The following is a 144,179-nucleotide window of genomic DNA, read 5'->3' as shown; positions in this document are numbered from 1 at the left end:
TGCACCAGAATCAAACAGAATTAAAGCAAGTTGATTATAAACTAAAAAGGTACCGGTCATGATAGGAGCTCCTTCTGGTACTTCCTCCAGAGTAGTGAAGTTGAGCTTCCCTTGCCTGACTTGCACCTTCTGCTTTCTTCCCTTGTCTTGATTTGGTGCTGGCATCTGCCTCTACTGGTTCCTGGGACAATTCTTGGCATAGTGGCCCACATTGCCACAAGTGAAACACTTGTTCCCATTGCCCTGGCGGAACTGCTGCTGCTGCTGAGGCTGATTGTTCCTTGGGGCGGGAGCTGGGTAGCGGTTGGGTGCCGGCTGCTGCTGCTGCTGAGGTGGCCTGATCACCCATCTGCCTGCCTGCTGCTGAAAACCCCTGCTCTGGTTGTGAGAAACGATCCGGAACCTATGAGCCTGAGCGGATGGTGCTGCCATTGGTGCCTTCCTCTTCTTCTCTGCCCGGTGAGCAACAATGCAATCCTCCTGAGAGATGGCCATATTGACCAACTCATTGAAGCTATCAGCCCGGACAGTGTTGAGTCGTTCACGCAGCTTGGTATTGAGACCCCTGCGGAAGCGATCCCTCTTCTTTTCATCAGAATCAGCATGATATCCTGCATACTGGCATAAGTCGTTGAAGGCTTGTGCATACTGCAGTACCGTGCGGGTTCCTTGATTAAGGGCCAGAAATTCATTCAACTTCCGATCAAGAATGCCAGCTGGGATGTGGTGTCCTCTGAAGGCAGTCTTGAATTCCTCCCAAGATACCTCACGATCAGCGGGGAGCATAGCACGGAAGTGGTCCCACCAAGTCCGAGCAGGGCCGCGAAGCTGCTGTGCGGCGAAGCGAGCCTTGGCCTCATCAGGGCAGTCTCCCGTGAGGAGGGGAAACTTGGACTCGACGACGCGAAGCCACACGTCGGCGTCCAACGGATCCTCTGCCTTGGTGAACAAGGGCGGCTGCGTGCTCAGAAACTCCTGGTATGTTGCCATAGCCGGAGGTCGCTGATGCTGGCCTCCACCATGCTGCTGTTGGTGGGGCTGGCGCTGCAAGAGCTGTCGCAGAATCTCATTCTGCTGGGCCATCAGCTCCTGCACTGTGGGAGCTGGGGGAGGTGGCGGGGGAGCTTGCTCATTCTGCCCGCGACGCTGCCTAGCTGCCATCTAAAAACAGAGATTGTCGCCATTGTTATCCCAACTTACAGTTTCGAACGGCAAGATATCATCTCATATGGAAGGAAAATGCCATAATCATAATATTGGGTTCGAAATGAAGGTAACATGGTGACAAATATCCCACAGATTTCAAAAGTTTACAGGGTTACATCAATCAGGGGAAAGTACCCATAAGCCTAGTCCAAAATGTGATACTACTAAGCTCGCATAGGTTTCTATCCGCCTAAAAATGTCAAAGCGACTGCTTAACCCTGAGCGGTGGAAGCGACACTGGATACGGGTGAAGGAGGCATCGCGGAGGTAGTCCCATTGGCACCAGGGGCTGGTCCTAGCTCCTCGGGAGCCTCTTCTTCCTCGCTTCCTGCTTCATTGGCCTCCATCTCCATGTGGTGCATGTCCAAGTGGTCATTTGCTTCCTCGAGTTCCCTCTGCACATCGTGAAGCTGGTTCTCCAAGACATCAATAGTGTTGTCTCGGATCTCCACTTGCTGCTCCAGGGTGGTGATACGCTGGCTCAGCCTTTCCACTTGCAGATCCTTCTCCACCAATTCTGTGGATAGGTCGACCACAAAATCTTCCCGACTGTCGAGAGTGAGCTTGGCAGTCTGAGCGGTGTTAGCAAGAAGTGCCATAGCATCGCTCTGATGGGCCTGAAGGCGGTACAGCGCACTCATGCACTGAACAGTGACCCTCCCAACCAAGTCAGGATACATTGCCCACACATCCTTCACATGGCTCACGCGGTTACACCACATGGGATCATCCTTCTTCTCAGCAGGGAAGAGTCCCAAGGGGTGCATCACCATCTCCAGGGGATGGTAGCCACAGAAAGTCATCAGAGTTTTCATGGCTGCTGCCTCAACGGTGTCGTCCGTCCTGAGTCCAATCGTCTCAGAGTCAAGAGAACGCCAACCCTGCTGAAGGGGATGAGCCTCCAAAGTCAGCCAGACCCGACAACGAGGTACCCGATGCTCCTCATACAACTGCACCGTGTACAAAGGGGGCGTAGGGTAACCGGCGGAGTTAAGCACTTCCCACAAGATGGAAGGAAAGCCATCACGAGAAAGGAAGTCAGAACTGAAACGAGAGTCTCCTCCACTGGCGGGGGTGGGTGAATTCATCTGCGGAAGGGAATCAAAGATATAGATTATGGTGGAAGGAAAAAAAGAAAAAGAGAGCCCGGATGGTTTTAAAGAAAAGGGGGTTAGCTCAATTTTTAATTCCTCTTTATATTTTATAATGCATGCATGCTGGAAGAAACGTTGCCTCTCAAAGAGAAAATAGGGTGCCTTTTTAGGGCATCCTAAAAATATAAGTATTGGCCCACGGGGCCTAATTAATTAGCCACCTATTTCTCCCTCTATGCCTAAGGCCTTTCGTCCTAGGTCTAGTCCTGACGATCCGTAGTAGTTTCTAAGCAAGTTTTAGATTTTGAAAATTGGTATTCATGGTTTATTGTCCTTCTCTGTGGTGGAATTTGCTCCGATACCAGCTGTGGCAGAACCGCCCGAATTATTCCAGCTTAAGTGCCTAAGTCACGCCTCAGGGGCCGTAACACACTTAAATCGGAATAACCCGTCAGTCCCTCAGATCTAGTCTGATAGAGCCACTTAACCAGGATCAAATTCCACAATCTCACTCGAAGGTGAGTCACAGAAGAAATACAATAAAACAGGAAACCTCAAATTAAGTGCTGAATTATTACATAAATCGGAGTTTTTGAGTAGCAAATAAAGTTCACAAAATAAAGTGCAGCGGATAATCGACGTCGTCGGTAATGAGGAAATGGGCAAGGCCTAGCCCACTACCCTCATGCTCCTCTCCTGCCGGAGCAACATCCCACTCGACCGTCCAAGCCAGTGGCAGGGTGGTAGGCCAAGTCACACCATCAACCATTTCCTGAACGGTACCTGCAAAAACTGTGCCACAAGCAAGGCTGAGTATACTAATACTCAGCTAGACTTAACCGGTGTGAGGAGTCTACTCCTCTACCTCTAGACTATGCAGCTGTTTGGCTGAGGGGTTTGGTTTGCCAAAAGCACTAGCTGTTTCTAAAATCAATTTTTAGCTTTTCAATTCTACCATCATTAACTTAGCTAGATTTGCTCCTTCTAAGCATACATGGTAACAATCAATTAGTTCAACCATCAAGTTATCTCATATAATCCACATTTCACTTCTTACTCGATGCAGTACAAGGAATCAAGCAGTCTCATTAGCTGCGAGAAGCAGACGATTCGAATCGGGTTTTAAACCTTGCAAGGTAAACCTAAACACACGACATGTCAGGGTACTCCGACCCCGCACATGACAACCGTCCCCATCGATTCCCCGTTCGCGTCCAGGCCTCACCGCCTTGGCATACAATGCTCCACTGACCCCGGCTGCTGCCGTGCAGTGACCGCACTTATACCCACCATAGCTAGCATGGGAGACCCAGTCTCAGGTTGCATGAGGGATAAAGTCCGCGCCCGGCTTCACTCAGGTACTAGGTTTACCGGTTACCATTTTTCCCGGCATGTGCTTAGTACGTTCAAAAGCTTGACTCAGGTATCCACACATTAATCCTTAATTCATTTTTCCCGTCTCATGGACAAGGCATCCTCCCTGGATCCAAGTCTTGAGACCAACATATGTCCCGTTATCAAGATGAATACAATCAATTCCTGACCTCGCGTGAGTGCTAGAAAAATCACTCGACTTCTACCGAGATCCTGATTAGCAAGCAGCTACTCGACCTAGCATACTAGTATTCATCTCAAAAAGGAATCCTAAGTTCATGCAACTAGAGGTTTCAAGCAACTCCTACACTTAAGTGCACATTGCAATCCTACAAGCATTAAGTGTAGTAAAGTAGCATATAATAACATGGTTATGCATAAAATCGGGGCTTGCCTTCAATTGCTGGGGCTGCGGGGAGATCCTCCATAGCAGCCTCTGAAGCCTGCTCCTGGTCCTCTTCTTGGACAGGTCCTTGCTCGGGGATGAGCACGTACTCTCCGTCGGCAAGATTGCAATCTAATGAATGCAATGCGTAAGATATATGCATGATATGATATGTGCTTTTAGAAATTACAACTTTAAAGGTGTATGATCTTCTGAGTTTAAACAAGTTAACTTTACTTATGTAAAACCCTTAGTGGTATGCTTGGTAAGTTGGGTTAGACTTAGCTAAGGTAAGGGGTAGGTTTATTTTTTTGGGGTTCCACTGAATTCCTTTTAAGTCTTAGGGATAAATGATAAGTACTCAAGTTAGACTCATGAGGTGGGGTTCATTTCTTCTTTCCTTTTTCTTTTATTCTTTCAATGTTTTGGAGTAGGTTTGAACTACAAGTTGCTTTTATAAAATTCTAAAAATTCTACAAAAATTACAGTGGCTTGTTACTGGTGCATGTTTCCCTGTCTCAAAATTTGGGGGTCAGAAAGTGAATGGTTTTCTCTGGACAAAATTACCAGATTTTAGGGCAGAAGGAGTGCTTTGAACTACAACTATTATTTAACTGTGGGTAATTCTCTAAAACTTATTTTTGCTGGCTTTTAGGTGTCATAACATGACTTGATACAAATTTCTAGTCATTAATACCTCTTAATTAGTTTTCTATGGTTTTCTCAAGTTTCTAGCCAAATGGGTGCTTTCTACTACCACAATATTTGAGAAACATCCAACAACAGAGTTCTCATTTTTCATAGTTAGTATTTTGTGCAAGAGCAATCATTCTGAAGTTTGGCCTCTTTTTGCTTAAGGGAAGGGGTGGTTTGCATTATTTGAATTAAGTGGCCTCTCTCTTAAATCATTAGCAAAAGGTATGGGTTTACTTCTTTTTCATGGGTTTGCATTTTTCTCTGGTAGTTTACCTCATCATGGACTTAGCAAATTTTTGGTTGCCAATTATCACATTAAAAGGGGTTGTTCATGATTTATTTGAAAAAATGCCTTATTATCACCTTGTATTTATTTTCTTTACTTAAAAAGTTGGGCTGAGGTGCTCTGTATTTTTGTAGTGGGGCTCTAGTGGTTACAAGTTCATTGGATTTTTATCAAGCATTTTGGTTATAGTTTTGCCTATTTAATAATTGATTTTCAGTCTATATAAGGCTAAACAAATCATTTTAATTTAAAACTGGTCCAAATTAATGGTCTCTGTATTTTTCCTAGGTTCTGTGTTGCATAAGTAAACTAGGAAAAATAATCTTAATCACTGTTCATTAATTTCTAAGGTCTTTCTGATTTTCTCTAAGTTTTGGGCAAAATAGCTTTAAATGAATAAGCACATCATATTTTTCAATGCTGGGGTTCCTACTATTTTTAAACAGTGTCTAAATGAGGTTTGAACATCTATAAATTTTCTTAAGTTCAGCACAGAAGAAAAACTAATTTTCCTTAATTAAACTAGGTTTGATAAGTTTCTGTTTTTAATTTTAAACTCTAAAATTCAGAACAGAAAGCATATGGTTTACCATTTTTAAATGACAGTTCATAATATTTAGGATCTAGCAAAATTAGTTTGACAACTTTTGATTAAGAATTCATCAAGGTATGGATTTTCTAAGTTCTCTGGTCATTTTAAAAAGATTAACAGAATTGATTAAATGGAAATCCACTTTGCACTGGGGTCCCTGGCGGGTTTTCTAAGTTTTCTTCGCGGATCAGTCCTTAGGCTACTATTCACATGAGTCACTGACATCACAGAAAACCCCTCGGGTTCTACAAATCCTAACCCGAGGTCCTTCTTCTACCTCAAACAGTAACCGTGGCGGAAGAAAGGGCGGAGGGGCTTACCGGCGGCGAGATTGCTCCGGTGAAGTGGTCGAGGACGAAGGGGAGGTCTCAGGGATCACAACAGTGTGCGGAACGCCGTCGGAGATGGCCGGAGTCGGTCGGTCCACGCGCGCAGGCGGGGATGCTCGTCGGCGGCGAGGAGACCGGCCTGGTCACGGCGAGATAGTTCAATCAAATGGGTTAGGGAGGTCCACGGGATGCCAGAGAAGATATGAGCGCAAGGAATTGGGCGGGGACTCACTGGATAACTTGGTCCACGCGCGGCGGCGGAAGACCGAAGTCCGGTGAGGTCGGTCTCGGGCCTCCGGCGAAGTCTGGCCGGGTCCGAGGGCTTGGCAAGCTTCACGGGCTACTGGTGGAGCTAGCCAAAGCACTGGCTTGCCCAGAGGATGGCTGGAGTGGGCTGGCCACGATGGCCGAAGCTCTGGCGACAATGGCGGGCGGAATTAAGCTCGCCGGAGCTAAGGAAAGGTGGCTGGCCGGTGAGGGTGAGTGCGGGGCGAAGAGAGGTGTGCCCGGGGAGGCTTTATAGGCGCGGGCGGGCACGGTCGAGAGCGTGGGCGCGCGGCGGACTTGACCGGACGCCAGGGTGAGCGCGCGCGCGGGTTGGGCGAGCTCTGGCGTGCCGACCAGGGTCGAACACGTGTGCCCGTGCGTTCTGCCCAAGTTCTGGCGCGTGTGGTCGCTCATCCGAGCCTGCTCTCGCCTTGGTCAGTGCACAAAACCTCTTCTCCTCCCTACAAGCTACCATTCTTGTGTGGGGGTCATAGGATTTTGCCTACTGGTTGCAGAGATATGGAGCCAGGAAATCTGGTCTGTCTCCATGCCCAAACCCGAGGTAAATCCAAGGTTTTGTCGTGTCTAGGGCTCCCGTCCCAATGCCATCTTCTGGCACACGACAGAGGGGTTAGTTAGACACAATTTTGTCAATGGGGCCATTAGGATTCGAGTTAGGGATCAAGGTGAACATCCCTGATCTTTGGCTCAAGGTCTGAATTTCAGAATTCTGAAATTCAGAATTCCCAATAAGTCCCCATATGAGAAGCTTGATTTGGTGTTTTATTTGAGTTATTTTGGCTAAGCTTTCTCAACATTTCTTGTTGCCCATTAAATATACTTTAATTTTTATAATTGGCTCAAGTCAAAATTTTAAACTTTTCATTCCCTTTTTCTTATTTTCTTGAGTTTTGCTCATGGGGCTCACATAGGGTTTTTAATTTGGTTTGCACATTCTTATCTTTTAAAAGTCTCAATTGTTTTGATCATGACACTTTTAAGTATATACTTGGTGAATTCTTTATTACTTAAGTTATTTTGATGCTCATGCTTACTTTGGCTCACATAAAATAATGATTCTTGGTTTGGCATTTGAGAAAAACCCTAGGTGACACTGGGGTGTCACACCTTTCTCTTCTTCTCTGCCCGGTGAGCCACAATACAGTCTTCCTGTGAGATGGCCAGGTTGACCAACTCATTGAAGCTATCAGCCCGGACAATGTTGATACGTTCACTCAGCTTGGTGTTGAGACCCCTGTGGAAACGGTCTCTCTTCTTTTCATCAGAGTCGGCATGATACCCCGCATACTAGCACAGGTCCTTAAAGGCCTAGGCATACTGCAACATAGTACGGGTCCCTTGATTGAGTGCCAGGAATTCATTCAGCTTGCGGTAAAGAATCCCAGCTGGAATGTGGTGTCCCCTGAAGGCAGTCTTGAATTCCTCCCAAGAAACTTCATGATTAGCAGGTAGCATGGCGCGGAAATGGTCCCACCATGTCCGAGCAGGTCCGCGAAGCTGCTGTGCGGCGAAGCGAGCCTTGGTGTCATCAGGGTAGTCTCCCGTGAGGAGGGGAAATTTGCACTCCACAACGTGTAGCCACACGTCGGCGTCCAATGGATCCTCTACCTTGGTGAACAAGGGCGGCTGCGTGCTCAGGAACTCCTGGTAGGTCGCCGTGGCTGGCCTCCACCATGCTGCTGAGGGTGGGGCTGGCGCTGCAAGATCTGTCAGAATTTCGTTCTGCTGAGCCATCAGCTCCTGCACCGTGGGAGCTGGAGGACGTGGCGGGGGAACTTGCTCGTTCTGCCCGCGACTCTACCTAGCTACCATATGAAAACAGACATTGCCACCACTGTTATCCCAATTCATAATTTCGAACAATATGCTTTATATCACACAGAAAGAAAATGTCATAACACAACATCAATTTGAACGAGGATAACATGGTTACAATTCATTGTTCGCAAAAGTTCTCATGGGTTACATCAATTTAGGGGAAAGTACCCGTAAGCCTAGTCCAAAATCCGACGTCAACTAAGCTTGCATGGGTTTCTATCCTCCTAAAGCGTCAAAATGACTCATCAACCCTAAGTAGCGAAAGCGACACTGGATACGGGCGAAGGGGGCATCATGGAGGCAGTCGCATTGGTACCAGGGGCTGGTCCTAACTCCTCGGGAGCCTCCTCTCTCTCGCTTCCGGTCTCATTGGCCTCCATCTCAGGTGGTGCATGTCCAGGTGGTCGTTAGCTTCCTCAAGCTCATGCTGCACATGGTGGAGCTGGTTTTCCAGGACATCAATGGTGTTGTCCTGGATCTCCACCTGCTGCTCCAAGGTGGCGATGCGCTAGGTCCTTTTCCACCAACTCTGAGGACAGGTGGACCACAAAGTCCTCTCGGCTGTCGAGGGTGAGCTTAGCGGTCTGAGCAAGGTTAGCAAGATGTGCCATAGCGTCGCTCTGCAGGGCCTATAGGCGGTACAGTGCGCTCATGCACTGAACAGTGATCCTCCGAACTAAGTCGGGATACATAGCCCACACGTCCTTCACATGGCTCACACGGTTGCACCACATGGGGTCATCCCTCTTCTCAGTGGGGAAGAGTCCCAGTGGGTGCATCACCATCTCTAGGGGATGGTAGCCGCAGAAAGTCATCAGGGTCTTCAAAGCTGCCGCCTCGGTGGTGTCGTCCTTCCTGAATCCAATAGTCTTGGAGTCAAGGGAACGCCAACACGGCTGAAGGGGGTGTGCCTCCAGAGTCAACCAGACTCGGCAACATGGCACCCGATGCTCCTCGTATAGCTGCACCATGTACAAAGGGGGCGTAGGGTAACCGGCAGAGTTGAGCACCTCCCACAAGATGGAAGGAAAACCCTCGTGAGAAAGGAAATCGGAACTGAAACGAGTGTCTCCTCCATTGGCGGGGGTGGGTAAAGTCATCTGTGGAAGAGGGTCAGATGTAAAGTTTATGGTAGAAGAAGGAAAAAGAAGATATGTGAGCCCGGGTTGTCAAAAGGAAGTGGGTTAGATCAAATTTTTATTCCTTTAATTTCTAATCCTTTCGTGTTTTAAAAATGCATGCAGGCTGAAAAGAGCGTCTACTCACCGAATCAGAAGGGTGCTTTTAGGGCATCCTTGAAATCCTAAGACTGGCCCATAGGGCCTACTTAATTAGCCACCTACTTTTCCCACTACTCCTAAGGCCTTTCGTCCTAGGTCTAGCGTTCTAGTCCTAACGATTCCAATAATGGTTTCTAAGCAAGTTTTGTTTTTTTGAAAAGTTGGTATTCACGATTTGTTGATTTTTTCTGTGGTGGTATTTGCTCCGATACCATCTGTGGCAGAACCACCCGAATTATTCCAGCTTAAGTGCCCAAGTCACGCCTTAGAGGCCGCAACACACTTAAATCGGAATAACCCATCAGTCCCTCAGATCTAGTCTGATAAAGCCACTTATCCAGGATCAAATACCACTATCTCACTCGATGGTGAGTCACAGAGAAAATACAATAAAACCGAAAACCTCAAATTAAAGTACTGGAGTTATTACATAAATCAGAGTTTTTCAGGTAACGAAAACAAGTTCATAATTTAAATTGCAGCGGATAGTCGATAATGTCGAATGACGAGGCATAGGGCAAGGCCTAGCCCACTACTCCTCTGGCTCCTCTCCTACTGGAGTAGCATCCCACTCGACTGTCCAACCCGGTGGCAGGGTGGAAGGCCAAGTCACACCATCAACCATATCCTGAAGCGTATCTGCAAAAATTGTGCCACAAGCAAGGCTGAGGATAATAATACTCAGCTTGACTTACCCGGTGTGAGGAATCTACTCCTCTACCTCTAGACCATGGAGTTGTTTGGCTGAGGGGTTTGGTTTTCCAAAAGCACTAGCTGAGTCTAAAATGAATTTTTAGCTTTTCCAATTCTAGTATTATTAACTTTAGCTAAGTTTGCTTCTTCTAAAGCATACATGGTAGGAATCATTTAGTACAATCAACATATTATCTCAATCAACCTCATTTCACTTTTTTACTCAATGCAGTACAAGGGGACTCATTAGCTGCGAGAAGTAGACGATTCGAATCGAGTTTTCAAACCTTGCAAGGTAAACCTAAACACACGACATGTAAGGGCACTCCTTCCCCACACATATCAACCGTCCCCATCGATTCCCCGTTCGCGGCCAAGGCTCACCGCCTTGGCATACAATGCTCCACTGACCCTAGCTGCCGCCGTGCAGTGACCTCACTTGTACCCACCATAGCTAGCATGGGAGACCTAGTAGGACAAGTCAGGGGGAAAGTCTGCGCCTGGCTTCACTTAGGTACTAGGTTTACCGGTTACCATATTTCCCGACATGTGTTCAGTACGTTCAAACGCTTGACTCAGGTATCCACACATTAATCCTTAGTTCTTTTTCCCGCCTCATGGACGAGGCATTTACCCTAAATCCATGTCCATAGACCATCATAGATCCCGTTATCAAGATGATTACAATCAATTTCTGACCTCGCGCGAGTGCTAGAAAAATCACTTGACTTTTACCGAGATCCTAATTAGCAAGCAGCTACTCGACCTAGCATACTAGTATCCATCTCAAAAAGGAATCCTAAGTTAATGCAACTAAGGGTTTCAAGCAACTCCTACACTTAAATGCACATTACAAGCCTACAAACATTAAGTGTAGTAAAGTAGCATATATAATAACTGGTTATGCATAAAACTGGGGCTTGCCTTCAAATGCTGGAGCTGCGGGGAGATCCTCGGGAGCTGGCTCCTGGTCTTCCTCGTGGACAGCTCCTTGCTCGGGAATGAGCACGTACTCTCCGTCAGCGAGGTTGCAATCTAATGAATGCAATGAGTAAGATATATGTATGGCATGATATGCAATTTAGCAATTATACTGGGATGGTGAATGATTAAATTAGTAAGGAAAAGTGTAATCCTACTACTGGAAATTTTGGTGGTATAATTAGCCATTTAGGTCAAGTTTGGTTAGGTTGAATGGTCAGATTATTTTAGTGTTCCACTGATTTTCCTTTTTATGTTTTAGTGAAAGTTTATTATAATTCCTCTCTGTCTCAAAAATTGGGGCTTAAAAAGTTAAGGGTTCTCTTTGTACAAAATTATCAAATCTTAGGGCAGAGGGGGTGTTTTGATGTACAACTCTCCTCTAACAGTGAATTATTCCCTAAGGCTTATTTTTTCTGACATTTAGGTGTAATAACATGACTTTGTACCAAAGTTTAACCACTAATACATATTGGTTATTTTACTATGATTTCCTAAAGTTTCTGGCCAAAGAGGTGCTTTCTACTACCACTATACTTGAAAAATGTCAAACAACAGATTTCTATTTTTTTCTATCTTCTTCTTTGTGCAAGAGCAATCATTCTAGAATTTGGCTACTTTTTGCTTAAGGGAAAAGGGGGTAGAAATTCTTGGATTATATGGTCTTTTTCATGAGGTAGGGGGTAATGGGTGTTATCTTGTATTTTTTATTAGGTTTTGTATTTTTCTCTGGTGGTCTACTTCATCAATAGTTTGGTAAAAATTCATTTGCCTACTGTTGCACAATTTTAGAATTTCTTATGATTTAATTAGAACATGGGCCAAAACCATATTTGAATTGTTTAGCTCACTTATTGTGAGCGGTTGGGGTGTTCATTATTTTTGTAATGGTGTCCTAGTAGTTAGGAGTCTACTGAATTTTTCTTACCATTTTTGAAATGGTTCTTATATTTTTAATCATGGTTTTCCTTGGTTTCTTATTGCCTAATAAATTATTTAACCCTAGATTAGTCTTGGACTAGGGTTCTCTGTATTTTTCCTAGGTTCCTCATCACTTAAGTATACTAGGAAAATATGCTCCTTCTCTGTTTATTATTTTCCACTACCTTTCTTAATTTTCTATGTTTTGGACAGATGTAGTTTTTAATAGCAAAACTTGAGTTAATCTTGTATACTGGGGTGCTTAGTATTTTTAAACAGTGTCTAAGTTGGGTATGCATCTCTCCAAATTTTCTTAAGACTAGCACAGGAGTATTTTTATTTTTCTTCATATTAATAAGGTTTGGTCAGTTTCCCTATTTAATTCAAAACTCTAAAAATTAATATAGAAAGCAAGGGTTTACTATTTTTGACCTGATAGTTTATATTATTTTGAATCCAGCAAAATTGGTTTGACTAATTTTGGATAAATATTCTTCAAGTTATGAATTTCCTAAGTTCTCTGTTCATTAAAAGAATAATAAACAAAAATGGTTAAGGAAATAGGTTTTGCATCGGGGTCCCTGGCAAATGTTTTTAGGTTTCCTTACAGAGTAGTCCTCGTGTCAGTATTCAAATGTGTCACTGACAGTTCAGAAAACCCCCTGCGGTTTTGCTAAACCTAACCCGAGGTCCTTCTCCCAATTAAACAGTACCCGTGGCGGAGGCGCTTACCGGTGGCGAGATTGCTCCGGTGAGGTGGCCGGGGGTGTAGGGGAGGTCGTGATGGTCATGCCGATGTGCGGATCGTCTCCGGGGATGGTTGGAGTAGGCCGGTCCACGTGCACAGGCGGGGGAGCTCATCGGCAGCGAGGACTCCGACCTATCCAGGGCTATAGAGTTTAATTAAATCGGTCAGAGAGCTTTACCATGTGCTAGGGAAGGCATGGGCGCAAGGAATTGGAGAATGGCTCACCGGATAGCTCGGTCTACGCGCGGTGGCGGGCGACCGAAGTCCGGCGACGATGATCTCACTGTTCCGGTGAGGCAGGGCCTCGATCCTTGCTTGGAGAAGCTTCACGGCTCCTCGGGGAAGCTATCTAAGGGCTCAGTTGAGGCTGAGGATCTCAGGAAATGGCTGGTCGTGGTGGCTGGTGCTCGGGTGGTTCGGGCGGGTGGCGCAGAGCTCGCCGGAGCTAAGGGTGGTGTCTGGCCAGCGAAGATGAGTGCGGAGTGAGGTGAGGCGTGTCTGGGGGTGGTCTTAAAGGCGCGAGCAAACATGGCTGAGGGGTGGCTCTGACACGCGCTCGTGGTGTGTGCGGGCGAGCGCCAGTGCGCGCTTTGGCGCCTAGGCACGACGTCGAGCACGAGGCAGCGTAGAGAGAGGTCAAGTTCAAGCGCGGATTGGCTCCAAATCTTTGCGATTATGGCCATGATCCCATTGATAGATCTCTTCCCCTGACATTCCGTTGTCATTTGTGTGTGGAGGCTAATGGGTTTTGCTGACTGGATCAAAAGATATGGAGGGATGAAGTTTGGTTTGTCTCACTCTGAGCTCTGAGAGGAAATCCTAGATTTGTCGTGTCTAGGACACAAATCTCAATGCCATCTTCACACACGTTGCAGAGGGGTTAGTTTAGAACAAATTTGTCAATGGGGCCTTAAGTATTTGAGCTAGGGATCAAGGTCAACGTGCTCAAATTCTAGGTGAGGGCTGAAATTTAGCAATCTGAATTTCAGATTCTCCCTAGAGAGCTTTCACTTGAATGGCCTTTTTGGGGATTTTAATCAATTATTTTGGCCAAACTTTTATAACAATTATTGTAGCTTAATTAGTGTACTTCAACTTTTATAATTGGCCTAAGCCATGATTCCATGATTTTCATGGTCTTTTTACCAATTTCTTCCTTTTTAATTAAATGGCCCATTTAATGTTATTCTAGGGTTTAGACAATTTTCCCCACTTTGAGTGCATGATATGATTTAGGCATGATTCTTCAGTCAAAAAGATTTAGTTGAATTTGTGTTCCCAAGTTTTTGGTGTCTTTGGCTCAATTTGATTAACATGAGATAATGGTTCTTGAGTTAGCACTGAGAAGAACCCTAGGTAACACTGGGATGTTACAGTCTTTTTCCTTTGTCGGGTAAGACTTGCGAAAGTACATTCCGTACTCAGGGTTTTCGAACCCATGTTGTTGTAGGTGAGGAAACTGCGAAGTTTTGTTGTTTCTGTTCAAAGGTGGTTCCAAAAGAGGAGCCAGATCCGTGATCGCGTAGGCGGGTGGATGTTTGCCTCCCAGTTTGAAATCACTAAACTTTTGTGCGGGAGGATGTTTTGCCTCCCTGGATTGTAATAATACTTTATGCACTCTTAACACCCAGTATTGTAATAAAACTCTCTCTATATTTTATGAATGTAAATTAAGTATTGTAATCCGCTTCCGCTTATTCTTTCCTCTGATGTGATGTAATATCTGCATGATGGTTAAAAACGCTCTTGGGCGATGTAAGGAAGATACAGAGGACTGAACTTGTCGAGTGATTATGCGCATCTACAAGATTGTCTAAGGTCCTTAGGACAAGGACAACTATATGTGGGCCTAATACCTTGGGAGGTTCCGTGACAATAAATATCATAAATGTACTTATTACATAGCGGAAGTCTTACAAAATAAATGATAAATATAAAACGAACTAACTATTATTTCTCGGGCGCCACAAAGCTGACTTGGAGACACCACTTAGATAAAATCGAACTCCTCGTTATGCGACTCCTCTTCGACCACCTGCTCTTCTCCTGTGGGGGGTGTGAGACAGCAAGGGTGAGCTCACATACGTTCATAGCTCAAAAAGTTGTGGGGAATAATGTGCATGAACTCACCAAAGGTGTGAGTTCATGTGAAGTGTAAGGCTGATCAACAAAATAAAGGTTGAAGCTGAGCATTGCTTTTTATAAGTTGGTCAAAATTTTAATAGAAGTTACTAAATATAAGTAAATACCAAACCATAGTAATAATAAATAAAAGTAATAATAAAATAATCCCAATGCGATGCAAATGACAAATTGAATTTAATTCCATAAATTAATCATGTGAGGGTCCGAGCTGCTCATGACCGTGAGCACGGCTAGAATATCAGTTTTAAACTCTGCAGAGGTTGCGCATCTTTACCCACAAGTCATGTTACCCATCTGCCAAGGGGTCATGAATCCCATACACCTCTACCAAGGAAGCGAGGCAAGGTAACACTACGAGGCCTTTATAAAGTTTCACTAGCTTCAGAAAACCCGCTACAGTTTCCAGGAAGCTCCAATGCAGGAATCCCTCGCCTGACCACCATCGCAACAAAATCAACCCAAGGACCTCCCTACATTGACCACTCCCCTACTGCCCTTGCCCCTTTCAGGTAAGGTAGTCCTCCACTAGCTTTCCTAGTTAGTTAGCTAAGGGCGTCCCATACCACCTCTTGTGGTAGCACTGTTTTCCCAGGTGGTCGCTCCATGTTACAATTAACATAATGATCTTAACATGAACAATAATAATAAACTGATAATAAAAGTGTAATCATGAATAATGTATCTCCATTCCCAAAACCACATAAAGCAATAGCAAGTACTACCCAAAAAGTTCAGTAGAATCAAGGTATAAAGATAGTCAAAGTAGGGTAACCTATTGGGTCCCACCAAAATTAACCTATGTAGATCATTATGATTAATAAGAACATGAACGAAGTGATCAAGGGCACAACTTGCCTTCAAAATTAACCCTCAGTGGCTTGCTCGTCTACTCACATCAATACAAACATACATAGTATAGCAAAAATTAACATCACACCAAAAAACATAACATAATGCATGATAATATTCTATGCTGCGTAACTAGATCGTAGGAACAAGAATCACTAAATTTGGATCTACGGTTATTAAGTTATGCATTTCTGAAGTTATTGAGTACATGGTATAGATTAATTCAGATGAATAATTTTAATTCATGTTTCATTGCTAAACAGTGGTACTAAGTGGTAGAAAATATTAAAACAAAATTATTGCCACAGGAATGACTCAATTTGGAGTTAAAATGAATTAAGTATGAATTATACAAGTTTCTGGAATTTTTTCTCTATTTTTATTTCCCTCTAGACTGCTCGTCAAATAGCAAAGACTGCAGGGGCTAACCCGCAAAAGCAACTAAGACACAGGGAGACATCCGAGTGGACTGTGGGTTTATTTATGTAAAGTGCAGGGGTTCATTTGTAAGACGCACAAGCCGAAGGGGTATGGGTTACCTAGAGTCGTGAGATCGCCAACCAACGGTATAAATTAAATGGACTTGTAATGAAACTACTGTTGGGGCGAAGGCGAAGACGCCACCCTTCGCTCGATGCCTTCGCCGTCCTCGCTGCACCAACGGAGACAAGACAACGGGCAGACTCACCCTTCGTCCCACACGTCACCGGGCGAAGACCTGTGACGAGGTCGTCTCATCTTGCGACCTCGTCCAACATGGAGGCCCACGTATGTTCCGGCCCATTGTAACAGGCCCTACGCGGCCGCTGCGCATTACAGGCCTAATTTGTAAAGGTCTCCCTGTAATTACGGTCTGTAACCCCGCTTTAAGGGAATATTCCGGGGATAACCTAGGTGTCTGAGGGCACATGCGTCCTTAACACTGGACGCTGGGCACTCAGATACCTATAAATACCCCCGCACAGTGCCCTTGAGAGGTGAGATTAACAGAGCTATTGCCGTCTCGAGCGAAAACCCTGTTTACGTTGCTACACTCCCCCGTTGGATCAACTTGCACCGGAGAGCAAGTTCCAACATTTGGCGCCCACCGTTCGTGCTCCGAAAAAACCACCCGCGATGGCACCCAAGAAAGCTAGCTCGAAGGCTGACGAGGCTGCGAAGGCAGCACCGCTGGCCGCAAAAAAGGGCAAGGCCCTCGCCCTCACCCACACCACCCACCAAGAGGCCACTGAAGATGACGCTCTCCGCACCTGCGGCTCTGAAGGACAGCCGCAACCTCCCCCAGACTTCGCTCCACCGGAGGGCGCGGATGTCACCGAGGACGGCGAAGTCATCGGTGTCTCAGCGGAAGAACAGCTACAGCTGCGCGCCCTGCGCATCAAGAACCGCAATCTCCAGAGGTAAAAAGAGATACTTGAGGCCAAGCGCCAACGTGTGTCTACACAAGCCAAGGTGCGGCAAATTATACGAGACGAAGAGCAGAAGGCCCAAGAGCTCGAGCAAGAGATCGCGCTAATGCAGCGCGAAGGCCACTTCGGCCTGCAACACGGGCCACCCCTGCAACAGCGCGCATAAGTCGAAGACCTACACTTCCCCTAGCGCGACCCAGCACAGTACATCATGAGTTATCAGGTCGCAACTACCTCGACGAGCGAAGTCCCCTGGCGCCACACCTGCAAGTGACACCTTGGCCTGCCAACTTCCGGGCAGGGACCTATCCCAAGTACAACGGCAACACTGACCCAGCACAGTACATCATGAGTTATCAGGTCGCCGTTGCATCTTCCGGAGGGGACGACGCCACGATGGCCAAGTCCTTCATCATCGCCCTCGAAGGCCCAGCTCTCACCTGGTACACTAGATTGCCCCCGTTGTCCATCGACTCCTGGAGAAGCCTCCGGGACAAATTCCTGTTCAACTTCCAAGGGTACCGCCCAGACACCGACACCCTGGCTGAACTTTCACTCTGCAAGCAGCTGGAAAAAGAGACGCTGCGGGAGTACTACCGCAAGTTTCTGACCCTCAAGTCACAGCTGCCTTCGGTCGATGACCAAATCGCCATCCACTACGCCATCAGTGGCCTTCGGGCCGGCGTCCTTTACAGCCACTGCATCAGGGATCCGCCCAAGAACCTCCAGGAGTTGTATCAGCTATTTGAAAAATATGCCAGATCCGAAGAGCTCCACCAGCGCAAAGTCGAGTCTCAGAGGAAACCCAAAGACGCTCCACAGTCCAGCCGCACGTGGACGCGGAATTCGCAGCCAGACTCCGGTCGGGACAGCCGCAATCAGCAGCAGGTGCACAACATCGCCAACCAGCACCCCGCTGGTGAGGCCCCTCGCCGCCAAGAATATCCCCCCCAAGGCCGCGGAAACGGAACTCACGGTCGGGGCCGAGGACGTGCGCAGCCGCCGCGCCGATTTTACTGCCTGTTCCACGGCGAAGACTGCGCCCACGAAACCAGAGACTGCCCAGAGACGAAGGCCACCAGAGACAGGATGGCACGGGCGCAACCAGCCGACAACCCTAGAGTTGTCGCAAACACATACCAGCAACCCCCTCCACCATACATCCACGCCTCCGCTCCGCATCCACCGCACCACACATACCAACACCACCAGGAAGTACAAATCGTACCTCCCCCACCCCCACCTCCACACCAGCAACAACAAAACATCCACCACCCCCATGCCCCAAAGCAAGAGGACTTCGCCGATCAGCCGTATCGCGGAGTCATTCATATGATCACTAGGGGGGTCCAGCGCCGACTTCGATACGAAGCGACAGAAGTGGGACCACTACCGCAGCATCAACCACGTCGCCATCACCGGTCCGGTCGTGCAGACGAAGTGGTCCCATGTGCCGCTAACCTTCGACGCCCGAGACGTCGATCTGCGCAGCGCCCCCCACATCGACGCCATGGTTATCAACTGCAGCGTGGCAGGCTAGGACCTGCACAAAGTCCTAGTCGACAATGGCAATCAAGTAGACATCATTTTCCTCCATGCCTTCGACCGCATGGGCATAAGCCACAGGCTGCTCAAGCCTTCGGACAACCCACTGTATGGCTTCGGCGGCAAGGGCACATTTCCCGTCGGCAAAATAGAGTTGCCTCTCTCCTTCAGTGTAGCACCCAATGCCCGAAGTGAACAAGTGACCTTCGATATCGTCGATATGGTGTATCCATACAACGCCATTATGGGCCGGGGCTCCATCAACAAGTTTGAGGCAGCCATTCACGGACTTTACCTATGCATGAAGATACCAGGTCCGCTAGGCGCCATCACGGTCTACGACAACCAGCAGACTGCGCGAAACATAGAACGGTACTTCGTCCCCGGGCAAAGAAACGTGCACTGCCTAACGGCCCAGCGCGAGGTCCCCGCGTCCGATAGCCCAACTGACAAAGAACACGACAAAGCACAGCTACAGAGCAACGACGGGACCAAGACTGTTCCCCTCGACCAGGCCACACCCAAACAGACGGTCACCATCAGCGAAGACCTCACTTCGCATGACGAGGAGAAACTCCTCTGCTGTTTGTCCAAGAACAAAGACGTCTTTGCCTGGTCTGCCCTCGACCTGGTCGGGGTCAGTCGCTCCATCATCGAGCACAGCTTGGGAATCGACCCTTCGGTGAGACCGAAAAATAGCGGCTCCGCAAAATGTCTGATGAGAAGACAGAAGCCGCCAAGGCCGAGGTACATCGCCTCTTGGAGGCCAAATTTATCGAGCCAGTGGCCTACCCGCATGGCTCGCCAACGTTGTGATGGTGCAGAAAAAAGCGGCAAATGCCGGATGTGCATCGATTTCACCAGCCTCAACAAGGCCTGCCCAAAGGACAACTTCCCATTGCCTCGGATCGACAAAATAGTCGATAGCGCGACCGGGTGCGAAGTCATGTCACTCCTCGACTGCTTCTCCGGTTACCATCAAATATACATGAAGGAGGAGGACAAGGCCAGCACCAGCTTCATAACACCCTTCGGCACGTATTGCTTAATCAGAATACCGGAGGGACTCAAGAACGCTGGGTCCACTTTCTCCCGGCTTACCAAAACGATGCTCGAGGGGCAAGTCGGCAGAAATATATTCACGTATGTGGACGACATCATCGTTGCCAGCAGAAGCAAGGAGGATCATCTCGCCGACCTCACCGAAACGTTTGCGAACATGCGGGACGCACGACTTCGCCTAAACACCGAAAAGTGCGTCTTCGGCGTTCGCCAGGGGAAAATATTGGGCTACCTGGTGTCACACCACGGAATCGAGGCCAACCCAACCAAAATTCAGGCCATCATCAACATGACGCCCCCGCAGTCAGCCAGAGACGTCCAGCGCCTGACAGGCAGATTGGCCGCCCTCAACAGATTCATCTCCAAATCCGCAGAGCGAAGTCTCCCCTTCCTCAAAACTCTCCGCGGAGCAAAGGACTTCGCTTGGGGACCAGAGCAGGCGGCGTCTTTCGCCTCATTGAAACAGCACCTATCGGAATTGGCAGTTCTTACAAGCCCCGACTCTTTGCTACCCCTGTTGCTTTATGTTGCGGCTTCGCCGCATGCGGTCAGCGTGGCACTGGTTCAGGAGCAGACAATAGAGGGCGTGATCAGGCAATGTCCAGTTTATTACGTCTCCGAAGTGCTCACACCATCAAAATGTAATATGACGGAACTGGAAAAGATAGCCTACGCAGTTGTTATGGCTTCGCGCAAATTGCGCCACTATTTTGAAGCTTTCAAGGTCCGGGTCACCTCAGATAGGGGACTCGGCGAATTGTTCAGAAACCCGGAGGCATCGGTCAGGATTGCCAAATGGGCGGCCGAACTCTCCGGCTACCACATCACGTTCGAGCCCAGGACAACCATCAAGTCACAAGTTCTGGCAGACTTCGTCGTCGACTGGACTGGGCCAATAACAAAGCTGGACCCATCAGCAGAGAAGGTTTGGACAATCCATTGCGACGGCGCATGGTGCCACGTGGGGGCAGGCGTTGCTGCAGTCATTACCTCACCCGCCGGGGTCAAGCACAGATACGCGACACGCCTCAGCTTTGCTCTGGAATCTGACAGATGCACTAACAACATAGCAGAATATGAAGTTGTCATCCTCGGCCTCCGCATGCTAAGGGCCCTTGGTGTCACCACCTGCATTATCAGAACAGACTCCAAGGTAGTCACTGGCCAAGTCGAGAAAGACTATGCAGCAAAGGACCCCGCACTTATGCAATACCTCGCGGCTATCCGTAGTTTCGAGAGACAATTCAAGGGTTTCACCTTGCAGCATGTGGACCGGGCCAAGAATGAGGAGGCCGACGCATTGGCCAAGGCTGCCGCTAGAGGTGAGTCCCTGCCCTCCGACGTGTTCTACCATGTCATTGACACGCCAGCCGTCCGCAGCCCTGAAGGGCTCCAAATAACCAATGACAGTGAGGGCCACCGCATAGTCAACCTTATTATGACCGAATACTGGCGGGCACCAATAACCCTGTTTCTACAGGGATACTACCATCCAACCGACATCAACGAGGCCAAGCGCCTCAAACATCGAAGCCGGGACTTCGCGCTGATTGAAGGCCAGCTTTACAAGAAGGGGGTCAGTCAACCAATGCTTAAATGTGTCACCGAGACCGAAGGCGCCCAAATCCTGCGCGAAGTCCATAGCGGTACTTGCGGCTCACACGCAGGGCCAAGGGCCCTAGCCGCAAAGGTGATCCATCAAGGTTTCTATTGGTCCGCAATGATCTGCGCCGCAAATCGGGTCACAAGGTCCTGCGAAGCCTGCCATAAGTTTTCTCCTCGATCAGGCAGCCCTTCAAAATTCACAAAACTAAATGCCCACACATGGCCTCTCCAGCGCTGGGGCCTGGACATTGTCGGGCCCCTGCCCACGGCTCAGGGGAACCTCAAGTTCACCTTCGTCGCTGTCGAGTATTTTACCAAATGGATCGAGGCGAGACCTGTATCCACAATAACATCAAAGACTGCACAGAAATTCTTCTGGCAAAACATTGTTTGCCGCTTCGGAGTACCGTCCGAACTCACAGTTGACAACGACAAGCAGTTTGACAGCCAAGACTTCAGGGATTTATGCTTCTCCATTGGCACCAAGCTTGCCTTCGCCTCAGTATACCACCCGCAGTCCAACGGAGTTGTGGAACGCGCAAATGGCAAAATTTTCACAGCTGTCAAGAAGATGCTCCTCGACGAGAAAAAGGGCAAGTGGGCCGATTTGTTACCTGAAGCGGTCTGGGCGCTAAACACGACCGAGTGCAGGGCGACTGGGTTCACCACTTTCCGCCTTCTATATGGATCGGAGGCCATGACCCCGCAAGAAATAAAACATGGGTCCCCACGGACAGTCTCGTCAGCTGTCCCCGACGTGGACGAGCCCACTTAGAAAGATCTCATCGATGGAGACCGCGTCTTCGCCCTACAGGCTCTAAATAAATACCAAGCCCAAACAAAAGCATGGCGTGACCACGCAGTCATCCCGAGGGAATTCAGCGAAGGGGACCTCGTACTCGTCCGAACAGCTCGGACAGAGTCCAGGGGCAAGCTGGAGCCCATGTGGGAGGGCCCTTTCATCGTCAAGACGAAGGCATCCCCCAGCGCATACAGGCTCGCAACGCCATCCGGCGAGGACTTGGAGCATTCCTGGAACATTGATAATCTCCGCAAATTTTTTGTTTGACTCATCAGGGCCAGCTCGCCCTTGTAATTCGCAAAAACAATTTTATTCTGGCCCGCACTCTTTTCCTCCCGGGGGGGTGAGGTTTTAACGAGGCGGAGTCATGTAATATACAAGTGAAAAATCCCCCGCAAAAATCTACGTCGAAAAAAGACCGCATCGACGGTCTTCGACATTCGACCGATACAAAGTCACCGCGAGGTCCAGCGCTAGCTACCCTCGCGTGCGACACTCCACGCAAAATTCGCCTAAGGGTGCACGCGGACTAGCACAACAAGTGCAAAAAAATCGAAGTCTTCCTCAAAGAGACTATCCATGCAAAAGTCGCCTAAGGGTGCAGCCGGACTAAGCACAACAAGTGCGAAAAATCGAAGTCTTCCTCAAAAAGACTATCCGTGCAAAAGTCGCCTAAGGGTGCAGCCGGACTAAGCACAACAAGTGCGAAAAATCGAAGTCTTCCTCAAAAAGACTATCCGTGCGAAAGTCGCCTAAGGGTGCAGCCGGACTAGCACAACAAGTGCAAAAAATCAAAGTGTGCAATGCCTTTATGAGCATAGCAGAATGTGTGAAGGCGCACAGCCTCATCATACAAGCTATTACATATGTACAGCGAGGGCATCACACCTTTCATCGGTTCAGCCTTCGGAATGATTCCCATCTCCCTATAGTTAAATAGCATTATCCTCAGCTCCTCGCCCTCAAAAAGACTTCGCAGCTCCCCCTCACCTACACTCGCAACGGCCGGCGAGGACAACAATTCCTGCTTGCCATCCCTGCCCACACGAAGCCGACCGCCGTCCGCCTCACTCACTCTACGCTTCGCAACCGCCCTTCGCCGTCTACGCCCAGCACTCAGACCAGGCACAACTTCAGCATCCGCAGCACGCGGCGAAGCCTCCACCGCTGCCACATCCAAGGCCGCAAAGTAATCCAAGTCCTCATCCGACGACTCTTCCGTCCACTCAACCGAACTCCCAGAGTCACCAAAATCAGAAAACTTAGAAGCAGACTCATCCAATTCATTAGCAGCATCCACGGTCGAAGCCGCCACAAAATTAGCAGTAGCGGTTGCGTGCGCAGGCCCAAAATCTTGAACCTGCGCAGCAACCAAGGTTCAGCAACATAGACAAAATTCTCTAACTACCCACACCCACTAAGCCACCTGCGAAGGCCCAGCCGCCGTGGGATACTCCGCCGCCGGCTCCGTCGCCGTCTTCGGGGGATCCTCAGCCCTCGGCACAGCAGTTGGCGACGAGCCACCGCCGGACACAGTAGCCGCAGGGGCCGCGAGGGAGCCTTCGCCTGTTTCCGGGGGCGGCGCCGGGACGACCTCAGCCTCGGCTACCACCGGGTCCTCGACCTTGTAGATCTCGCGCTCAAAATCTTCATCAGATCGGTCGAAGACCTCATAGTGGTGGCACCCTTCGCGGGACAGCGCGTTCATCGCCCCTTCGCAGGTGACGAGAGAGGCAAAAGACATAAAACCGTCCACAATGGTCGGGAGCGCCAGCAACTCCACTTGCAGCCACTCGAGGCAGCGAAGGCCTGACTCTCGGTCGGGCACTTCGAAGTCAGCGGTCCGCGCGCCCAGCTCGTGGTATGAGTCCATAAGTTGTTTGCGCGTCTGCTCAACTTCCGAGCGCATAGAAGCCTCGGCCCTCTCCATACGGGCTTGCAGAGCGTTGAACCGCTCCTCCCATTCCTCGGCACGCTGGCTGGCGAGGCTACCCTCCACCCGCGCCAAATTGGCCTCTGCCTGCGCAGACTCCGCCTTGGCGAGGGCCTGATTAGCCTCCCTCCTCTCCTCCGCCAGCTGGCGCCGGAGGTCAGTCCTCTCGCCCTCCAGCGCGGCCACCTCCTCCGCCAGCTTGCGGCACTTGCTATCGGCGGCCGACTTTTCCCGGATGGCATCAGCATGCTGCGCCCGAAGTCTCTCGACTTCGGCTGACACAACAACCGTAAGGGCCCCCGACACCACGTGGTCAGCGAAGTCAGCCGCCTAAAAGACACACATAAGACCACAATCCCAACGAAACCGGTAAACACCAAAGTCTAGCTCAAATTACCTGACTTAGCTGCTGCGACGCCTCCTTCAGCCGGCGGGACACAGCGCCCGCCTCATCCTTGACGGCAGTGAGCGCCGGAATCTCACCACCAGCGCTGAGAGCGCTACCCTTCGCCCCAGGCACCACGGCAGACACCGCGGTCGCCACCGCAGGCGAAACAACAACAAGTTGCCCCTCGCCCGATCCTGCAACGTATCAACAGTCAAAAAAAACTCGAGCTAACGACTTACCAACGAGATTATCGTCCACGCTAATATCGGTGCCGAAGTTGGCAACGCGCTTCCCTGGCGAAGGCAATTCTCGGGCCTTCGCGGCTCCGACTGAGGCGGACTTGGTTCCGCCGGCTCCGGCCGCCTTCACGACCTCCGGCACCTTGCTGGACTCAGGGGCAGCCGACTTCGCCGCCAGCGTCGACTGGCTACCGCCGGGGGCGGCAGACTTCGCAGTCCCCCGCGCCCTCTTCGGCCTAGCCTCGGGCAGCCTGATGACCGCCCGACGCTTCTGCGCAGCCTCCTGACGATCCTTGTCCATCACTGCCGACACAACAGCAGCAATATTCCGTCCATACGGAAACACCCTCATATCACGAACCATGCGAGATGTAAAAAAGTCTTCGCCGGCCGCGCGGGGGATAGGAACGTTCTTAGGCCACCAACCCCCGGTAACCTTCAGCATCCGCGCCGAAGACTCCCGGAGCTCGGGCGAAGACATCCTTCCCCCGGGGGCCGCGCATGTCCCCATCAACTCCATAGCAAAACTATCGGAAACCCCAAGTCCTCCCTTCGCAGTACCTAGCTTCCTCTTCTTGGAGGATGGGGCGGCCGCCGGCGCGGAGTCGTCTTCAGTCTCCGCCACCGGTTTTTTCCCGCGGCGGTCAGGAACGTCTTGCCCGGGATAACCGCCATACGGCAGACGGTTCAACTCGAAGACCCTATTCAAGCGATCGTTGGATCCGCGTATATCCCAACTACGCTGGGCCTCCGTCTTTGGCACATAGCGACCAACAATCCGCACCGCCCCATCCTCCACCTCACGCACGAATGCGGCGGGATCTCGGCCATGCAAATCCAGTGCGAAGGCGGGACTCCGCACCTGCATCCCGCCACGGGAGGGCATCTGGCGAGGGCATACTTCACCCAGCGCCCAGCCACGCGCCAAGGGCCACGCCTCATACGCGACAAACTCTTCAACCAGATCGCGCCCGCTACTCATGCCGGCTGCGCACCGTAGGGCCCCTTCGTCTGCATCCTCCTCCGCCACTTCAAACTGCGGGTACGCCGAGTAATAATGCGAGCACATCTCAGCCACGGGGAGCCCCGGATGGTCTTCGACTGTGCCCTCGGCAACGTAGAACCAAAACTCCCACCAGTTGCCCCATTTATTGCGGGCGCTGGGAACCAACTCAACGACTTCCATCGAAGTCTTGCCGGTCTTTGACGTAAATGTACAAGACCCAAATTGAGCAATCTTATTTCCGATCATCCTTTTCTGCCAATGCAGACAATAACACTTCGCGAAGACTTCGACCGATGGCTGCCCGCCGTACGAAGTCGTTGCCCAGACATATTTTGACAGGGCCACCACGGCATTCGGCGTCAGCTGGTGGACCTGAACGTTGAACCTACACAGGACTTCTCCCACGAACCGATGCGCGGGCAGACGAAGGCCAGCGGCGAAGAAAGCCTCGAAGACAACCAACTCGCCTTCTGGCTCGGGGACCTCCTCCGCCCCCGGGACACGTGCCACTCCGCCGCCAAAATAACCAAGCTGTTGCATGTCTTGCACGCGAACCGAGGAAATCCGCGACACGCCGAACTCCACTATGTCGCCAGCGCGCAACTCCTCCGCCGCCACATTGCTCAGCGTCTCCTCAGACAACGCGTCGGCCGGCGGTGTAGCGGCAGCAAAAGAGGAAGAGGACGGCATCGCTACGTACCGTCGGCGGCGGTGGGCGGTCTGCTTCACACGGGCCAGATCTCCGACGAGCAAGAGCAAGGAGGGCAGACGAGCAGCGAGCGGTTTGAGAAGGCGGTTAGGGTTTTCGCGAAGCGCGGAAAGATAAAGTTCAAAACGCGCCGCCCCCACCCCCTTTTATACACAGGGCGCGGCGCTTCGGGAAACCCGCAATCCAACAGTACAGCGTCAATCAACGGTCATGTCAAAAACCCCCACGGAACCACTTCGAGCGAGGGCAGCGTCTCCACCATCTAGCGACGTCTTTGGCACCAGATGACTTAGTCGAACTGGTCCCTCAGAGGGCAAATGTTGGGGCGAAGCTGAAGACGCCACCCTTCGCTCGATGCCTTCGCCGTCCTTGCTGCACCAACGGAGACAAGACAACGGGCAAACTCACCCTTCATCCCACACGTCACCGGGCGAAGACATGTGACAAGGTCGTATCATCTTGCGACCTCGTCCAACATGGAGGCCCACGTATGTTCCGGTCCATTGTAACAGGCCCTGCGCGGCCGCTGCGCATTACGGGCCTAATTTGTAAAGGTCTCCCTGTAATTACGGTCTGTAACCCCGCTTTAAGGGAATATTCCAGAGATAACCTAGGTGTCTGAGGGCACATGCGTCCTTAACACTGGACGCTGGGCACTCAGATACCTATAAATACCCCCGCACAGTGCCCTTGAGAGGCGAAATTAACAGAGCTATTGTCGTCTCGAGCGAAAACCCTGTTTACGTTGCTACACTCCCCCGTTGGATCAACTTGCACCGGAGAGCAAGTTCCAACAACTACCGCCATGGGATTCCTGATGGATGGCCCTGATTTTAAAATACCCAGATAAACCTACGCTTGTTGGATCTTGATGAAACGGTGTTGGCTAACCCACCCAACCGGTATCCCTATGCTCTAATCGCGTCCGCACACGAGCATATCAACGGCCTGGGGCTCTCCCTAACGACGCCAGCGTTGTAAGAACAGCGACGCCCTGCCCCACGGCGGCGCCAGGGCGGAGTTCGCCAACAGCGCGCCCAGGGCACCAACACGTGATCCGAATGACCCTGTGCGTAACCCTATCGACTACGAACCCGATAACGACCATTTCTTCACCGGATTCCAAACACAGAGCACCGCCTGCAGCACCCGGTGGCATCACGGCGGCTCCCAAGACCGACAATCACCATGCTAATTCCTAGCGCCCCAATTCTTACACGTCCGAGCGAGGGTTAATGCGAGGCTAATGGGCTGATTACTAGGACGTTCCTGTACCTCGACGCCAAGCGTGGAAGACGGCGATCCTCCTCCCAGAAGTACCCCGCCGAGACCACACCTCACGGTTGGGCGATCCTTCTCTCACACGACGTGTCTAGCTCTGGATCCACCTCTAGTCGGCTAATGGCGAGAGGGAGAAAGGAAGGCACTCGACTTTATGGGTGAGGATAAGGGGCTGAATCGACCGGTCATCAACTCGAATCCTCGGAGAGCTCGGAGAAGGTTGTTGCGGTCCGGTTGCGGTGGGAGAGATCGAGCTGACAAGGTGGGGCCACACGTCAGTTAGGTGATGGCACAAGGAGCTGACCAGTGGGCCATGATTGTTGGCACCAGGAAGCACCTGGGTTAGCCGCGCGGAGGGAAAGACCCAGTGGGCCAAATTGCGGGATGGCGGCCCAGGCGCGGTATGTTTATTTTTTTATATTTTACATTTTCTGTTTTCTTTTTATTCTTTTTATCTTTAGGTTTCGAATTTAAATTCAAATTTTGTGGTGAAATTCTTACTTAGATTAAATACACAAATTCAAATACCAGTAGGAACATAATATATTTATTTATATATTTATTTTCTCTGTTTTATATAATATTTTCCTTCTCCTTTTCTAAATTCTAGATTGCAAACTAGGTCTTAAATCCAAGTTTGGACATTAATGTATTTCTATAGATATGATTATTATTATTATTAATAAATGCACACACAAATAAACTCCAACATGATGCATAGGTTATTTATGTGTCACTTGTTAATTATTCAATTTTAAATATGGTTATTCACGTGTACCAATGAGTAGAGGGCAAAATATATAAGGAGATCAACTCTTTTATAAGATTTATAACTTGGGTATTACAGAGTCCTACTTCACCACCCATGCCGACCGTAAAGCCATCACCTAGGAGGAGTTCAGAGACAACTTCCGTCGTTACCACGTGCCTGAAGGGTTGATGATAGTAAGGAAGGAGGAATTTCTGGCATGGAAGCAAGGACCTCTGTCTTTCAGTGAGTACAGGGACAAGTTTCTGCAACTGTCTCGCTATGCACCTGAGGATGTCAATACAGATGCCAAGAGGCAGTACCATTTTCTGAGAGGTTTGGTTGACCCCCTTCACTACCAGCTAATGAATCATACCATCTCTACCTTCCAGCATTTGATCGACATAACCATCATGACTCAGAGGAAGCGCTGGGAGATAGAGGACCGGAAGCGTAAGATTAGTGGACCTCACGCTGGAAGCAGCAGCCGTCCCCATTTCTCAAGCAACCCACCGCAGCAGTTCAAGCAGAATCACCCTCAAGGACACCAGCATCAACATCAGCGTCAGCACCAGCAGCAGTATCAAAGTCTGTTCCCTCAGCAACAGTGTTGGGGCGAAGGCGAAGATGCTACCCTTCGCTCCAGCCTTCGTCAATCTCGCTGCACCAATGGAGGCAAAACGACCGGCGGGGTCCACCCTTCGTCCTCTACACTACAAGACGAAGGCCTACGACGACGTCGCCCCGTCCCACGTCCTCACCCGACCTGGAGGCCCACGTGGGATTCGGCCCATTGTAATAGGCCTCACACGGAGAAGTGTGTTAGGGGCCCGATTTGTAATGGCTTTTCTATAATGACAGTCTATAACCCTTCTTTATGGGAATATTCCGGGGATAGTCCAGGTGCCTGAGGGTACATGCGTCCTTACATCGAGACGTTGGGCACTCAAGCACCTATAAATACCCTCGTATAGTGCCCTTGAGAGGCTGGATTAATAGAGCAATCGCCATCTCGAGTTAAAACCTTATTTGCATTACTTTCACTCCCCCGTTGGATCATCTTGCCCAGGAGAGCAAGTTCCAACATTTGGCGCCCACCATTCGTGCTACGAACAAAACACCCGCGATGGCACCAAGAGGCTAGCTCGAAGGCAGCCCCATCCGTTGACAAAGCAGCGAAGGCGACACTGCTAGCCGAGAAAAAGGGCAAGGCCCTTGCAGACACTACCCATCAAGAAGCCTGCGAAGACGACGCTGTCAGCAAGAGACAGCGCAACGACCAACTTACTCCCGAGGGCAGCCTCCGCACCTGCAGCTCCGGAGGACAGCCACAACAACCACCCCCAGGCTTCGCTCCGCTAGAGGGCGAGGATGCCACAGAGGACGATGAAGTCATCGACGTTTTAGCAGAAGAACAGCTACAGCTGCGGGCCCTCCGCATCAAGAACCGCAACCTCCAGAAGCATAAAGAAATCCTCGAGGCCAAGCGTCAATGTGTTTCCGCACAGGCCAAGGTGCGCCAGATGATACGAGACGAGGAGCAGAGGGCTCAGGAACTCGAGCAAGAGATTGTGCTCATGCAGCGCGAAGGCCAACATGATCTGCAGCACGGCCCGCCCCTCCAACAACGCGCGCCAATCGGAGACCTATTCATTCCTCAGCGTGGACCCGTCATCCTACACGCCACAGCATTCCAAGGCGTTAACTACCTTGATGAGCGGAGTCCCATGGCACCGCAACTGCAAGTGTCACCATGGCCCGCCAACTTCAGGGTAGGGGCCTACCCCAAGTACAACGGCAGCACCGACCCAACACAGTACATCTTGAGCTATCAAGTCGCTGTCGCATCATCCGGAGGGGACGACGCCATGATGGCCAAGTCCTTCATCATCGCCCTCGAAGGTCCTGCCCTAACCTGGTACATCAGGTTTCCCCCGCTGTCCATCGACTCCTGGAGAAGTCTCTAGGACAAATTTCTGCTCAACTTCCAAGGGTACCGCCCAGACACCGATGCCTTGGCCGAACTGTCACTCTGTAAGCAACTGGAGAAAGAAACCCTATGGGAGTACTATCGCAAGTTCCTGACTCTCAAGTCACAACTGCCTTCGACCGACGACCAAATTGCCATTCACTACGCCATCAGTGGCCTTCGGGCTGGCGTCCTTTACATCCACTGCATCAGGGACCCACCCAAGAACCTCCAAGAGCTCTATCAGTTGTTTGAAAAATATGCCAGATCCGAAGAGCTCCACCAGCGCAAGGTCAAGTCCCAAAGGAAACCCAAGGACCCGCCGCAGTCCAGCCAAACATGGACAAGACCTTCGCAGTCAGACTCCGGTCGGGACAGCCGTAGTCAGCAGCAGGTGCATAACATTGCCAACCAGCACCCCGCTGGTGAGGCCCCTCGCCGTCAAGATTATCCCCCAGGGCCGCGGCAATGGCACTCGTGGTCGGGGCCGAGGACGGGCGCAGTAGCCGCACAGATTTTACTGCCTGTTTCACGGTGAAGACTGCGCACACCCAACGAGGGACTGCCCGGAAACGAAGGCCACCAGGGACAGGATGTCTCGGGCGCAACCAGCCAACAACCCAAGAGTTGTCGCGCACACATATCAACACCACCTCCCACGACCATACAACCACGGCCCCGCCAAGCATCCACCTAACCACGCATACCAACACCAGGAGGTACAAGTCGTACCACCTCCACTCCCGCCTCCACACCCGCATCAGCCAAACATCCACCACCCAAACCACCCCCAAGCGCCAAAACAAGAAGACTTCGCTGATCAGCCGTATCGCGGAGTCATCCACATGATCACTGGGGGGTCCAGCGTCAACTTCGACACGAAGCGACAGAAGAGGGACCACTACCGAAGCATCAACCATGTCGCTGTCACCGGCCCAGTCGTGCAAACGAAGTGGTACCACGTGCCGCTGACCTTCGACGCCAGAGATGTCGACCTGCGCAGCGCACCCCACATTGACGCCATGGTAATCAACTGTAGCGTGGCAGACTGGGACCTGCACAAAGCTTTAGTTAACAACGGCAGCCAGGCGGACATCATTTTCCTCCACGCCTTTAACCGCATGAGCATCAGCCACAATTTACTTAAGCCTTTGGACGACCCCCTATATGGCTTCAGCGGCAAGGGCACCTTTCCTGTGGGCAAGATCCTACCCTTGTCCTTCGGTGTAGCACCTAATGCATGAAGTGAGCAGGTCACCTTCGACATCGTTGACATGGTATACCAGCACAACGCCATAATGGGTTGGGGCTCCATCAACAAGTTTGAAGCAGCCATTCACGGACTTTACTTGTGCATGAAAATCCCGGGTCCGCAAGGCGTGGTCACAGTCTATGGCAACCAGCAAACCACGCACAACATTGAAAGAGACTTCGTTCCAGGGCAACGGAACATACACTGCCTTACGACGCAGCACGAAGTCTCCGAGGCTACCCGCCCAACCGCCAACGAGCATCAAAAGGCATAGCTACAGAGCAACGATGGAACGAAGACAGTTCCCCTTGACCAGGCAACGCCTAAGCAAACGGTCATCATAAGCGAAGACCTGACTTCGCAAGACGAGGAGAGACTCATCTCATGTCTTTCTAGAAATAAGGATGTCTTCACCTGGTCTGCCCTCAACCTGGTCGGAGTCAGTCGCACTATCATCGAACACAGTCTGGGCACCGACCCTTCGGTGCGGCCGAAGAAGCAAAGGCTACGCAAAATGTATGATGAGAAAACAGAAGCCGCCAAAGCCGAGGTACAACGCTTGCTTGAGGCCAATTTCATCGAACCAGTCGCCTACCCATACGTGGCTCGCTAACGTAGTCATGGTGCAAAAGAAGAGTGGCAAGTGGTGGATGTAAATCGATTTCACTAGCCTCAACAAGGCCTGCCCCAAGGATAATTTCGCGCTGCCTCGGATCGACAAGATCATCGATAGTGCGGCCGGATGCGAAGTCATGTCACTCCTTGACTACTTCTCTGGCTATCACCAAATATATATGAAGGAGGAAGACAAGGCCAGTACCAGTTTCATCACGCCCTTCGGCACGTATTGTTTCATCAGAATGCCGGAGGGACTAAAGAACGCTGGGTCCACCTTCTCTCGCCTCACCAAGACGGTGCTCGAGAGCCAAGTAGGCTGGAACATTTTCACGTATGTGGACGACATAGTCGTCGCCAGCAAAAACAAAGAGGATCATCTGGCCGACCTCGCAGAAACATTCGCGAATATGCGGGAAGCATGACTTTGCCTAAACCCCGAGAAGTGCATCTTCGGAGTTCACCAGGGGAAGATACTAGGCTACCTGGTGTCGCAACGCGGGATCGAGGCCAACCCGACCAAGATCCAGGCTATCATCAACATGATGCCTCCGCAGTCAACGAGAGACGTCCAATGCCTGACAGGCAAATTGGCCGCCCTCAACAGATTCATTTCCAAGTCCACAGAGCGAAGCCTACCTTTCCTCAAGACGCTACGTGGCGCAAAAGACTTTGCATGGGGACCAGAGCAAGCGGCAACCTTCGCATCACTCAAGCAGCACGTGTCAGAGTTGGCAACCCTTACAAGCCCTGACCCCTCGCTACCTCTATTGCTCTACGTCGCAGCTTCGCCGCACGCAGTCAGCACAGCGTTGGTCCAAGAGCAGGACAGAGAGGGAACAACTCGGCAGTGTCCAGTTTATTACGTCTCCGAAGTCCACACGACTTCCAAATGCAACATGACGGAGTTGGAAAAAATTGCCTACGCAGTCGTCATGGCGTCGCGCAAATTGCGCCACTACTTCAAAGCGTTCAAGGTGCGGGTCACCACAGACAGGGGGCTCGGTGAATTATTCAGAAATCCAGAGGCAACCGTCCGTATCACCAAATGGGCAGCCGAACTCTCTGAATACCACATCACCTTCGAGCCCAGGACAGCAATTAAGTCACAAGTCCTCGCAGATTTCATCGTCGACTGGACAGGGCCGGCACGACAGCAAGAAGAGCCCTCAGAGAAGGTGTGGACCATCCACTGTGACGGCGCATGGTGCCATACGGGGGCAGGCATGGCTACAATCATCACATCACCCACCGGTGTCAAGCACAGATATGCAGCACGCCTCAGCTTTGCTCTGGAATCCGACAGGTGCACGAATAACATAGCAGAATACAAAGCCGTTATCCTGGGCCTTCGCAAGCTGAAAGCACTCGGCGTGACCACTTGCATAATCAAGACAGACTCCAAAGTCGTTGCTGGCCAGATCGAAAAAGACTATTCAGCAAAAGACCCTGCACTTCTGCAGTATCTTACGACCGTTCACAGTCTTGAGAAGCAATTCAAGGGTTTCACCCTACAGCATGTGGACTGCGCTAGAAACGAAGAAGTCGACGCGTTGGCCAAAGCAGCAGCCAAAGGCGAAGCCCTACCCTCCGACGTGTTCTACCACGTCATAGGCACACCAGGCGTCCGCTGCCCAGAGGGTCTGCAAATAACCACCAACGCCGAGGGCCATCGCATTGTCAACCTCATCATGGCCGAAGACTGGCGGGCCCCAATAACCCTGTTCTTGCAAGGATATTACCATCCAGGTGATGTCAACGAGGCCAAGGGCCTCAAACATCAAAGTCGGGACTTCACACTTATTGAGGGCCAGCTATACAAGAAAGGGATCAGTCAACCCATGCTCAAATGTGTCATAGAGACCGAAGGCCTCTAGATCCTGCGCGAAGTCCACAGCGGCACTTGCGGCTCTCACTCGAGGCCTAGGGCCCTCGCTGCTAAGGTGATCCGTCAAGGTTTCTACTGTCCCGCTATAATCTTCGCTGCAAATCAAGTCACGAGGTCGTGTGAAGCCTGCCAGAAGTTCTCTCTCCGTTCGGGCAACCCCTCGCAATTCACAAACCTGATCGCCCACACATGGCCACTTCAACGCTGGGGGCTAGACATTGTCGGGCCACTACCCACGACTCAAGGGAACCTCAAGTTCACCTTCGTCGCTGTCGAGTATTTTACCAAGTGGATCGAGGCAAGGGCAGTATCCACAATAACGTCGAAGACTGCCTAGAAATTTTTCTGGCAAAACATTATCTACCGATTCGGAGTCTCGTCTGAGCTCACAGTCGACAATGGCAAACAGTTTGACAGCCAGGACTTTAGGGACTTTTGCTTCTCCATTGGCACCATGATAGCCTTTGCCTCAGTATATCACCCACAATCCAACGGCGTCATGGAGCGCATCAACGGCAAGATTTTCACTGCCATCAAGAAAATGCTTCTCGATGACAAGAAGGGTAAATGGGGCGACCTGCTACCTGAAGCAGTCTGGGCGCTGAACACGACCGAATGCCGGGCGACTGGATTCACTCCCTTTCGCCTGCTATACGGATCGGTGGCCATGACCCTGCAGGAAATCAAACGTGGGTCACCACGGACAAGCGCTTTAGCCGTCCCCGACGTAGATGAACCAACCTCCAAAGACCTCATCGACGGAGACCGCGTCTTCACCCTGCAGGCTCTCAACAAATACCAAGCTCAAACGAAGGCCTGGCGCGACCACGCAGTGGTCCCAAGAGAATTCAACGAAGGGGACCTCGTACTCGTCCGGACAACTCGGACAGAGTCATGGGGCAAGCTGGAGCCAAAGTGGGAGGGTCCTTTTATCGTCAAGACGAAGGCGTCCCCCAACGCGTACAGGCTAATCACGCCATCCGATGAGGCCCTAGAGCAGTCCTGGAATATCGATAATCTCCGCAAATTTTTTGTTTGAATCCTCAGGGCTAACACGCCCTTGTAATTCACCAAATAGTATCATTCCGGCCCGCACTCTTTTCCTCCCGGAAGGTGAGGTTTTTAATGAGGCAGAGCCATGTAATATAACCGCAAAAATCCCCCGCAAAAACTAAGACACAATATGTCGAAAAAGACCGCATCGATGGTCTTCGGCATTCGACCACACCGAAGTCACCGCGAGGGGCAGCGCTGACTACCCTCGCGTGTGACACTCCGCGCAAAAGTCGCCTAAGGGTGCAGCCGGAATTGCACAACAAGTGCACAAAATCGAAGTCTTTCCCAAAAGACTCTCCGCGCAAAAGTTGCCTAAGGGTGCAGCCGGAATAGCACAACAAGTGCGCAAAATCGAAGTCTTTCCCAAAAGACTCTCTGCGCAAAAGTCGCCTAAGGGTGCAGCCGGAATAGCACAAGAAGTGCGCAAAATCGAAGTCTTTCCCAAAAGACTCTCCGTGCAAAAGTCGCCTAAGGGTGCAGCCAGAATAATAGGCACGCAAAATCGAAGTCTTTTCCAAAAGACTCTCCGTGCAAAAGTCGCCTAAGGGTGCAGCCGGAATAATAGGCTCGCAAAATCGAAGTCTTTTCCAAAAGACTCTCCGCGCAAAAGTCGCCTAAGGGCGCAGCCGGAATAATAGGCGCGTAAAATCGAAGTCTTTTCCAAAAGACTCCGTGCAGAAGTCGCCCACGGGCACGGCCGGATCAACGAAGGTGCGCAGCCTTCTCATACAAATAGCGGTTACATACACACAGCGAGGGCATCATATATTACATTGGCTCAACCTTCGGGATGATACCCATCTCCCTGTAGTTGAACAGCATTATCCTCAATTCCTCACCCTCAAACAGATTTCGCAGCTCCCCCTCACCTACACTCACCCCAATCGGCGAGGACAACAATTCTCGCTTACCAGTCCCATCCACGCGAAGATGACCACTCTCCATCTCTCTTCGATAACGCCTACCACTTCGCGACAATTCACTCACTCTCCGTTTCGCCACCGCCCTTCGCCGCCTATACCCAGTACTCGCGCCCAGAAGCTCCTCGGAACCCTCCGCGCGTGGCGAAGGCTCCGCTGCAGCCACATCTAACGCTGCAAAATAATCCAAGTCCTCAACGGCATCAGGGGTCGAAGCCGGTGCGTCCGTCCATGCAAGTGCAGCCACATCTAATGCTGCAGGGGCCAGTGCGGGGTCTTCGCCGGCCGCAGCGGGCACAGGGGTCGCCGAGGGGCCCTCACCGGCATCCGAGGGTGGCACCGGATCGACCTCCACGGCCTCGGGCAGCACGCCATCCAGACCAACAAGGTCCTCGACGTCTTCGGCATGCGCCATCTGCAACAACAGCACACTCATTCAGCAAAACCACACATACCCACACATATACCCACACAAAAATAGCCTTTACCTGCTCTATTGCCCGGTCGGACCGCTCCCTGACCGCCTCTCGGCCGTGCGGACCCCACATCCTATCAAAGAGTGCCCCCGCCGACTGCTTCACCATAGGGTCTTCGACCTTGAAGATTTCACGTTCAAAGTTTTCATCCGCTTGGTCGAAGACCTCGTAATGCCTGCACCCCTCGCGGGACAAAGCATTCACGGCCCCCTCGCAGGTGACGAGGGAGCCGAAGGACATGAAACCTGTCACAATGGTTGGGAGCACTAGCAGCTCCTTCTGCAACCATTCAAAGAAGCGAAGGCCCGCTTCTTGGCCGGGCACTTCGAAGTCAGCAGTCCGCGCACCCAGCTCGCGGTACGCATCCACGAACTGCGTGTGCGTCCGCTCGACCTCCGCGCCCGTCGAGGCCTCGGCCTTGTCCACGCGGCTGTGCAGGGCGTTGAACCTCGCCTCCAGCTCTTCGGCGCGTTGGCGGGCGAGACTGCACTCCGCCCGCGCCACTTTCGCTTCGGCCTGCGCAGCCTATGCATCAGCGATGGCCTTGTTCGCCTCCCTCCTCTCCTCCGCCAGCTGGCGCCGGAGATCCGTCTTCTCGGCCTCCATAGCGGCACCCTTCTCCGACAGCCTGCGTTTTTTGCTTTCCGCAGCCGACTTCTTCCGCACAGCATCCGCATGTTGTGCCCAGAGACGCTCGACCTCGGCAGCAACGTCCACAGTCAAGGCACCCGACGCGACGAGGTCAGCGAAGTCGGCCACTTGACACATAAACCCATGAGACCCGAATCCTCATAAAAACAACAAACATCGAAGTCCAACACAACTTGCTTCAGCTGCTGTGACAGCTCCTACGACGCTTCCCTCAGTCGCTGAGACATGGAGCCCGCCACGTCCTTGGCGGCAGCGGCCGACAGAATCTCACCGCTCGCGCAGAAAGTGGCCCACGGGTCCCGAGCGGCACTCTTCGCCCCCACCACCGCCGTTGGCGAAGTGGTCGCCACCGGAGGCGGGACAACAGCCAGTTACCCCTCACCCGAACCTGCACCATGATACTGGTTAAAGACCTCGTCGAGCAAAAAAAGTTTTAAATTACCAACAAGATAATCCTCGACACTGATGTCCGTGCCAAAGTCGGCAATACGTTGCGCCAGCGAAGGCGGCCTTCGTCCTTTCACGAGCCCGCTCGGGGGTGGCTTGCTCTCGCCAGAGGGGGCAGCCTTCGCACTCGCCGATGCCTTGCTGTGCCCGGGGGCGGCTAGTTTCACAGCCGGCACTGGTTTGCTACTGCAAGAAGCAGCAGCCTTCGCGCTCCCCCGCGCCTTTTTTGCCTCGCGCATAGGATCCGCGATCCTGACGACCGCCCAGCGTTTCTACGCAGCGTCTTGACGGTCCCTCTCCATCACTGTCGATACAACAGCAGCAATATTCCGCCCCGTAAGGAAAAACCTTCAAGTCGCGAGCCATGCGAGACGTAAAGAAGTCTTCGCCAGCCGCGCGGGGGATCAGAACATTTTGGGCCATCGACCCCCGGTAACCTCCAGCATTCGCGCCGAAGACTCCCGGAGCTCGGGCGAAGACATCTTTCCCTCGAGGGCTGCGCATGTCCCCATCAAATCCACAGCAAAACTATTAGAGACCCCAACTCCCCCCACTGCAGTACCTAATTTTCTCTTAGTGGTCGGGGCGACCTCCTGCGAAGGCCCTTCCTCGGTCACGTCCACCGGTTTCTTCCCGTGGCGGTCGGCAGCGTCATCCCCAGGATAGCCACCGTATGGAAAGCAGTTTAATTCGAAGACCCGATTCAATCTAACGTTGGACCCATGGATATCCCAGCTCCGCAGACCCTCTATCCTCGGCACATAGTGCCCCACAATCCTCGCCGCACCGTCTTCCGCTTCACACACGAATGCGGCGGGATCCCGGCCATGCAGATCCAAAGCGAAGGCTGGTTTTCACACCCGCTGCCCGCCCAGGGAGGGCATCTCGCGAGGGCATACTTCGCCCAACGCCCAGCGATGTGCCAAGGGCCATACCCCATACCCGATGAATTCCTCAACTAAATCGCGCCCGCTACTCATGCGGGCAGCGCACCGAAGGGCTCCTTCGTCTTCATCATCCTCTGCCACCTTAAATTGCGGGTACACCACATAATAATGGGAGCACATCACGGCCACGGGGAGCCCTGGGTGGTCTTCGACTTCGCCTTCGGAAACATAAAACCAGAAATCCCACCAGTTGCCCCACTTATTGCGGGCATAGGGAACTAACTCCACGACTTCCATCGAAGTCTTTCTGGTCCTCGGCGTAAACGTGCACGATCCAAACTGTGCAATCTTGTGTCCAATTTTCCTTTTCTTCCAATGCAGACAGTAATGTTTGGCGAAGACCTCCACAGAAGGCTGACCACCATACGAAGTCGCCGCCCAGACATACTTCGCCAGGGCCACCACGACATTCGGCGTCAGCTGGTGGACCTGGACCTCAAATCTCTACAGGACCTCCGCCACAAAGCGATGTGCAGGCAGACGAAGGCCAGCGGTGAAAAATGCCTCAAACACGACCAACTCACCCTCGGGCTCGGGAACCTCCTCCGCCCCCGGGACACGCCCCACTCCGCTACCAAAATACCCAAGCTGCTGCATATCCTGAACGCGGACCGAGGAAATCTGCGAAACGCTGAACTCCACCGTATCACCCAGATGTAGCTCCTCCGCCACCACGTTGCTCAAGGTATCCTCGGACGATACGTCGACCGGCGGTGTGTTTGCAGCAGACGAGGAAGAAGACGACATGGCTACGTACCGTCGGAGGCGGCGAGCGGTCTGCTTGACACGGGCCAGATCTCCGACGAGCAGGAGCAAGGAGGGCAGGCGAGCGGGCGAACGGTTTCAAAAGGAGGCTAGGGTTTTGTGGCACACAGAAAGAGAACCTGACCCGCCGCCCCACCCCTTTTTATACACAGGACGCGACGCTTTGGGAAACCTGTAGTCCAATAGTACCACGTCCGTCAACGGTCACATCAAAAACCCCCGCGGAACCACTTCGAGCGAGGGAAGCATCTCCACCATCTAGCGACGTCTTCGGCACCAGAGACTTAGTCGAACTGGTCCCTCGGAGGGCAAATATTGGGGTGAAGGCGAAGACGCTACCCTTCGCTCCAGCCTTCATCAATCTCGCTGCACCAACGGAGGCAAAACGACCGACGGGGTCCACCCTTCGTTCTCTACAATACAAGACGAAGGCCTATGACGACGTCGCCCCGTCCCACGTCCTCACCTGACCTGGAGGCCCACGTGGGATTCGGCCCATTGTAATAGGCCCCGCACGGAGAAGTGTGTTACGGGCCCGATTTGTAATGGCTTTTCTGTAATGACAGTCTGTAACCCTCTTTTATGGGAATATTCCGGGGATAGTCCAGGTGCCTGAGGGTACATGCATCCTTACATCGAGACGTTGGGCACTCAGGCACCTATAAATACCCCCATATAGTGCCCTTGAGAGGCTAGATTAACAGAGCAATAGCCATCTCGAGTTAAAACCTTGTTTGCATTACTTTCACTCCACCGTTGGATCATCTTGCCCAGGAGATCAAGTTCCAACAAGCAGTACCGCTAGAACAACCAGGCACATTGCCTTGCTGCACCAGCAACCAATCAGGGCAACCAAGCTCCAGTGCAAGGAAGAGGCCAGATATGTTTCCACTGTGAGGAACAAGGCCACTGGATGAATCATTGTCCAAAAAAAGCAGCTCAGCAGCAGTCAGCTCCTAATGCCCCTACCATACAGAATGCATTTCCGCAATGAGGCAACAACCATGGGCAGCCTCGTGCCCAGTATGGAAAGGGGAACCACCTAGAGGCCGACACAGATCAGGAGACCCCGAGAGTGGCACTAGGTACGTTCTCAGTCGAATCCCATTCTACAAATGTGTTATTTGATACTGGAGCAACACATTCTTTCGTGACTACATCATCGGTAGAAACACACACTACACCAGTAGCGCCCATGTATCCACCTATGAGGGTTAGTTCAATTGGTGGGAGTACCAAACAAATAGATTTTGCCCCAGTGCAAGAGTTCAAATAAGGGGGATAGAGTTCCTCGCTGATCTGATAGTAATGGGTACCTAGGATGTAACCATAGCTATCATCCTAGGGATGAATTGGCTAACCAAATATCAAGCAAGCCTTAGCTGTGACGAGAGGACTGTGAGATTAGTGTCCTTGTTAGGAGAAGAAGTGTCGGTGGAGTTGGTCTTGTTCGAACCAAGGAAAGGAGGATGTCACCAGATCACTGCCCATATTGAGGAAGTCAATCCATCAGAAGCTATCAAAGTAGTATCAGAAGTCCAGGATGTGTTTCATAAGGATTTACCAGACATGGCACTTGATAGAAAAGTTGAATTTGTCTTAGAGCTTATCCCTGGCACCGCCCCTGTGCACTTGTTCTCAAATGCTGTTAATCAAGAACAAGGCAACATAATTGTTAAAGATTAAAGACCTTCGTTCTCTGAAGCATTATCTCATGTTGGGGGTCTTCTTCTCTGCCGAAGGTCCTCAAGACAAAAACAACTTCGGAAAAATAATATAGAGGCCCGCCGAAGCTATCATCAGCTTCGGTTCAACTATCTTCAGCTTCGGTTCTGCTTCGTAAGACGAAGACCTTGTGTAGAAGCAACGATGCAGAATGTCGAAGCTATCATCAACTTCAGTTTGGCTCAAGCAGAAGAGGAAAAGACCACTTAAACCTTAATAACCCAGGTCGTCTGTAGATAAATGTTAAGGGTCATGAATGTAATTTTGCCGGGGCTGCGTCCCGTGCCTATAAATAGATGAACAGTAACATCGTACTGTTCACACTCAATTGTAATCACTCTGTCACGTCTTTACCTTCAAACAAGCCGAAGGTATTAATGTAATTCTAATACTGTTAATATTCACATATGTTTTATGAAATGCAAATATGTGTGAATTAATAAGATGCAGTTATTATCTTCATCTCTTTGCATTCTTGTTCACATATAAAATGATGAAGGTATGTCCTTCTTGACCTTCGTCTCATGAGCATTGTTGGGGACTTGTTCTCAAATGCTAAGGGTTAAGAACAAGGCAACATAAAAAGTGTTAAATGTAAAAGTCATTCGTCCTTAAAGACATTATGTTCCTTTCGGATATAATGAATTCTGGACGAAGGTTACGAAGGAAAAGACCTTCGTAAGTTCGATAGATGATGAAGAAGAACACATATATGAAATACGAATAATAATACAAATAATATCATCAATTTATTTTTATTATCAAATTCGTATTAACAAATTATAAATGTACCTTCGGATTGATGAAAAGTAGAGGTACAAGCGTGATGCAAAAAGCGAATGCCAAGTCAGCCTGAACAGTACGGGAGTACTGTTCATCTATTTATAGGTGCGGGACGCAGCCCGTGTATAATTACATTAATGCCCTTTACATTTATCAATAACTCTATAATAATTCTTCGAGGTCTAATTTGGCTTTTCATCTTTAAGTCGGTTCCTCTTTTCTGCCGTCATACCGAAGCTTTTCTGCACATAGCTTCATGATCACCTTATCCTTCGTCATGATCGCCTTCCGTCCCGCCCAAGCTTCGTCTTGACCAGACACTTGTATACCCGTAACCTGATTCCGAAGATACCTGTTCACATATTTCACTTGGAAAACATTGTCAAATCATATTTTTGAGGACCTTCGGAAGCCGAAGGCCCCCAACAGTAGCCCCTCGCAATATTAATTTGCTGTAATGATAAATTCATATTGCGACATGGACGAAGGCTTTAAGCCGAAGGTCCGAAAAAACACCTTCCCTTTGCTAGAATAGCAACAGTCATTGACAAGCGGGACCCTCCTGTTCTCGACGTACTGGGTGTATAAATAAGAGCTCAACACGATTTTACTTGGCATGCTCTCTTGCCATCTGCTCTTACTCACCCAACTTTTAGCCTGTGCGTAACAACACTTGCTTGGCTTTTTAAATTTTTAAGCTTCGGTTTCGAGAGCACTTTCTCAGCGTTTGGGAAGATGTCTGAAGATAAGAAAATTGTTGCTGAATCGAAGCTGAGCCTTTCTGAGGAGATGCATCTCGGCTTTCTTCAGTCAATAGCAAAGACCAATATGGAGAAGATCACTAGGCAGACCTTGGAGGGTTTATCTGAAGATACTGGTGACAGTGACAGTTATGATGTAGAAAGTGGGGGTGAAGACTCCGAAGATCGACCGTGTCGACCAAGTCACACAGTCTTCGGTAAATCGAGCATTAAGCAAAGTCATCTTGATACTATGAAGGGAAGATATTTTCGAGACATGTCTATTGTGAGGGCAGATGATGGGGAGAAAACTGTGCCTACTCCCGAAGAGAATGAAGTCGTAATCTTCCGAAGCTTCTTGAAGGCTGGACTGCGATTTCCCTTGAGCAATTTTGTTGTGGAAGTACTGAAGATATTTGAAGTCTACCTTCACCAACTTACTCCCGAATCAATCATAAGAATGGGCATCTTCGTCTGGGTCGTGAGGAGCCAAGGTTTAGAACCAAATGCAAAAAGTTTCTACAATATACATGAGTTATTGTACGAGACAAAACCTTGGGGTAAAGAGCAGTATCACAACAATTTTGGCTGCTACAGCTTCGGCGCCCGATCTAGGTCAAGTTGTCCCGTGCCAACCTTTCAGAAAAGATGGCCCGGCAACTGGATGTCAGAATGGTTTTATGTGAAGAATGATTTAAAAACTCGGGAAGATATTAAAGGTATCATTATGCGCCCTATTTGGCAACGCTTCGGCCTTCGGAGGCCGAAGGTGGAAATGGATGAAACAGCCGAAGAATGCCAAAGAGCCTTCGGCGCAGTGTGCTCTTTTATTGGGACAAGGGATTTAATGCAAGAACACATTGCCTTCAGAGTATGGCCACTTGTAGATAACTGGGAAATGTCGAATGAAATCGTTAAGGAGCCTGACGAAGGTGGACTAGTCAGGCTAAAATACACATTCAAATTCGGAGATAAGTTCGTTGAGCCAGATGATGACTGGCTAAAAAGCATTGAGACCGTAAGTGATGAACTGCTTGGGGTATACTCAAAGGCCGAAGATACTGCATTATCAGCGGCCTTCGGAGGCCAAAAGAAGAAGAGGCTCAACCGAGTATTTGATGCAATTGGGTTTGTCTACTCCGACTACCGTTATCCAGCGCGGGGTCAAAAAAGAAAGAATACATCTTCTGCGAAGGAAACTGCTTCAGCCGCTCCTAGCGAGCCGGCGCCGAAGAGGAAAAGGGTAAAGGTTCTCACACACCGGCCACGTTATAGTGAACCGGCCACAGTGCCTGAGTTTGTCGGTGAGACCTCTTCGGCCACCGAAGCTAAAGAACCAACTCCGCTGCCAAAAATCGAAGAGCTAGCCAAAGTGCCAGCAACAGAAAAGATAGAAGAACCGAGGACTGAAGAAACAAAAACATCAGAAGTTTTAAGTCCTTCGGCAAAAATTGAGGCAGTAAAAAGCCAAAAGGGGCCAGCAGTGACCCCGAAAAGAAAAAGGATGGTTAATGTGCTGGATGTTTTGGAGATAATTAAGTCTTTAAGCACAACTCCGAAGAAAACTGTTGAAACTTCTGAAGTGCATACTGAAGCCTTTGTTGCTGAAGCTTCAAAGCAACAATCTGAAACTGAAGTTGGGCCTTCAGAGCCCACCAAGGTAAAACCCTTGGAAGCCGAAGAAACAAAAATGGTAGAGCCAACTTTGGTTGAAGAAACTGACACTGCTGCCCCCAAAGCATCCTCCAAAGCCCTCGATTATATTGTACGACATGCTTCGGGGAAAAGGTTATCTGAAGAAGAGATTTTTGAAGCTAATCACTATGCCCGAGAATTGAAGTATCCAAAGGGGGCCTTAGTATTCAATGGCACAGACGAAGATGACTTCTTATACTGCCTCCCAGACAACAAAGAATTATCTGTCTGCCGGGAGATGGCTAGGAGTATGGGGTTCCCGAAGCTTGAAGCTGGCCTCTGCGCTATGACAAAGGACGATCTTGCAGATAGCCTTGCATATAATAGTCTGAAGGTATGAAAATTGTATATTTGGAAATCTATAATTTTTAAATTATTCTTTTATTCTTATACTAATTCTTTTCATATAGGGTTTAATACTTAGCAACGCTTTGAGAGCACAAAAGAATGCTGAAGATGAGAGCTATAATATTGCTTTCAACAACCTACGAACAGAGGTTATTAAGCTGAGGAATGAAGCTTTGGAAAAAGATAAAATTCTGCTTACATTGGTGGATAAGATAAAGGAAGACGAAGCTACTTCTAAAGCTCAAGCTGAGGCTCAGAAGCGCGAAATTGAAGATCTTCGGAAACAGTTAGCCAGAGCTAAAGAAGAGCACATACTTGAAGAGACGAAACGAGAACTTAACGATCAGTGGGCAAATCATTTAGAAGGAGACGTTGAAGAGCTTCGAGCATCTAAGAAAAGGTGCTATGACAAATCTATAGAATGTGCTAAGAAAATAAAATCTAGCTTCGCCAGCGTTGGCGCATTCTCGAGCGAGGAAAACTTCACAAGGGGCAACCCCGAAGGCCCGATTGAATGGATCAGTCACGAAGCTGAGGCCTTTGAGGAAATTTTAAATAGCCGTGGAGACATTTGTGCTTTTTCGGGTGCTAGGGGGATTGCTACTATTTCGGAGAGGAAAGGCTGCGAGCATGTGAAATCTTTAGCACAATCCGAAACTAGCTTATCCTCCGAAGATATAAAAGACCCCTCGGCCGAAGCAAGCCTGGTTGGTGGAAAATTTTTCACCGACATCTGGGATAATGGCGGCCAGGAAATGGCCCAAGAAATTATTCAAAAAAGCGAAAAAGGCATTCATGATGCTAGAAAAGTAGCAGAGGCTGCTGAGAAAAGCGCAGAGCCTGAAGGGCAAATAGGTATTAATTAGTGGTTTTTGACTCTTCGTTGTAATTTTTTGATTTCGAACTTGTTCATGGTTTGTAATAGTAATATATCTGTATCTTCTCTTCCCTCAGAATCTGCTGAGCTATCTCCGGGCCCCCACACGAAGGGGGATGACGAAATTAGACAAATGGTCGAAGCCATAATGGATAAAGTTGTTGATCAGCTTCTAAACAAAGCTGCAGAAGTAGTCTTGAGGGAAGATTAGATGCTGCTGTAAAAACATTTAGATTGTAATGCTTGTTGAGAATCATGTGTAATATTGTGTAACTTTGTATGTAATATATTAGCTGTTTATAATTCTATTCTTTACGATGCATGAAACATTAGATACATACCGTTTTTGAGCCTTTGGCGAAAAAACACCTTCCCTTCTTTTCATGCTTCGTAAATAATATCCGTGTTCTCATAAAATCAGTAACCAATCCTCGTAAAATCAATAATCAATAGATATTTCCATTTCAGAGTTTTGACGAAGATATAACTCTCCAATGGCTATTGTTTGTGTTGTGTCACTATTTCTTCAAAATGATCTTCGAATAACAATTTTGAGACCCCCCTTCTTGCGTTGTTGATGCACTATGATGTATGATGTTATGGTATGCAAATGATGTAATGATGTGATGTTATGCAAAATGATATGTGCCGAAGGTCGACATCTATTTTTCACTGTAAGCCTCCCTTAGGAGCTTCTTCACCTTTTACTTCAGCGGAATCAGCATTTATTTTTCGCTGTAAGCCTCCCTTAGGAGCTTCTTCGCCTTTTACTTTCAGCAGAATCAGCGTTTATTTTTCGCTGTAAGCCTCCCTTAGGAGCTTCTTCGCCTTTTACTTTCAGCGGAATCAGCGTTTATTTTTCCCTGTAAGCTCTGCATTCCCTTCGGAACGACTTTTGAGCAGAAAACTTACACTGCGCTCCCTTAGGAACGACTTTTTACTGCTTCGAAAAAATTGCACTGCGTTCCTTAGAACAAATTTTTGATAATTCGAAGGTCCTCCGTGCCACCATAAATTCTTATGCTTCGGCAACTCAAGCCTATGGAGAAGATATATTTTCATTATGGTAAAAAGCAAAACTGTTACAAGAGATTGAAAAACGATAAAAGACACTTAAACTTCCCATAATTGTTCCTTACTAAAAAGAAAGTAATACTGAATGCGAAAATGCGAAAAGCTGCTGTCGAGGTAGGATATTTGTCAGTAAATGTGCTTCGACTCTAGCACAGTGCTATTGACTGTGCGAGCTTCGGACTCCTCTCTGAAGTCCCGCTGGAGGTGAGTGTGCTGACTCCCTTCTGGCTGCTGACCTCGTTGTGTTGGTGGTGGTGGTGGAGGCTATTGCCAAGATGCTTGGGGTTGGCTTGCCGAAGCAACAGAAGCTGCAGGGTGGTTGCCTACATTTTCTGGAATGTAAGGCGAATGGTACGAAGCAGTATGCATGACCTGCTTCGGCTGACTCTGTTGTGCTGCAGCTTCTGCTATCTCCTTTTGCTTCTGGATGGTAACATGGCACATCCTGGTGGTATGACCCTTGTCTTCACCACAGAATAGGCAGTAAATGTTTCTTGGCTGATCCCCAAATCTTCCCCCGAAGCCCCTGGCGCCTCCGCCCCTTGGCGCTGGCGGCCGGAAAGAGCTTTGCTGCTGCCCCGAAGCTTGCGAGGAGTATTGTGGCCTTTGCTGTTGGCTCCCTCTATCATCAGTTTGAGTAGAATTGTGAATTGACCTGACGTGCCTCGGATGGAATCTGCCTCCGAAGCCCCTGGTCATTTCAGAGAACCTGAATGCTTCCTTCCTTCTTTGGCGAAAGTCATTGTCAGCTCGAATATACTCGTCCATCTTCTGTAGCAGCTTCTCCAAAGTTTGGGGAGGCTTCCTGGCAAAGTATTGAACTGAAGGTCCCGGATGAAGTCCCTTAATCATGGCCTCAATGACAATTTCATTGGGCACTATTGGCGCCTGTGCCCTCAGACGCAGGAACCTTCGGACATACGCCTGAAGGTACTCTTCGTGGTCCTGGGTGCACTGGAATAAGGCTTGAGCAGTGACCGACTTCGTCTGAAACCCTTGGAAGATGGTTATCAACATGTCCTTCAGCTTCTGCCATGAAGTGATTGTTCCTAGCCGAAGAGAAGAGTACCAGGTTTGTGCAACACTCTTGACGGCCATGACGAAGGACTTTGCCATGACTGCAGTATTGCCACCATACGAAGATATGGTTGCTTCATAGCTCATCAATAATTGCTTCTTGTCGGAATGACCATTGTACATGGGGAGGTGGGGGGGCTTGTAAGATTGGGGCCATGGTGTAGCCTGTAGTTCTATTGACATAGGAGAAGTATCATCAAAAGCAAAATTTCCATGATGGAAATCTTCATACCAGTCGTCTTCGTTGTAGAAGCCCTCCTGATGAAGCTCTCTGTGCAGAGGCCTTCGGTTCTGGTCATCTTGAACAAGATAATGAACTTCTTCCGAAGCTTCATCTATCTGCCTCTGTAAGTCAGCTAGACGAGCCATCTTTTCCTTCTTTCGTTGAACCTGTTGTTGGAGCATCTCCAAGTTTTGGATTTCTTGATCCAAATCATCCTCCGGAGGCATCGGACTCGTGGCCTTCCTCTTCTGGCTTCGGGCCTCCCTAAGAGAAAGGACATCCTGATTGGGATCCAGCGGCTGCAGAGTGGCAGCCCCTGTGGCTGAAGCTTTCTTCGGCGGCATGACGAAGGTGATGCTTGCCGAAGGTGTTCAAAACTCAAAAAATGGACGTGAGTTCACCGGAGGTGGGCGCCAATGTTGGGGACTTGTTCTCAAATGCTAAGGGGTAAGAACAAGGCAACATAAAAAGTGTTAAATGTAAAAGTCCTTCGTCCTTAAAGACATTATGTTCCTTTCGGATATAATGAATTCTGGACGAAGGTTACGAAGGAAAAGACCTTCGTAAGTTTGATAGATGATGAAGAAGAACACTTATATGAAATACGAATAATAATACAAATACTATCATCAATTTATTTTTATTATCAAATTCGTATTAACAAATTGTAAATGTACCTTCGGATTGATGAAAAGTAGAGGTACAAGCGTGATGCAAAAAGCGAATGCCAAGTCAGCCTGAACAGTACAGGAGTACTGTTCATCTATTTATAGGCGCGGGACGCAGCCCGTGTAGAATTACATTAATGCCCTTTACATTTATCAATAACTCTATAATAATTCTTCGAGGTCTAATTTGGCTTTTCATCTTTAAGTCGGTTCCTCTTTTCTGCCGTCATACCGAAGCTTTTCTGCACATAGCTTCGTGATCACCTTATCCTTCGTCATGATCGCCTTCCGTCCCGCCCAATCTTCGTCTTGACCAGACACTTGTATACCCGTAACCTAATTCCGAAGATACCTGTTCACATATTTCACTTGGAAAACATTGTCAAATCATGTTTTTGAGGACCTTCGGAAGCCTAAGGCCCCCAACAAGCATTATATCAATGTGGAAGTAATGCTTCGAAAGACGAAGGTCCATAATAATTAACAATTGTGTTGACTTGTTCTTAATTCACAACATTTGAGAACAAGTGACCAACATTGGTGCCCACCTCAGGTGAACTCACTTCCACAACTGCGACAATGGCTTCGCAAGGCAATCAAGTTGTGGCACCTTCGGCCATGAAACTAGTGCTCCCAATCACAAGCGGCTCAATTTTTGAACCAGCCAACAAGAAACAGAACAAGGAAGCACAGAGAAGGGTACAACATGTCGGAGTGCAAGGACCCTTCATCAAGTCCAAGTGGTCTCATATACCAATCACCTTCTCCCAGGAATACCTTCAGCTCAAGGATTATCCTCACAATGATGCAGACATCATCTTTGCGAAAGCTTTCAGGAAAATGCAAGAGAAGGAAGACAAGATACATGGTGCAACACACCCCCTTTGTGGCTTCGGAGGAAGGCAAATAGTGGCACTCGACAAGATAACTATGTCGATCACCTTCGGATATGTTCACAACACAAGGACAGAGCAGGTTGTCTTTGACATTGTTGATATGGAGTATCCCTACAATGCAATCATAGGGCGAGGAACATTAAACGCCTTCAAAGCAATACTTCATCGAACATATTTGTGCATGAATATACCATCAGACCAAGGCCCTATAGCTGTGCATGGGAGTCAAGAGGCTACTAGAAGGGTTGAAGGGAACTGGATAGATTCAAAGGCTATCCACAACATAGATGAAGCCGAAGCTCATCAGCAGTACAAGCACAAAAGAGATAAGGCTACCTCAGCAGACCAGCCGAAGCCCATGCTTCTATGCGAGGACATAGCCCAGCAGAAGGTGTTGCTGGGATCACAATTGTCTGATGAACAAGAAAAAACCCTGCTGAAGTTTTTGTTCAACAACAAGGATGTCTTTGCCTGGTCAGCCAATGATCTCTATGGTGTCAACAGAGACGTCATCGAGCATTCACTTAATGTAGATCTGGCTATCAGCCCAAAAAAGTAGAAGCTTCAGAAGATGTCCGATGACAAAGCCGAAGGTGCACAAAACGAAGTCAAAAGGCTTCTGAGTGCCGGAGTAATCAAATAAGTAACATATCGAGAGTGGCTAGTCAATACTGTAATGGTGAAAAAGGCCAATGGAAAGTGGAGAATGTGCATTGACTTCACAGATCTTAATAAGGCATGTCCGAAGGATGAGTTTCCTTTACCAAGAATAGACTCTCTGGTGGATGCAGCAGCTACTTTGGAGCTAATGAGCTTATTGGACTGTTATTCAGGCTACCACCAAATTTGGATGAAGAAAGAGGACGAGCCCAAGACAAGCTTCATAACCCCCAGTGGAACCTACTGCTACCTTCGGATGCCTAAGGGGCTCAAGAATGCCAGAGGAAGCTTCAACAGGATGGCTGCCAAAGGCCTTCACTCTCAAATTGGCAACAATGTGCTGACATATGTTGATGATATCATAGTCAAAAGCACAAAGCAAGAAAATCACATTGCAGAGTTGCAAGAAACATTTGCTAATTTTAGAAGGGTTGGTCTCAAGTTGAATCCAGAAAAATGTGTCTTCGGAGTGAAGAAGGGAAAATTTCTTGGTTGTCTGGTATCAACAAAGGGCATCGAGGCCAACCCAAGCAAGATAGAAGCCATACTTCGGATGGAGCCACCAAAGTCACGAAAAGGTGCCTAGAGGTTGACAGGAAGGCTGGCATCATTGAAAAGATTTATTTCAAGGTCAGCAGAGAGGAACTTGCCATTCTTCGAAATGCTGAAGTCAGCCAAAGTCTTCCAATGGGGACCAACTCAGCAAAAAAGCATTCGAAGAACTGAAGCAGTACTTGATAGAATTAACGACCTTAACCCCACCTTCATGAGGAACTCCATTGCTGTTGTATGTAGTTGCTTCCCACGCTGCAGTTAGTGCAGCGCTGGTGCAAGGAAAGCAGGATGGCCAGGCAAAAAAGCAAGTGCCAGTGTACTTCGTGTCTGAATTACTTAGCCCATCAAAGAAAAATTACACAGAGCTGGAGAAGGTACTATATGTCGTACTGATGGCTTCCAGAAAGCTTCGGCATTACTTCTAGATGTACTATATCATAGTACCTTCTTCACAACCTCTCAAGGAGATAATGAGAAAAAGAGAAGCCACAGGAAGAGTTGAAAAGTGGGCTGTAGAATTGAATGAATTGACTATTGATTACGTTCATAGATCTTTGATCCAATCCCAAGCGTTAGCAGACTTCATTGCTCATTGAATGCCAAGGGCTCAAGACGAAGAGAGAACAAACGATAATGAAGCTTGTACAGTTTTTTGTGATGGGTCATGGGGAAACTTCGGCGAAGGAGTAGCTGCCGTTTTAATTTCACCGTCTAAAATCAAAACCTGCTATGCAGCAAGGTTGGACTTCAACTGCACAAATAACATTGCAGAGTACGAAGCCCTTCTCTTGGGGCTTCGGAAACTTCAGGCAATGGGAATAAGAAGGGCAATCCTCAAGTCTGACTCTTAAGTCATTTAGGGTCACGCTGACAAAAGTAGTAAAGCAAGGACCTAAAGCTCGAGAAGTATCTGGACACAGTCCAAAAGACGGAAGCCTCTTTCGAAGGTTTCTCTGTAAAAAAACATCCCAAGAGGAGAAAACGAACATGCAGACTTATTAGCAAAGTCAGCGGCACAGGGGCTTCCGTTACCTTCGGAGGTATTTTTCGAAACAATAAAAGCACCTTCAGTCGAGCTCATGGAGAGAGCAGTGCTTACAATCTTGCCAGTGCACATCGAAGATTGGAGGACTGGGATTTTATCCTTCCTCCAAGGCAATTGTCTTTTGGATGATGAAGCTTACAACAAAAGAATGGAAGCAAGAACAAGACCCTATGTAATCATAGAGGGAGAGTTGTACAAACAAGGAGTCTGCTCTCCATTACTAAAATGTTTGTCTAGAACCGAAGGTCAAGAGCTGATGAAAGGTATACATGCAGGACTGTGTGGAGCTCATATTGGGTATAAGCCTTTGCTGGGGAAGGTTTTTAGACAAGGATTTTATTGGTCGAAGGCAGCTTCGGATGCTGCAGATTTGGTTCAAAAATGTGAAAACTGCCAGAAGTGAGCCGAAGACCAGAAACAACCTTCGTCTTTAACCAAACTAATTCAGCCCACCTGGGCACTGCAGAGGTGTGGCCTAGATTTGCTAGGCCCACTTCCACCAGCACAAGGTAACTTGAAATATGTTGTGGTACCAGTGTAGTACTTCTCGAAGTGGATCGAAGCTAAGCCTCTAGCAATAATAACTTTGTCCATAGTCAGAAGTTCTTTTGGCAGAGTATTGTTTGCCTCTTCAGTGTGTCGAAGGCTATCACAGTCGATAACGGAACTCAAATTGATGCCAAAACATTCAAAGCTTTTTGTGACCAGATCGGTACAAAAATACACTTTGCATCAGTGAGACACCTGGAATCAAATGGACTAGTAGAAAGAGCAAATGGAATCATAATAACAGGGTTAATGGAGCAATCTTCAACCAACCCAGAGGAAAATGGCCAGACGAATTAATAAAGGTGGTGTGGAACCACAAAACTGTTGTATCAAGGTCAATGGATTTTACCCCGTTCAAGCTTTTATTCGGTGACGAAGAAATAACACCGGAAGAAGCAAGAAGGGGCTCAATAAGGACCTTAGCTTCGGCAGAAGACGAAGAGAATTGCAAAATAACAAAGGATACCATAAAAGGGACTAGACTGCAAGCAATCGAGCACATCAACAAATATCAAGCTGAAACAATCAAATGGCGGGATTGGAAGGTAAGACTAAAGAATATCAAGCCAGTACACTTAGTGCTTCGAAGAGTGCCTAACCCAGATACAGTGGGAAATTTTTAGCTTAAGTGGGAAGGTCCTTTCTTAGTGGTATCTTCGTCAAGACCTGGTTCATACAGGTTGAAAGACATGGATGACAACGGCATTCCAAGATCGTGGAATGCAGATGAGCTTTGGAAATATTATGTGTAAACTATGTAATTTTCTTTTTTTTCCTTATGGCACCCTGTTCCTTTCAAGAGGGGAGAAAGGTTTTTAATGGGGCCATAGGTTATAATTTTCATTTTTTTTCTTGTGCAGCCCTGTGCAATAAAAGGGCCAAATTCCCCCACATGTAGAATGTAACATCTGGGATTACACCATCGAGTGTAAAAAAGTATGAAGAAGCTCCAAAGTCGTTCCTAAGGGGATATAGAGCTTAAATGCCACCTATGTCAAAGGTCAAGAAGCTCAAAAGTCGTTCCTATGGGGATTCAGAGATTAGCTCCAAAGTCGTTCCTAAGGGAATGCAGAGCTGAAATACCACCTAAGTAAAAGGTGAAGATACTCCAAAGTCGTTCCTAAGGGGATGCAGAGTCTGGGTGTGTATTCGTGTGAATTTTTTATTTTCCGCATACGTTTGCACACTTCATCACATCATCTTTTTCATTCATACAAGCATACATTAGACATTCGTAGATTCATCATCATTACATAAAGCATGAAGCATCAACAGGAAAAGCGGGGATTCTTGCCTTCAATAAGAAAACACTTCATTGTATTCGAAGATGCTTCATCTCAAATGAAACTTCGTTGCATATGAAAGATGCTTCGATGTGAATGAAAAGAAGGGAAGGTGTTTTTTGCCTTCGGCTCAAAAAGCTACAAGCATTGGTTTTGTCCATAACAAAGGAAACGATATATAAACGAAAGGTAAATAGCATTACAAAGCATTTACAAACATTTACAGTAATTTGTTCACTTTCAGTTACAACTATTTGTCAAATAATACACTCTCTTGTACAAAGAATTTCCAAGTGTTTCTACAGATGTCAGCAAAAGGAGTTTCTAAGGCCTTCAGCGCTTCAAAGCTAGCTTTGGCTCATTGACCCTCGGCACCATCACCCTGAAAAAGGATAAAAAGCAAGGGTAATGAGGAACATGGTAAGGTAAAATATAAAATAAAATCCTAATGGTAAAGAGATTTTCTATACTTTGTTGAGCAGGTTTCGAGCTTCGTCCCCAGCTAGCTCGCGGCTGCCCTTCGCCCAGATTTGAGGGATAAATCTGTTACCTAAACTCCGGGCTTCGGCCAGAATATCAACTAGATCAGATGGTGACAGGCCGAAGTTTGGCCTATTGACGGCCCTCATGTGATTGCATCCGACCTTCATGAAAGCTACAGTTGTGCCATGACTCTTGCATTCTTTTCAACTTCTGCTTCGACTCTTGCATTCAATGCTTTGGAATCGTGGTCGAAGTGCTCTGATCTCTTTTCCAAATATGTTCGAGCTTCACCCAGCTCTCTGCTCAATTTTTCATTTTGAGATAGTGCTTTGGCGAGTGAACCTTCGGCTGAGCGCAGTAGGCTGTCTTTTTCTTTTAAGGAATCTTCAAGTTTTTTGATTTTATCTTCGAAGCCTTCAACAATGATTTCATTTTTTTTTGTCTTCGACATCCTTCTGCATCTTCAAGGCCTTGCTCAGTAGCAGACTCTGCAAAACAAATCAAAGTTAGAATACCCAAGTCACCACGAAGGTACTAATAGGGAGCTGTAGAGAAGCCTTACTTTGAAGTCTGAATTGAACAAGCTGCCAATAATGTGTTTCCGCCTAGAGCAACTAATGTCCATTTCCAGCTTCAGAAATCCAACACTCTTGGATAAAAAGCTTATGTTTTTCGCCCCGGCACGGTCACAAATGCATCCCAAAATCTCTTCGTCGACCCCACCAAAGAGTATGGATCCGGGCTAGTAACCACAGGATATAGCAAACTCTTTTAGTTCTGATTTGTCGTCTTCGGAAATTTCTTGGCCACTCAAGTGCCGATGGTCAAAATCTTTGACTTCCGATGAGGCATCTTCAATTATTTTTCCTTTGTCAGGCATTGCAGCTACGATTTCCTCGGCAACCACATCCGGTAAGTCTGTCGATTTCTGACATTGTGGATGCGAGTTCATCACCTTTGGCTCCAGCGGTATCTTCGACAACAACAGGCATAGATGTTTTATCCGCCAAAGCTGGGGGGATGTTTGCTCAATAGCTTGCATCACATTCATCATCTACCGTTTCTTCTGCCCCCTAGCCTTCTCCTTCGTAGATGGAGCGGTTTCCTTTGATTGTAAGAGGCTAGTCAGATCTAACCTCAGAGGACTTAGCAATCCAAATGGGATGGATTCAGTCATTACCTTCAGAATTTCCGAAACTTCAGCAGCGAAAGTTGAAGGAGGACCTGTAGTCTTCTATGGCACAGCTTGTTCCTTCGTATCCGCAAAAGATATCCTCACAAGTTTGCCTTTTTTGGGAGCCAAATCCATGGCTCCAATAAAGTCTTCTACCTCTTTAAAGCTTTCTGGTCTTCTTTGACAGATCGGGTAGCTTGCCTACCCAGAATACTGACAACCCTTTTTCTTTTTCCCCCTCCGGCCCCTTCGTCAAGCCTTTCATAGTCAGGATACTAAAAGTTAAGAGCATCCATAACAAGGTTCAACCTTTGTTTCGGCTGGGAGCCAAAGGCAGCATTCATCAACTGGTCTTCTTTCTTCGTATAATTTCCGAGGATCTCATTGCACATGGTTTCTATCATTTCTAACCATTCAGTACATGGCTCTTTAAATTTCTTCTAAAATTTGAAGCGGTTGGGAAGTCAAACAAGTTCATATTTTCCCCTCTTCCTTCTTCTTCGGCATCCCCCATCCGCTAGAGGTTGGGAAAGTTTTGTTTGCTAGGTATTCCTATACTAAGTCCCTAGTGCTAATATGCCTAGCTACCACCCTGAATTCTACTTCGGTCAGTTGGCATGGGGAGCCAAGTTGCATGTTGCATAGTGGCCGTGTCATGCCGAAGCTTAATCTCAGAGGACTCATTACCATAGTGATGAGCTTCTCCCTCTTCTTCTCGTCAGCCTTCACGTAAAACCATTCATTAGTCCACCTGGTTGGCTATTTACTACGGTAGCCAATCACTGGGGCCTTGGTATCCTTTTGGTATGCAAAATTATAACACCCGAAGTTCTTGTGTAGACCATCGGCTCTGGCCATCTTCTGATAGTGTAGTTCGTGCACTCCGTAGAACCCTTCGGCATTCACACTTTTAACTTGGCTTTGGAGAGCACATATGTAAATGTTGAGACTAACAATGGCATTCGGTGTTAGCTGATGGAGATATATTTCAAATCTTTTCAAAACCTTCCCTGTCATATCGTATTGGGGGAACCGAAGCCCCGCCCTGAATAAGCTTTTAAACAAAACAACCTCATCTTCCTTTGGCTCTGGAACTACTTCTTCCCAAGCAAATTAGATCAATTCATCGTCATTTTCCCCAAAATAGCCTAGCTTCTCCATCACAACCAAATCCTCTACTGTTACGGTGGTTCTTCCAAATTCAATATGACTAGGATTCATTGGGCTCAGAATGTTGTTGTCTTCCTCACTTTCGTTGTCACTTCTGCCTTCGGCCACAGCCTGTTCAGCTTCGGCAGCAGCACCTTCGGCAGTAGCTTTTTCTAGCACAACCAGACTTTATCGTCTCATCACTCCCTTGCAGTGGATCATACTCTGGCCATTTCAGTTTTCAGTTTCGTTAAGCCGAAACTGATCTCGAGTGACGAAGAGCTTGTTCGAAAGCGCAATGCAGAAAGCTTTGACTTTCGTTAAAAATTTTAACAGCACAACTGTGCAATGGCAATGAATGTTGTGGTAACTCCTCACCAACCTATCTATTTATATAGTACTGCAGGAGAAGAAGGCGAACCACTAGAACGTGTACACATGGCTAAATGGTGGATCGGCCAATGCTCGGAATATTTTAATCGTTTTTCGATAACAAGCTCATAGAAGGAGATTTTCAGACCTCCGGCATTCCGAAGCCTTCGTGTTTTTTTGCGGATCAAGCTCGTTACGAAAAAACGATCTAACACCACGAAGGGGCTACTATTGGGGGTCTTCTTCTCCGCCGAAGGTCCTCAAGACAAAAACACCTTCGACAAAATAATACAGAGGCCCGCCGAAGCTATTATCAGCTTTGGTTTAGCTATCTTCAGCTTCGGTTCAGCTTCTTAAGATGAAGACCTTGCATAGAAGCAACGATGCAGAATGCCGAAGCTATCATCAGTTTCAGTTCAGCTCAAGCAGAAGAGGAAAAGACCAGATAAACCTTAATAACCCAGGTTGTCTGTAGATAAATGTAAAGGGTTATGAATGTAATTTTGCTAGGACTGTGTCCCGTGCCTATAAATAGATGAACAATAACACTGTACTGTTCACACTGAATTGTGATCACTCTCTCGCGTCTTCACCTTCAAACAAGCCGAAGGTATTAATTAATATTAATACTGTTAATATTCACATATGTTTTCTGAAATGCAAATATGTGTGAATTAATAAGATGCAGTTATTATCTTCATCTCTTTGTGTTCTTGTTCACATATAAAACGATGAAGGTATGTCCTTCTTGACCTTCGTCTGATGAGCATTATATCCGTGTGGAGATAATGCTTCGAAAGACGAAGGTCCATAATAATTAACAATTGTGTTGCCTTGTTCTTAATTCACATCATTTGATAATAAGTGACCAACATCTCCTTTTGGATATAACGATCTTCAGACGAAGGTCATGAAGGTATACCTTCATCATCTATAAGGACAAAAATACATAAAGACAATATATGTAATTCATGTATTCATTCATATGCATCCTTCATGATATACACATGAAGATTAACAGAATTTATATTACATTGATACCTTCAACTTGTTCGAAGGTGTTGGCACGAGAGCAGTTACAATCCAGCGTGAACAGTATGGGGGTACTGTTCACCTATTTATAGGCACGGGACGCAGCCTAGGTGAAAATACATTTATGACCTTAATTTGTATACATAATCATAACATAAAAAATCAGGGATTAACTCGTCTTTTCCTCTTCGGTTCAGCACCATACTTAACCTTCGTCATCACCTTAAGTCGAAGCTGTCGTCCTTCGATTAGAAGCTTCGGTATTCGTCATTTATAGTTCTCAAATAGTATCTTCGTCTTGAGGACCTTCGGTAGAGAGGATCCTCACCATCACTTTGTCAGTGATACATTTGTCTTGAGGACCTTCAGCGAAGAAGAAGACCCCCAACAACCCCTATTTCTAAGAGAGCCTATAGAGTGTCTGCACCAGAATTGGTGGAACTCAAGAAGCAGATAGACGAGTTGTTGGAGAAGGGTTACACCAGACCCAACACTTCACCTTGGGCCGCCCTAATGTTGTTTGTGGAGAAGAAAGACAGTACGAAGAGGATGTGCATAGATTATTGAGCTCTGAATGAAGTCACTATCAAGAACAACTACCCCTGCCTAGAATTGAAGATCTGTTCGACCAGTTGAGAGGAGCCAGTGTATTCTCAAAGATAGATCTAAGATCAGGTTACCATTAGCTTAGGACCCGGTCTTCGGACATACGGAAGACAACATTTATCACCAAATATGGACTATATGAGTTCACCGTCATGTCCTTCGGTCTGATGAATGCACTAGCTTTCTTTATGTACTTGATGATTAGCGTGTTCATGGACTACCTCGACAAGTTCGTAGTGGTGTTTATTGATGACATCCTCATATATTCCCAGAATGAGCAAGAGCATGAAGAGCATTTGAGGAGAGTATTGCAGAGGCTACATGATTGTCAGTTGTATGCCAAGCTTTGCAAGTGAGTTCTGGATCAATGAAGTCCTATTCTTGGGACATATTATAAACCGAGATGGACTAGCTGTGGATCCAAAGGAGGTAGCAGCTATTCTAGACTGGAAAGCACCAAAAGATGTCCGGAGAATCAAGAGTTTCATTGGAATGGCCGGATATACTATCGGCATTTCATTGAAGGTTTTTCCAAGATTGCCAGGCCAATGACAGCCTTGCTAGTGAAGAAAGTTGAATTCAAGTGGACCCTAGAGTGCCAAGAGTCCTTTGAAACATTGAAAAAGAAGTTGACTACAACACTAGTATTGATTCTACCAGATGTTCATAAGCCATTCTCAATGTATTGTGATTCATGAGAAAGGAGAGTAGTGGCATACTCGTCCTAACAGTTGAAGATCCATGAGAAGAATTACCCAACTCATGATCTGGAGTTAGCAGTAGTGGCTCATGCACTGAAGACCTAGAGGCAGTATCTATATGGGCAGAACTGTGATATGTACACAGACCATAAGAGTCTCAAGTATGTCTTCACCCAGTCGAATTAAACATGAGGCAGCGAAGATGGCTGGAGTTAATCAAAGACTACAAGCTGGAGATACATTACCACCTAGGAAAAGCTAATGTAGTTGCAAATGCTTTGAGCAGAAAAAGCCAAGTTAACATGATGGTCGCTCATCCGATGCCATAGGAGCTAGCAAAGGAATTCGACAGGCTGAGTCTCGGATTTCTAAACAGCACCCAAGGAGTAACCGTTGAGCTAGAACCCACTCTAGAACGAGATATCAAGAAGGGCCAGAAAGATGATGAGAAGATTAGTGAAATTCGATAGCTGATCATAAATGGGAAAGGCAAAGATTTTCGGGAAGACGCAGAAGGAGTTGATCCTCAAGAAAGCTCATGACAACTTATTCCATACACCCTGGTAGCGAGAAGATGTACCAAGACTTAAAGGAAAGATTCTGGTGGTACGGTATGAAAAGGGAGATAGCAGAGTATGTGTAACACCACTGGTGTTACTGTCACTAAAACTTGAGCATAACATCATGTGCATGGGCATATCATGTGTTTGATACACCTAGATTGCATTCACTAGGTAAAAATTTCAAACAAGTTGTAATGGTGTGACTTGGTGTGTGATTAAGCCTAGGGTAGAGTACTTAACCCTGAATTAGGGCTTATGGATATAAGTCGAGCCTAAATAAGTTAAAACCTCAAAAGTCATGAGAAATAATCCTAAGGTATCACATTTGATGTAATTTGGTGGCACCAAAACCCTAATGTGCCAAAACCCTAAAAACATACCCTAGAAACCCTAATTGAAACCCTAAGGGGGTAATTGTAAATTTTGTGCACTTTTGGACCCTAGTGCAAATACCAAAGTGATAGAACACCACAAATCATGTGTTTTCTATATTTAAGGATTTGTAAGTCAAATAGTGGGATTTGGACTTATTTGCAAAAAAACATCCCATGCACTCCATATGGTTAAGTCTGAATTCACTTGAATAAGGTCAACTTTGGTACTCCATCTCTTAGAATTCTTGAGGATTTTGCTCTTGGTCAACATAGCAAACTTGTAGAGCTATATTAGGAGTACAAGTTTTATTAAGTGACTAAGTATTGGTATTGTATAGAAATTGGAAATAAAAGGACTTAAAGTCGGGCTGACAGTCAGTCTTTGAACTGAATATTGGCTAACAATGAAGTTAGGTGAACTTTGAGATCGGATTAGACCATGATCCGGTGACTGTTTGACTATGATTACTATAGAAATATTAAAGCTGGAGTATAGATCAACAACTTTGTTACAGGTGGGTTAACAAGTTATCACATAAAAATTTGAGATCAAGACCCTGAAACCTGCTCTGTCAGGTGCCTGAATCGAGTTCCCATGGTACAGTCACATGACGAAGATCGCCAGATTCAGTGTATCGCCGCCGGTGATCCCGCGCCGTGATCGTCGCCGCTGTTACGATTCGTGCTCAGTGAAGTGTAGATAACTATGTTGGGTGAAAAATCTGGCGCTGGGGATGAGCTTGGGACACTGTTCCGCCCTGGCCGTCGTACCCACTTGCCTCATAGCCGGTCCAGATAAGCCTCGCCGAAGTTGGCCTCCTGCCGCGCGATGGCTACGTGCCTTGAAGCTTTACCACATCGCAGTAAGCCGCTTTAGGTAGCTGGTTCATCGCCGGTAATCTTGCCACGGTGAAAGCCACACATCTCTTGCACAAGTGACCTCCCCTCTCTCCGGTCGCCAGCGCGCCATTCCAAAATTGGGAGCCACCGCCCTTGGACACTATAAATTAGTGCCCTAGCCTGCTCCGCTAAGTAATTGTGCACCAAGTGAACCAGCCCTCACCTCCAATCATCCCTCACAGCTCCCCAATTTGGGATTTTCCCTAATTCTGTTCTCTACGCCGCCGTGGGTGAGCTCCTCGTGGCCAGCCTTCTGCAGGTCCATTCACGCCCTCCTCGCTCTCATTACTGCACTCTGGTGTGCTCAGGATGCTCATTGACCTAGCCAATTGAACTAAACCACCTTAGATCGCCGGGAACGCCTCGGTTCGTTCGCAGTTCGCGCCATCACCGTGGACGGAGAGATTGTGGGCGAGAACTCCGCAATTGAGTGAGGGATTAGTGTCGCCGAGGGTAGAATTAGGTGTTGAGCAATGGAGAGGCATAGACGTTGCGTTTTCCGGCCGGTCTTGGCTCGCCGGAGCCACTGCTCCGCCGCCGTGGTCGGGGATCTCAAGTTGCGAAGAAACAGAAAAGGGAGGGACCTCGATGCAAATGTCAGTAACACATAGGAATAGTGCGCATGACTCCTTATTAGTTATTTAAAAGCCTAGGGTCCTCTGTGCAAAGCCAACCCCACGGGCGTGCGCGGGCGCATTTTCACCTGTGTGTGCGCCGACTTGGGCTGGTTTCAGCCCGATACTATTCATCATTTCCCCTTTTCTTTTTCTACCAGACTTAGAAAATTCACAAGAAATCATAAAAAATGATAAAAATATGAGACCAATTTTGTTGGACTCCTAAATTTCTCTAGTATCTAATAAAAATGGTTCCAAGATTTTTAGCCCAAACCAGGAATTATTTACTATTTAAGAAGGCCAAAACCTAGACCTTTGGAATTTTAGAAAATCTTGGTGACTCCAAAAATCACAAGACTTTTTATATAAGTCTAATATGGTACTTAGAAACCTTGGTTGAAGTTTGACATGATTTGGAATATGTTTGATCCCCAAACCCAAAACCCTAGCCTTCTAGTCAATGATTGCCTTAGGGAAATGAGATACTGACTTAGAAAACCCTAGTGTTCCTGGTACACCGTGAAAGAAAGTTGTATTATACATACAACATGAAGAATCTCTATTATCATTGCATTTTCATAAACATCACATGAGCACCCATGGTTATATATGTTATGTATAGAAAACGAGGAGGAAGTAACAGTTGAAGAAGAGACTGCACCACCGACTGAGGATCCACCCGCCGGGAACTATTTTTATTTTGATATCTGTGGGACAGAGCCCGACTCCCCTACAACACAAGGCAAGCCCTGGTGCATTTGCCACCTCCTTGCTGTTTTAAAATCTTTATCACCTTGTTTGATGCATTAGGAGATATGAGTTGTGTGCTAAACCAACTGTTGCATTTCCTTCCTTGGAACTGTTTACCATTCCTTGATTACCTGTTTTATTAAAAGATTTTCTGATGCTTAGTCCTGCTATAGAAAAACAAATGTTTTATTTTAAACAAAAGGTGATGCTTCAAGTGGAAGGGGATGTTTTCAAAAATAAAAGTTGATGATGGATCCATCATGGCCGTGATGGGTTCAACATCGGATAAGATGTACCTCTGCCAGGTACCAAACTTTGGGTTTTTAAATGATAAAGCTGAGACCGGGCGGGTGACTTGCACGAGAAGAGAGTCTTGCTGTAGTGTCTCCATCTGAGTCGATTAAGGATCGTCTCTATGTAGGCTTTATGATTGAGGACCTTTTAACTGGTCACATGCCTCATCATGGGTAAGCTTTGCCTCGGGCATACTAATACCAGAAAGGCCAACACGCAATGGGAGTGGAGAGATGGCAAGAGTAGTGTGTACCCTCCATGGCAAGAGGCTGGATGGTGGTGTATCTGTGCTCTCGTTTGGCATGAACCCGGTCTGGTCTTAAGAAACCCGGTGGCTAGTTGACATATGCAAGGGTTAAGTGCTACATATGTCATGTGATTGGAGATCCCCAGCTGGGTATTAATCGAATCGGATCGCTGTTACTTCTCGGACATGAAGACTTGGTCACTGCCCTACACATAGTGTTGGGGGCCTTCGTCTTCCGAAGGTCCTCAAAAACATGATTTAACAATGTTCTGGAGTATAATACATGAATAGGTACCTTCGGACTCGGATGAGAACCACAATATGGAAAAGTACAAAGAATGCGAAGGTTGGCGCAGAGTCGAAGCTATGCGGAGGGGACCTTCGGCATGATAGCAGAAAGGGGAACCGACTTAAAAGGGAAAAGGCTATTTAGACCTCGATGGGTTACTATAGAGTCATTAGCAAATATAAAGGGCATGACTGTAATTTTACATGGGCTGCGTCCCGTGCCTATAAATAGATGAACAGTGCTCCCCTACTGTTCACGCTGACTTGGCATTTGCTTTTGCGTCACGCTTGTACCCTTACCTTCTTTCAAGAAGAAGGTACATTTGTAACTTGATCTCATTCCTATTTTTCCATAATAATAAAATAGAAATGAGATGATAATAATACATAATTGTTCATGTTATCTTTTATATTTCATATGATTCTCTTTTCATTATTATATGTTGCACTGATGAAGGTATGTCCTTCATAACCTTCATCCGAAGATCATTATATCCTAAGGGAAATAATGTCTCGAAGGACGAAGGGTTTTAACGTTTAACATTTTTTGTGTTGCCTTGTTCTTAACTCATAGCATTTGAGAACAAGTCCCCAACATTGGCGCCCACCTCCGGTGAACTCTTTTCGACCACCTTCGGCAAGCATTGACCTTCGTCATGCCACCAAAGAAAGTTTCAGCGCTAGGGGTTGCCGCTCTGCAGCCACTAGACCCAAATCAAGAGACCATTTCTCTTCGAGAGGCCCGAAGCCAGAAGAGGAAGGCCACCAGTCCAACACCCCAGGAGGACGAGTTGGACCAAGAAATCAGAAATATGGAGATGCTTCATCAGCAAGTGCAAAAGAAGAAGGAGAAGATGGCTCGACTAGCTGACCTTCAAAGGCAGATTGACGAAGCTACTGAAGAAGTACGTCACCTTGCTCAAGACGAGCAAGACCGAAGGCCCTAGCACAGGGAGCTTCATCAAGAGGGCTTGTTCAACGACGATGGATGGTATGATGATTTTAATCATGATACCTTTACTTTTGATGATGCTTCACCCTTGGCAGCAGAACTGCAGGCTATCCTGTGGCCCCCATCATACAAGCCACCTCAGCTTCCAATGTATGATGGACATTCAGACCCGAAGCTGTTTTTGATGAGTTATGAAGCAACCATATCTTCATATGGAGGCAATGCAGCTGTCATGGCCAAATCCTTCGTCATGGCAGTTAAGAATGTGGCCTAGACATGGTATTCTTCTCTTCGGCCAGGAACTATCACTTCATGGCAGAAGCTCAAGGACATGCTGGTGACAAGCTTCCAGGGCTTCCAGACGAAGCTAGTCACAGCTCAGGCTCTGTTTCAATGCACGCAAGATCATGAGGAGTATCTCCAGGCATACATACGTCCGAAGGTTCTTGCGTCTGAGAGCACAAGCGCCTACAGTGCCCAATGAAATTGTCATTAAGGCCATGATCAAGGGGCTTCGTCCAGGACCTACTGCCTAGTATTTTGCTAGAAAGCCTCCATAGACTTTGGAGAAGCTGCTTCAAAAGATGGATGAATACATCCGCGCTGACAATGACTTTCGTCAAAGAAGGGAGGAAGCCTACAGGTTCTCTGAGATGACCAGGGGCTTCGGAGGGAGAATCCACCCAAGGCATGTTAGGTCAATCCACTCCACTCAGAATGATGATAGAGGAAGTCAACAGCAGAGGCCACAATATTCCTCGCAACCTTCGAGGCAGCAACAAAGCTATCTTCGGCCACCAGCTCCAAGGGGCAGAGGCGCTAGGGGCTTCAGAGGAAGGTTTGGGGATCAGCCTAGAAAAAATTATTGCCTATTCTATGGTGAGGATAAGGGCCATACTATAAGGATGTGCCATGTCACCATTCAGAAACAGAAGGAAATAGCAGAAGCTGCAGCTCAACAGAACCAGCAGAAGCAGGTCATGCACACTGCTTCGTATCACTCACCCTACATACCAGAGTATGTGGGTAACCATCCTGCAGCTTCTGTTGCTTCGGCTAGCCAGCCTCAGGCATCATGGCAATAGCCTCCACCTCCGCCACCACTACAACATGTGTATTCACGAAGCCAGCAGCCAGAAGGGAGCCAACAGACCCATCAACAGCGAGACTTCAGGGAGGAGTCCGAAGCTCGTACAGTCAACAGTACTGTGCCAGAATCGAAGCATATCTACTGAGAGATATCCTACCCCTAAAACAGTTTTTACATTCATTGCCATTTTCTTTTTTAATAAGGAACAATTATTGAAAACTTAGTTCTCTCGTCATTTTCCATTTCTTGTAATAGCTTCGTTCTTGCCATAGTGAAATATATCTTCTCCACAGACTCGCCGAAGCTACAAAAAGTCGTTCTAAGGAACGCGGCATAAGTATCACCGAGGCTACAAAAAGTCATTCTAAGGAACGCAGCGTAAGTTGCCGAAGCTACAAAAAGTCGTTCCTAAGGGAGCGCAGTGTAAGTTTTCTGCTCAAAAGTCATTCCAAAGGGAATGCAGAGCCAAATACCACCGAAATATAAGGCGAAGCGTGAAAAGTCAACGCGAATACCACCGAAATAGAAGGCGAAGAAGTTCAAAAGACGTTCCTAAGGGAATGCAGAACTTACAGCGAAAAGTCAGCGCTGATACACCGAAAAATAAGCGGTGAAGCCGAAAAATAAACAACAAAGAGATTGTGTATTCCACTATGGGGATGTGTGTGTGTCTTTGGCACAAATATCATTTTACATAGCATAACATCATCACATCATTTCGCATAACATAACATCATACATCATGTTGCATCAATGGCACAAGAAGGGGATACAATGTTGATCTTCGGAGAATGCTTCGGAAAAGTGAAATTGTGCTAAGGCACAAAATAAGTTTTGAATAAATACAGCTTCATCAACTCTGATGTGGAGGAAAAAACCCATTGTTGACGAAGTATTAATGTTTTTGCGACGATTGGAGGATTTTTCACGAAGCATAAAAGCTCTTCTTTACGAAGCATGAAAAGAAGGGAAGGTGTTTTTTCGCCGAAGGCTCAAAAACGGTATGTACATAAAAATTTCATGCATCGCAAAGAAATGAATTACAAAACCATTTATATATTACATTCAAAACCCATGAGCACCAACTATTACAAGCATAGTCCAGCAAATGTTACATTCATATTTTGGCAATGTTTTTACAAATAGCTATTCTTCTTCTTTCAAAACTTTATCTGCAGCTTCGGTTAGCAGCTGGGTAACAACTTCATCCATAATAGTTTTGGCCATGCTAATAATTTCTGCTGACTCCTTTGCCTCTGGGTCGGCCAATGACTCGAAGGGCTCGGGGAGAGGAGGTAGTTCAGCTACGGTAGAAAATGTGAATCAGTTCGAAGCAACAAGAATAAACAATAAAGTTAAAACCCATTAAGCAATACCTATCTGCCTTTCGAGTTCCGCAGCTTTTTCAGCTGCTTTTGTTGCTTCCCTAGCATCATGAGTATCTTTTTCGTTCTTCTTTATTATTTCGTGGGCCATCCCTCGGACGTCGTTTTCCCAGATGTCAGTAAAGAATTTTCCACCAATTAAGCTTGCTTCGGCCGAGGGATCTTTTGTATCGTCAACAGAGAAAGCAGCTTCGGCTTGGGCCAGAATTTTCACATGTTCGCACCCTGCTTTTTCCAAAATAGTTGCGACTCCTCTTGCACCAGAGAAGGCACAGACGTCCCTGCGGTCGCTCAAAATTTCTTCAAAAGCATCGGCTTCGTTGCTGATCCACTCAATTGGGCCTTCGGGGTCACCTCGTACGAAGTTATCTTCACTTGAATATGCGCCAACATTGGCGAAGCTAGTTTTTATCTTTTTCACACGTTCTATAGATTTTTCAAAACATTTTCCTTTTGATGCGCGAAGTTCTGCAACTGTTTTTTCCCAGTAATTTTTCCAGTAATCACTGGCATCTCGTTCAGCTTCGGCAACAGCGCATTTTAATTTTGCTTTAGCCAGCTGTTTCCAAAGGTCTTCAATTTCACATTTCCGGGCTTCAGCTTGGGCTTTGGAAGTAGCTTCATCTTCTTTTATTTTGCTCACCAATGAATTTAATATTTTATCTTTTTCAAGACCTTCGTTTCTTAGTTCAATTACTTCGGAACGAAGGTTGTTCAGAGCTATAGTGCATCCTTCGTCTTCGGCATTTTTCTGCGCCCTGAGGGCATTGCTAAGAATCAGGCCCTGCAAAAGAAGTGCGGTATTAAGTATAAGCAAATAAAAAAATTCGTTTTTAAGTACAAAAAATTCATTCTCACACCTTTAAACTATTATATGCTAAACTGTCGGCCAATTCATCTTTCGATAGCACCGAAAGCTCGTCTTCTAGTGTCGGGAATCCGAAGCTTCTACTCATCTCCCGGCAGACAGAAATCTCCTTGCTGTCTGGGAGACAGTATAAGAAATCTTCTTCTCCGCTGCCATTGAATACCAATGCCCCCTTTGGATATTTCAGTTTTTGGGCATAGTGTTGAGCTTCTCGTTTTTCTTCTTTAGAGAGATTTTTTCTCGAAGCATGATGGAAAATATATTCAGTATTCTCTTTCAAAGCTTCAGGAGTAGGAGTTGCAGATTTTTTAGGCAAAATTTGTTCTATAGCTTCTTCCTCCGCTGCCTTTTCTCCAATTTCCGAGGATTTCTCTTTGATGGGCTCTGAAGGCCCAGTTTCAGCATCGGCCTGGCTCATTGTAGCTTCGGCTTCAGTCAACTTTGTCTCGGTTTCAACCTATGCTTTCGAAGCCTTGGCAATTTTTCCTAGAGTAGAGCTTGAAGTTTTAATCGTCTCCAGCACATCTAACACACTAGCCATCCTTTTTCTCTTTGGGGTTGCTGCCAGATCTTTTTGTATCTTTGGCGCCTCCACTCCTACCGAAGGGCTTAGAATTTCTGATGTTTTTGTCTCTTCGGGTCTTGGTTCTTCAATTTTGTCAGCCTTCGGCATTGCAGCCGGCTCTTCAATCCCCTGCGTAAGAGTAGGTCCTTTGGCTTCAGTAAACGAAGAGGTCTCACCGCCAAAGTCAGGCACTGTGGCCGGTTCAATGTAGCGCGGTCGGTGAGTAAGAACCTTCACCTTTTTCTTCTTCGGCGCGGGCTCGATTGAGGCGGCTGAAGCAACATCCTTCCCAGAAGTTCCACTCTTTCTCTTCTGCCCCCGTGGCGGGTAGCGGTAGTCAGGATACATAAATCCAATAGCATCAAAAACTCTATTTAGCCTCTTCTTTTTTCGGCTCCCGAAGGCCGCATATAGTGCGTTATCTTCAGACTTGGAGTAGGCTCCAAGTAGTTCATCACTAGTATTTTCAACACATTTCAGCCAGTCATCGTCTGGTTCGATAAATTGGTCTCTAAACCTGAAGGTATATTTCAATCGAACCAAACCACCTTCGTTAGGGTTGCTGATGGTCTCTTTTGGCATCTTCCAGTTGTCTACCAATGGCCATATCCTGTAGGCCACATGTTCTTGGACTAAATCCCTTGTCTCGATGAAAGAGCAAACTATGCCGAAGGCCCTTCGGCTGCTTCATCAATTTCTACCTTCGGTTTCCGAAGGCCGAAGCGGGACCAAATGGGGCGCATGATGATCTCTGTAATGTCTTCCCCCGCCTTTAAATCATTTTTCACATAGAACCATTCTTTCATCCAGTCTCCGGGCCATCTCTTCTGAAAGGTTGGCACTGGGCAGCTTGAGCCTGAACGAGCAACGAAGCTGTAGCAACCAAAATTGTTATGATACTGTTCCTTACCCCAGGGCTTCGTCTCATATGAAAGTTTGTGCATGCTGCATAAACATTTTGCACTTGGCTCCAAACCTTGACTCCTCACGGCACAGACGAAGATCCCCATTCAGATAATTGCTTCAGGGGTAACCTGGTGAAGGAAAATCTCATATATCTTTAGAACTTCAACCACAAATCTACTTAACGGGAACCGAAGCCCAGCCCTGAAGAAGCTTCGGTAGATTACGACTTCATTCTCTTCAGGAACAGGAACGGTCCTGTCTCCGTTGTCAGCCCTCATAATAGATATGTCTCGAAAATACCTTCCTCTCATGTTATCAAGATGACTCTGTATGATGGTCGATTTCCCAAGACTGCGTGACTTGGTCGCGAGGGCCGATCTTTGGAGTCTTCGCCCCCACTTTCCGCATCATAACTATCACTATCATCGATATCTTCAGATAAGCCTTCTAGAATTTCTTTTGTAATCTTTTCTGTATTTGTCTTTGCAATTGACTCAATGAATCTAGCAGTCTTTTCCTCAAGAAGCTTCTCCTCTTCGGTTAGCTTCGTTGGAGCAACTGTCTTCTTGTCTTGAGACATCTTATCTTCGTAACTGACGAAAATATGTCCTTAAATCTGAAGCTTAGAAAATTTAAGAAACTAAGCAACTGTTGGAAAGCAAGAGCTAAGAAATCAAGCAAAGCAAAGCAGGCGTACCAAATGTGCTCGGGGTGAGTTCTTATTTATACGCCTAGCGCGCTCAAAGTTGGAGGACCCCGTCTGTCATTGACTGTTGCTATTCTAGCAAAGGGAAGGTGTTTTTTTGGACCTTCGGCTTAGGGCCTTCGTCCATATCGCAATCTGAATTCGTTATTCTAACAAATTAACCTTGCGAGGGGCTACTGTTGGGGGCCTTCATCTTCTGAAGGTCCTCAAAAACATGATTTAACAATGTTTCTGGAGTATAATACATGAACAGGTACCTTCGGACTCGGATCAGAACCACAATATGGAGAAGTACAAAGAATGCGAAGGTTGGCGCAGAGCCGAAGCTATGCGCAGGGGACCTTCGACATGATTGCAGAAAGGGGAACCGACTTAAAAGGGAAAAGGCTATTTAGACCTCGATGGATTACTATAGAGTCATTAGCAAATGTAAAGGGCATGAGTGTAATTTTACATGGGCTACGTCCCGTGCCTATAAATAGATGAACAATGCTCCCCTACTGTTCACGCTGACTTGGCATTTGCTTTTGCGTCACGCTTGTACCCTTACCTTCTTTCAAGCCGAAGGTACATTTGTAACTTGATCTCATTCCTATTTTTCCATAATAAAAAAATAGAAATGAGATGATAATAATACATAATTGTTCATGTTATCTTTTATATTTCATATGATTCTCTTTTCATTATTATATGTTGCACTTATGAAGGTATGTCCTTCATAACCTTCGTCCGAAGATCATTATATCCTAAGGGAAATAATGTCTTGAAGGACGAAGGGTTTTAACGTTTAACATTTTTTGTGTTGCCTTGTTCTTAACTCATAGCATTTGAGAACAAGTCCCCAACACATAGAATTCCAGTGAACTAAAAGGGTTGATAAAAAAATGGCTAGTATAGGCCAAGTGATTGAACTAGGGTAGAAAGAACACTAGATTCAGGTAAGGACTCAACCTCACAATAAAACTAGATTTTTAAGGATCCAGTGTTAGTAAGCATTTCTACAAACAATGTCTTTGATTCTTGATTAGCCTTACCTTGACTCCCTCAAGCCAGCATATCCTTGAGAGTCTTTTCTTTTGACGGGTAAGGCTTGCGAAAGTACACTTCGTACTCGGGTATTCGAACCCATGTTGTTGTAGGTGAGGAAATAGCAAACTTTTTATGTTTTTGCTCTAAGGTGGTGCCCAAGGACGAACCTCAACAGTGAAGTGGTTGCGGGAGGATGTTGGCCTCCCAGTTGAAAAACAATATACTTTTATGCGGGAGGGGTTTTTGCCTCCTAAGTCTGTAATAATAATACTTATGCACTCGTACGTCCTGGTTTTGTAATTATTATAATACTCTTTCTCTATATTTAAATAAATGTAAACTAAGTTTTTGTAATTTGTAACACCCCTGGTGTTACTGCCACTAAAACTTCAGCATAACATCATAAGCATTGGCATATCATGTGTTTGTTACACCTAGAGTGCATTCACTAGGCAAAAATTTCAAACAAAGTTGTATTGATGTGACACTTCATGAGTGAAAACCTGGGGTACAGTGCTTAACTCTAGATTGGGCATAATAGAGCAAACAAAGCCTAATAGGGGAAAACTTCAAAACTCATTAGAGATGGTCATAAAATGTCACCATGGATGAACTTAAGTAGCATCCAAACCCTAGAAGTATCAAAAACCCTAAATAGAACCCTCGAAAACCCTAGACTAAAACCCTAGGGGGCTAGGTGCAAAACTAGTGCACTTTTGGACTAAAGTGCAAAAACCATGAAATTAGGGTATCTTAACTCATATGATTCACATGTGTGTGGATTTGCAACTTAAACCCTAAGTTTTGGACCTATTTGCAAAAAGCCCTACTTGAACTCTATTGGGTTAAGTCTGAAATTCAGTGTAGTTGGCTCAACTTTGGGACCCTATATCTTCCAAATTATAAAGTTTTTGCCCTAGGTCAACACATCAAGTTTGTAGAGCTATTATAGGAGAATAACTTTGATATAAACATCTTCTTTAGTTGTTATACAAAAATTAAAGAAATTGCAGTCCAAAGATGCTTTGTCAGAATTATGTTGAATAACTGAAACTGAACTCGAAAACAGAAATGGTCACATTGGAATGGGGCCAAATTGGACGCGCCATATCTTTGAATTGACTCGGTTTTGATCCAAGTATCCTATAGTAAGTTTGAAGAAGGTTGTTAGGTGAACAAACTTTATTAATGAAGTTTGCTCTGTCCTTAACAAGAATCGAGAGATAGAGAGGATGGAAGGTGGTCGGTTCAGGAAAAAGCTGAAGATCAAAACCTTGCAAATATCTGAAGAACGTGGGTAAAAGATCTGCAGCACTGTTGAACAGGATGTGCTCGTGTGATCCAGTGATGGGAATCGATCGCGGGGGAGGATAAATCTGGACGTGGCACCATCTCGCGGATCCAGCCGAGCGTGGCCGGAGTTGTTCACCGGTGGCCGCCGTGACTCAGTTAATTCCACCGCGGTCGCCATGCGTGAGCAAAGCCTTCCGCGGTCGCTGATCGTTAGCCGGACCGCCGTGGCTATAAATAGCGCCATGGACCACGGCGAGGTATTTGCATCTCCACCAATAAGCTCAGTTGCAGCCCAAATTCGCGAAATCCTCTCCACCTCTCCCAAAATTGGTTGTGCACGGAGAAACCATAGTCCTTTACGGCCATGTAGCCCCAATTTCACCTCCTAATTCCACCCAGAACTGTCGCGGCGCCATTTTCACCCTTTGCTATCAACGGCAAGCAAAAATCCTCCGCGCCCCGTGGCCAGCTACCTCCAGGACTGCTCCTACTCGTTTTAATCGTGTTTCAGCACCTATATACACTTGTGGTAATCATCGGCTCCACCCTTCTTGATTGGTCACGCTCAAACGCCCGGAACACATGAACTTGTGTTCGGTATTTTCCGCCACCGTGGTCAGACTAAGCCAGAACCATAACCACCCGATTAAAGCTCGTTCTGGGTTTGCCTTGGGTTGGTGGTGCTTGCCCATCTGTTAATTTGGGCAGCCAACACTGGTCATGGCCAGTCCGAGCCGCGTGGTGCTAATTGGAGAAGAAACAAAAGCCGAGGGACCTATGTGTGATTGTCAGTGAGACGATGAATAGTGGCTAGGGGTTCTTAACGAATTATCCAAGCAATCGAGGGCCTCTGTGCAAATCCGCCAGCGCGGGCGCGTCCCCATTTCCTGTTCAAGTTGGGCCGACTTGGGCCAGTTCTGATCCAACACTGTTCATTTCTTTCCTTTTCTTTTCTGTCAAGGTTTATGAATTTCTAGAAAATTGTGGAAAAATTCTAAAAATGCCAAACTAATTTTGCTAGGCTTCTAATTTCTTATAGTATTTAATAAAAATAGTTTCCTGATTTTTAGTTCCAATAGGGAATTTTGGGACATTTAAAACAGCCAAAACCATACTTCTAGATTTTTAGGGAATAAATAACAAATCCAAAATTCACCAAACTTTTAGGGTAAACTCTAAATAATATTTAGAAGCCTTGGGTAGAGTTTGGTATGATTTTGACCATGTTTGATACTTAGAACCCAAAACCCTAGTCCCCCTGCCCTATGAATTTCACTATGGACTCCGAAAACCCTAAGTTCTCAACGAACCGTGAAGGAAAGTTATATTCAAGACCTTAGATAATAAACTTTTATTATCCTAGCATTTTCATGAGCATTCATGATTATATATGGTTATATCTAGAGAACAAAGAGGAAATAGAAGTCGAAGAAGCAAGGACTTCACCACCACCACCTGAAGAACATCAGGCATGCAACTGTTTTTATTTTGATATCTGCGGAACAGAGCCTGATTCACCAGTAACACAAGGCAAGCCCCGGTGCATTTGCCACCTCCTTGTTCCTTTTAAAATCTATCTCACTTGCTTGATGCATTAGGTGATAGGAGTTGTGTGCTAAACCAATTCCTGCATTTCCTTCCTTGGATTTGATTACTTCTCCTTAAATCCCTGTTTTACAAAAGGTTTTTCTTATGCTTAGCTTTGCTTTAGAAAAACAAAATGTTTTGTTTTCACAAAAGATGAGGCTTCAAAGCGAGTGGGGTGTTTTCGAAAATAAAACTTGATGGTGGATCCATCATGGCCATGATGGGTTCAACAACGGAAAAGATGTACCTCTGCGAGGTACCAAACTTTGGGTTTGAAATGATAAAGCTGAGACCGGGCGGGTGAATTGGACAAGAAGAGAGTCTCGGTGTAGTGTCTCCGTCTGAGTCGATTAAGGACCTTCTCGATGTAGGCTTGATGATCGAGGACCCTTTAACTGGTCACATGCCTCGTCATGGGTAAGCTTTGCCTCGGGCAGACTAATACCAGAATAAGATAACACACAATGGGAGTGGAGAGATGGCGAGAGTAGCGTGTACCCTCCATGGCAAGAGGCTGGATGTTGGTGTATCTGTGCTCTCGGTTGGCGTGAACCTAATCTGGTCTTAAGAACCCCGGTGGCGAGTTGACATATGCAAAGGTTAAATGCTACATATGTCGTGTGATTGGAGATCCTCAGCTGAGTATAATCGATTCGGATCGCCGTAACTTCACGGACATGAAGACTTGGTCACTGCCCTACACGTAGCATTCCAGTAAATAAGAAGGCTTGATAAGAAATTGGCTAGTATAGGTCAAGTGATTGAACTAGGGTAGAAAAGAACTCTATATGCAGGTAACTTTACCTAACCTGACAAGTAAAACTAGATTTTTAAGGATCCACCATTAGTAAGCATTTCTGCAAACAGAGTCATTGATTATTGATAAGCCTTACCTTGACTCCATTAAAACCAGCACATCCTTGAGAGTCTTTTATTTTGACGGGTAAGACTTGCGAAAGTACACTTCGTACTCAGGGCTTTGTCCCATGTTGTTTTAGGTGAAGAAGCAGCAAACTTTTGTTGCTTCTGTTCCAAGGTGGTACCAAAAGAAGAAAATCAAGACTGAAGCTGCGGGAGGAAAGGTCCTCCGTTAAGTAAAACTTTTACTGCTTATTCGGGAGGGTTTTTTTCCTCCCATGATATGTAATAATAATACTCAGCACTCGTATATTTGGTTCTAGTCTGTAATAATCCAACTCTTTCTTACTTTAATATAAGGTAACTTATTGTAACTGCTTCCGCATTTTCGTACCTCCGATGTATTGTAATGTCTGCGTGACGGGTGAAACGCTCTTGGGAAAGGTAAGGAATTAATATACCGAACTTGTCAAGTGATTAGGTGCACCTGCAGGGTTGTTTGAGGTTCGTTGGACAAGGACACTGTAGGTGGGCCTAATGACTTGGGAGGTTCTGTCATAGCTGGTATCGGAGCGAAACCCATCTTTGCAGATATTATGAGACATTTTCAAAAAAGAATTTTCAAAGACTTATCTAGAAAATTTCTTTCCTTCTTATCCATTCCCCTTCTGAGGTACTTATTTTAAAGACCAGATAGTAGAGTGTAATGTATAGAAGGTGTGAATCAACTAAGGTTGATTCTGTAATTATACATGCATCATGCTAAAAACTATGCTAATAAGATTTTCCCCCTCATTGAGATATGTCGTTGCGCACAAGAAAAACCGCGCGCAAGTCTACCGGACCCATTGGCGTACCTCGCCATCAACTAGCCCCAAGGCATGAAGACAGTAGCAGTGGTAGCAATGATCCAATCGGGGATCTGGAAGCTCAAGTAGAACAGCTTCGATTAGAGCTCCGTCACAGGAACGATATATGGGTCAAGGATGGTGAAAGAATAAACGAATTGAGAACTGACATCCGCCACCTGCAAGACCAACTTGCTGAACGAGATCTAGCGCTCGATTAGGCTGTTAACTCTCGTTCACTTGCTTGGGCCAAGGAAGCCAAAGCTCGAGCCCGCGTGGAGGAGCTTATCACAGCCGTGGACAACTTGCAGGTTTATTGTAATACACTATATGAGGAAGTTCATGTATTGTATTCACAACTGCACCCTAACGTACCTGCGGATCCTGTCGGGATGGGAGCCAGACCATCTGGAGCAGCGGGTGAAGCCCTTGGAGGGGAACTAGACCTTTTTAGGCCCCCTCCTTCAATGAATTTTGTCGACGAATGGTCTCCTACACCCGACAGCGAGGCTACCAAAAGTGATAAGAAGCTAGAGTAGAGTAGTATAGAAGTAGTGATAATGTGTAATAGGTAATGTAATCCTGTTGTAAATTCGGGTCTGTAACATTACCCTTTTAAGTAATGTAAAATGGATGGTTTGCTTTGGCATATTATATTTCTCCAAATGTTCTTTGTCTCCGATGTCGTCCAAGACTCGCGCACAGGATGGGGCAGGAACCTCCCGTGGGAGGGAAGCAACTCCTAATCCACCCCCAGTACCACCAACATTAGCTGAGGCCATCGCTGCCTTAGTTAATGCCACAGCCGATAACACCCGCTTTCTGCAGGAAATGGAGGGACAACAAATGCAACAGCAAGGCAGGCGAGCGTATCCGCAAGGACCCCGTGAAACTTCATATCTGGATTTCTTAGAGACACCTCCCTCATTATTTGTCAAGGCGGAAGATCCTCTGGAAGCAGATGAGTGGATCCGAGTGTAATACCCAAAAATATAAATAGTGAAAATAGAGGAGAGGCCAAAATTTTGTGATCTATACTTATCATCACATGTGAATATCATATTTAAAAACAAATAATTAATAAATGATATGCCACTAAATTATGCATCATGCTGGAATTTTATGTTGTGTGCATTTTGTGACAATAAAAATAATGTGACAAGAAATATATTAAAGACCAAAGTGGAATTTGACATCCAAAAGAAATTCTAGAAAAGATAAGAAAATAAATATTATGTAGAAAAAAGTGAACAAAGATAAATGATTCCTAAAATAGGGTTTGAATTTGTATAATTGACCCAAAGGTTAAACTCATATTAAAATTCAAATTTATGTTCAAAAGAATTAAGGATAAAAGAAAACAGAACATAAAACATAAAAGAAAAAGAAAAAGAGAACTTACCTGGGCTGCGGAACTCATTTCGGCACACCTAAGGAAGCACACTGCGCGGCCCAGTTGTTTGCTACCGCGCGCGTGTTCAAACCTGACAGGCGGGGCCCACTACTCAACCTCACACCTCCGCGCTGTGCATTCTCTGGTGTCGCTGTCACGCGGGACCACCTCGTCAGCCCTGCCCTCTTCCTCGTCGCAACGGACGCGCGCGCTTGCTCTTTGGCTACCGCGTGGGGCCATTCCACAGCTGACCGGTCATGCGCATGCGCCCGCGTATGGACTCGGCGTTGGCACTGAGCGGTGGGGCCCAGTTCGCAGTCTCAACGTGGTCGTCATCTTCTTCCCCGTGAAAGTCGCGCGGAGTGGACGTTCCTCGCCGCAACGACCTCCGCGAAGTTCGCTCGGCCGTCTGGGGAGTTGACCCTATAAAAGCCTGCGCTCGGTGCCCCGTGGCCCCCACCAAGCCATCCGAAATCGCGCGACCACGGCCGCCTCTGAAATCCTGCTGCCATTGTTGCCGTGTGAAGAACCTTCGCCGCCATGCCAACCCGCGCGGGGCCAGCCAATCTGCCGTCGGAGCTATCCCCGGTAAGATACCTAGTCAGCTCGCTTTAAACCTCGCGTCGATATGCACGCTTCCTGGCTCGATTTCGCTCGCTGTAGCTCGGAGTGCGCCACATGCCGACGTACCTCCACCGCGGCTCATGGGCAGGCCACCGTCCGTCGCCAGAGTACTGCGTGGTTCGACTGCCGGTAAGAAGTCCCTAATCGGTTTCCCCTATGTCTTTGCTACGGGCTGCGCACCTCGAAACGGGGTTTGGTGCAGGGAGGCGGGAGAACATTGTCGCCAGCCATGGCTCCGTCGTGCCTTCACGTTCTGTTGCTGGTCGGGCGCCATGGTGAGAGAGAGGGGATTGGGGGGAGAATGGTGAAGGGCTTGGGCTGTTGGATCATACACGGACGGCCCCGATCTAACCGCGCATACCTCTTCGCTCGATAGAATTTGAACCGTAGATCACGAATTGGGCGGCTCAGATCGGATCTCGTGCTCCAACCTGCGGATCGATTGTGGGCCGTGGATCTTAGATCCAATGGCCGTTGGCGCGTACCGGTTCACTTCACCTGAGATCTAATCTGGGCCGATCAGTGGTGATCGGACGGTTAGATCTCTCTGATACCCCTTTGATCACCCATTTGACACATAAGCCCTCGGGAAATTTGGAAAACAACCCGCCGTCCAATGCGTGGGAAACCGGTGTCTGGGTTATTTTGCGAATTAAACCCCGACCTTCTCTGTATTAGTGCGCCCAGTCCAGTAATTAAAGAAAATAGGAAAAAGAGATTTAGAAATTGATTTTGAGTATAGAAATACCTATAAAACTTGTATAATTCATAGAAAATTCATATTAAGTCTAAATTAGTCCATTCCAGTTCCTATAATTTTGTAATACTATTTTTTTATCATTTTGTGTCACTATTTTGACATGAAAGCCACATTAAAATTGATATCATAATTAATCTTGTACAAAACACATAAAACCTTCGGAAATTCATAACTTAATAATCGTAGCTCCGACTTTAATAATTCTTGTTTCTACGATCTCGTAACGTCGTGTAGATTATTAATACGCAGTTTATTCTTATGTTTGGTGTAATGTTAATTTTGTATATACTATGTTTGTCTGTATTGCTACGTTTAGCAGTGAGGACATGTGTCATCTAAAGAGCAAGTTGGTAACTGGAATCTCAAGTGCCAGGCAAGTTGTGCCCTTGATCACTTTTTACCCAATAATGTTCTTTAATATCATTTATCCATGCATAGGTTAATTTTGATGGGACCCAATAGGTCACCCTAGATTGTTTATCTCATTACCTTGCTTACCCCTGAATCACTTGGGTAGTTTGCTATTGCTTTACATGGTTTTGGGATAATCATTTATCATATCTATGTTCCAGTTATTTTGTTATTCTATTTATGTTAATGTCAAGATCATTAATGTTAATTGGAACATAGAGCTTAACTTGAGAAACATGTGCCACCACAAGGAAAGCTAGTGGAGGACTACCTTACCCGAAAGGGGCAAAGGCAGTAGGGGAGTGGTCAGTGTAGGGAGGTCCTTGGTTGATTTTGCTGCGATGGCGGTCAGGCAAGAACCCTGCATTGGAGCTTCCTATAAACTGTAGCGGGTTTTCTGAAGCTAGTGGAACTTTGTAAAGGCCCCGTAGTGTTACCCTGCCTCGCCTCCTCGGTAGAGGTGTATGGGAAGTCGTGATCCCTTGGCAGATGGGTAACATGACTTGTGGGTAAAGGGTACCACCTCTGTAGAGTGTAAAACTGGTATACTAGCCGAGGTCACGGTCATGAGCAGCTCAGGACTCTCTGATGATTAATTTATGGAACTAAATTCAATTTGTCATATGCATTGCATCGCAGGTGATGTTGTTACTTTTGTTCTACTACTTAATTGGGTTGGTATTTACTTATACTTAGTAATTGCTAATAAAATTTTGACCAACTTTAAAAGCAATGCTCAGCTATAACCATCCTCTTTGGTAAGCCTTACACTTCACGTGAGCTCCCACCTTTGGCGAGTTCATGCACATTATTCCCCACAACTTGTTGAGCGATGAACGTATGTGAGCTCACTCTTGCTGTCTCACACCCCCCCACAGGTCAAGAACAGGTACCGCAGGATGAGGCGCTTGGAGGATGCTGCGACGAGTTCGTGAGAGGTCTAGGCCGTCGTCTCCCAGTCAACTTTGGGTTGCTAGACCGTTGTCTCCTTATAATGTAATTATTTATTTATTTTGTATAGAACTCCTATTATATAGTAAAGTTTTGACATTCGATCCTGTGCCATGATTCATCATATGTGTGAGACTTGGTCCCAGCACACCTGGTGATTATGTTCGCGCCCGGGTTTTGGTGCCCCGAAATCCGGGTGTGACAGAAGTGGTATCAGAGGAATGTTGACTGTAGGACGAAACCTAGATAGAACTGGACAACCATTGTCTACTTACCTTTGCTACTCTGATTCTTTTCTGAACTTATCTTAATCTTTTCTCATCTAATTCCGCTTTACTCTGATTATTCTTACCTTTTCCTTCTAAAGACAAATGTGGATTTTCACACTTTGAAATCCTGTGCCTAAAGTGACTTTTAGGAATAGGAGACCTACTCTTAGGAACAAAAACAAAACTATTTTTGTAGGTATCTATACGCTTGAATGTTTGTTCTTATGATACTTGTTTGATTTGGATCTTTGATTGAGTGTGATGGGTTGTGGAGTAATGTCCACAATTACATCTGTATATACATCTAGGGAAAAATGCACATCAAAATAACTAGACAAACTAGATTATTTCTAATTAAAGTATATCTAGCTTAATAGACCCATCTTATCTTAAAAGATACCCTCTTACCTTAATAGATTCATCTTATCTTGAAAAGATTTTATGTCATCCTAATAGATCTAACTAACCTCAAAAGATTCTACCTTATCCTTATGAATTCATCTTGCCCTAATTAGTATATTTATCTCATCCTAGTATAACAACCATGATCTAATCCAAAATAATCAGATCTTAACTAGATTAATCTAGTCACACCAACCTAATCTAGATTCTATCTAATCTATTATGATCTAATCTAGAGAGAGTTATTTAATGCTGGTACAAAAAAAGACCATACTCCTAATTCACCTAAGCTTAAATCGGTAACTTAGATCAACTCGGCCATACCCAACAACTTGACCTACATAACAGATCAACTCGGTACAAAAATTTCAAACAAAGTTGTATTGATGTGACACTTCATGAGTGAAAACCTGGGGTACAGTGCTTAACCCTAGATTGGGCATAATAGAGCAAACAAAGCCTAATAGGGGAAAACTTCAAAACTCATTAGAGATGGTCATAAAATGTCACCATGGATGAACTTAAGTAGCATCCAAACCCTAGAAGTATCAAAAACCCTAAATAGAACCCTGGAAAACCCTAGACTAAAACCCTAGGGGGCTAAGTGCAAAACTAGTGCACTTTTGGACTAAAGTGCAAAAACCATGAAATTAGGGTATCTTAACTCATATGATTTACATGTGTGTGGATTTGCAACTTAAACCCTAAGTTTTGGACCTATTTGCAAAAAGCCCTACTTGAACTCTATTGGGTTAAGTCTGAAATTCAAAGTAGTTGGCTCAACTTTGGGACCCTATATCTTCCAAATTATAAAGTTTTTGCCCTAGGTCAACACATGAAGTTTGTAGAGCTATTATAGGAGAATAACTTTGATATAAACATCTTCTTTAGTTGTTATACAAAAATTAAAGAAACTACAGTCCAAAGTTGCTCTGTCAGAATTATGTTGAATAACTGAAACTGAACTCAAAAACAGAAATGGTCACAGTGGAATGTGGCCAAATTGGACGCGCCATATCTTTGAATTCACTCGGTTTTGACCCAAGTATCCTATAGTAAGTTTGAAGATGGTTGTTAGGTGAACAAACTTTATTAATGAAGTTTGCTCTGTCCTTAACAAGAATCGAGAGATAGAGAGGATGGAAGGTGGTCGGTTCAGGAAAAAGCTAAAGATCAAAACCTTGCAATTATCTGAAGAACGCAGGTAAAAGATCTGCGGCACTGTTGAACAGGATGTGCTCGTGTGATCCAGTGATGGGAATCGATCGCGGGGGAGGATAACTTCGAACGTGGCACCATCTCGCGGATCCAGCCGGGCATGGCCGGAGTTGTTCACCGGTGGCCGCCGTGACTCAGTCAATTCCACCGTGGTGTCACCCATGCCTTGATCCTCCCTCACTGTGCCTCTTCTATACGTGGTTTCCATGCGTGAGCAAAGCCTTCCGCGGTCGCTGATCGTTAGCCGGACCGATGTGGCTATAAATAGCGCCATGGACCACGACGAGGTATTCGCATCTCCACGAGTAAGCTCAATTGCAGGCCAAATTCACGAAATCCTCTCCACCTCTCCCAAAATTGGTTGTGCATGGAGAAACCATAGTCCTTTACGGCCATGTAGCCCCAATCTCACCTCCTAATTCCACCTAGAACCGTCGCGACGCCTTTTCCCCCTTTACTATCACCGGCAAGCAAAAATCCTCTGCGCCTCGTGGCCAGCTACCTCCAGGTCTGCTCCTACTCGTTTTAATCGTGTTTCAGCACCTATATACACTCGTGATACTCATCGGCTCCACCCTTCTTGCTTAGTCACGCTCAATCGCCCGGAACACATGAACTTGTGTTCGATATTTTCTGCCACCGTGGTCAGACTAAGCCAGAGCCATAACCACCCGATTAAAGCTCGTTCTGGGTTTGCCTTGGGTCGGTGGTGCTTTCCCATCCGTTAATTTGGGCAGCCAACGCCGGTCATGGCCAGTCCGAGCCGCATGGTGCTCGACGGCGAGCGCGTCGTGGCCATGGGTCTGATTGGAGAAGAAACAAAAGCCGAGGGACCTATGCATGATTGTCAGTGAGACGATGAATAGTGGCTAGGGGTTCTTAACGAATTATCCAAGCAATCGGGGGCCTCTATGCAAATCCGTCAGCGTGGGCACGTCCCCGTTTCCTGTTTAAGTTGGGCCGACTTGGGCCAGTTCTGATCCAACACTGTTCATTTCTTTTCCTTTTCTTTTTCTATCAAGGTTTAAGAATTTCTAGAAAATTGTAGAAAAATGCTAAAAATACCAAACCAATTTTGCTAGGCTTCTAATTTCTTATAGTATTCAATAAAAATAGTTTCCTGATTTTTAGTTCCAATAGGGAATTTTGGGACATTTAAAACAGCCAAAAACCATACTTATGGATTTTTAGGGAATAAATAATAAATCCAAAATTCACCAAACTTTTAGGGTAAACTCTAAATAGTATTTAGAAGCCTTGGGTAGAGTTTGGTATGATTTGGACCATGTTTGATACTTAGAACCCAAAACCCTAGTCCCCTGCCCTATGAACTTCACTATGGACTCCGAAAACCCTATGTTCTCGGAGATCCGTGAAGGAAAGTTATATTCAAGACCTTAGATAATAAATGTTGGGACTATGCTTCGTCGCCGAAGGTCTTGCATGAAGAAGCAGCTTCGGCTGAAGCTGTCCGCATGAGACGACCGAAGGATCCTCTTCGTGAAGCTTCGGAATTACAAACCGACTTAAAAGTAGAATGACCTTTTAGTCCATAAATGTTTGGGTCGCTGTTGTAATCCCTTATAAGGGGCATAATTGTAATTCCCCACAGGCTGTGTCCTGTGCCTATAAATAGTGAACAGTATTCCTTTACTGTTCACGGATTCCGGTATTTGCAATCGCATCATTCGGGAACCAATCTTTGCCAAGGCAGAGGTATAACTGTATTCAATGATTAAATATACTGAGTAGATATAATATGGTTCGTTTATGATTCATTTACCTTTGATACTCTATATTTTATGTTATCTTATACAATCTATTAAAATTCAATTACGAAGATTTAACCTTCGTAATCGTATTGTCATCAACCTTCGTCCAAGGTCCATTAATCCCCAAGGGAACAATGCTTCGTTGGACGAAGGACATTAACATTTAACATTTTATGTTGCCTTGTTCTTGATTCATAGCATTTGAGAACAAGTCCCCAACATTGGCGCCCACCTCCGGTCAACTCACTTCCACTTTTTGAGCTGATGGCTTCGATTAACGATCAAGCTGGAGCTGCTTCAGCCCCGAAGCTGGTGTTCCCGATAACAGGTGGTTCGTGCTCAGAACCAGCCAACAAAAAGCAGAAGAAAGAGGCGCAGAGAAGGGTACAACATGTTGGAGTGCAGGGACCCTTCATCAAGTCAAGATGGTCACACATTCCAATCACCTTCTCCCAAGAGGATCTTCAGCTCAAGGATTTTCCTCATAACGATGCTATGGTTATTTCTTGCGTTATCAAAGGATTTCTGGTCCACAATGTTTTGGTTGATACAGGCAGTGCAGCTGATATTATATTTGCTAAGGCCTTCAGACAAATGCAAGAGCCAGAAGACAAGATTCATGATGCTACACACCCTCTCTGTGGCTTCGGAGGAAGACAGATTGTAGCACTGGGCAAGATCACCATGCCAGTGACCTTCGGCTTCATCAACAACACCAGAACCGAGCAAGTTGTGTTTGACATTGTTGACATGGAATACCCTTACAATGCAATTATTGGTCGTGGCACCCTCAATGCTTTCGAAGCAATTCTTCATCCTGCTTACCTTTGCATGAAGATACCTTCGGATCAAGGACCCATTGCTATTCATGGAAGTCAGGAAGCTGCTAGAAGGGCCGAGGGAAACTGGACTGACTCAAAAGCAATCCATAACATAGATGGAGCTGAAGCTTGCGAACAGTACAAATTCAGAAGGGAGAAAGCAGCTTCAGCAGATCAGCCGAAGCCCATGCTCTTATGTGAGGACATAGCAGAGCAGAAGGTGCTGTTGGGCTCTCAATTATCCGAAGAACAGGAGAAAACCTTGATAAGGTTTTTGTTCAACAACAAAGATGTTTTTGCATGGTCAGCCAATGATCTTTGCGGAGTTAACAGGGATGTTATTGAACACTCGCTCAATGTTGACCCATCTTTCAGACCCAGAAAGCAGAGGCTTCAGAAAATGTCTGATGACAAAGCCGAAGGCGCTCGGAATGAAGTCAAAAGAGAAGTAAAATACCCAGAATGGCTAGCTAACACTGTTCAACAACAAAGTGCAGGAGTTATCAGAGAAGTAAAATACCCAGAATGGCTAGCTAACACTGTTATGGTAAAAAAGGCCAATGGCAAATGGCGAATGTGTATCGATTTTACGGATCTCAACAAGGCCTGTCCGAAGGACGAATTCCCATTGCCAAGGATAGACTCCTTAGTTGATGCAGCAGCTTCGTCAGAGCTTATGAGTCTTCTCGATTGTTATTCAGGATATCATCAAATTTGGATGAAGAAGGAGGATGAGCCGAAGACCAGTTTCATAACCCCTAGTGGAACATATTGTTACCTTCGGATGCCTGAGGGGCTCAAGAACGCTGGAGGAAGTTTCAGCAGAATGACTGTGAAGGTTCTCCAGTCTCAGATAGGCAGAAATGTGCTAACTTATGTTGATGATATCATTGTAAAAAGCACGAAACAGGAAAATCACATTGCTGATTTGCAGGAGACCTTCGCCAGTTTTAGACAAGCTGGCCTAAAGTTGAATCCAGAAAAATGTGTCTTCGGAGTAAAGAAGGGGAAATTTCTTGGATGCTTGGTTTCAACAAAGGGAATTGAAGCTAATCCAAGTAAAATTGAAGCTATACTTCGAATGGAGCCACCAACTACAAAAAAGGGGGCCCAAAGATTGACAGGAAGGCTGGCATCTCTCAATAGATTCATATCCAGATCAGCAGAGAGAAATTTACCATTCTTCGAAGTGCTAAAATCAGCCGAAGTCTTTCAATGGGGACCAAGCCAACAAAAATCCTTCGAGGAACTGAAGCAATATTTGATAGATTTAACAACATTAACTCCACCAACGCCAAGGGCTCCTTTGTTATTATATGTGGCAGTTTCGCATTCAGCGGTAAGTGCAGCACTTGTCAAGGAGAAGCTTGATGGCCAAGTCAAGAAGTAGGTCCCAGTGTATTTTGTATCTGAAGTTCTTAGTATATCAAAGAAAAATTATACAGAATTGGAGAAGGTGTTATATGCTGTTTTGATGGCATCCAGGAAGCTTCGGCATTACTTTCAAGCATACAATATTGTTGTTCCTTCTTCACAACCGTTGAAGGATATTATGAGAAATAGAGAAGCTACTGGACGGATTGGAAAATGGGCTGCAGAGCTCAATGAATTTTGCATTGATTATGTGCATAGATCTTCGATCCAGTCTCAAGCGTTGGCAGATTTCATTGCTGACTGGACGCCAGGGGCTCAGGATGAAGAAACAAATAAAGATGCCGAAGTATGGACAGTGTTTTGCGATGGGTCTTGGGGAACCTTCGGAGCAGGAGCAGCCGCTGTGTTGGTCTCACCATCCAAAGTTAAAACTTGTTATGCAGCAAGACTCGATTTTAGTTGTACTAACAATATTACTGAGTACGAAGCCCTGCTTTTGGGCCTTCGGAAGTTAAAAGCAATGGGAATCAGAAGGGCCATTCTTAAAACTGATTCCCAGGTTGTTTCGGGTCATATCGACAAGAGTTGTAAGGCTAAAGATCCGAAGCTCGAAAAATATCTAGACACGGTCCGAAGGATTGAAGCTTCCTTCGAAGGATTTTCTGTCAAAAATATCCCTCGAGGACAAAATGAGCATGCTGATTTGCTAGCTAAGTCAGCAGCACAGGGGCTGCCCTTACCTTTGGATGTGTTCTTCGAAACAATAAAAGCACCTTCAGTGGAACTTCTTGAAAGAGCAGTCCTCAATATATCTCCTGTTTATAGTGAAGACTGGAGAACTGAGATTATCTCTTACCTTCAGGGTAATTTCCTTTCAGATGACGAAACTTACAACAGGAGGATAGAGGCAAGAGCTCGTCCATATGTCATGATAGAAGGGGAGTTGTACAAGCATGGAGTTTGTGCTCCATTACTCAAGTGTTTATCTAGAGCCGAAGGCATAGAATTGATGAAAGAAATACATGCAGGCCTGTGTGGATCTCACATTGGATTTAGGCCGTTACTTGGAAAAGTTTTCCGTCAAGGGTTTTATTGGCCGAAGGCAGCTTCGGATGCAGCGGAATTAGTTCAATAGTGCGAAGGTTATCAGAAATGTGCAAGAGATCAAAAACAACCTTCGTCCCTAACTCAGCTGATACAACCCATCTGGCCATTGCAAAGGTGGGGCCTTGACTTGTTAGGTCCGTTACCACCGGCCCAAGGAAATTTAAGATATGTTGTAGTCGCTGTGGAATATTTTTCTAAATGGATTGAGGCAAAGCCTTTAGCCACAATAACTTCGGCCACCATTCAAAAGTTTTTCTGGCAGAATATTGTTTGTCGTTTCGGAGTACCAAAGGCCATCACTGTAGATAATGGAACACAGTTTGACTCCGAAGCTTTCAGAGAATTCTGTGATCAAATTGGCACGAAGATCCATTTTGCATCAGTCAGGCATCCGGAGTCAAATGGACTCGTTGAAAGAGCCAATGGCATCATAATGACAGGAATAATGAAGTTAATCTTCAATCAACCCAGGGGAAAGTGGCCAGATCAATTAATCAAAGTGGTATGGAGCCACAACACAACAACATCAAGGTAAACATGCTTTACTCCATTCAAATTATTGTTTGGTGACGAAGCAATAACCCCGGAAGAAGCTAAAACTGGATCAATAAGAGTAGTAGCTTCGGCAGAATCAGATCCTGAAGCTGATCATTCTGTGGAAAAAGATGCTATAGAAGGGATCAGGCTTCAAGCTGTGGAGAACATCAATAAATATCAAGCCGAAACAATCAAATGGCGTGATAGAAAGGTTCGGCTAAAGAATATTGAGCCAGGACATTTGGTGCTTCGGAGAGTGGCTAACCCAGATACAGTGGGCAAGTTGCAGTTGAAATGGGAGGGACCTTTTTTGGTAGTATCTTCGTCAAGACCCGGTTCATACAGATTGAAGGATATGGACGGCAACGACATTCCTAGATCTTGGAATGCGGATGAGCTTCGGCGATATTATGTATAACTTGATGTAATTTTTTATATTTTTTTTACTTTTTCCTTTTTCTTTCATGGCACCCTTTTCCTTTCTGAAGGGGGAGAAAGGTTTTTAATGGGGCCATCACATGTAATTTCCTCTTTTAGCTCTATAAGAGCAAAATCCCCCAAAGATGTAAATGTAAAAGCTGAGAACGCACCATCGAGTGCCGGAAAGAAACGGGAAAGAAGCTCCAAAGACGTTCCTAAGGGAATGCAGAGCTTACAGCGAAAAATAAACGCTGATTCCGCCGAAAGTAAAAGGCGAAGAAGCTCCAAAGACGTTCCTAAGGGAATGCAGAGCTTACAGCGAAAAGTCAACGCTGATTCCGCTGAAGTAAAAGGCGAAGAAGCTCCTAAGGGAGGCTTATAGCGAAAAGTCAGTGCTGATATGTGATTGTTTCTAAGGAAATAACGGTTGTGATTATGGCTTCGGATATGTGTTTGGACATTCATTTGCACGTCACATTACATCATAACATTTGCATTCATAAACATTCATCCAGGCATATGTAGGATAACCATCATCATAGCATAAGTGGTTGCTTCGGCAAAAAGGAAAAAACTGTCTTTTGTACTTCGTCGTGTACGAAAAGAAGAGCTTCAGAAAAAAGGAAAAGTTGTTTTTTATGCTTCGATGTGAACAAAAAGAAGGGAAGGTGTTTTTTCGCCTTCGGCTCAAAAAGATAATTTCGTCCACATCAAAGCGTCTCTCATACATTAATAGAAGGGTAAGAGCATATTACAAGGTATGAACAGAATTCATTAAGAACAGTCTAGTCATATTTACAAAAGTCATTTCAAAAGTTTCTTGAGTTTGTCTACAGTCTACTCCTATTGATCTTCATGAGGCCTCAGCTTCGGCGTCGTACTCTTTAAGCATCGGTCTCGGCTTCGTCATCCTACATGAATTAAGTTGTTGTGGGTCAAAACCAAGCTTGAAGGAAAAGGTAAGCACAAGGTATGATTTCTTACTAGTTCAAGATGACTCCGAGCTTCGTCTCCAGCCTTTTCTCGCCCGCCTTTTGTCCATATCATCTTTACAAATCTATTAGAAATGCTTCGGGCGAGGTCAGGAATATCATCTAAAATTGATGGTGATAGAGTGAAATTGGGCCTATTAACAATTTTTCCATGGTCGCAGCCAGCTTTCAGAAAAGCTGCAGCAGTGCCCCGAGAAGCTACCTAGGCACAGAAGTCACCGTGACCGGCTATAACTTCGTCAAGCTCATCAATTTCACCCTCAATATGTTCGAAGGTCTTTGGTAAATCTTCAGTTGACGGGGTGAACTTCCCACTGCTAGCCCCGACTGAGTGGAAGATTTTTCTCAGTCGTTGAATACATTTATTGCTAAACTCCAAACATTTGACTTGAAGGCTTGCCAATAATTTTTTCAAATCTGAATTTTGTTGGACTTCGGCTTCAAGTTTCGTATTAAGTTCCTGCTTTTCTTTTTCAAACTGTTCAGATTGGCAGAGAAGCTTCGTATTCAATTCTGCTACTTTAGCTTCGGCTTCTGCCAATAAGCTTTCAGTTGTCTGAAGCTCAAAGTTTTTCTTTTCAATAGTAGTTGATTGCTCTTTTATTTTGCTCTCTAAATTTTCAATTATAACCTCGTGTTTTTTGTCTTCTAGATCTTGCTGCATTTTCAAAGCCTTGCTCAACAGCATACTCTGCACGTAAACAACCTTCGTTAGACATGTCTTCATTATTAAAAACAATAAAAGTCAAGGGAAAAGTAGTTCACCTTGAAATTGGAATAAAATAAACTACCAACGATATGTTTTCGTCGGTAGCGGCTAATGTCCGTTTCCAGCTTCGGAAAACCGATACTCTTTGATAGAGTACCGATAACCTTAGCTCCAGTTTGATCCCGGATACAGTCTAATTTTTCATCGTCAATACCCCCGAAGAGGAGTGCTCCTGGTTTATATCCGCAAGATTTGGCATATTCTTTAAGCTCTTCTATTTCGGTTTTTGACAATTCTTGTCCAACTAAATTTTGAAACATGAAGGCTTCGTCCTCTGAAGCTTCGTCAGCAATTTCCTTTTCTTTCTCAGACACTGCGGCCATGGCCTCTTCGGCGGCAGTAGTGGCTTCTTCTGTAGCCATGTTTAGCAGCATTTTGTTCGATGTGTTCGATTGTGCTTGCCAAATTCAAATCTTCAGTTGAGGTAGCTTCGGTAGCCGCGACCTCCGAAGGTGTGACTTCAAAATTTGTTATTTCCTCAGCCGCTGGTATCTTCTGAGCTGAAGCTCTCGGTGGTGTCTTGTCAATGACTTCTGTCACTGCGATGATTCTTTGTCTCTTTGTTTTAGTTGTTTTCTTCGTTTTTTCGGGCTCCTTTTCCTTCTGAAAAAACTTTGTCAGTTGAGGCCCCAATGGACTTAGCTTCGCAGGCAGGGATTCAGTCATTACCTTCAAAATCTCTTCCACGTCAGTGGCAGAGCCTGATGCGGGAGTCTCCTCTTCGTCGGATACTTTTTGCTTCGGAGATGATACTTTCCTCTTCTTCGGAATATTCTTCTTTTTTGGTGGTTCTTTCTCATCTTCATTTAAAGCTTCGGCTACCCTTTTCCTTTTCCGGCCTTCGACACCTTTATTCAGATTTTCGTAGTCAGGGTATTCAAAACCTAGGGCGTCCAGCACTCGATTCAGTCTTCGCTTCGGACGGGTACCGAAGGCCGCAGTCATCAACTGATCCTCTTTTTTGGAGTAATTACCGAGTATTTCATTGCACATTATTTCAATTGTGTCCAGCCACTCTTGGCAAGGTGTTTTAAAATATTTCTTAAACTTGTAATAGTAAGGTAACCGCACAAGTTCCCCTTCTTTCTTCTCCCCCTCTAGCTTCGGCATTTCCCATTCTTTTAAGGTAGGAAAAACCCTGAAAGCCAAAAACTCTTGAACCAGGTCTCTTGTGCTGATATGCTCTGAAATAATTTTAAACTCAGCCAATGCTTTTTGGGTTGGACCTTCTGGTGTCATGTTGCAATGAGGTCGGGTTTCTCCGAAGATTAGTTCAAGCGGACTCTGCACAAGCTTCTCCTTGTCGTCATCAACCTTGACGTAGAACCATTCCGATTTCCAGCCTGCCGGCCACTTGCTTCGATAGCTGATGACAGGAAACTTTGTGGTTTTCCGATAGGCAAAATTATAGCAACCAAAGTTATCATGCAATCCATCTTTTCTAGCTTTCGTCTGATAATGCAGCTCATGAACTCGACAAAAGCTGTCGGCAAACGGCTCCACCGCCTGGCTTCGGAGGGCCCAGATATAGACGCTAAGCCTAACGATAGCGTTAGGAGTTAGCTGATGAAAGTAGATCCCAAACCTCTTCAATACATCTGCAATAATCCTATGCAGGGGGAATCTCAACCCAGCCTTTAGAAAGCTCTTGAAAATGACTATTTCATCCTTCTCTGGCTTCGGGGTAGTTTCTTCGCCCCCGAAGCGTAGTAGCTTCTTCTGACTTTCACTAAAATAAACCGACTTCACCATCTTGGAGAGACCAGCCTTCGAAACAGTCGACTTTCCGAAGTCCAAGTGGCTGGGCTTACTCAGCATGGCAATACGATAATCATCTTCAGAATCAGTTTCCTCAATGTTTCCTTCTTCCGCTTCGGCAGTCGCCTGTTCTGTCTCAGCAATAGGGATTTCTTCCAGGGTTACCAGTCCGGATCGTTGCATCGCTTCGGAGATGGGAACAGTCTCCGATCCTTCAGCTTCGCCTCCCTCACGCTCAACCCTAGCGGTAGAACGCACTCTGGCCATTTAACTCTGAATTTTTTGAGAACTAAATGCTTTTTCTTCCGAAGCTTTTTCTTCTGATGAAGTAGGCTTCAAACTGGAGCTTCGTCTGATTCTGAGAGTCAAGCTTCGGCTATGGTTAAAAATTTTGGCAGCAAAACAGTGCAAATAGCAATGAATGCTGTGGTAACTTCACACCTACTCGTCTGTTTATATAGTGATGCAGGTAAGAGGGTGAATCGCCAGGATTTTTACACCAGGCGGACAGCCGCTTGCACTCGCTGCGCGGTGGACCGCAGAGACCAAACAGTAGCTCTACAAGGTGGGACCGCTACGCGCTCGGAAACTGAATCGTTTCTCGATAACGAGCTCAGGGAAGGTGTTTTTTGGACCTTCGGCTTCCCGAAGCTTAAGAGACTTTTTTCACGAATCAAGCTCGTTACGAAAAACGATCTAGCGCCGCGAAAGGGGCTACTGTTGGGACTATGCTTCGTCGCCGAAGGTCTTGCATGAAGAAGCAGCTTCGGCTGAAGCTGTCCGCATGAGACGACCGAAGGATCCTCTTCGTGAAGCTTCGGAATTACAAACCGACTTAAAAGTAGAATGACCTTTTAGTCCATAAATATTTGGGTCGCTGTTGTAATCCCTTATAAGGGGCATAATTGTAATTCCCCACAGGCTGTGTCCTGTGCCTATAAATAGTGAACAGTATTGCTTTACTGTTCACGGATTCCGGTATTTGCAATCGCATCATTCGGGAACCAATCTTTGCCAAGGCAGAGGTATAACTGTATTCAATGATTAAATATACTGAGTAGATATAATATGGTTCGTTTATGATTCATTTACCTTTGATACTCTATATTTTATGTTATCTTATACAATCTATTAAAATTCAATTACGAAGATTTAACCTTCGTAATCGTATTGTCATCAACCTTCGTCCAAGGTCCATTAATCCCCAAGGGAACAATGCTTCGTTGGACGAAGGACATTAACATTTAACATTTTATGTTGCCTTGTTCTTGATTCATAGCATTTGAGAACAAGTCCCCAACAATAAACTTTTATTATCTTAGCATTTTCATGAGCATTACATGAGCATTCATGATTATATATGGTTATATCTAGAGAACAAAGAGGAAATAGAAGTCGAAGAAGCAAGGACTTCACCACCACCACCTAAAGAACATCAGGCAAGCAACTGTTTTTATTTTGATATCTGCGGAACAGAGCCTGATTCACCAATAACACAAGGCAAGCCCTGGTGCATTTGCCACCTCCTTGTTCCTTTTAAAATGTTTCTCACTTGCTTGAAGCATTAGGTGATAGCAGTTGTGTGCTAAACCAATTTCTGCATTTCCTTCCTTGGATTTGATTACTTCTCCTTAAATTCCTGTTTTACAAAAGGTTTTTCTTATGCTTAGCTTTGCTTTAGAAAAACAAAATGTTTTGTTTTCACAAAAGATGAGGCTTCAAAGCGGGTGGGGTATTTTCGAAAATAAAACTTGATGGTGGATCCATCATGGCCATGATGGGTTCAACATCGAAAAAGATGTACCTCTTCCAGGTACCAAACTTTGGGTTTGAAATGATAAAGCTGAGACTGGGCAGGTGACTTGCACGAGAAGAGAGTCTTGGTGTAGTGTCTCAGTCTGAGTCGATTAAGGACCTTCTCGATGTAGGCTTGATTATCGAGTACCCTTTAACTGGTCACATGTCTCGTCATGGGTATGCTTTTCCTCGGGCAGACTAATACCAGAATAAGATAACACGCAATGGGAGTGGAGAGATGGTGAGAGTAGTGTGTACCCTCCGTGGCAAGAGGCTGGACGGTGGTGTATCTGTGCTCTCGGTTGGCGTGAACCTGATCTGGTCTTAAGAACCTCGGTGGCGAGTTGACATATGCAAGGGTTAAGTGCTACATATGTCATGTGATTGGAGATCCTCAGCTGAGTATAATCGATTCGGATCGCCGTAACTTCGCGGACATGAAGACTTGGTCACTGCCCTACACGTAGCATTCCAGTAAATAAGAAGGGTTGATAAGAAATTAGCTAGTATAGGTCAAGTGATTAAACTAGGGTAGAAAAGAACTCTAGATGCAGGTAACTTTACCTAACCTGACAAGTAAAACTGGATTTTTAAGGATCCACCATTAGTAAGCATTTCTACAAACAGAGTCATTGATTATTGATAAGCCTTACCTTGACTCCATTAAATCCAGCATATCCTTGAGAGTCTTTTATTTTGACGGGTAAGACTTGCGAAAGTACACTTCGTACTCAGGGCTTTGTCCGATGTTGTTTTAGGTGAAGAAGCAGCAAACTTTTGTTGCTTCTGTTCCAAGGTGGTACCGAAAGAAGAAAATCAAGACTGAAGCTGCGGGAGGAAAGGTCCTCCGTTAAGTAAAACTTTTACTGCTTATTCGGGAGGTGGTTTTGCCTCCCATGGTATGTAATAATAATACTCAGCACTCATATATTTGGTTCTGGTCTATAATAATCCAACTCTTTCTTACTTTAATATAAGGTAAGTTATTGTAACTGCTTCCGCATTTTCGTACCTCCGATGTATTGTAATGTCTGCGTGACGTGTGAAACGCTGTTGGGAAAGGTAAGGAATTCATATACCGAACTTGTCATATGATCATGTGCACCTGCAGGGTTGTCTGAGGTCCGTTGGACAAGGACAACTGTAGGTGGGCCTAATGACTTGGGAGGTTCTGTCACATAATTGCTTCCGCTTATTCGTTCCTCCGATGTGATGTAATATCTGTGTGACGGGTGAAGCGTTCTTGGGCGAGGAAATGAGAATACAGAACTTGTCGAGTGATTATGTGCATCTACAGGGTTGTCCAAGGTCCGTTGGACAAGGACAACTGTAGGTGGGCCTAATAACTTGGGAGGTTCTGTCACAGCTGGTATCGGAGCGAAGCCCATCTCTTCAGATATTACGAAGCATTTCAAAACGAATTTGCAAATACTTATCTAAGAAATATTCTTTCATTCTTACCTTGCCACTTTCTGAAAGTTCTCATATTGTAAGACCAAATAATAGAGTGCAATATATAGGAAGTTGGGAATCAACGGGGGTAGATTCCGTAATTATTGGGTTATGCATGCATCATGTTTAAAAATTATACTAATAAATCTTCCCCTCTTATGGAGATATGGCACGTACGAGGAAAACTGCATGCAAGTCCACTGGACCTTTTGGCATACCTCATCATCAGTTGGCTCCAAGACATGAAGGAAGCAGTAGCGGCAGCAACGATCCAATCAGAGACTTGGAAGCTAAAGTGGAATAGCTTCTGACGGAGCTACGTCACCGAAATAGGGTGTGGGCACAGGAAGGTCAGTGTATAGCTGAGTTGGCAGCTGACATCAGATGCTTGCAAGACGAGCTTGCTGAACGAGATTTGGCGATTGATTGGGCCGTCAACTCACGTTCGATTGCCTGGGACCACAAAGCCAAAGCTCATGCTCGTGAGGTAGAGCTTAGTGCGGCCCACGACAGCTTGCAGGTGTACTGCAGTACTTTACATGAAGAAGTACATGTACTGTATGCGCGACTGCACCCAGACGTGCCTGCCAACGCTGTTGCAATGGGAGTCGGACCATCAGGGACAGCAGGTGAAGGACCTGATGGGGAGTTGGACCTTTTTAGGCCTCCTCCTTCCATGAATCTTGCTGACAAATGCTCCCCTGCAACAGGAATTGAAGAAACCAATGACGACGAAGACTAGACTAGTATAGTTTAGATACTATACCTATGTAAAATAAGTAATGAAGTCATGTTGTACGCCTGAGTCTGTATAATTACATTTTGGAAATGTAATATGATGGTATGTACTGGCATGTTATATTTTTCCCAAATGTCTTTTTGCCTCAGATGCCATTATGGACTCGTGCGCACGACGGTGCGGGGACTTCCCGTGGTCAGGAGGACACTCCCAACCCGCCACCTATACCACCAACACTGGCCGAGGCTATCGCTGCCTTGCTCAGTGCTACTGTAGATAATACCCGCTTCTTACGTGAGATGGCGGGTAATCAGTTCCAGCAACATGGCGGGAGAGTTCCTCCACAAGGAACGCATGAAACCTTGTATCTGGAGACGCGCCCTCCACTTTTTGTTAAAGCAGAAGACCCTCTTGTAGCTGATGAGTGGATAAGGGTAATGGAGCAAAAGTTCGGATTAGTCTGTTGCACAGAAACACAGAAGCCGTTATTTGCTGCCCAACAACTGAGAGGCCCTGCCAGTACCTGGTGGGCGAATTTTGTAGCAGTTCAACCAACCGGACATCAGGTCACTTGGGATGAATTCAAGCTAGCATTCCGTGAACACTATGTTCCAGAGGGAGTGCTTCAAATGAAACAAGAGGAGTTTATTCGACTAAAGCAAGGGGAGATACTGTAATGAAGTATCTCAACATGTTTAACCATTTATCCCAATATGCTATTGACCACGTGAACACTGACCTGAAGAAAAAGAATTGCTTCATGAGGGGACTCAACGACAGGCTCCAGCAGAAAATGGCTACCTATCTGGATCTTACTTACAGCAGATCTATCAGCACAGCGCTGGCAGTATAAGCCAAGAACACAGGCCAGGGAGAATCAAAGGGATTTGGAGGTGACAGGTCTAATCAGGGACCTGAGAAGCGAAATAGGTTGGTAATCCGACCTTTTAATCAGAATCGTTCTTCGCCTCGTCCAACCTCCTACCCGTTCAAACAGCCTGTTTTCATTCGTCCTACCACTGTCCCCACTTCTACAAATCAGCCAAGTGCCTCTGGTACTCGTCTCCCCGCCCTCCCTAGTTCTTCCACTGGCTACTTCAACTGTGGAAAGTCTAGTCATTTTATAAAAGATTGTCCATATCCGAAGCAGAATAAGTTCAACAATCAACAGAACTCTAGGAGCTCCAATCAAGGTAAAGGGAACATGGCTAATAATTCAGCAGGCAAAAATGTCAAGAAGACTGGGCGAATTTATTATACTCAAGTGGCCACTAAACCGAAAGGAGAGCCGGTAATGATGGGTATGTTCCTTATGGCCAATCACCCAGTAGTTATTCTCTTTGATTCTGGTGCTTCACATACATTCATAAGCAAGAAATTTGTGGAAAAGCATTGCATTCCTTGCACTGAATCATGGGAAGGGTTTATTATCCATTCACCTGGGGGACAAATATTTACTAAGGAGGTAGCCTTCCATGTGCTAGTAACATTGGCTGAACGGGAATTTCCCACCAACATGATTGTTTTAAAGGGCCAAGACATAGATGTAATTCTGGGCATGAATTGGTTAGCCCAGCATAAAGCTATCCTCAACACTGACCTAAGGACCATCAAGTTGAGCTATGACCATAAAGAGGTTCTCTTGTCCATCCCTGTAGCTATTCCAGCTAGACCATTTGGCCGAGTCTATGAAGCTATTGTACCGGAGTTCCAGGATATTCCGGTAGTATGTGAGTTTCCAGATGTGTTTCCTGAAGATTTGCCTGGATTGCCTCCAGAAAGGGACGTAGAGTTTGTGATCGAACTGAAGCCCGGTACAGCTCCTATTTCTAGAAGGTTGTACCAAATGCCACCAAATGAATTGGCGGAACTCAAGACTCAATTACAAGACTTGCTTGAGAAGGGAGTCATTCATCCTAGTTCATCACCTTGTGGATGTCCCGCAATTTTCGTCAAGAAGAAGGATCAAACACTTCGAATGTGCGCGGACTACAGACCCCTTAATGAGGTCACTATTAAGAACATGTACCCTCTTCCCCGGATCGATATCTTGTTCGATCAACTTACTGGAGCTCGGGTATTCTCCAAGATTGACCTCAGATCAGGTTACCACCAGATCCATATTCGACCCAAAGATATACCCAATACCGCATTCACTACGTGGTATGGATTATTTGAGTACTTGGTTATCTCCTTCGGATTAACAAATGCTCTAGCCCACTTCACGTATCTAATGAACTCGATGTTTATGCCCGAGTTGGATAAATTTGTGGTGGTCTTCATTGATGACATATTAATCTATTCCAAGAATGAAGAGGAGCATGCTAAACACTTACGGATCGTGTTAACGCGCTTAAGTGAACACCAATTATATGCTAAGTTCAATAAATGTGTGTTCTGGTTGGAGGAAATCCAATTTTTGGGACATGTATAGTCTGCAAATGGAATTGCGGTTGATCCTAACAAAGTCAAGGATATTCTAGAGTGGAAACCAACAACCACTGTACATCAAGTTCGAAGTTTCCTTGGGCTGGCTGGTTATTACCGCAGATTTATTTCGGATATCTCCAAGATTGTGAAACCAATCACAAGTCTGTTGAAAAATGATACAAAATTTAACTAGTCCTCAAGATGCAACGAAGCCTTCGAGTAGTTGAAGATACTATTGACCACTGCTCCGGTATTGGCTCAACCAGACATTGAAAAGCCTTTTGATGTATACTGTGACGCATCAGGCAGTGGTCACGGATGTTTCTTAATGTGGGAGGGCCGAGTCATAGCATATGCTTCAAGACAGTTATGCCAGCATGAGGAGCACTATCCAACTCATGACTTGGAATTAGCTGCAGTTGTTCATGCCCTCAAGATATGGCATCATTATCTGCTGGGAAATACTTGCCATTTATATACAGATCATAAAAGTCTGAAGTATATTTTTACCCATTGAGAACTGAACATGGGGCAGCAGAGGTGGCTTGAGCTGATTAAGGATTATGATTTGGAAATCCACTATCACCCAGGAAAAGCCAATGTGGTGGCAGATGCACTAAGTCACAAGGCTTCCTGCCATTGTCTTACAGTAGGAACCTCTGACACCACACTATGCTAGGAGATGGAAAAATTAAATCTGGGAATGATACAACATGGAACATTGACCCAATTGAAGTTTGAGTCACTTCTTCTGCAAAAGATTATTGATGCCCAAAGAAATGACAAGGGTATGAAACACATTCATGAGAAAATAGAAGCCGACAAAGCTAATTGCTTTAGAAAGGATGATCAAGGGATAGTATGGTTTAATGATCGCATAGTTGTGCCTAAGGATGTGGAAGTCCACCAACAAATTTTGGATGAAACTCATCTTAGTCGATATTTCATTCATCCCAGAAGTACTAAGATGTATCAAGACTTCAAGCAACACTACTGGTGGACAAAAATGAAGATTGAGATTACACGCTATGTGGCAAGATGTGACACCTGTAGACGTGTCAAAGCAATACATATGAAGACCGCTAGAACACTGCAACCTTTGCCCATCCCAACTTGGAAATGGGAGGACATCAGTATGGACTTCATTGTGGGATTACCCAGGACAACTAAAGGTTTTGACTCCATATGGGTCATAATTGACCGGCTTACGAAAATTGCTCACTTTCCGCCCGTCAAGACAAAATACATAGTGGTCGCATACGCGGAACTTTATATTGTCTACTGCGGTTCCAAAGACAATCATGTCAGACCGGGGACCACAATTTGTATCCAAGTTTTGGGAAGAACTCCACAAATCCTTGGGTACTAAACTTCTCCACAGTTCAGCATATCATCCGCAAACAAGTGGACAAACGGAGAGAGTAAACCAGATACTTGAAGATATGTTGCGGGCATGTGTCCTGGAATTTCTGTAGAAATGCGATGACTGTCTACCCTTGGCAGAATTTTCGTATAATAACAGCTATCAAGAAGGCATCAAGATGGCACCATTTGAAGCATTATACGGACGACAGTGTCGAACACCCTTAAATTGGTCTGAACCTGGAGAACGGTGGTATTGCAGGCCTGACTTAGTTAAAGAAACAGAAGCAAAGGTTCAACGAATAAGGCACCACTTGAAAGAAGCTCAAGCTCCACAGAAGAGTTATGCAGACAAATGACGCCGACCCTTGTACTTTCAAGTCAAGGATTATGTGTACCTGAAAGTATCACCAATGAAGGGTGTGAACAGTTTCGGGGGTAAGAGGAAAGCTTGCACATCGATACATTGGTTCGTTCCCCATTCTTGAACGATATGGACCAGTGGCATATCGACTTCAACTGTAGAAACATTGTCTGTAGTGCATAATGTGTTCCATGTATCTCAATTGAAGAAGTGCCTTTGAATTCTAGATCGAACCATTGATGTGGTGGATGTTGTCTTAGAACCAGACTTGACCTATTCAGAACATCCTATTCCAGTTTTAGATCAGAAGGATAGGATCACCCGAAAAAGAACTCTTAAATTCTATAAGATACAATGGAACCAACATACTGAAGATGAAGCTACCTGGGAGACTCAAGACTTCTTGGAAAAGAATTTTCCTAGGTTTTTAGCTTCATGTAACTTGTGAGATATGTACATTTGTTTGTAAAGATGGAATAGACCCCATACCACCCCCTGCTCTGTACGACAATCAAGGAAATAAAGATATGACGTGTTTCCTTTTCCACTACTCACCCTAGGACCTTAAATCTCAGGACGAGATTCTTTTATGGGGGGAAGGATGTAACACCCCTGGTGTTATTGTCACTAAAACTTGAGCATAACATCATGTGCATGGGCATATCATGTGTTCGATGCACCTAGACTCATTCACTAGGTAAAAATTTCAAACAAGTTGTAATGGTGTGACTTGGTGTGTGATTAACCCTAGGGTAGAGTGCTTAACCCTGAATTAGGGCTTACGGTTGTAAGTGAAGCCTAAATAAGTTAAAACCTCAAAAGTCATGAGAAATATTCCTAAGGTATCACATTTGATGGATTTTGGTGGCACCAAAACCCTAATGTGCCCAAAACCCTAAAAACAAACCCTAGAAACCCTAATTGAAACCCTAAGGGGGTAATTGTAAATTTTGTGCACTTTTGACCCTGGTGCAAATACCAAAGTGATAGAACACCACAAATCATGTGTTTTCTATATTTGAGGATTTGTAAGTCAAATAGTGGGATTTGGACTTATTTGCAAAAAAACACCTCATGCACTCCATATGGTTAAGTCTGAATTCAGTTGAATAAGGTCAACTTTGGTACTCCATCTCTCAGAATTCTTGAGGATTTTTCTCTTGGTCAACATAGCAAACTTGTAGAGCTATGTTAGGAGTACAAGTTTTATTAAGTGACTAAGCATTGGTATTGTACAGAAATTGGAAATAAAAGGACTTAAAGTCGGGCTGACAGTCTGTCTTTGAACTGAATATTGGCTAACAGTGAAGTTAGGTGAACTTTGAGATCGGATTTGACCATGATCCAGTGATTGTTTGACTATGATTACTATAGCAAGATTAAAGCTGGAGTATAGATCAACAACTTTGTTATAGGTGGGTTAACAAGTTATCACATAAAAATTTGAGATCAAGACCGTGAAACCTGCTCTGTCAGGCGCCTGAATCAAGTTCCCATGGTACAATGACCTGACAAAGATCGCCACATTTCGTGTATCGCCACCGGTTATCCCGCGCCGTGATCGTCGCTACCGTTACGATTCGTGCTCAGTGAAGTGCAGATAACTATGTAGGGTGAAAAATATGGCGCTGGGGATGAGCTTGGGACACTGTTCCGCCCTGGCCGCCGTACCCACTTGCCTCACGATCGGTCCAGATAAGCCTCGCCAGAGATGGCCGCCTGCCGCGCGATGGCCACGTGCCTTGAAGCTTTACCACGTCGCAGTAAGCCGATTTAGGTAGCTGGTTCGTCGCCGGTAATCTTGCCACGGTGAAAGCCACACATCTCTTGCGCCAGTGACCTCCCCTCTCTCCGGCCGCCAGCGCACCATTCCAAAATTGGGAGCCACCGCCCTTGGACACTATAAATTGGTGCCCCAGCGTGCTCCGCTAAGTAATTGTGCACCCAGTGAACCAGCCCTCACCTCCAATCATCCGTCATAGCTCCCCATTTTGGGATTTTCCCCAATTCTGTTCTCTACGCCGCCGTGGGTGAGCTCCTCGTGGCCAGCCTTCTACAGGTCCGTTCACGCCCTCCTCGCTCTCGTTACTGCACCCTAGTGTGCTCAGGATGCTCATCGACTTAGCCAATTGAACTAAACCACCTTAGATCGCCGGGAATGCCTCGGTTCATCCGCAGTTCGCGCCATCACCGTGGATGGAGAGATTATGGGCTAGAACTCCGCAATTGAGTGAGGGATTAGTGTCGCCGAGGGTAGAATTAGGTGTTGAGCAATGGAGAGGCATAGTTGTTGCGTTTTCTGGTCGGTCTTGGCTCGCCGGAGCCACTGCTCTGCCGCTGTGGTCGGGGATCTCAAGTTGCGAAGAAACAGAAAAGGGAGGGACCTCGATGCAAATGTCAGTGACACATAGGAATAGTGCGCAGGACTCCTTATTAGTTATTTAAAAGACTAGGGTCTTCTATGCAAAGCCTACCCCACGGGCGCGCGTGGGCGCGCTTTCACCTGTGTGTGGGCCGACTTGGACTGGTTTCAGCCCGATACTATTCATCATTTCCCCTTTTCTTTTTCTGCCAGACTTAGGAAATTCATAAGAAATCATAGAAAAATGATAAAAATAAGAGACCAATTTTGTTGGACTCCTAAATTTCTCAAGCATTTAATAAAAATGGTTCCAAGATTTTTAGCCCAAACTAGGAATTATTTAGTATTTAAGAAGGCCAAAACCTAGACCTTTGGAATTTTAGAAAATACTTGGTGACTCCAAAAATCACAAGACTTTTTAGATAAGTCTAATATGGTACTTAGAACCCTTGGTTGAAGTTTGACATGATTTGGACAATGTTTGATCCCCAAACCCAAAACCCTAGCCTTCTAGTTAATAATTGTCTTAGGGAAATGAGATACTGACTTAGAAAACCCTCGTTTTCCTGGTACACCGTGAAGGAAAGTTGTATTCTAGATACAACTTGAAGAATCTCTATTATCATTGAATTTTCATAAGCATCACATGAGCATTCATGGTTATATATGGTTATGTATAGAAAACGAGGAGGAAGTAACAGTTGAAGAAGAAGAGACTGCACCACCGACTGAGGATCCACCCGCCGGGAACTGTTTTTATTTTGATATCTGTGGGATAGAGCCGGACTCCCCTACAACACAAGGCAAGCCCCGGTGCATTTGCCACCTCCTTGCTGTTTTAAAATCTTTATCACCTTGTTTGATGCATTAGGTGATAGGAGTTTGTGTGCTAAACCAATTGCTGCATTTCCTTCCTTGGAACTATTTACCATTCCTTGATTACCTGTTTTATTAAAAGATTTTCTGATGCTTAGTCATGCTTTAATGTTTTGTTTTAAACAAAATGTGATGCTTCAAGTGGAAGGGGATGTTTTCAAAAATAAAACTTGATGGTGGATCCATCATGGCCATGATGGGTTCAACATCGGATAAGATGTACCTCTGCCAGGTACCAAACTTTGGGTTTTTAAATGATAAAGTTGAGACCGGGCGGGTGACTTGCACGAGAAGAGAGTCTCGATGTATTGTCTCTGTCAGAGTCGATTAAGGACTGTACCTATGTAGGCTTGATGATTGAGGACCTTTTAACTGGTCACATCCTCATCATGGGTAAGCTTTGCCTCGGGCAGACTAATAACAGAAAGGCCAACACACAATGGGAGTGGAGAGATGGCAAGAGTAGCGTGTACCCTCCGTGGCAAGAGGCTGGACGGTGGTGTATCTGTGCTCTTGGTTGGCGTGAACCCGGTCTGGTCTTAAAAAACCCTGTGGCGAGTTGACATATGCAAGGGTTAAGTGCTACATATGTCGTGTTATTGGAGATCCCCATCTAGGTATTAATCGATTCAGATCGTCGTTACTTCTTGAACATGAAGACTTGGTCACTGCTCTACACGTAGCATTCCAGTGAACTAAAAGGGTTGATAAAAAATATCTAGTATAAACCAAGTGCTTGAACTAGGGTAGAAAGAACTCTAGATTTAGGTAATGACTTGAACTGATGATAAAACTAGATTTTTAAGGATCCACTGTTATTAAGCATTTCTGCAAACAAAGTCTTTGATTCTTGATTAGCCTTACCTTGACTCCCTCAAGCCAGCATATCCTTGAGAGTCTTTTCTTTTGACGGGTAAGACTTGAGAAAGTACACTTCGTACTCAGGGTTTTTGAACACATGTTGTTGTAGGTGAGAAAACAGCAAACTTTTGCTGTTTTTGCTCTAAGGTGGTGCCTAAGGACAAACCTCAACAGTGAAGTGGCTGCGGGAGGATGTCGGCCTCCCAGTTGAAAAACAATATACTTTTATGCGGGAGGGTTTTTTGCCTCCTAAGTCTGTAATAATAATACTTATGCACTCGTACGCCCTGGTTTTGTAATTACTATAATACTCTTTCTCTATATTTAAATAAATTTAAACTAAGTTTTTGTAATTGCTTCTGCTTATTCGTTCCTCCGATGTGATGTAATATCTGTGTGATGGGTGAAGCGTTCTTGGGCGAGGAAATGAGAATGCAGAACTTGTCGAGTGATTATGTGCATCTACAGGGTTGTCCAAGGTCCATTGGACAAGGACAACTGTAGGTGGGCCTAATAACATGGGAGGTTCCGTCACAGTATGTTGCCATATGCGATAGTTGTCAGAGAATCAAGGCAGAGCATTAGAGCCCCGCAGGTTTATTGCAGCCATTGCAGATTCCTCAGTGGAAATGGGATGAAATTGGGATGGACTTTATAGTCGGTCTGCCTCACACTTGAGCCGGTTATGACTCCATCTGGGTAGTAGTGGACCGCTTAACAAAGGCGACTCATTTCATACCAGTCAAGACCACCTATAATAGTGCAGTGTTGGCAGAATTATATATGTGTCGAATTGTATGCTTGCATGGCATTCCAAAGAAGATGGTATCAGATCGAGGAACCCAATTCACTTCTCACTTTTGGCAGCAGTTGCATGAAGCTTTGGGCACGCACTTGAAGTTCAGTTCAGCTTATCACCCGCAAACAGATGGTTATACTGAGAGAATCAACTAGATCCTTGAAGACATGTTGAGGGCTTATGCTTTGCAAGAAAGTTAGGTTGGGACAAGAGGCTACCTTATGCAGAATTCTCCTACAACAATAGTTATCAGGCTAGTTTGAAGATGTCACTGTTCCAAGCACTCCATGGGAGGAATTGTCGAACTCCGATGCATTGGGACTAGCCCGGTGAAAGGTAGGTGTTCGGTCCAAATATTTTGCTTGAAGCCGAAGAGAACATCATAATGATTCGAGAGAATCTTAAGACAGCACAGTCCAGACAGCAAAGTTATGCTGACACAAGAAGAAGAGATCTATGTTTTGAAGTGGGAGATTATGTTTACTTGAAGGTGTCACCGATCAGAGGAATCAAAAGGTTCGGAGTCAAGGGCTAGCTAGCACCTCGATACATCGGACCATACTAGATTTAGGCAAGACTTGGAGAAGTGGCATATTAACTTAGCTTACCAGAAAGTCTATTAGCCGTGCATGATGTGTTCCATGTGTCTTAGCTGAAGAAGTGCTTGTGAGTGCCAGAAGAGCAATTGCCAACCAAAGATCTCGAGGTTCAAGAAGATTTAACTCATATCGAGAAGCCAACTTAGATTCTAGAGATAGCTGACAGAGCCACTTGGAGGAGCACCATCAGAATGTGCAAAGTCAAGTGGGGCCATCCTCAGAGGAAGAAGCAACTAGGGAAAGAGAAGATTATCGAAAGCCAAGTATCCCGAACTCTTTGCTAGCCAACCCTGAGTCTCGAGGGCGAGATTGTTGTTAAGGGGATAGGTTTGTAACACCCTGAATTTGGGGGTATAAAATTTCTACTCTAATGCGTACCAAATTCAGGTGTTACCTCTTGTCTGTCGGCACCATTTCCCTCGCGTGCGCGCGCCCACTCCCTCTCTGCGCCGCGGCGCTGCCTAGTCAGCACTAGGGCTAGAAAATAAGCTCGAGGCTCGTGAGCCGGCTCGAGCTCGGAGCGGCTCACGAGCCTCGAGCGAGCCAAGCCGAGCCTGCCTTTTGTTCTCGTTCCTGTAGCGAGCCGAGCCGAGCCGGCTCGTTCCGGCTCGCGAGTTGTGTCAAATTTCTTAATATGTAGAATAATGATGGATATTGGCTATTTTTATAGATTGTCAGTTTGTTCCTTAGCGTTTCATGATAGATATATGACAATTAATAATTTAGATTCCTCATAATAATGAATGATATCTATATATTTCATATTTATATACTAATAATTCACTATATAATGCAATTATATAATATCAGGGTGTGGCTCGCGAGCCGAGCAGGCTCGCGAGCCGCCTTTGAGCCGAGCCGAGCCTGGTTCCTCAGCTCGTGAAAGCACCGAGCCGAGCCGAGCTCGGTCAGGCATCGAGCTACACCGAGCTGAGACGAGCCGAGCTCGGCTCAGCTCGTTTCCAGCCCTAGTCAGCACCGTGAACCGTTTGCCCGCGTGCTCACTCTCTCTCGCTGCGCGGTGGACCAGCCCTATCACCTACCCACATGCCCAAGCTCCCTTTTGAACCCCCACCCACACCCTTTCTCTCTCCCCTACCTCATTTCGCACACTCTCACCCTCTCCCGCGCTCTACCATCACCGCTCACGCTTGCGCTGCCGGCCGTCGAGCCCACTAGAAGCCACGCTGAGTCATCTCGAGCTCCATCCCGAGGTGAGGAACTCGCTCCCGTCCCTGGTTTATCTTAATTCCGCCCTACCTTAGCTATTTTCGGTCTCGTCGGAGTTCAGTCGCGTCGGTTCGCAGCGCTCGCGTGAAGACCGGTCGATTTAGCCTCGCGTCGTGTGCCTGCGTTGGTTAGAAGAGTTCCCCTTACCCTATCGAAGCCAGTCTAGGCCTTAGTGCGCCCGATTCCCCCTCTCTGTGGCTGGGATTCGTCGCTAGAGTTGCCCGATGTCACGGAACCTCCAAGATATTATGCCCACCTAAAGATGTCCTTTTCCTGAGGTCCTCAGACAGTCATGCAGGTCCGGACAATGGCTCGGCGGGTCCAGTTATCTATATTTCCATCACATTGCCCAAGAGTGCTTATCCCATAACGCAAAGATTACACACCATCGGAGTAAGCGGAAATGATTACAATAACATAATCTACATTCATAAGTAAAATATAGAAAGAGTTGATTATTACATAACATGTATTGAGTGCTTAAACTTATTATTACATCATAGGAAAACACCTTCCCCAGGTAGGTCTTAGTTGTCTTCCTCCTGCTTTTGAACCACCTTGGAACAGAAACTACAGAACTCAAAATTTTCATCACCTACAACAATATGGGTTTGAGAACCCTGAGTACGGAGTGTACTTTCGCAAGTCTTACCCATCAAAGGAAAAAGGCTCTCAAGGATATGCTGGCTTTTGGGAATCAAGATAAAGATTATCAACATTCAAAGACTCTTTTGCAGAAAAGCTTACTATGAGTGGATCCTTAATAATTCATTTTACTTGTCAGGTTTAGTAATTACCTGCATCTAGATTCCTTTCTATTCTTAGATCAAGCACTTGGCCTATACTAGCCATCTTTTTATCACCCCTTTAGTTCACTTGTTGCTATGTAGGTTAGTGACCAAGTCTTCATATCCAAGAAGTAAATGACGATTCAAATATATTAATACCCAGCTAGGGATCTCCAACCACACGACATATGTAGCACTTAACCCTTGCATATGTCAAATCGCACCTGGGTTTCTCAAGACTAGAATGGGTTCACGCCAACCGAGATCACAGGTACTCCACCATCCAGACTCTTGCCATGAAGGGTACACGCTACTCTCGCCATCTCTCTACTCCCATTGCGCGGTAGCCTTTCTGGTATTGGTCTGACCGAGGCAAAGTTTAACCAAGACGAGGCTGTGGCCAGTTAAAAGGTCCTCGATTATCAAGCCTACATCGACTCGGTCCTTAAATGACTCAGACGGAGACACTACACTGAGAATTCCTACTCGTGCAAGTCACCCACTCGGTCTCGTATTTATTAATTAAAACCCCAAAGTTTGGTACCTGGCAGAGGTACTTCTTTTCAGATGTTGAACCCATGGTAACCAAATTTTCCAAGGAAGGAAATGCATCAACTGTTTATCACACAATTCCTATCACCTAATGCATCATATAAGGTCATAAAGATTTTTAAAACAACAAGGAAAAGGGATAATGCACCGGGGCTTGCCTTGTGTTGCAGGAGTTTATGTTTCCACACCGTAGATATCGAAGTAAAAGTTTTTCTCCACTGGAGGATTCTCAACCTAGGAGACAACTTCTTCGTCTACTACGGATTCTTCCTCGTGTTCTATACATGATAATACATGCACATGAATGCTCATGCTATGTCATGAATATGCAATCATATAATAGAAATATAGTAAGTTGCATCTTGAATACAACTTTCCTTCACGGTACGAATCAATCACTAAGATTTCCTAGTTAGGGTTTCTGACTATTTCAAACTTCACTCAGGGTTTCTGAGTATCATATTAAGCCTGCCCAAAAAGTTTTATGATTTTTGGAATTACTAAACTTTTTTCTAAAATTCTAAAAGGCTTTATTCAAACACTTTTAAATGCTACATAATTCAAAGTTTGAAATAAAAAATCTTGCAAATATTTTTATTAAATACTACTTGATTTTAGGAATTTAATAAAATTGGTCTCATAATTTTATCATTTTCCGGCTATTTTTTATGGATTTCCTAAGCTATGATAAAAAATAAAAATAAAAATAATGAACAGGGTTGGGCCGAAACTGGCCCGAACCGACCCACGGACAGTAGAAACGCGTCCGCGTCCATGCCCGCGGGTGTGGTTTTGCGCAAAGGTCCCTGGCCATTCAAATATCTAATACAGAGTCTGCGACACAGTTTACTTGTATCTCTGACAATTTCACATAGGTCCTCCTACGTCTATTTCTTCACGGTTCCATGTCCCTGACATGGCTGCTCGCCTATCGACTATCCCTCACCGGAACTTGCTACAAACATTGACGACCAGCGAATCGGAGCACCTGCTCACCATCCTCGAGCCAAGGCAAACCTATTCCATGTATCAATTAAACTAATTGGGCTTGGGATACCCTCTATCCACGACTACGGTGGCCACCAAGGATTGGCGAAGCCGTTCCCATCGACACAATGTGGTAGCATTCAATCACAAAGCATGGCAAGCCTCAATAGTTCATGGGGCTACTGTAACAATGGCCGAAAGGACAGGAAAGAAGATGGAATTAGCCGGCCACGCTAAGGAGGGCCACGACGACGCTTAAGGACGACGAGGCAGTGTTCTCATCAAAATACTACGGTAGAGTTCAATCGGTTGGGTTTACAAGCAACAAGAGACCCTAAGGATACTAGAACACAGACCAGAGAAGTATGAACCGACCTAGAATTCTCTAGCCACGGCGATGTGTCTCACGAAGGTGTTCCGGCTGATTCCAGAGAAATTTGGAGTTATTAGGCTGTGGTCGATAAAATGAAGTGAGTAGCGGTGCGCTAGGTCCGTAACAAGATGGCGGAGTAGAGAGAGTCGTCAATTTATAGGGATCGACCACTTGTTCCACGAATTTAGGCAAGGTTGAGCTCACGACATCGAGGGGATGAGTCACCGGAGCTCGTTCACCGTGGCGCGTGATTGAGTAATGGCCTAGGGCAGTAACTGGCTACCCTCCACGACCTATCGCGACGTGTTAGCACACATTAGTACGCGGCATGACTGCAAGGAACGGCGGACTCCGGTTATGGCATCTCGGCGGATCACGCGGCAAGTGGGGCGGTGAATAGTCCGATGATAAGGCTTGAGCTTTCCTCCACGTCGAGATATTTTACCCCCATGTGTTGTCAGTGCTATCGCAGCGTGAGTCTCCCAAGCGAGCCCGAATCATGGCGTGGAGATCACCGGTGACAAGGTTCAGAGAACCTGGGATCTTCTTCAGTCCACTGTTCACCACTGAACTGTTTCATCGCTTTGCCTGACACACCAAGTTTAGAAGCCTTTTTCTCCAAGATTCAAAGGACACTAGGCCTAACTTCTTGAAAAAAAATTGTTCACCAATGTAAGGGCTTCAACTTTGTCTTAAGGAACCTGGTCATTCGCTCAATGGATCAAGCACAAAATGGCTCCAAAGTTAGACCCATACCACTATCGGTCTAGGTTAACAACATCCCCTCAACTGACAGCCTCACTTCCATGGCACTTTTCTCCAAGTTCCATATGGTTTTGGGGCTAGATCACTTAATAAAATTTGTACTACTACAGTAGCTCTACAACTTTGCCATAATGACTTATAGCAAACCCTACATGGATCAAGAGATACAGAAGTCCAAAGTTGGCTCATTCCCACTGTTTTTCAGATTTCATGGTTAGGGTGACTCATACACTTTTGCAAATTACTCCATGTTTCATCACAAAATATGGAAATCCCCAAACATGAAAGTTGCTTATCTTTTGTTACTCTATAACTTTGATGTATACACTTTTGACTAAAAGTGCATAGAACTTGAAATCGCCATATAGGACACTATTTAGGGTTTTAGGGTTCCAAATTAGGGTTTTGAGTGTTCTAGGGTACAAGTAGCACTTGAGCTCTCTAAGTTTAACCTTTCTTGAACATAGGAAAATGTTCTTCTATGAAATCTTCAGACTCCCATGTAGCTTCTTCTTCTGTATGTTGGTTCCACTGTACTTTGTAGAACTTGAGGGTCCTTTTTCGGGAAACTCGGTCTTTCGGATCCAAAACTTGGATGGGATGTTCTGAATAAGTTAAGTCTGGTTCCAAATTCACATCTAACACATCCATAGATTGATCAGGGATTTGAAGACACTTCTTCAATTGTGATACGTGGAACACATCATGTACAGCAGACAACGATTCTAGCAGCCGAAGTCTATAAGCAACCTGCCCACATCGTTCAAGAATAGGCAACGAGCCAATGTATCAGGGTGCTAACATTCCTTTAACCCCGAATTGACTAACACCCTTCATCGGTGATACTTTCAAGTACACATAATCTCTCACTTGAAAAATTAATGGTCGGCGTCGTTTATCAGCATAATTCTTCTGTCGTGCTTGAGCTTCTCTCAAGTTATGTCTTATGCGGTGGACCTTTTCTTCCATTTCTTTAACTAAATCAGGCCTGAAAAACCATCGTTCCTTTTGGTCCTTGTTCTCGAATGCTATACATCAAGAACAAAGCAACACAATTGTTAACGATTAAAGACCTTCGTCCTTCGAAGCATTATCTCCTTTGGGATATAATGATCTTCGGACGAAGGTCATGAAGGGCGTGCCTTCATCAACTCAGTGGATGAATATAAACAAGTATACATGAAACACTAAAGAATATAAATAATCATTATGAATTCTTAGATCATTTATATTCTTATTTTATAAATATGAATAAACATCAACGACATTAATATTACATTGATACCTTTGGCTTGCCAGAAGGTGAAATGTGAGAGTGACAAAAGAGTGATTACAATTCAGCGTGAACAGTACAGGGGTACTGTTCATCTATTTATAGGCACGGGACGCAACCCAGACAAAATTACATCCATGTCCCTGTTAACTAATTATAATCATCATGCGAACTATTAAGAACTATATAATTTTTCCTCTTTAAGTCAGTATCGTCCTTCACCTTTATCACAATACCAAGCCGAAGCTCTTTCAGTCGTAGCTTCGGATTTTGTTCGCATCATCTTCGACTTATATCTTCATGTCGCACCTGCCTTTGTATTGTCTTTCCGAAGGTGTTTTTGCCTTGAGGACATTCAGCGGAGAAGAAGACCCCCAACAGTAGCCCCTTCGCGGTGCTAGATCGTTTTTCGTAATGAGCTTGATCCGCGAAAAACACGAAGGCTTCGGAATATCGATGGTTCAAAAAACACCTTCCCTAAGCTCGTTGCTGAGAAACGATTATAATATTCCGGACGCCGGACGGTCCACCGCTCAGCCAATGCGAGCAGTATGGTGGTTCGCCTTCTCCCCCTGTAGCACTATATAAATAGACGGGTTGGTGAGGAGTTACCACAACATTCATTGCCATTGCACTGTACTGTTGTGCTCTTAAAAATTTTAACCATAGCCAAAGCTCTCTAGATTGCATTTTCGAGCAAACGCTTCGTCACTGGAGATTAGCTTCGTCTTAGAAAAAACGTAGACACAAATGGCCAGAGTTCGATCCACCGCTAGGGTGTCTCGTTAGGGGGATGAGGCCGAAGCTACCGAAACAGCGCCCATATCAGAAGTAATGAAGCAATTAGGTCTAATTGTGCCAGGGGAAGTTACTAACGAAGGTGCTTCCAACGCCGATGCTATACAAACTATGGTTGAGGGTGAGAGTGATAAAGAAAGCGAAGAGGATAACAATATTCTGAACCCGGCAAAGCCTAGTCATCTTGAATTTGGAAAATCCACTATAACAGAAGATGACATGACTATGATGACAAAACTAGGCTATTTCGAGGAGTCTGAGGGCAAGCTTGTTTGATTTGCTGGGGAGGAGATAACTCCGGAGCCAAGGGAGGACGAAGTTATCGTCTTTAAGAGCTTCTTCAAGGCAGGGCTTTGGTTCCCCCTAAATGACATGATAGGGGAGGTTCTAAAGAACTTTGAAATATACCTTCAATAGCTGACCCCAATGCTATTGTTAGACTTAGCGTCTTCATATGGGCTCTCCGAAGCCAAGGAATGGATGCTAATGCCGAAACTTTTTGCCGGGTGCATGAGCTACACTACCAGACGAAGGCTAGAGCAGATGGTCTTCACAAGAACTTTGGATGTTATAATTTTGCGTATCAGAAGGATACGAAGGCCCCGGTTATTGGCTATCGCACCAAGTGGCCAACCGGGTGGACTAATGAATGGCTTTACATCAAAGCTGATGAGAAGAAGAGGGAAAAACTCATGAGTATGGTACTGAGTCCCTTGAAACTGAACTTCGGCATGACTCGACCCTTGTGCAACATGCAGTTAGGGTCCCCTTGCCAATTGGTCGAAGTAGAATTTAGAGTGGTGGCTGGGCATATCAGTACTAGGGACTTAGTGCAAGAGTACTTATGAAACAAAACTTATCCAACTTCTAGTGGTTGGGGAATGCCGAAGGGAAAAGAAGTGGGAAAGAAGCATGAGCTTCTACGGCTCCCTTATCGCTTTAAGTTTGAGAAACAATTCAAAAAACCTTGCCAAGAATGGATGGAGATGATCGAGACCATGTGCAATGAAATACATGGAAATTATACCAAGAAAGAAGATCAATTGATGACTGCAGCCTTCGGTACCCGGCCGAAATGAAGATTCAACCGGGTAATGGACGCTTTAAATTTCGAATACCTTGACTATGAAAAGCTTGACAAAGGGGCCGAAGGGGTGAAAAGGAAAGGGTTGTTAGCATCCTGAATAGGCAAGCTGCCCGGCTAATAAAAGAAGATGAGAAAATTTTGAAGAAAGCGAAAACAGCTCTTGAGCTGAAGGCGACATCCTCTAAAAAGCGAAGGCTTGATACAACACCATCTGCTGAGCCGAAGGTGGATGAGATAGAACAAGCTCCTTCAACACCCTCTGCTGCTAAAGTGGCAGAAATTTTAAAGGTAATGACTGACTCTCTGCCCATCAAGCTGCTAAGTCCGTTGGGACCAGAACTGACGAAATTTTTACAGAAGAAAGAACAACCTTCGACTATAAAGGAGAAAGTTGAAGGGCAGAAGAAACAAAGAATAGTTAACGTGATGCAAGCCATCGAGCGAACACCGCCTTCAGCTTCAACAACCAAAATAGTGGATGCTGCAGGTGTCGAAACCGATGCTGCTACTGAAGCTGAAAAACTCGCAACCACAATGTCAGGAATTGACAAGCTTATATCAGATATGGTTGTGGTAGAGACAGTTGTGTCTGTGGAGGAAAGTATGGCCGCAGTGCCCGATAAAGGGAAGAAAATTATTGATACTTCTTCGGGAGAGAAAGATTTTGACCTTCGGCACCTAGGTGGCCAGGAATTGTCCGAGGCAGACAAGGACGTATTGAAATAATATGCAATATCTTGTGGCTATCAGTCGGGATCTTTGCTCTTCGACGGGGTTGATGAAGAAACTTTGGGATGTATTCGCGACCGTGCCGAGGCGAAGATAATCAGCACTCTGTCTAAGAGTGTTGATTTCCCGAAGCTGGAGTCTGACATTAGTGGTTATAGATGGCAACACATTTTCGGTAGCCTATTTTATTCCAATCTCAAGGTGAAATCTATGTCTAGATTTTTGTTGCCTTCGTGATGGATTAAAATGTTCTAACTTCAACTTGTTTTTGTAGAGCATGCTGCTGAGTAAAGTGCTAATAATGCAGCAGGATTACGAAGATAAGAAAAATGAAATAATAATTGAAGGCTTGGAGAACAAGATTAAAGATTTTGAAGCCTCCCTAGAGAAGAAAGATTTCCTGCTACAAGCAGCCGAAGGTTCCCTCGCGGAAGCACAAGCTGAAAATACTAAATTAAGCGAGGAACTTGATAATGCTCAAACAACCTTAAAGAAAGAATCAGAGCGCTTCGAGCAGGAAAGAAAAGAACTGCAAGCAAAAATTAAAGCCGAAGCTGAGAATAATACGAAGCTACGGGAATCACTGAAAAACCTTCAGAATAAGTGCTCGGATTTCGCCACCCGCTGCGTGCATCGACTAAAAGGAATATTCAACTCGATTGGGGCTAGTTCTGAAGAAATTGCCCCTTCGGTTGAAGATATCCCCAAAGCCTTTGAGTAAATATTGAAAATGAAGTTGATGCACTCGATGAAGTTATAATTGGGCACGGGGATTTCTATGCTCTGTTAGCTTCTCGTGGCACGACTGCTACATTTTTGAAGGCTGGATGCACTCATGCCAGAATAGTGAACAAGCCAACCTTCAGCCTCTCACCATCAGACTTAATCGATATTCCTGGTGAGGCCCAAAGCATTGGAAATAGGTTTATCACTCAAATTTGGGCTAAAGGCGGGCGCGAGCTAGCTGGAGACGAAGCTCAGAAACTGCTCAACTCTGTATGAAACTTTTACCTGTCTTTTACCTTGGTTTTTCTTTATTACATTTGCATTTACCTTGTACCGTCATCTGCCTGCAGGATGGTGGCGCCGAAGGTCACTAAGCTGAAGCTTGTTCCGAAGGTTGCTGGGCTAAAGCTTCTTGTTGTAACTACCTGTAGAAAACTTAAGATCTCTTTGCATTATTTTGCAAAAGATTGTAATTGAGAGCTGAAAACAACATTGTACATATTTGTCCATACCTTGTAACATAATTTTACCTCTCCGTTCATGTATCAATTGCTTTGTTGTAGACGAAACCCACAGTTACAATTTTTGAGCCGAAGGCGAAAAACACCTTCCATTCTTTTTGTTCACATCGAAGCATTTTTTGATTGTACAAAGTGTCTCTGTATTCGTCTTGTCTGAGACGAAGCATCTTCGTATTCAACGAAGCATTTTGTCACCAAAGACAGGCAACTTTTTTCTTTCATGTTAATGTCTGTGCTTTATGTCATGATAATGATGATCCTACGAATGTCTAATGAATGTTTGTATGAATGCAAAGAATAATGCGATGAAATATACAAATGTATGACCAGAATATACACGAAACCACACCCAGTCTCTGCATCCCCATAGGAACGACTTTTGAGTCTCTTCACCTTCTATTTCGGTGGCATTTAAGCTCTGCATCCCTTTAGGAACGTCTTTTGAGCTTCTTCATCTTCTATTTCGGTGGTATTTAAGCTCTGCATCCCCTTAGGAACGTCTTTTGAGCTTCTTCGCCTTCTATTTCGGTGGTATTTTGGCTCTGCATTCCCCTAGTAACGACTTTTGAGCTTCGGAACTTACTCTGCCCTCCCTTAGGAACGACTTTTGTACCTTCGGAACTTTGTCACACCTGGATTTAAGTGACAAAGCCGGGTGCATCTCATACATGCACCAAAGAAGACAACATATATAATAACAGAGTGTATAGAGATAAATGTCACAATATAATCAGAGTACTTATTACATAGCGGAAGTCTTACAAAATAAAATATAAATATAGATCGAACTAAAATCCATCCTTGGCGCCAGAAAGTCAACTGGGACATGCCACCTAGATCGAATCGAACTCCTCGTTGTGTGGCTCCTCTTGAACCACCTGTTCTCCTCCTGTGGAGGGGGGTGTGAGACAGCAAGGGTGAGCTCACACATGTTCATCGCTAAACTAGTTGTGGGGAATAATGTGCATGGACTCACAAAAGGTGGGAGATCATGTGAACTGTAAGGCTGATCAACAGTAGGGGTTAAAGCTGAGCATTGCTTTTAATAAGTTTGTGAAATTTTATTAGCAATTACTAAATGTAAGTAAATACCAAGCCATAATAAATAATAAAACAAAATTAATAAATAATCTCATGCAAATGCAAATGACAAATTGAATTTAAAGTCCTGAGGTGCTCATAACCGTGAGCTCGGCTAGTATACCAGTTTTACACTCTGTAGAGGTTGTACCCTGTACCCACAAGTCGTGTATCCCATGTCACCAGGGTTAGCTAGACCCTTAGACACTACCGAGGTGAATGGCTAGGGATCCACTATGAGGCCTTTACAAAGTTCCACTAGCTTCCGAAAACTCGCTACAGTTTATGGGAAGAGCACTTGCAGGAATCCCTCGTCTGACTGCCATCGCAGCAAAATCAACCCGAGAACCTCCCTGCATGCAACTCCCCTACTGCCCTTGCCCCTTTTGGGTAAGCTAGTCTTCCACTAGCTTTCCTAATTAGTCAGCCAAGGGCGTCACATTCCACCCTTGTGGTGGCACGTGTTTCTCAAGTTAAGCTCCATGTTCCAATTAAAGATAATGATCTTGACATGAATATAAATAACATAACAGAATAATTGGAACATGGATATAATGAAATATTAACCCAAAACCATGTAAAGCAATAGCATAGCTACCCAAATGATTCAGTGGTAAACAAGGGAAAAATGATAAACAAACTAGGGTGACCTATTGGGTCCCATCAAAATTAAACCTATCCATTGAATAGTGATAATAAAGAACATTATTGGGTAACAAAAGTGGATCAAGGGCATAACTTGCCTGGCACTTGAGATTCCAGTTACCAGGGTGATTCTTCGAATCCTCGTGACCGCACTGCTAGTCGTAGCAATACAAACAGACATGGTATATACAAAATTAACATCACACCAAACATAAGAACATACTGCATAATAATAATCGATGTAGCATAACGAGATCGTGGGATCGAGAACTACTAAGATCGTAGTTACGATGATCAAGTTATGAATTTCAGAAGTTATTACGTACCTAGAATAGAGTAATTCATGTGAATAATTTTAAATCAAGTTTCATGGTTAGATAAAAGTACTAGGTGATAAACAATACTTAAACAAAGTTAATACCACTGGAATGAATCCATTTGGAGTTATGGATTTTAAGTTATGAATTACTAAAGGTTCTATGTGTTTTGTACAAGATTAAATAGGATATAAATTTTATTGTGACATTCATGTCTAAACAGTGGTACTAATTGATAAACAATAATTTTATGAAATTATAGAAATTAGAATGGATTGATTTGGACTTCATATGAATTTTCTATGAATTATATAAGTTTTACAATTATTTTTATACTGAAAATCAATTCCTAAATCTCCTTTTCCTGTTTTCTTTAATTCCTGGACTGCGCGCATAAAATCCAGAGAGTACAGGGGCGACCACGCAAAATTCCCCAGACACAGCCAATAGTGCATGGGACGGCGGGTTGGTTTTCTGGAATCCTGGGGCTTCTTTTGCAAAATGGGTAAACCGAAGGGGTACGGGACAATCTGCACCGCCCGATTCGGTCTGTGAGCGCAAGATTAGATGAGCGGGATTACGAATCGGTACGCAGCATCGTCCTCAGGATCTAGATCCTACGGTTCACGAATGCCCACGATCTAATCTACCCCGAGCCACACGATTAAAATCCGATGGCTCGGATTTAAATTGACGAAGGGGTATCTTTGGTTTTAACGTCACACGTGCATCCGAGATCCAACGAACCGGAGCCTTTCTTCCCCCGGCTGGTTGGCTACGGCGGCGCAAGGCAAGGGTACGGCGGCGACATGGCCGGAACCGGTCAATCCTCGCCACTAGGCGCCCGAATGCACAGTGTAAAATGCAAAACGATGTATGAGCTCTAGCGAAAGTAATGGTAGAGTCCTTACCACGGATTGGGGCGGCAGTGGCCTTGCCCACGCAGCACAGCGGAACCATGGCGAAATCTGACACCGACGACGAATTCACTGCTCCCCGGTTGCCAAATCCGCAGGGTAAGGCCGTGGACACCACTCACGTATCGAGGCGAAGCTCCCTGACCACCGACAAAGGCAAAATTGGCGACCTACAAAGGAATTGCCCATGGCGGTGGCCTCCCTTGTTTTCCCTCTCTATCTCTGTGTGTGGAGTCGACGCGGTGGTGCTGCTGCGGTAATGGCGGAACCCAGGGTTTATAGGCACGCGCAGGCTGCTGCAGGGTTGTTGAGCCCGCGTGGATTCCACGCTGTTGGCGACCACGAGGATGAGGGCACGGTTCTTACGGTGACGCGCGAGGTTCCGGCCGCAGTATCGCACGAGGCCGAGAAAAGATTGGAAGGGAGAAGAGGATAGACCCGACCAGTGGGTCCCACTCCGAAGCCGTGATGCGCGGGGTGAGTGGCTTGCGCAAGCTGTGGCAGAGCGGTTGAGACCGCGCGGATGGAGGCGCAATCCCCCGGGGAAGATCCACAGTGGCGCACAGCGGCTGACACGCGGGCTCAACAGCGCAGTGACCCGAGGTGAAGAGCGCCTAGCTGATGGGCCCCGCCCGTCGGCGCGGAAGCACGGTGGCAGGCCAGTAGCTGGGCCGGGCGTGCGTGGCATAGGGAGTTGGGCCAAAAAGGAGAGGAGCGACCCAACTAGGTTAGAATTCTTTCTCTATTTCTTTTCTTATTTTTTTTCTTTTCCTTTTAATTTCTAAAATTCAATTTGAATTCAAATATTGTTGTGAGTTTCATATTGGGTCTAAATGCATAATTTCAAATACTAATATAAATTGAATAGGTTTATTTATATATTTATTTTCTTTCAATTTCAAGATTTAAGGATTCAAACTCCTATTTTGAACTTCCCATTTCCGAATATCAAAATTCCTATTAATGTGAATATATACTCTACTGTTTACAATATTATATATTTTTTCCTTGTCATTTATTTATTTATGGAAGGAATAAATGGTTTCATTTTCCTTCACATTTTCTTTTCTAGGTTTCCATTTAAAATTTTGAGGTCAAGTTTAAATAATGTTTTCAATAACATGCCTCACACAAAATTATAAGCAAGGAATGCATCTTTGCATTATTTATTTATTGTATGCTTAACTAATTTAATATTATTAATTGATTATGGCTAAGAAGGATCCCAATATTTTCACTAGGGTTTCAATAATTCTCAAAACACTATCATAAATATATTTGTTTAATTATTTATTTTATTTTTTTTCTCTACCCAATTTTGGGTCTTACAAATCCTACCCCCTTAATAGAAATCTCGTCCTCGAGATTTGCAAGGAAAGGGTGTATACTCATATTGTTTCAACACATATGCACAAACAAAAATCTCGGCATGATGCATAATTTATTAGCAACACATGGGTCAATTAGACCTTATTATTCTTCCTAAAATAGTATCATATCAATTACTAACTAAAGTAACATTTAGGTCTTACAAATAGTAATAATAATATATATATATATATGTAGCTTGGTGGAGCTAGTGGTGGTGGTGGAGTTTGTTGTTGTCGTTGTCTTTCCATCTGTGCTTGCCTTATTTCTTGATGTATCTCCAGCCGGTCTTGGTGTATTTCCTCGCATTCTTGTCTTATCAGATTTTGCAATTTAGTAACCATGTTTGCCATTTGTTGTATTATCATCATTTGGGTGGCAATCACTTGATCAATTCCAACTGATGGGGGATCTGGAGGATTCATTTATGTTTGTTGTTGCTTGATAATCTTTCCTTCCTGGTATTGACCATGAGAGTTAAAAGCATATAGTAATATAATTTTGCAAGGAAAATTATTTGGTAGGCAGACGAATAGGCTAACATTTGTTTATGAACTAAAGATCCTTTGGCAGGGTTTAGTCTTTGTTTTATGTCCAGTTTGGGGTAGCTAGTCGTATAAGGTGAATTTCCAAAGGTAAGATAGAATTTTTCAAGATGAGATAGATATGGGTGAGATAGACTACATGATGTAGGTCAAAATCTTGTTTGATGTTAGGTGGGGATAGATAGATTATACCATTCACCATGACTCTATGTGTTGGGTTAGCTCTTATGCTCATGGTTGAGTTGGTCTAATGCACTAATTTAGGTTTTAGTGCATGAGGGAAGAACAAGGTTTATAGGAGTAGGATCTAGTTTATTTCACTAGTGCTCACTTGTTGAGTGACTCTCATTAGATTCCATGATTCCATTTAAGAATACCAATTAGTTGAGCATATCAAGCTAACTTTATTTTTATAAAATTCCAGTATATATACATATATTTATATATTTTTAAGTGGACCTTCCAATTATTATATATTTTTTAAAAAATTCATGTCATTAACAGGTGGGGCATAGAAAACAAGGGTACATCCGGTTTTAGCTTGTAGGTGAATGTTGACATAGAATGAGTGTACTATGGCATAATCGAGCTTCCTTTGGGGTCTGAATTAGGGACCATCGTTCGTGGTGTTAGAAGCCATTATCCGAGTTGGGCTAACAATTGCGGGTACATGGGGTAGGTAGATTAAATAGAGTTTTGCTTTCTTGGGGTTGGGCAACCTATAACATATACTAGGTGGTGGTTTCACGGATGAGTTGGTCCAAGACACCCGTTTAGGTTTAAAACCCATTTATAAGAATATGGTTTAGTGAATACTTGTAACATAGATTAGACCATATTAAATTAGGTATGGTCTAGATTAGATTGGATATAACTAGATTAGACTAGTTTAAGTCAGATAGATGTACTAGGGTAGGATATATATTATTAGGATATGTTAGAATCGAATCTTTTGGGATAAGATGAATTATATGGTGTAGGTATATCAGAATTTCTGTTAGGTTAAAACAGAGGAGTTATGCAACTATCGGGTGGTTAAGGTAGTTGCATATGGCCAGGTTGGACTAAGACTCCAATTTAGATTAGGACATATTCATAAGAGTAGGATCCAATCTTATTTTACCAGTATTATCTAACATGTTTGTCTATTAGATTAGATCTGATCAGATTAGATGGGATCAGAATTAATATGGTGTAATCAGATTAGACTAAATAAGATCTGCTTAATTTATTTGGAATAGATCATGTTTGTTACACTATTATGAGATAAGCAAAGTGGTTGGGATAAGTATGCTTATTAGGACAAGATTAGTCTCTAAGAATAAGATAGAATCTTTTGAGATTAGTTAGATCTATTGGGATAAGATGAAAATCCTTTCGAGATGAGATGAGTCTATTAAGGTAAGAGAGTATCTTTTAAGATAAGATGGATGTAACACCCCAGGATCCACAAACACCCCAGAATGCTACTAAACTACACATCTAACATTCATATATAAAATTTCGACATCATCTCCTTTGAAAATTGCATAAACGGGGATGCAACAAAGTATAAATAGATATCATGATAAGAAAACATAAAAGACATTAATAATCTACTAGCAATGGGAAGACAACCATAACAACATGAACTGAATTAATCAGTGTGCACGACTAATTAAAAAACAAACATCCTTTGACAAGAAGTTTCTAATTAAATCATGACTGTGTCTGGGCAGCATTATTATGAGAGTGAAGGTGGATGTGCTGCTACATCCCACTCCCCTTGATGAGCAACAAGCACCTGCATTGAGTAATGCAAGAGTGAGATGAAACATCTCAGCAAGCTAATTGTTCTGATGAGATATTTAAACCACAAATTGAATTAATCAACATTTTAAAAGAATCACAATCAAGATCAGAAATACTTGTAGATATAGAACTTAGTAGTCCCAATATAACCAATATCATCTCATTTCCTCGAACAACCACAATAGGTTCTATAACACCTCCCCGCGTCAACAATACCTGCAAATATCACTTCAATGTATGCATAGGAATGCAATGTGTAGGTACTCTATCTTCATATCTCTGAGAGTATAAAACCACATCATCTGCAAATATCACTTCAATGAATGCATATGAATGCAATGCATATGTCCTCTGCCTTCATACCTCTAAGGGTATGAAGCCGCATCGTACCCCTCCTCGGGCAACGTACGATGCTAAATTGTACCGGTACGGTCGGACCATAGGTCACGACAAAACTTCAGATGCAAATGAGTCATGCAATGTATATGGCATGCTCAAATAATACTTCATTTACCTTCAGGGGTGTGAATTAATCTCATGAATCATACTCGAATCATAATCATCATCAATATATGATTGAGCATCAGTATAATGCAAGCAAGTAAAGCATCACCATAGAGTCCAATTATGAAAGAATCCAATACTTCTGAATATTAGAGTGTAGGCAATAGAAATAACAGGTCAGAACGGAAGCAACCACCGCTACATTCACTTGCCTTCATCGAAGAAGAAGAAATGTACTAGACATGATCTGGAGTGTAGCCACCTGCTAGCGGGCATAAAACTTAGTACAAATATTTCACAAACATTTGCCATCAATCAACAAAACACTCCTACACTTGAAACCAAGACCCAGTGAAAAGACTCCCACCTTGAACCACATGCCATACAGCAGCAGCGCTGTTTGTTAATTTTGTATCTTTAAAATTAAAGCAGCGGTGATATCAAACAAATACTCTAGTAGTATCTACACAAAATACTCTACAACTTCAGTATTCAATGGATAATTAAATTCTGCCATCTACAAGTTCTAAAACATCTCACAAGATAACTGACTGAATCTGTTTTAGACAGCAGTATGGTTCACTTTAAAATTGGATATCTCCCAAACTACTGAACCAAAAATTATGAAATTCTGCTGGAAGTAAGAACTTTTATCCCTCTACAAAAGTCTCCATAGTTGGAAGAGCCAATTCAGCCATTTACTAGATGAAACCCACCAGTGAACAGACCCACTCATTTTTGTCAGGCAAACAGGAACAGCCACAGTAAAACAAACATAACTGGAGTTTCACAAATCATATGAATGCACTCTTTAACAATATGGAAAGCTTATGAAATTATCTACAACTTCTTTTACCAACCCACAGTTTAATTCTGTTGATAAAATTGCCTAACTCTTAAGAGAACAGATTCTGCACAGAATTATGAGACTGAAAAACTGCTATAATCAAACTGTCATAACTTTCTGTTCTGATGTCCGATTGAGGTGTTCTTCGCGGCCACGGAAAGATCTACAAATTATCTACGACTCATATATAGACTTTTTATTTTTTTGAGACCACTAAGATCACGGAAAACTGGTATGAACAGAAACTGTCGAATTTGCCATGCTGCAGAAAACTAAATTCGAGATCAAAACCTAACCCCACATCTAATACAACCTCTAATCCTTTAATCCCCATGATCCACCACCTCCAAAAGCACATAATTACAGGGAGGAACAAGGATCTCATCCATACCTAGGGTTTCCCCAAGAAAATATGCAAGAAGAGATGGGGAAGAACACCTCCTTGATCCTCTCTTCCTCTTCAATTCAACGTGCTCCTCCTCTTCTCGATCCTTGCTGCGTAGGGGGAGATCTTGGGGGAGGAAGCAATGGAGGATGGCTGCCATAGGCGGAGGGGGCGGCCAGCCAAGGGGAGAAAGGGGGTGTCGGCCAAGAGGGGGGTGAAGGGAAAAAAAGGGGTGGCCACCTAGGGTTTTTTGTGGGAGAAAGAAACGACGCCTCAGATGACTTCTATCTTTGCATCCAATGGCCCACAACCCTTTACCTCATCCACGCACCAAAGATTAACTTTTGGTCAATATTTTTTTTGGGATATTACACTCTACCCCCCTTAAAAAGAATTCGACCTCGAATTCGGCCACTCCAAGCAAAACACCCAAGGTACCCCATATAGCACCACCATTCAAAACATGGGTCCATTATTGGTCTTAATTATTAGAAGAACTTCTGCCTTGGACTAATTGTCTAAGGAAACTACACGACCTGACATCAAGCATGAAACAACATGCAATGAAGCTCAAAGCAATTCATAGTTGCAATCAACACTACAATTTCACACCATCAAATTTGGATGCAGCTATACATCAACATCAATGTCTTAAGACAACACTCTTTTATGAAGGGGTAATATGCACCAAGCACAATCCTTACCAACTTCAACAATTAATTTTAATTAAATGGTGAAACATCTACACCCGACGAATGTATAAGAAGATCAAACACCTCACCTTAAAGCACCATGAAACAAGTAGTTCTATTGAAACAAAAAATCCTAATCTTCCTAAACCTTATTCTTGCCATCATGAAAAGATAATCATGTAATCTAACATTCTTTGCACCCCACAAAAGGGAGAAAATCCACAGAACTAATGGAGCAATAAAGCCAACAAGAAGCCAATAATATTCTGCGCGGCACAGTTCATCGAAGAAATGCCAAAAGCTCCACAAAGAGCACTGACAGCACAACAACACAATACTTGGTTAACCAATGTCACTATACTTCATCCAACAACTCAACTAAGAAAAATATCCGAACTAGTAAGGTTAACCTACACATAATATAAGTCTTCATCTACTGTAGTTCATAAACTTACATTTCATTCTATCATACGATGCACTCAAAGTACCAGACATACAAGGTCAATAATAACCCCGTAATCCTTCACACATTTGACAAACATCTCAAGCTGATATAAAAACCACATCATTTACGAATAGGTGACTAACCACACACAACAAACTCTAGGCTAGGCACTGGCTTCATTCAAACCAATAGATAGGTGGTCCAACAATGGCTCCACAAGCATGCATCGGAGAGAGAACCATCTGATCCTCCATATATTAATACATAATCAATGGATCCAGAAAATCAAAGGTTTATTCTACAACTAGCATGACTAACATGCAACCACTTTAAACCACATCTAGGCTTTGTGGCTACTAAAACACACAATAGAAGAGAGACATGTAAGCCATTCTAGCTAGGTAAAAACTTCCCCCAAAATTCATATAAAAGTACCAACATTCATTTCTTTCAGAACTGGTTCCTCGACATAAACAATCATTCTTTGCAAAGATAGTTGGAACTATCCACCAACCGCTCAACAACTTAAATTCAAATTGATGGTTACCTTGTAACCCAAAACACGCAATTCACACTCCTCTTAGAAACATCCTCAATCAAGCATATATAACAATATTATTGTAATAAAACTCAACCATGGAAAACATGGTGTAAACAACATAGACATACTTGTATATCACAAGCATAATAACAAATTCAATCTCTCAAAAGACCAGCGATATCAATCGCATTAATAAAACAATATAAAGATTTAGAGATAAATTATTAGGCATTAAGTCATAAACGACTTACCACATCACCGTAAAGGAATAGGGAGGGGTGAAATTATTGTCATCTGCAATCCAAAGACATTAATATATATCAAAGATATTTGAACCCATACCCTTCCTATATGTGCAAGTGTGTCAAATTTATCTTCAAATTGCCAAGAATCTAAAGCCTATGCTTTGATACCAACTGTAACACCCCAGGATCCACAAACACCCCAGAATGCTACTAAACTACACATCTAACATTCATATATAAAATTTTGACATCATCTCCTTTGAAAATTGCATAAACGGGGATGCAACAAAGTATAAATAGATATCATGATAAGAAAACATAAAAGACATTAATAATCTACTAGCAATGGGAAGACAACCATAACAACATGAACTGAATTAATCAGTGTGCACGACTAGTTAAAAAACAAACATCCTTTGACAAGAAGTTTCTAATTAAATCATGACTGTGTCTGGGCAGCATTATTATGAGAGTGAAGGTGGATGTGCTGCTACTTCCCACTCCCCTTGATGAGCAACAAGCACCTGCATTGAGTAATGCAAGAGTGAGATGAAACATCTCAGCAAGCTAATTGTTCTGATGAGATATTTAAACCACAAATTGAATTAATCAACATTTTAAAAGAATCACAATCAAGATCAGAAATACTTGTAGATATAGAACTTAGTAGTCCCAATATAACCAATATCATCTCATTTCCTCGAACAACCACAATAGGTTCTATAACACCTCCCCGCGTCAACAATACCTGCAAATATCACTTCAATGTATGCATAGGAATGCAATGTGTAGGTACTCTATCTTCATACCTCTGAGAGTATAAAACCACATCATCTGCAAATATCACTTCAATGAATGCATATGAATGCAATGCATATGTCCTCTGCCTTCATACCTCTAAGGGTATGAAGCCGCATCGTACCCCTCCTCGGGCAACGTACGATGCTAAATTGTACCGGTACGGTCGGACCATAGGTCACGACAAAACTTCAGATGCAAATGAGTCATGCAATGTATATGGCATGCTCAAATAATACTTCATTTACCTTCAGGGGTGTGAATTAATCTCATGAATCATACTCGAATCATAATCATCATCAATATATGATTGAGCATCAGTATAATGCAAGCAAGTAAAGCATCACCATAGAGTCCAATTATGAAAGAATCCAATACTTCTGAATATTAGAGTGTAGGCAATAGAAATAACAGGTCAGAACGGAAGCAACCACCGCTACATTCACTTGCCTTCATCGAAGAAGAAGAAATGTACTAGACATGATCTGGAGTGTAGCCACCTGCTAGCGGGCATAAAACTTAGTACAAATATTTCACAAACATTTGCCATCAATCAACAAAACACTCCTACACTTGAAACCAAGACCCAGTGAAAAGACTCCCACCTTGAACCACATGCCATACAGCAGCAGCGCTGTTTGTTAATTTTGTATCTTTAAAATTAAAACAGCGGTGATATCAAACAAATACTCTAGTAGTATCTACACAAAATACTCTACAACTTCAGTATTCAATGGATAATTAAATTCTGCCATCTACAAGTTCTAAAACATCTCACAAGATAACTGACTGAATCTGTTTTAGACAGCAGTATGGTTCACTTTAAAATTGGATATCTCCCAAACTACTGAACCAAAAATTATGAAATTCTGCTGGAAGTAAGAACTTTTATCCCTCTACAAAAGTCTCCATAGTTGGAAGAGCCAATTCAGCCATTTACTAGATGAAACCCACCAGTGAACAGACCCACTCATTTTTGTCAGGCAAACAGGAACAGCCACAGTAAAACAAACATAACTGGAGTTTCACAAATCATATGAATGCACTCTTTAACAATCTGGAAAGCTTATGAAATTATCTACAACTTCTTTTACCAACCCACAGTTTAATTCTGTTGATAAAATTGCCTAACTCTTAAGAGAACAGATTCTGCACAGAATTATGAGACTGAAAAACTGCTATAATCAAACTGTCATAACTTTCTGTTCTGATGTCCGATTGAGGTGTTCTTCGCGGCCACGGAAAGATCTACAAATTATCTACGACTCATATATAGACTTTTTATTTTTTTGAGACCACTAAGATCACGGAAAACTGGTATGAACAGAAACTGTCGAATCTGCCATGCTGCAGAAAACTAAATTCGAGATCAAAACCTAACCCCACATCTAATACAACCTCTAATCCTTTAATCCCCATGATCCACCACCTCCAAAAGCACATAATTACAGGGAGGAACAAGGATCTCATCCATACCTAGGGTTTCCCCAAGAAAATATGCAAGAAGAGATGGGGAAGAACACCTCCTTGATCCTCTCTTCCTCTTCAATTCAACGTGCTCCTCCTCTTCTCGATCCTTGCTGCGTAGGGGGAGATCTTGGGGGAGGAAGCAATGGAGGATGGCTGCCATAGGGGGAGGGGGCGGCCAGCCAAGGGGAGAAAGGGGGTGGCGGCCAAGAGGGGGGTGAAGGGAAAAAAAGGGGTGGCCACCTAGGGTTTTTTGTGGGAGTAAGAAACGACGCCTCAGATGACTTCTATCTTTGCATCCAATGGCCCACAACCCTTTACCTCATCCACGCACCAAAGATTAACTTTTGGTCAATATTTTTTTGGGATATTACAATGGATCTATTAAGATAAGAGAGTTTTTTAAGATAAGAGGGATCTATATGAAATAGATATACTTTAATGGAGGATAATCTAGGTTATTTAATTATCTTATGAATTCTATTAATGTCTATATGTATATGTAGATGTAACTGTGGACATTATTCCACAACTCATCACACTCAATCAAAGATCCAAATCAAACAAGCATCATAAGAACAAACACTCAAGCGTGTAGATACCTATAAAAAATAGTTTTGTTTATGTTCCTAAGATTAGGTCTCCTATTCCTAAAGGTCACTTTAGGTATGGGATTTCAAAGTGTGAAATCCACATTTGTCTTTAGAAAGGAGAGGTAAGAACAATCAGTGTAAAGCGGAAATAGATGAGAAAAGATTAAGATAAGTTTAGAAAAGAATCAGAGTAAGGTAAGTAGACAATTGTTGTCCAGTTCTATCTAGGTTTCGTCCTACATTCAACATTCCTCTGATACCACTTCTGTCACACCCGGATTTAAGGGACAAAGCCGGGTGCATCTCATACATGCGCCAAAGAAGACAACATATATAATAATAGAGTGTATAGAGATAAATGTCACAATATAATCAGAATACTTATTACATAGAGGAAGTCTTACAAAATAAAATATAAATATAGATCGAACTAAAATACATCCTTGGTGCCAGAAAGTCAACTGGGAGACGCCACCTAGATCGAATCGAACTCCTCGTTGTGTGGCTCCTCTTGAACCACCTGTTCTCCTCCTATGAGGGGGTGTGAGACAGCAAGGGTGAGCTCACACATGTTCATCGCTCAACAAGTTGTGGGGAATAATGTGCATGGACTCACAAAAGGTGGGAGTTCATGTGAAGTGTAAAACTGATCAACAGTAGGGGTTAAAGCTGAGCATTGCTTTTAATAGTTGGTGAAATTTAATTAGCAATTACTAAATGTAAGTAAATACCTGTTGGGGACTTGTTCTCAAATGCTATGAGTTAAGAACAAGGCAACACAAAATGTTAATGGTTAAAGATCTTTGTCCTTCGAAGCATTATCTCCCTTAGGATATAATGATCTTCAGACGAAGGTCATGAAGGGCGTACCTTCATCATCTCAATGTATGATAATGGAAATAGAAGATATGAAACATGAGAAACATTATGAACAATCATATGACATCCTTTATATTTCTTTATTATCATATCATGAATGGATATAAACAATATTGAATTACATTTATACCTTCGGCTTGATAGAAGGTGAAAATCCAAGCGGGGTGTACAAGTGAATACAAGTCTGTGTGAACAGTACGGGGGTACTGTTCACCTATTTATAGTCATGGGATGCAGCCCGGTCAAAATTACATTTATGTCCTTGATGACTATTTACAATCATGACACAAATTATCATGGACTGACCGGTCTTTTCCTCTTTAAGTCGGTGCAGCCCTTCGTCTCAAGGCGTGTCACTATGCCGAAGCTCCCTGGATCGTAGCTTCGGCATGTACCTTCACACTGTGTTTGCTTATATGCCGATCTTTCGAAGGTGTTTCTGCTTAGAGGACCTTCGGCGAAGAAGCAGGCCCCCAATAGTAGCCCTTTCGCGGTGCTAGATCGTTTTTCGTAACGAGCTTGATCTGTGAAAAAATTTTCCAAGGCTTCAGAATGCCGAAGGTCCGAAAAACACCTTCCCTGAGCTTGTTGCCGAGAAACGATTAAAATATTTCAAGTGTGAGGTGGCCCACCACGCTGCGGGTACGAACGATCTGGTGATTCACTTCCTAAGCGCCGAGTGGTCCACCGTTCAGCGGGTGCGGGCGACTGTTCAGTGGGTGCGGTCAACTTGGCGATTCACCTTTCCACCTGCAGCACTATATAAACAGACAGGTAGGTGTAAAGTTACCACAACATTCATTGCCATTGCACTGTTGTGATGTTGAAAAATTTAACCATAGCCGAAGCTTTTTCACTGCATTCTCGAGCGAACCATCATTTTGAATTATCTTTGTCAAAAGAGAGAGCTTCGTCAAAAACTGTAAAAAACATCAGCTTCGTAAAAACCGCAAAAGATCCATCAGATGGCCAGAGTACGCTCGACTGCGAGGGTGACTCGTGAAGGAGAGGAGACTGAGCCATCGAGATAGCTCCGATTTCCGAAGTCATGAGACAATCGGGCTTAGTTCTGACAGAGGGAACCGTTGACGAAGGTACTTCTGGTGCCGAAGCTAAGCATGCTGATATTGAAGAAGAAAATGCTGAAGAAGAAGAAGATTATAGCATTTTGATTCCATCAAAACCCAGCCACCTGGATTGTGGCAGAACCGCCCGAATTATTCCATCTTAAGAGCCTAAGTCACGCCTCAAGGGCCATAGCACACTTAAATTGGAATAACCCGTCAGTCCCTCAGATCTAGTCTGATAAAGCCACTTAACCAGGATCAAATAACACAAGCTCACTAGAAGGTGAGTCATAGAAGAAATACAATAAAACAGGAAACCTCAAATTAAAGTACTGGAGTTATTACATAAATCGGAGTTTTCAAGTAGCTAATAGAAGTTCACAAATAAAATTGCAGCGGATAATCGATATCGTCGAAAGCGAGGAACGGGGCAAGGCCTGGCCCACTACTCCTCCTGCTCCTCCTGCTGGAGCAGCATCCCACTCGACCGTCCAACCCGGTGGCAGGGTGGTAGGCCAAGTCACACCATCAACCATATCATGAAGCATACCTGCAAAATTATGCCACAAGCAAGGCTGAGTATACATTACTCAGCTAGACTTACCCGGTGTGAGGAGTCTACTCCTCTACCTCTAGACCATGCAGCTGTTTGGCTGAGGGGTTTGGTTTGCCAAAAGCACTAGCTGAGTCTAAAATCAATTTTTAGCTTTTCAATTTCTAGCATCATTATCTTAGCTAAGTTTGCTCCTTCTAAGCATACATGGTAGCAAGCATTTAGTACAATCAACAAGTTATCTCAAGTAAACCTCATTTCACTTCTTACTCAATGTAGTACAAGGGGTCAAGCAGTCTCATTAGCTGCGAGAAGCAGACGATTCGAATCGAGTTTTAAAACCTTGCAAGGTAAACCTAAACACATAACATGTCAGGGCACTCTGTCTCCACACACGTCAACCATCCCCATCGATTCCCCGTTCGCGGCCAGGCCTCACCGCCTTGGCATACAATGCTCCACTGACCCCGGCTGCTGTCGTGCAGTGGCCGCACTTGTACCCACCATAGCTAGCATGGGAGACCCAGTCTCAGGTCGCGTGAGGGGTAAAGTCCGTGCCCGGCTTCACTCAGGTACTAGGTTTACCGGTTACCATATTTCCCGACATGTGCTTAGTATATTCAAACACTTGACTCAGGTATCCACACATTAATCCTTAATTCTTTTCCCATCTCATGGACAAGGCATCCTCCCTGGATCCAAATCCATAGACTAACATAGATCCTGTTATCAAGATGAATACAATCAATTCCTAACCTCGCGTGAGTGCTAGAAAAATCACTCGACTTCTACCGAGATCCTGATTAGCAAAGCAGCTACTCGACCTAGCATACTAGTATCCATCCCAAAAAGGAATCCTGAGTTCATGCAACTAGAGGTTTCAAGCAACTCCTACACTTAAGTGCACATCACAAGCCTACAAACATTAAGTGTAGTAAAGTAGCATATATATATATACGATTATGCATAAAACTGGGGCTTACCTTCAATAGCTGGGGCTGCGGGGAGATCCTCGATGGCAGTCTCGGGAGCTTGCTCTTGGTCTTCCTCGTGGACAGCTCCTTGCTCGGGGATGAGCACGTACTCTCCGTCAGCGAGATTGCAATCTAATGGATGCAATGAGTAAGATAAATGCATGGCATGATATGCAATTTAGCAATTAACATTTGATGGGGGAGGATTAATTTAATATGGTGGAGCTTATTCTTACTACGGAAGATTTTTGTGGTACACTTAGCAAATTAGGGTCAAGCTTGGTTAAGCTAATTGGTAAGTTCATTTTGGTGTTCCACTGATTTCTTTTTAATGTCTTAGTGAGAATTTATTAAGATTTCTAGCAGAATTCATTGGAGTGAGCTTTATTTTCCCTCTCTTCCTTGCTATTTCTTTTTTGCTTTTAAGGTGGGTTTGAACTGCAAGATAGCTTAATAAATTTCCAAAAATTCTAGAAAAATTACAGTGGCTTTTTACTGGTGTATAATTCTCTGTCTCAAATTTTGGGGCACAAAAAGTGAGGGGTTCTCTCTGTATAAAATTATCAAATTTTAGGGCAGAGGGGGTGTTTTGAACTACAACTCCCTTTTAACAGTGGGTTATTCTCTAAGACATATTTTTGCTGGCATTTAGATATTATAACATTACTTTGTACAAATGTTTAGCCACTAATACTTATTAGTTATTTTGTGATGATTTTCTAAAGTTTCTAGCAAGAGGGGGTTCTCTAAGACATATTTTCTAAAGTTTCTACTACCACTATACTTGAAAAATATCAAACAATAGACTTCTAATTTTTCCTATCTTCTTCTTTGTGCAAGAGAAATCATTCTGAAGTTTGGTAACTTTTTTGCTTAAGGGAAGGGTGATATGGATTTCTTGAACTAAATGGCCTTTTTCATGAAGTATTGGCAATGGGTATTATTTTGTAGCTTTCATTTGGGTTTTGCATTTTTCTCTGGTGGCCTACTTCATTATTAGTCTGGTAAAAATTTATTTGCCCATTTTTCTCTGGTGGCTTGCTTATGATTTAAATGAAATATGGCTCAATATCAAGTTCTATTTGTTCACCCTACTTAAAATCATGGGCTAGGGTGTTTATCATTTTTGTAGTGGTGTCCTAGTGGTTACAAGTCCACTGAATTTTTCTTAACAATTTTGAAATTGTTTTCATAATTCTAATAATTGTTTTTCTAGTTTGGTTAGTGCCTAATAAAACATTTCACCTTGCATTTGTTTTGAACTAGGGTTCCCTTTATTTTTCTTAGGTTCTTTATTACTTAAGTGGACTAGAAAAAATATTTGCATCCACTGTTCATTATTTTCCAGTGCATTTCTTTTTTCCTAAGTTTTGGGCAAACATGGCTTTTGCTAAATAAACCTATTTAAATCTTCAATACTGGGGTGCTCACTATTTTTAAACAGTGCCTAAGTGGGGTTTACACTTCTATAAATTTTTTTAAGTTCAGCACAGAAGCATAACTAATTTTGTTCATTTTAATAAGGTTTGGTCGGTTTCCTTAATTAATTCCAAACTCTAAAATTTAAAACAGAAAGCACAGAGTTCACTATTTTTATGTGACAATTCATAATATTCTGAATCCAGTAAAATTGGTTTGACTAGATTTGACTAAATATTTCTCAAGATATAAATTTTCTTAGTTCTCTGCTGAATTTAAAAAGATTAAATAGAAATAGATAAAGGAAAAAATGGTTTTGCACTGGAGTCCCTAGCAAAAGGTTTTAAACATATTACAGATAGGTCCTCGGTTCACTATTCATCTGAGTCTATCACTCTGCAGAAACCCCCTAGGGTTTCACGAAATCGAACCTGCGATCCTTCCCCTAATGGAACAGTGACCGCGGCGGAGGAAAAGGGCGGAGGGGCTTACCGGTGGCGAGGTTGCTCCGGTGAGGAGTCGGGTGAGGTCCGGGTGTCACTTGTGATCACGTCGAGGTGCGGATCGTCGGCGATGGTTGTCCGAGTAGGTCGGTCCACGTGCGCAGGCGGGGGAGCTCGTCGGCGGCGAGGGATCCGGCTTAACCAGGGCGCGATAGATCAATTAAATGGGTCAAAGAGCTTCACCAGAGATCAAAAAAGATGTGTGCGCGAGGAATTTGAGAATTTCTCGGTCTACGTGCGACCGCGGGCGACCGAAGTCCGGCGAAGGCGATCTTGGGTCTCCAGTGAGGTTATGTCGGGTCCGAGAGCTTGGAAAGCTTCACGGGCCATTAGCGAAGCTAACCGAGCGACAGACGCAGCTTGGACGTGGCTGGAGTGAGCTGGCCGCGGTGGCTGAGGCTTGGGCAGTGATGGCGGGCGAAGGAGAGCTCGTCGGAGCTAAGGGAGGGGTGTCTGGCCAGTGAGGCTGAGCGCGGAGTGAGGTGAGGCGCGCCCGGGGGTGGTTTTAAAGGCGTGGGCGAGCACGGCCGAGGGGAGGCTCTGACAAGCGCTCGGGGCGTGCGCGGGCGAGTGCTAGTGCGCGCTCTGGCGTCTGGGCACGGCGTCGGGCACGATGCAGCGCAGGGAGAGGTCGAGTTCAAGCGCGGATTGGCTCCAAATCTTTGAGATTATGGCCATGAACACGTTGAGAGATCTCTTCCCCTAACATTCCTTTGTCGTTTGTGTGTGGAGGCTTGAAGGTTTCGCTGACTGGATCAAGAGATATGGAGGGGTGAAGTTGGGTTTGTCTCACTGCCGAGCACTGAGAGAAGATCCCGGGTTTGACGTGTGCAGGGCACGCGTCCCAATGCCATCTTCAGGTATGAGGTAGAGGGGTTAGTTAGACACATTTTGTCAATGGGAGCTTAGAGTTTTGAGATAGAGATCAAGGTGAACGCGCTCGGTTTTGGTTCAAAGGCTAAAAATTCAGAAATCTGAATTTCAGATTTTCCCATTAAACCTCCACTTGAATGGCTTGCTTGGAGTTTTTAACAAACTATTTTGGCCAAACTTTTATAATCTTTATTGTAGCTTAGTTAGTTTATTTCAATTTTTATAATTGGCCTAAGCCATGATTTCATGTTTTTCATGGTCTTTTATTGAGGGCACCTAGAGGGGGGTGAATAGGTGATCCTGTAAAAACTTAACACTTAAAGCCACAAACTTGATTAAGTGTTAGAGCAATAAAGCCAAGTGGCTACAGAGGAGTTCTTGCGAAACACAATAACCACAAAAAGATCAACACAGAGAGGCACAGTGGTTTATCCCATGGTTCAGCCAAGTCCAACACTTGCCTACTCCACGTTGTGGCGTCCCAACGAACGAGGGTTGCACTCAACCCCTTTCAAGTGGTCCAAAGACCCACTTGAATACCATAGTGTTTCTCTTCCTTTTACTATATCCCGTTTGCGAGGAATCTCCACAACTTGGAGTCTCTCGCCCTTACAAAAGATGATCACTAATGAACACGAAAGTAAGGATGGGATGAGCAACACACACAAGTCCACAGCAATACGCACACACACACGGCCAAGACTTGAGCTCAAATGAATATCTCAAAGTTCTCACTAGAACGAAGCTCAAATCACTAAGAATGTCAAACGAGTGCGCAAAGATGAAGTGTGAATGATCAAAAATGCTCAAAGTGTGCTTGGTGTTTTCCTCCATGCGCCTAGGGGTCCCTTTAATAGCCCCAAGGCAGCTAGGAGCCGTTGAGAGCATTCCAGGAAGGCAATTCTTGCCTTCAATCGAGTGGCGCACCGGACAGTCCGGTGCACCACCGGACACTGTCCGGTGCGGATTTCTTTCCTATTCTGGCGCAGCCGACCGTTGAAGATTTGGGGCCGTTGGCGCACCGGACACTGTCCGGAGCACACCGGACAGTCCGGTGCCCCCTTCAGACCGTTGCCCCGGCCACGCGTCACACGCGGATTGCGCGGCCGACCGTTGGCCCAGCCGTCCGTTGGCTCACCGGACAGTCCGGTGCACACCGGACAGTCCGGTGAATTTTAGCCGTACGCCGCCGACGAATTCCCGAGAGCGGCCTTTTCACCAGAGCCAGCCTGGCGCACCGGACACTGTCAGGTGCACCACCGGACAGTCCGGTGCACCCAGACTGAGCAGAGTCTTGGCTGCTCGAGCCAAGTCTTTTCCAATTGTCTTTTCTCTGATTCTAGCACTTAGACAAATATGTTAGTACACAAAAACCAATGTACTAAGTCTAGAATCATACCTTTGTATTGATTTGCACTTTGTCCACCCTTTGGCATATACTCATTCCCTTAATGTGTGTTGGGCACTTAATCACCAAAACCTTATAGAAATGGTCCAAGGGCACATTTCCCTTTCAATCTCCCCCTTTTTGGTGATTTATGCCAACACAACAAAAAGCAACTAAAAGAAGTGCAACATCCATGCAAATGAGAACACAAATTTGTTTTGATTCAAATTTGGAATATTTGGATCATTCTTTGCCACCACTAGGTTTGTTTTTGCAAGTAAAACTCAATTTCCTATCTCTAAGTCGAATTCACTTGTTGAGACATAGAGAAAGGTATTGCAAGAGAAATTGATCAAAGATTCAAAAACTCCCCCTATTTCCCATAATCAAACATTCTCCCCACAAGAGACCAACTTTTGACAAAAAAAGACATTTTAGAATTTTGACAAATCTAAAGTCCTAACTCTACTATTTTCAAAATTCTCAAGTTTCTCAAGTGGTAGCTGATCCATTTGTTGCTAAGTGGTAGCTGATCCATTTGTTGCTTTGGCCCTTAATTTCTCCCCCTTTGGCATCAAGCACCAAAACGGGATCATTTTTGGCCCTTAAACCCCATTGCCTCACCAAAATTGTCACTTAAGAGCAAAAAGGCAATAAGAGACATGGAGATGAACTTGGAGTAAGTTACCCTCTTATCGGAGTGCAGTGGAAGTCTTTCATGGTCCAAGTCCACTTTTCCCTTTCAATCCACCTTTGAGACTAATTTAAGAACACTCAAGCACATGGTTAGTCCCAAAGAGTCAAGTTGTAGCACATCTCCCCCTAAAAATGTGCATCACTTGCAAACGAACTTGTGAGGTCCAGGGAGTGCTTGTACAACTTGAGCACCATAAATAAGCAACAAAATGCATAAGGAACATGATCAAGACATAAAACACATGTATGCTATAAATCAATCCAAGTTCCGCGAATCTAAGACATTTAGCTCACTACGCAGCCTGCAAAAGGTCTTTTCATCTAAAGGCTTGGTAAAGATATCGGCTAGCTGGTTCTCGGTGCTAACATAAAACACTTCGATATCTCCCTTTTGCTGGTGGTCTCTCAAAAAGTGATGCCGGATGTCTATGTGCTTTGTGCAGCTGTGTTCAACAGGATTATCCGCCATGCGGATTGCACTCTCATTATCACAGAGGAGTGGGACTTTGCTCAGATTGTAGCCAAAGTCCCGGAGGGTTTGCCTCATCCAAAGTAGTTGCGCGCAACACTGACCTGCGGCAACATACTCGGCCTCAGCGGTGGATAGGGCAACAGAAGTTTGTTTCTTAGAACTCCAAGACACCAGGGACCTTCCTAAGAATTGGCACGTCCCTGATGTACTCTTCCTATCGACCTTGCATCCAGCATAATCGGAGTCTGAATATCCAATTAAGTCAAAGGTAGACCCCTTTGGATACCAGATCCCGAAGCAAGGCGTAGCAACTAAATATCTAAGAATTCGCTTCACGGCCACTAGATGACACTCCCTTGGATCAGATTGAAATCTAGCACACATGCATACACTAAGCATAATATCCGGTCTACTAGCACATAAGTAAAGTAAGGAACCTATCATAGACCGGTATGCTTTTTGATCAACGGACTTACCTCCTTTGTTGAGGTCAACGTGTCCGTCAGTTCCCATTGGAGTCTTTGCGGGTTTGGCGTCCTTCATCCCAAACCGCTTGATCAAGTCTTGCGTGTACTTCGTTTGGGAGATGAAAGTGTCGTCCTTGAGTTGCTTCACTTGGAACCCAAGGAAGTAGTTCAACTCGCCCATCATCGACATTTCAAACTTTTGAGTCATCACCCTGCTAAACTCTTCACAAGACTTTTGGTTAGTAGAACCAAATATTATGTCATCGACATAAGTTTGGCACACAAATAAGTCACCATCACAAGTCTTAGTGAATAAAGTCGGATCGACTTTCCCAACTTTGAAAGCATTAGCAATTAAAAAGTCTCTAAGGCATTCATACCATGCTCTTGGGGCTTGCTTAAGTCCATAGAGCGCCTTAGAGAGCTTACACACGTGGTCGGGGTACCGTTCATCCTCAAATCCAGGGGGTTGCTCCACGTACACCTCCTCCTTGATTGGCCCGTTGAGGAAAGCGCTCTTCACGTCCATTTGGAACAACCTGAAAGAATTGTGAGCGGCATAGGCTAACAATATGCGAATTGACTCTAGCCTAGCCACAGGAGCAAAAGTCTCCTCAAAGTCTAAACCTGTGACTTGGGCATAACCTTTTGCCACAAGTCTAGCCTTGTTCCTTGTCACCACTCCGTGCTCGTCTTGTTTGTTGCGGAACACCCACTTGGTTCCCACAACGTTTTGCTTGGGACGTGGCACCAGTGTCCAAACTTCATTTCTCTTGAACTTGTTGAGCTCTTCCTGCATGGCCAACACCCAGTCCGGATCTAGCAAGGCCTCTTCTACCCTAAAAGGCTTAATAGAAGAGACAAAAGAGTAATGCTCACAAAAATTAACTAATCTAGAGCGAGTAGTTACTCCCTTGCTAATATCATCCAATATCTGGTCGACTGGATGATTCCTTTGAATCATCGCTCGAACTTGAGTTGGAGGGGCTTGAGGTTCTTCTTCCTCCATAATATGATCATCTTGTGCTCCCCCTTGATTACACGCCTCTTCTTGATGAACATGTTCATCATCTTGAGTTGGGGGTTGCACCATTGTTGAGGAAGAAGGTTGATCTTGCTCCGTTTGTTCCTGTGGTCGCACATCTCCAATTGCCATGGTGTGAATTGCGTCCGTGGGAACATCATATTCATCTACATCATTAGGATCAACTTGCTCTCTTGGAGAGCCATCAGTCTCATCAAATACAACGTCGCTAGAGACTTCAACCAGACCTGATGATTTGTTGAAGATTCTATACGCTTTTGTATTTGAATCATAACCTAACAAAAACCCTTCTACAGCTTTGGGAGCAAACTTAGAATTTCTACCTTTCTTCACTAGAATATAACATTTGCTCCCAAAAACACGAAAGTATGACACATTGGGTTTGTTACCGGTTAGTAGCTCATATGAAGTCTTCTTGAGGAGGCGATGATGGTAGACCCGGTTTATGGAGTGGCAAGCCGTGTTCACGGCTTCCGACCAAAACCTCTCGGGCGTCTTGAACTCTCCAAGCATCGTCCTCGCCATGTCAATGAGCGTCATGTTCTTCCTCTCTACCACACCGTTTTGCTGTGGTGTGTAGGGAGCGGAGAACTCGTGCTTGATTCCTTCCTCCTCAAGGAACTCCTCCACTTGAAGGTTCTTGAACTCGAACCCGTTGTCGCTCCTTATCTTCTTCACCTTGAGCTCAAACTCATTTTGAGCTCTTCGTAGGAAGCGCTTGAGGGTCCCTTGGGTTTCTGTTTTATCCTGCAAAAAGAATACCCAAGTGAAGTGGGAAAAATCATCAACAATTACTAAACCATACTTACTTCCCCCGATGCTAAGGTAGGCGACAGGTCCGAAGAGGTCCATATGCAGCAGCTCCAGCGGTCTTGATGTAGTCATCACGTTCTTGCTGTGATGAGCATTTCCCACTTGTTTACCTGCTTGACAAGCTGCATAAGGTCTATCTTTTTTGAAAGTCACATTTGTTAGACCTAACACATGTTCTCCCTTTAGAAGTTTGTGAAGGTTCTTCATCCCCACATGTGCTAAACGGCGATGCCACAACCATCCCATGCTAGTCTTAGCTATTAAGCATCCATCTAGACCGGCCTCCTCCTTTGCAAAATCAACTAAATAAAGTTTGTCGTCTAGTACACCCTTAAAAGTTAATGAACCATCACTTCTTCTAAAGACAGACACATCTACATTTGTGAATAGGCAATTATAACCCATATTACAGAGTTGACTAACGGACAACAAGTTATAACCGAGCGACTCAACTAAAAATACATTAGAAACGGAGTGCTCGGAAGAAATAGCAATATTTCCTAGCCCTTTAACCTTGCCTTGATTCCCGTCACCGAACATTATTGAATCTTGGGAATCTTTGTTCTTGACGTAGGAGGTGAACATCTTCTTCTCCCGCGTCATGTGATTTGTGCATCCGCTGTCGATAATCCAGCTTGAGCCCCCGGATGCATAAACCTGCAAGGCAATTTAGGCTTGGGTTTTAGGTACCCAACTCTTGTTGGGTCCTACAAGGTTAGTAACAATGGTCTTAGGGACCCAAATGCAAGTTTTATTTCCCTTGCATTTTGCCCCTAATTTCCTAGCAATCACCTTCTTATCCTTTCTACAAATTGCAAAGGAAGCATTGCAAGCATGACAAATTGTAGAAGGTTCATTAACTATTTTCCTAGGAACATGAGCAACATTTCTCCTAGGCATATGATGAATGACATTTTTCCTAGGCATATCTCTACCATGCACATAGGAAGAACTTGAAGCAAACATTGCATTTGAATTATAAGCATTACAACTCCTATCATGATGAACAATTCTAGAAAATTTCCTATCATAAATAAATGCATGATTCTTTTGAGCACTATTAGCCATAGGGGCCTTCCCTTTCTCCTTGGTGGAGATGGGAGCCTTATGACTTGTTAGGTTCTTGGCTTCCCTCTTAAAGCCTAGCCCATCCTTAATTGAGGGGTGTCTACCAATCGTGTAGGCATCCCTTGCAAATTTTAATTTATCGAATTCATTTTTGCTAGTCTTAAGTTGAGCATTAAGACTAGTTACTTCATCATTTAATTTAGAAATGGCAACTAGGTGTTCACTACAAGCATCAACATTAAAATCCTTACACCTATTGCAAATCACAACATGTTCTTCATAAGAGGTTGATTTATTAGCTATTTCTAACTTAGCATTCAAGTCATCATTGATACTCTTTAAGCTAGAAATGGATTCATGACATGTAGACAATTCACATGAAAGCATTTCATTTCTTTTAACTTCTAAAGCAAGAGAATTTTGCGCACTTACAAATTTATCATGCTCTTCATATAAAAGATCTGCTTGCTTTTCTAAAAGTCTATTCTTCTCATTCAAAGCATCAATCAATTCATTGATCTTATCAATTTTAATTCTATCTAATTCTTTTGAATAAACATGCATAGTCTATTTCATCATCACTAGATTCATCATCACTTGAAGAAGCATACGTAGTATTATTTCGAGTACTTACCTTCTTCTCCTTTGCCATTAGGCATGTGTGGTGCTCGTTGGGGAAGAGGGACGATTTGTTGAGGGCTGAGGTGGCGAGTCCTTCGTCGTCGGAGTCGGATGATGAACAATCCGAGTTCCACTCCTTGCCAAGGTGTGCCTCGCCCTTATCCTTCTTGTAGGTCTTCTTCTTTTCCCTCTTCTTTTCTTGATCCTGGTCACTATCATTATCGGGACAATTAGCAATAAAGTAACCAACCTTACCACACTTGAAGCAGGAGCGCTTCCCCTTCGTCTTGCTCTTGTTGGGGTGCTCCTTGCGACTTTTGAGCGTCGTCTTGAAGCGCTTGATGATGAGAGCCATTTCATCCTCGTTTAGTCTGGCCGCCTCAACTTGCGCCACCTTGCTAGGTAGCGTCTCCCTGCTACTTGTTGCTTTGAGAGCAACGGTTTGAGGCTCGTAGATTGGGCCATTTAGCGCCTCATCAACATATCTTGCCTCCTTGATCATCATTCGCCCGCTCACAAACTTCCCAAGTATTTCTTCGGGCGTCATCTTGATGTACATAGGATTCTCACGAATAGAGTTAACAAGATGAGGATCAAGGACGGTGAAGGACCTTAGCATAAGTCGGACGACGTCGTGGTCCGTCCATCGCGTGCTTCCATAGCTCCTTATTTTGTTGACGAGGGTCTTGAGCCTGTTGTACGTTTGGGTTGGCTCCTCCCCCCTGATCATCGCGAACCTTCCTAGTTCGCCTTCCACCAACTCCATCTTTGTGAGCATGGTGACGTCGTTTCCCTCATGTGAGATCTTGAGGGTGTCCCAGATCTGCTTGGCATTGTCCAGGCCGCTCACCTTATTGTATTCTTCCCTGCACAAGGAGGCTAAAAGAACAGTAGTAGCTTGTGCATTCTTATGGATTTGTTCATTGATAAACATAGAATTCTCCGAACTATCAAATTGCATTCCGTTTTCTACTATCTCCCATATACTTGGATGAAGAGAGAACAAATGACTACGCATTTTGTGACTCCAAAATCCGTAGTCCTCTCCATCAAAGTGAGGAGGTTTACCAAGTGGAATAGAAAGCAAATGAGCATTGGAATTATGCGGAATACGAGTGTAATCAAAAGAAAAGTTCGAGTTAACCGTTTTCTTTTTCTCCTCGTATTCATCGTCCTTTTGAGAAGAGGAAGATTCGTCGCTGTCGTAGTAGACAACCTTCCTGATGCGCCTCTTCTTCTTCCCATCTTTCTTCTTTTGACTCGAGCCAGAGTCATTGACTTTGTTGTCCCTTGGCCCGTTGAAGATGGACTCCTTCTCATTGTCGTTGACCACCATCCCCTTTCCCTTAGGATCCATCTCTTCGGGCGATTAGTCCCTTTCTTGAAGAGAACGGCTCTGATACCAATTGAGAGCACCTAGAGGGGGGTGAATAGGTGATTCTATAAAAACTTAACACTTAAAGCCACAAACTTGATTAAGTGTTAGAGCAATAAAGCCAAGTGGCTAGAGAGGAGTTCTTGCGAAACACAATAACCACAGAAAGATCAACACAGAGAGGCACAGTGGTTTATCCCGTGGTTCGGCCAAGTCCAACACTTGCCTACTCCACGTTGTGGCGTCCCAACGGACGAGGGTTGCACTCAACCCCTTTCAAGTGGTCCAAAGACCCACTTGAATACCACAGTGTTTCTCTTCCTTTTACTATATCCCGTTTGCGAGGAATCTCCACAACTTGGAGTCTCTCGCCCTTAGAAAAGATGATCACCAATGAACACGGAAGTAAGGATGGGATGAGCAACACACACAAGTCCACAGCAATACGCACACACACACGACCAAGACTTGAGCTCAAATGAATATCTCAAAGTTCTCACTAGAACGAAGCTCAAATCACTAAGAATGTCAAACGAGTGCGCAAAGACGAAGTGTGAATGATCAAAAATGCTCAAAGTGTGCTTGGTGTTTTCCTCCATGCGCCTAGGGATCCCTTTTATAGCCCAAGGCAGCTAGAAGCCGTTCAGAGCATTCCAGGATGGCAATTCTTGCCTTCTGTCGACTAGCGCACCGGACAGTCCGGTGCACCACCGTACACTGTCCGGTGCAGATTTCTTTCCTATTCTGGCGCAGCCGACAGTTGAAGATTTGGAGCCGTTGGCGCACCGGACACTGTCCGGTGCACATCGGACAGTCCGGTGCCCCCTTCAGACCGTTGGCCCGGCCACGCGTCACACGCGGATTGCGCGGCCGACCGTTGGCCCAGCCGTCCGTTGGCTCACCGGACAGTCCAGTGCACACCGGACAGTCCGGTGAATTTTAGCCGTACGCCGCCGATGAATTCCCGAGAGCGGCCTTTTCACCAGAGCCAGCCTAGCGAACCGGACACTGCCCGGTGCACCACCGGACAGTCCGGTGCACCCAGACAAAGCAGAGTCTTGGCTGCTCGAGCCAAGTCTTTTCCAATTGTCTTTTCTCTCATTCTAGCACTTAGACAAATATATTAGTACACAAAAACCAATGTACTAAGTCTAGAATCATACCTTTGTATTGATTTGCACTTTGTCCACCCTTTGGCATATACTCATTCCCTTAATGTGTGTTGGGCACTTAATCACCAAAATCTTATAGAAATGGCCCAAGGGCACATTTCCCTTTCATTTATTCCTTTTCTTCTTTTCCACTTAAGTGGCTTACTTAGGGTTGGTCTAGTGGTTTCAACATTTTCCCTTCTTTTTGAAACCTCATTTGTCTTAGACATGATTCTTTAGATATAAACTTAGTGGATCTTTTATTCTTAAGTTGATTTGGTGCTTCTTGTCCAATTTGGTTTACATGAAATGATGGCACTTGAGTTAGTACTGAGAAGAACCCAACGTGACACTGGGGTGTCACAGCCTTCCCCCATTAAAGGAATCTCGTCCCGAGATTCGGGTCGTAGTCCTCCCGGGGTGAAGCGAAGGGTGAGACTCGCTCGAAGTGGGTGCTTTATTTATTAAGGCAACTCCTCTTCGAATGTCATTCTCTTTGCATCTTCAGAAGGAAGTCCTTTTTAACTTTAGTCTTATAATTAACTCACTCTATTTTAACATCATTTTTCTTATGTTTTGATTCGAAGGGCAGGGGAGGGGTTGGGCATGAGTACGTACCAATTTCCGTAGGTAGATAATCGGGAAAGTTGGAACGCAGAAATTCCTCAGTCTCCCATGTAGCCTCTTCCTCTGAGTGATTACTCCATTGGATCTTATACATCTTGATCAATTTAGCCCGAGTTGATCTTTCTTTGCAATCCAGAACCTTGGAAGGGTAATCTTGGTACGGTAGATCTGGCTCTATTTCCAATTCTGGTTCTGCTATGATCTCAGTCGGCAATCGAACACATTTCTTCAGTTGGGATACATGGAACACATTGTGGATGGCAGACATTTTTGGAGGTAACTGTAACACCTCAGGTGTTACCAAGACACTGGCTTCATACTTGCACTGATGACTTGTTATCACATGTGGTTAATTGGAGGAGAAGGAGCACCTAAAACCTTGGAAACATGGGTTAGCTAAGAAATGTTAATGACAAAAGCTTTACCCAAACATTTTGAACAATTGTCATCTTGAGCCAAAGAGGTTAAACCCTAGAACCCTAAAGGCACTAGACTTCCAAGCAAGGGATCAGTGGATAAGTTAATCAAGTGGCAAAATCTTGATTGTAATCTTTAACCAAAGTTAAGTACACACTAAAACCTATAAAATGAAGAAGGGAAACATTACAAAAATGCCCCTCAAAGACCCCAAATCCACTCTTTAAGTAGGGAGCACACTAGGCCTCTCTAATCTTCTCTAAGTCAAAATTTAACCCTAATTTAAAGATCAGACGTGTTCACTTAGTAAA

Source organism: Zea mays, chromosome 8 (genome assembly GCF_902167145.1).
Source record: "Zea mays cultivar B73 chromosome 8, Zm-B73-REFERENCE-NAM-5.0, whole genome shotgun sequence".
Taxonomy (NCBI): domain Eukaryota; kingdom Viridiplantae; phylum Streptophyta; class Magnoliopsida; order Poales; family Poaceae; genus Zea; species Zea mays.
This window is presented reverse-complemented; position numbering follows the sequence as displayed.